General features: G+C 51.1%; 4 protein-coding genes and 2 long non-coding RNA genes across 17 annotated transcripts in view; 1 reads left to right on the top strand and 5 right to left on the bottom strand.

Moving 5' to 3' along the window:
• The window catches only part of MYO1D (myosin ID), a 163,504-nt gene extending 124,841 nt beyond the window's left edge, over nt 1-38,663 (bottom strand). For 3 of the 4 annotated variants that reach the window (XM_075116550.1, XM_075116552.1, XM_075116551.1), the window contains exons 1-2: nt 38,485-38,662; nt 376-584 (exon numbers count right to left, since the gene is read on the bottom strand). In XM_075116550.1, the coding sequence (XP_074972651.1) occupies nt 376-584; nt 38,485-38,579 (304 nt within the window). In that variant the 5' untranslated portion in view covers nt 38,580-38,662. Of the gene's footprint in view, nt 1-375; nt 585-38,484 lie in introns of all 4 variants that reach the window. The other variant, XR_012664125.1, reaches the window with a different exon arrangement.
• Nucleotides 38,664-44,158: 5,495 nt separating this feature from the next.
• On the bottom strand, nt 44,159-56,201 carry LOC142067922 (uncharacterized). Its single transcript, XR_012664187.1, has 3 exons — nt 52,563-56,201; nt 49,852-49,927; nt 44,159-47,547 (listed from the first exon to the last, which is right to left on the bottom strand). It is a non-coding gene; the product is annotated as an uncharacterized LOC142067922 (long non-coding RNA).
• Nucleotides 56,202-60,672: 4,471 nt separating this feature from the next.
• On the bottom strand, nt 60,673-70,695 carry LOC142067885 (uncharacterized). The gene is made up of 3 exons (XR_012664160.1): nt 70,646-70,695; nt 63,291-63,356; nt 60,673-63,173 (listed from the first exon to the last, which is right to left on the bottom strand). It is a non-coding gene; the product is annotated as an uncharacterized LOC142067885 (long non-coding RNA).
• Nucleotides 70,696-71,015: 320 nt separating this feature from the next.
• Nucleotides 71,016-97,108, top strand: MAP3K14 (mitogen-activated protein kinase kinase kinase 14). Of its 4 annotated transcripts, none has more exons than XM_075116633.1 (16): nt 71,016-71,139; nt 78,612-78,884; nt 79,451-79,520; nt 81,357-81,567; nt 81,695-82,303; nt 83,285-83,422; nt 85,657-85,786; nt 86,470-86,601; nt 86,964-87,068; nt 87,771-87,934; nt 88,312-88,462; nt 89,075-89,425; nt 90,673-90,779; nt 92,113-92,257; nt 92,828-92,928; nt 93,809-97,108. In XM_075116633.1, exons 2-16 carry the CDS (start codon nt 78,632-78,634, stop codon nt 93,971-93,973), a joined length of 2,832 nt encoding a protein of 943 aa, XP_074972734.1. In that variant the 5' UTR covers nt 71,016-71,139; nt 78,612-78,631; the 3' UTR covers nt 93,974-97,108. The 4 variants fall into 4 exon arrangements, with proteins under 4 accessions (XP_074972734.1, XP_074972736.1, XP_074972733.1 ...); XM_075116635.1 differs by having other exon boundaries at nt 71,126-71,143; XM_075116632.1 differs by lacking the exon at nt 71,016-71,139 and adding an exon at nt 71,495-71,587.
• Nucleotides 97,109-98,352: 1,244 nt separating this feature from the next.
• Nucleotides 98,353-117,462, bottom strand: FMNL1 (formin like 1). 4 transcript variants are annotated; one of them, XM_075116821.1, is made up of 26 exons: nt 116,274-117,462; nt 109,973-110,056; nt 109,484-109,722; nt 108,846-108,929; nt 108,463-108,603; nt 107,126-107,234; nt 106,834-106,910; nt 106,661-106,754; nt 106,298-106,372; nt 105,856-105,966; nt 105,599-105,748; nt 105,405-105,506; nt 105,060-105,291; nt 104,511-104,816; nt 104,272-104,393; nt 103,585-103,787; nt 103,130-103,364; nt 102,965-103,033; nt 102,737-102,817; nt 102,000-102,129; nt 101,728-101,891; nt 101,373-101,474; nt 100,999-101,091; nt 100,702-100,825; nt 100,319-100,410; nt 98,353-99,924 (listed from the first exon to the last, which is right to left on the bottom strand). In XM_075116821.1, the coding sequence occupies exons 1-25, from the start codon at nt 116,430-116,432 to the stop codon at nt 100,319-100,321; spliced, it is 3,378 nt and encodes a 1,125-aa protein (XP_074972922.1). In that variant the 5' UTR covers nt 116,433-117,462; the 3' UTR covers nt 98,353-99,924. The 4 variants fall into 4 exon arrangements, with proteins under 4 accessions (XP_074972922.1, XP_074972923.1, XP_074972921.1 ...); XM_075116822.1 differs by lacking the exon at nt 100,319-100,410 and having other exon boundaries at nt 109,484-109,557; nt 109,639-109,722; nt 116,274-117,460; XM_075116820.1 differs by lacking the exon at nt 100,319-100,410 and having other exon boundaries at nt 116,274-117,461.
• Nucleotides 117,463-124,823: 7,361 nt separating this feature from the next.
• LOC142067846 (myosin light chain kinase, smooth muscle-like) lies at nt 124,824-130,144 on the bottom strand. Of its 3 annotated transcripts, none has more exons than XM_075116824.1 (11): nt 129,595-130,144; nt 128,595-128,675; nt 128,143-128,236; nt 127,677-127,767; nt 127,352-127,555; nt 126,874-127,091; nt 126,340-126,463; nt 126,109-126,261; nt 125,814-125,934; nt 125,647-125,737; nt 124,824-125,251 (listed from the first exon to the last, which is right to left on the bottom strand). In XM_075116824.1, exons 3-11 carry the CDS (start codon nt 128,156-128,158, stop codon nt 125,076-125,078), a joined length of 1,194 nt encoding a protein of 397 aa, XP_074972925.1. In that variant the 5' UTR covers nt 128,159-128,236; nt 128,595-128,675; nt 129,595-130,144; the 3' UTR covers nt 124,824-125,075. The 3 variants fall into 3 exon arrangements, with proteins under 3 accessions (XP_074972925.1, XP_074972927.1, XP_074972926.1); XM_075116826.1 differs by having other exon boundaries at nt 128,143-128,300; nt 129,595-130,105; XM_075116825.1 differs by having other exon boundaries at nt 128,143-128,239; nt 129,595-130,105.
• Nucleotides 130,145-140,179: the final 10,035 nt, after the last annotated feature.

The following is a 140,179-nucleotide window of genomic DNA, read 5'->3' as shown; positions in this document are numbered from 1 at the left end:
TCAGCCCGGCCATCAAAACAGAGAACAAAACAGTGGCCAGTCATCTAAGGGACAAAAATCAGCAGTTCTCTAAAAAGCGACAGGAACCCTGTTCTCACTGCTCTCCATTCACACAGGCAGGGCAGGCAGGGGACTCATGTTCAAGTTATCACTTTGCATGCACAGATTAAGCTAATGACTGACACCAGCTCTTGAATTAGATAAGAAATAATTGTTAAGGTCTCTGCACATGGATTCAAATGCAAATAAGCTGTTTTAAGATTAATGAAGTTTTCTTTTATAAAATGCTGTCATTAACCAAATCATTATTCTTCTTCTGCCTAGAATTTCACAAAGATCAAGTGTTCATCGTCATGAAAAGCTCTTTCAGCTTACCTGATATTACAATGCAGGTGTCTTTTGATCGCCTCTTCATTGCTTTGTAAGCAGCATCAGCAATTGCAAAGAGGTGAGGAGGCCTCTCGTACAATTCCCTTCCTTTGTACTGCTCAATCATGTCATGCCCATAGATGTTCAAGTTTTTGTAGGGGTTCATGGAAACGACCACTTCCCCAATAAACGTATAAATCCGTCCTTTTTCAAACCTACCCGCAATGAGACAAAACAGAGAAAGGGAATGAGTCAAACACAGATTCAGAGTACAGCTTCCAAGCAAGCTGCCCATTTCATCAGGTGAACTCCTCAATCCATCATTGTACAGAAACATTAGAATAAAACATTGACTATGGACAGTATCTGACCAGCAAGGCCCGGAGGGCACGTTAGCATATTGCGTAGAGACCTGTTGTTACAAGGACTAAGAACTAGGACTAGCTTTGACTTTTACCACCTACAAAGGAAATTTCTACTGCTACTTTACTTACAGATGCATGACTGATCAGATTACTGAGGTACAAATGCCAACTGTATTTCTGAGTACCGCAAACTTTTGCTTTGCTGATGCAATCAAGCCGGCTTTCTACGTATTTGGGTATTTCTGTTGCCATTAACATTCTGCCAGAAACAAACGTTTCTAAGAAAATCTTTAGCAAGATTTAAATTAATATCATTTACTGTTTCTACAATTGACAATTAGCAAATATGAGTTTGTGATGAGTTTACATAATCTGCTTTATAAAGGGGATTTAAAGGCAAATTCTTTCTTCAGTTCTACAGTTGTCCATAGCCCAGCTCAGGCCCGAGAAGCAGAAGTTTTGAAGCACTCACTTAGAGGTCTAATCCCATTTGCAAGAAAGTAAACAAAGATACAAGCCAAGAAGGAAATCACAGTCCTTCAGCTCTAGCAATTAACTTCCACTCCATCCTTTTCACTGGAAGGCACTTTGATATCATCACTATGGCTAAACTACATGTGAAAGCTTTTTAAGAACATGTGAAAACAACCCTAAACTACACCCTTCCTAAACCCTAGCTGGTCCTTAGTATTCCTTTGAAGAAACAGAGAGAAAATAACTTGAAATTTGTTTAAAAAAACACAGATAAAGTGTTTAGTTAAAAGATATTTCCAAAGAAATTCACATTTCATGAAAAGTTATCCCGCGGAAGAGCACAGAAGGAATTTCAGATGAACAGCTGAGGAACTCAAACAGCATTTGCTTCTCAGGAGGAGGAAGGATGACAGCAGATCTAGAGATCAAGTGCAAACAGTGGCATTTCTACTATTAAATACCTGTCTGCACCCTGTATTTAAACCTTACAACATTAGATGGCACCAGAACACCTCCATAGAGTACAAGGGCCCTGCTAATCCCTGATGGACTCCAGCACCAATTCTAGCACTACTTGATTGAATTTATTACCACCCCCATGTGGTGACAGGCTTGACATTTTCTATTGTTCATTTGAGAATTTTCTGCAGCGTCTTGGCAGGGTTAGTTTTTAGCAGGTGTTATAAAATTCAAGAAATATAATCTCGCAACCAGCATTCCACTTGCTAAAAGCCATTTTGCCTCTGATTCCAGCTTCCTCCAGAAATACTTCACTAAAAAGCCACAAGAATAGCAAAACATCTTTTTTTGTTCCTGCATTCAGTTTTAACTGAAGGCAGGCCTGATATGCATTTCCCAAAACACCAGAAAGCTTAAAAGGCAAAGATATTTTATATTTTAAGAGATATATGCTGTTTGAAAGCTACCAACAATGTTTTAGAAAATACAAGGCCATTATAATTAGCAATACCTACTACAGCTCAGCAACTAACTGTTGCGACAAAAATGACGAATAACACATAGGTAACAACACTAAGCAACAGGCACAAGCCTGGTATGAAATACAGAATCACAGCCTAATTCTTAGAAAACCAGTTTATTCACTAGGAAACCAGAAGACAGTCTTGGGTACACAGGAAGGCTCACGCACTCTGTCCTTGTCATCTGCCACCCCTAATTTTAAATCTTTAAAGCTCAAAGCAGCTGGGGATTGGGGTATTTGGAAGATACTGAACATGTGAGGCACTCGTGGGTGCAAGGAGATTGTATATGACCAGGCTGCTTGTCTTCTGCCCTCTCACGAGCGCACCAGGGACTCTACATATACATAAGTGAGCTCAAGAAAAACCAAACACAGGCAATACTGTTTCTGTTAAGGAGATCAAATCACACTGGGACATACATATGTAACGGAAACCACTACAAGGACATCAGAATCAGCAGAATCCTTCCCATCTTTCTGGAGCTGGGCCATCTGAAAAGGCCAGCTGCCCAATGGAGAACATACAGACTGCTCTCCAAAAGTCACCGCGCAGCAGACACACGACCACCACTGAAGGCACTATTGATGACAAAAATACAGCAGTTTCTGGAGGAGGTTTTAAGCGACACCGTAATGCCAGACACACGGCCAGAGGGTTCCTTGTCAGCACAGAGAGGCTAAGAGGGTTTCTTTTAGCTGCTGAGGAGGGGGGGGAAAGGAAGAAAGGGACATCCCTATGGAAGCACAGTGCCAAGTCACCATCACAGTACCCAATACTCTGAGCTCTTAAGTAATGAATTATGTAAACTTTCAGTAGCAGAGCACAGTTTAAGTTTCCTCCCTCGGCAGTTCAGTGTCCCTGACTGCCTCGTAAGCAGCACCCCCAGCTTGGCCCCTGCTGGCCTGCCCCGCCGGCGGCTGTTCGGAGTGCCCCGCTCCGGAGGAGCCCCCTCGAGCAGGGACAGCTGTGTCACACGTGGTACAGCTGTGACGCTGACGCACACACCCGCTGGACACACTGCCTGCTTGCTTCCCCAGCAGCTCCAGGCTCAGGCAACAGATCTCACATTTGGCCTCCAAGGCAAGTTTTAAAAGGTTTTACTAGACACTGACAAGTTGTGTCTTCAGCCTCTGTGGCAAAAGGCAGATAGAGATGAGGGAGAAGGATCCACCTCCACGCTTGACAAATGGGCATCTCTCAAGCTTGGCTTTAATGATACGGAGTTTATGAACAACTGACATCCCTGTTTATATCTCTGGTTTTTGTTGGTTTTTTTTTTTTTTTTTTTTTAATTCTTAGCACCAGAGTTAAAATTCCAGAGCTATGCTTAGATGTTCCTAAAAGGAGCTGTCCTTCCTCGCCCCTCCTTGCTGATAAAGCCTCTTTTCATCAGACAGCACAGCTCAGCACAGCAGCAGGCCAAGAACAGCAGTGCCTGTTTTCCTAGCTGCATTGCTTCGGTGTGACATGCTTGGTTTTCCTTGCCCAAGAACAACTCATGAAAACTTAAGAAAACAACCAACAACGGCCGTCCGAACTGGGAGGTACAAGCTGTGTTGGATTTGCTATTCTGCTGCAAGGCAAGGTCACAAAAGCAGACGAGGAAGCTAGCCGATGCTTTTCAGAAAGGCTCATCAATCGGGGCACACACTCCATCAAGGGAAAGCTCATCATCAGAGAGGATGGTGTAATCATTCAGTACTGAGATTGCGACACATAGGAGTGGTTTTTCTTTTATTAAAAGAAATCTACAGCACACTTGATAAAAGGAACCCCTCTACCTCCTCCTGGGGTCAACACCCACACGGTCAAACCTCGTTCTGTATCGATCATGAAAACCACAGGATCTTGTGCTGCAACTCTGGGGAGAAAATATGTCCCCGTAATGATGCTATTTGAATAGTTTCTGTATCGCTGCCTTCTGACTTTTTCACTTAGTACTTTGGCATCTGAAATCTAGTTCAGCAGCCAAAAAGAAAGTCACAGTATTTAAGGCTTGTGTGTTATTTTGATGAAGAACAGCAGCTCTTTCATGAGAAGTTTTTATGCTAGTTTTTATTACCTTGTTAAAACATGGATTGATAGTGAGAAAATATAAACCAGTAGCTCACAGACTATAAATCACTTAACGGTATAGAAATGATTGTCTAGAAAAGACGACTGCCGAGACTTTGTTTTGTCGCTTTTATTTTTAGGGAGTTGAAAAATAATACACCCTTAGGTCCAGACATCCTATGTACAACCCATCCAATTGCCATTGGAAAACACGTCAGAAATCGGAAAACTGAAGCGGAAATCTTCGCCACCAGAGAGCACTCACATTTAGGAGTTCTCCCACCTGACAAACACTCCAGTCAAAAATAAAACTGTTCTTACCGAGGAAATGATGCAACTTCAAATGCAGTCAGTACAAATAAAGAAAAGAGTTAGTTGGCAAGACTTGGAACCCATACTCCAAAACAACATCTGCAGAACACAGACCATTAAACAAAGGCACCCTACCATGCCATCTCCCCTCCAAATGTTACAATCCAAATTATAAAGGGAATTTTCTAATTAATCATTGACATGGTAACTCCTCTGTCCCAGAAGATAAACAGAACAGAAACTTGCCGGGATCACAGACAGCAGGCAGCACTCTGCAGGCTTATTGCTATTTCTAGAATTCAGCATACTTTGCAATAACCCGTGCCAGCTACCAAGGACTGTTTGCAGGGAGATCACAGGCTGAGTTTCGCTGGGGTGCGAAACAGCTCCTCAGAAGCACATTTTGCCAGTCTTTCCCTCCATCTGTCTAATAGGAGCAGAGCAACTGCTGGAAAAATCACGTCAAGTCACCAGCCGCCTCATTTCCTGTTACTTTACGAGAGCTGAAGCGTAGCTATTGATGCTATGGACTACTTTCTCCCAAGGAACGACCTTCTCTCATCAGAAGTACTCCTTTCTCACCACTGATAGCAGGCTGACATGTTCTGCTTTCCATCTACACAGCCACACACGCAGCTTCCCACGTTAGCAGGTGCTCAGCAAACCTCCTCGGCCTCACCCCTTCCTGTTCCCTGACGCTACAGATGCTCCAGAAACAGAATGTCATCGCGACAAGAAGTCACAGAACAGCCATCAAATGAAGACGGACTTTCAGTTTAACTGTAGAGCAGTGGCTTAAATAAAGGAAACGTTAAGAAAAAAAGCAAAAGCAAATAATCCGGGACAGATACAGAGTGCTACAGATGCACCAGCCTGCGCTAGGCGGTCAACAGCTAACCTAGTGCCACTGCAGGTTAAAAGAATAAATGCTGACGGTTTCAAACTATTACCTATTTCCAACTTACTCATTAACTCCAAAGCACAAATCAAACTGAAATAATTAGTATGAGCACACTTTTTTTCTTCCTTCCTCCTCTATGCATGGGAAGAAGAATGATCTAGCAGCTGCACACCTCTGGCATGAAGGACAGGGACAATTCCTTTTCCTGCTGCGAACGCCCCGCGTGATTTGGGTTATTCCCCCAAAGGGGGTCACAGTTCTTAGTTTTTCCCATGAAATATATACATTAAAAATCCATTACTGCAGGCTTTGACTCCATCCTCATTGCAAACACACATGAAAGCATTAATTAAACTCGTGTTCATGAAGAGATGTATGTGGATAGTCAAGTACATGGATAGTCCTTCAGGATGTGTTCATTAAGGAAGGGAATTTAAGTAAACTGCTGGCAGTGAAATCATATTTACCTGTTTTTAAACGCAAGAATGTATAGCCAGCTGCACTGACACAAAGGAACAACTATTCTTTCCATGCTTTGGGAAGTGAGATGACTTTGCTTAAGCACACTTCATCCTGCGTGTCTCAGACAATTGTGCCTTTTATACGTGATACCAGGTCTCTGCTGACTATTCGGTGCTACTTAAAGACTTTATTTTAGGTAAATCTCAAAATAAAGTCAGCTGGCAAGCAGGAAAGAATGACTTTCAAGTCTTTCAGTAAATTGCTCATAAACTGTGTTATAGCAAATCATCCTCATCACCAGACAAATCAGATAAACAGGATTTGTGCTGGCACAAGTATAGCTAAAATACTCTTGCGGCACTTGGAAAAACAGACCAAGAAACTGCCCAGTCAGTATGACCTCCCTGCGCTAGGAAAACAACCCAGCTCTGTCACAATTCTCAATGTGCACATCCACAATGTTTTGATCCATCCTGAGAGCGAGAAAAACTGGAATTTAAGTTCATTTAATGTGCAGGTGAAATTTTTGCTCGCAGTTGTCCTGCATGGATTCAGTTTTCAGATGCTGCCAATTTAACAAAATAGGAAATGCCATTCAGCGCGTGTTCTGCACCACTCCTTTCCTGTACGGAGGGAGCAGAAAGGGCAGGGCATCTGCAATTTTCACGGTCAGCTTTGGAAATAAGGTTAAGAGAGTCCTTTTTAATGATGTAATTCTTTCTCTAAAGAAAATAGTAAACTATGAGTGAGTGACTGGTGCCACATCTTCCCCAACAAACCAACATTTAAGCAAACTGACTGTAATTTGACAAGGCTCATTCGGCTCCAACACAGCTGTCCCCTGAGTCATCTGCACAGCTTTGCAAACCCACTAGGTAAGGTCAGGGGAAAGGAAAATGGAAGATGGATGCTAATCGAGCTCTAATGAATGCTGAATAAAGGCTAAAAATGTGAAATGTAGCTGGAAACTGGAATAATATGAAAATCTCTCTCCTTAAACATGAAGTTAAAGTACTGACCTTGCACTGAAAAAATGCCAAACCACTAAACATAGGAGTCACTGAACTTTCATTTCTATTTGCGTCAGCCAGGCTGAGCTGTCTCTCCTACAGCAGGGAAGCACTGCGTACTCTTTTTACATATCTGGAAGTGCAGCAGAAGGGACAAGCAGACTTGAAGTAGATAATGAGACAAGAGGAAGTTCTCTGAAAAGCTTCCAGGGACAACATAATGCTTTGTGCTTTTATGCCAATCCACACATGAGAAAGTTCCTATCGAGCACAGGTAGAGGAAAAGCAGCTTGTCCCGATTGTCTCTGTGTAGAGCAGTAAAGCACACTACCACTTTCCATGTGAAAAGTCTGGCTGGAACACCATAAAACCCTAATGCAGTAATCATATTACTCGGCTCTGAGCAGGAGGTTGCCCTGAATGACCTCCTGAGGCTGAATTATGCTATGATCCTATACCTAACCAGGAAAGAGTAGAAGAGGCTTGGGATAGCCACTAACAAGAGACTGCCATCTACTCATAATCTTTAATAACTTTTTAATCTGTCAAATAATAGCACATAATCTATAAAAGGATGGTAAAAAGAAAGCTCAGCAGCCAGTTAAGCTTTTTATCTGCTTCCATCACACGTGAAGTCAGCTGGAACACGCGTGCAGAGGAGCCTACAGTTTCTCTTGTAAGAGAACTAACTTAAATGCCTAAGACTCATAATAACTACTAAGGAGTAGGAAAGGTGAAAGCAATCACTCTTTAAAAAAAAAAAAAAAATGCACTTACCCTGGCCAGTGTAGGCTTGAAACTGAACTGAAAGCTCACCGCCAAGGGACCTGGAAGAGCATTTCGGTAGGGGCAGAAAGGACTGGTGAGCCCTGCCGGGTACTGCAGAACTTATTTTATGTATGTTTAGAAGATTTGGCTTCCTGCACTGGCCAGCAACTGACTTCCACAATCCATGATGTTCCTTCCACTCTGATGTTACAGCATTCAGGTACTTCAAAAAAAGACACTCTACCTTCATTCACCTCCTCCCCTTTCCAAACCCTGTGTCCATATTACCTATAGCCTGACACACCATGATTATCTCGGCCTTCAATTTTGGCAATTCAGCTTTGTTCATTGGATTATATACCAACCACTGATTAAAGTGGATGGTATTCATCCACTTCAAATATATCAGTGGACAAACTTGCAGGACAAAAGGCAAAAACCAGACCAATGACTGGTGGTTGGCCAGATTTGCATCATGCGGAAGATACCATCTGATTTCATTGCCCTGGCTCAGTGGTGCATGAATTCTGCAGGGGTCAGTTTGTCTGAATAGTGTCCAGGCAAGGACTGGCTTACACTTCTGAACAGCGACCTTACTTTCAAGGGATGCTGAAAGAACAATAAAATCCTGCAACCAACTGAAAGATCAAGAAATATGCAGGAAAACAAAGACTGTGACTGATACCCTGTTACTTCCTCCTAACTTCTCCATAACCACAGGAACAAAAACCGTTCACGTCACTGCTGATGTCCCTGATATAGCAGCATCCTTGTATAAACAAACATAACCTGAAGCCACATCAGCAACTGTACTGCTGAGGACTTTCAACCTTATTTTCTAAGCCATATCTTTCTTATACTATACCACCTTCCCAATTTTCTGTAAACACTGCACAAGTAACAGCACTTTGTATCGACGCCTAACTACACCTCTGTTTATTCCACAAGCGGAGGTGTCAGGGTACAACCACAGCATTTCACAGGTTTTCTTTGTAGAAGCTTGGAGACTCCTTTTGTAGTCAGCTGGCCACGAGATGCTGTTGTTCAGATGCTTCATTGTTCTGCTGCAAAGGAATATTCTGCATTTGCTAAGCTCGTGCCCAGTGCTGATCTGTGAACGCTGCTGGAGTCTCCTGAATACAGCATTGTTTTGATACAGGGCTCAGAAAACCCAAGAATCATCTTGCAGCATTAAGATACAGTACGCCATCCGCCAGCATTCCAAAAGGCTTGCATAGTCCATTGGTGTAACATTAGATCTAAAATAAAATTAGATGCCTTATTTATACTAAAACAGTCCATGCAAATCAAGCAAAAGCAATAATGCAAAATATGCAAATAATGCACAAATATGTCTTATGTTTCTGCATAATTAGGGCTTCTTTTAGAGTTTTTAGAGTGATCCGCACCATCTCCGCTAAACAAATATTGAATACGTAGTCCTTAACAGGACTGTCTTCTGGCCATGGAATCAGGCAGACTTCTTTAGGCATTTATGTGTTTTACAGCATATTGTGACTTAACACAGCTCTTGTGGTTTTGGCTCGTAGACTGGCCTAGCAGCACATTAGATTACCAGCTAAGGGCTTCGGCAGACAAACTGCTGAGTCTCAAAGCAGCAGATGAAGATATTCCACCTACAGCTGCCCATCCAGCTCCTTTGCCAAGGATTCACTTCTGCCACGTCTGCTGAAGGGGCAGTGATGGACACCCACGATCCCAGCCACGCCACGTTCACATTATCGCTGACACCATTCCCCGCCAGACAGATACCAACAACTTCAGCCAGCTAATGCAAAGGAAGAGCCATAAGCAATGGAGGGGAAAACTAAGTCTGCAAATCACAATGCAAATATGTTTCACCACAATATGTCCATTAACTATTCAGGTTGAAAGAAAGGACTTATCCTTGTGCTTCCTTGCCTAGTCAGGAAAAGCTTCCCACTTTTGGTCATAGATTTGGCTCAGGTTTGTTGTGGGACTTTTTTTTCTTGTGTCTTCTCTTTTCTATTGGAAAAGCTTCATGGTACCCAATAGCAATCTGAACCAGAATTGCAGGGAAATTCCCTCTTCACCACCTCTCAGTCTCTCCCCCATTAGCAAGAATCAAGCAGCAGGTGCCCTGGAAGACAAACCCTCAAGCCCTACAGAGATGAGTCTAAGTATGTGTATCAGTGCTGAAAAGGCCTAGTAAATACACAAGCTTTGCTCTTTCATTAAACAGCAACTAATATTGTACAGAAATTTTGAGCTAGAAATAAAGGGCATTTTTTACAACCAAGTGTAGCGCTTTCAGCTGAAGCCCTGAGTGTGACTGACCTTGCAGATTCAACATCAGGACCTCTTTCCTTCTCACTATTAAGGACAACTTCAAAAAGGGAAGAAGAGAAGGAAGGATAGAGGGAACTCTCCCAACATCCTTGTGGATATGGAAGCGCAGGGTAGGACGGGCAAGATGAGCAAAAGACTGCACGACAGTCTCGCGTACTTCACTCTACTTCCTTTGAATGGGAAAACATCGGAGCAGTAGGAGAGCTGTTATTTATGCATTCATCATTCATTGCAAAGGGAGTGAATTTCTAAATGCCAACTGTACCAAGTGGTTAAACAACAGTAATACAAGGGGAACATTAGCAATATGGCAAAGGACTTAAATGGTTTGATTATTAAAACAGATTACTTGATTTACATGCTGCTTTTTTTAGCGTTTTAAATTATCACCGGAAAAATTGTGTGTTCATTTACTTCCTTTAGATTTTACATATTTTCTTCTGTTGAGATAGCCCCCACTCAGAAGCTGAAAGACTATTCAAATAATATTGGGAGAGAGCACAAATACTACTCAGAATTAATACACAGATAAACTCTAAAATATCTACAACTCATCTTCCACACACAGAGATGACTTTGACCACACTGTCATGTTTTTCATTCTAGGCCAGTGGAATTCAGAGCCCTCTGAACTGATTTAAACCAGGATCTTTTCAGACGATGTATCAGCCCAATAATTCAGGCAGGCTCCTACCCCTGTAAAGTATCATTTGTTTGGTAATGAGCATGAGTTAGTGACAATCACCAAAAGGCAGAGTATTGCTATGCTCTTCAACAAAAACTTTAATAACAAAGTTTTCAGCCACTACTTACTTACTGAAAGCACAATTTTAGCCCAGAGGGGTGGTCAGGTGCGCACTCCCGGCTTTGGCAGATCTAATTACACACTCAAAACCAGCAGCACAGAGTAAACCTGCACTGCTCTTTACTTCCAGGATTATCACATTCATTTCTGACACGTGTAACAAAGCAGTTGGCCTAGTTTAAAGCAGGGCATTAGATGAAATGAATTCCACAGGTCCCTTCCAAACAACATTACTCCACGGCTGACATACATGTCGCAGCTTCAAGTAATGGCTTAAAGTAATTGTTATTTCCAATAATAGCAAAATTAATTTGAAAAACCTGTGCTGCTATCTGCCTTATTTAGATTATCTTTTTTCTTTAGAAATCAGTGTAATTAACAGCTCAGAGCTATGACACATCCTCCTCCAAATGCAGCTGTTTCTCTTTTCCTCCTGTGAGCAATCAGCTGCTAAGCCTTTGCAGGACAGCAACATGCTGCAATGAAATACAAAGAAATACACTTTGAATCAAGAAGTCTGGCAGTCACAAACTGTCAATCTCCTTAAACCTTTTAAAAATATATATATTAGAATGACAAATTCTTTTCTATATTATTTTTCCTATACTTTAAGTTAAGAGGTTTGTATTATCCTTCCCACATTAATCCGATTGTCTCTTCTGCAGCAGGGATATCCAAGCAGTAGTTGTACAGTTGGAATAACATAGATGGTACTAAATGACTAATAATTAGAAACGTCCACATATCAGCTCCCCAACACACTTAGTGATCCTCCTCCAGCAGCCAGTAACAAATGAAGGAAATGGATCCACCGCCAATGGTCCAAAGACTTCTGAAAACAACAGGGTGCCTCAAGTTTCTCAAAATATGTTGCCTATTTGGAAAGCATGAGCAATCCATACATTCAGGTGTCTGCTGGCAATCGCAGGGGAATACAACCGCCAACCACCATGTATCACTACACACACATCATGACTTTGGTTCCATAAAACCCACAAAATGCACACTTATCTGATGAGAAGCAGCAGCAAAGCCACCATCCTCACCCCGAAGTGGCCTTCTTTTATCTAATGAAATTCTGTTCAGATCTGGCTCAAGCGTACGACTATTTCCCACACCTATTAATGAAATAATTTAAACCCACAACACATACAACCCTTATTACTTGCATTTTAAATATTTAATATATTGTTATGCAACAGTCACTGCTGCATTACTGTGGGTGTACACACAGCACACACACTGAGTGTACTATTTCCATGGCCTTTAATATATATAAAAACTAATCGTTAAGGTTGATATTTACACAAGGCTCCTCCTAGTAAATCCTGCCCACACTTTTCTGGCCTGCTTCTAACTGAATCTGATTAATAATCACTTATACAATCCAGTAAGAAAATGCATCTACAGCTTTGGGATACAATGAAATGGTTTGAGGGACTTGCAGATAAGGACAGGGTTCAAGTGTTTCATTCACAGCACTTTCATGCAGTGCCAACAAAATTACTAAAAATCATGGTTTTGTCAAAAGGCGAGTGGAATGTATTTATGAAATGACTCTTTCCCTCCTAAATATATTCAAAAGAGACTTACAGGAAAAGAAATAAAGCTTAGTTATTTCCTGTTCACATCTTTGTCCTTTGAGAAAGAGAACAAAGGAATTCGACCCTTTATATCTACACTCATCTTGAGCACCTATTCTTTGGCCTTTTAACTGGAGTACAGACTTGCATTGACGGTTGAGGAAAGAGCCCTACACACAGAAAACCAGCAAGCTTTGATAAGTTGCTGCTTGGAGCACAGGTCATTAATGCTGCTAAGCAAAGGCCAGGAAATAAGGAGTCACTAATACCATATCTTCACTTCTGTCACCAGGTCAGAGTAGATAAAAACCAGCTAATTACTTTTTCTACTTCTCTCTCACGCAAGCAATCTTTGTCTTTTGAAGCTACTTGGTTGTGTAGTGAAATTCCGTCTCAGTCCTAAAAGAAACACAGTTCAGCAGTGAAAATGCCAACAGTTCCAGGAAATACGCCACACAAAACCCCTTCTAAACTGTCCAGTAACCTGATACAAGAAAAATCCTTTCCTTAGTCCAAATCTGTTGCTGTAACCTCAAGCAAGACACACCAGGGATCCAAAACAGCTTGAAGTGTCGGTTCACCCTGAAAATATCTCATCTGGGCTGTGGCTTATCCGATTCTGGAGAAGAGAACAATAGATAGCCACTAGCCAAAGCAGTGTGCCAGGACCAAGGATTCCTGCTCTGCAAACACTAAGTGGAAACCCTAAAACACAGGATCAATATGTTACAACAAACCAACCTGTGCAACCAGCCAGCAACATTGATTTCCCCTCTACCACCTAGTGCTGCTTTACCAGTGTTATACCTCAAATTCTTTCTCTTTCCCCTTTTTTTCAGTGAGGATAAGGGGAAGTGAGGAGAAGCAGGGACAGAAGGCAGCTGAAGGGAGAGGAGATAACAGAAAAATGGTAATTCCATCAGCTCAGGTTTGGGGGTTTGTTTCCACTTTTAGTTTAAACAAGTCAAACTTTATTTACTGTCCTTCCACAAACCACTAGTAACTCTCCATCATAATAACTATCTCTATTTCTTCTCATTTTTCCCATTTTAAATACGGAGAAAAAAAAATCTTTACAGTTATTAAAACAAAGGCCTGATAATATTTTATGAAGCCATATCAGCATTTCCTTGCTTTCACTGACTGCATCTCCTCTCCCTGCATCCTTAAGCCTCATGAGTGTTTTCTAGAAGCACACTGAACTGGTGGCTGATACCAGGCAGCACATGTAGTGTCCTCTAATCCTCCTCTGCCGCCGATCCATGACCTTGCAACTTACAGCACATTACTCATCTGTAAATGAATGGCTCAGCATTTTGTATAATTGGATTTCATCCACGAGGCGATCCAGGCATCTTCAGGAGGAGCACCACCTCTCCAGTTCACGCCATCACTAATGCCACGAATCTTGCTTTTACACAGAGCAGACGTCAGCAATGTCTGTATCATCATTGTGATCCGCTGCGGGGAGATTCTCGTTCCACAGGCCAGTTGATGCAAAGCAGCTCACAAGCGCAGCGTCCTTGCTAGCTCCTCGTCAAGCAGGCGTCTCACCAGCCACACCACCCAGCACCTGCAGCAGTCCTGGGAAAGGGATCTTTCAACAGGTCTTTGCACATACACTCCCAGAGCTCTCCGCAGATCACATTCTGCACCACACGACGTGCCTGCTCTCCCGGGGCACTTTAACACAGGCCAGGTTATATTGTTTTAACTTGAGTAGCCCCGCAGGACAAGGCCAGCTTGCCAAACCCCTGCAGAGAGTAGCGCTTCCATTTTCCGCCTGCCAGCCCTGCATCTGGGTTAACCAGCACACTGCCACAAGCCTTCCACTAGACACCTACATTCAGGCAGGTGAAATTTTGGGGTTGACTCATCAACTGCATTGACCAGGTTTCCACTGACTGTATATAAAGATATCTTAACATCACTAGGTCCTGTATGGCGTCCATGTTGCATAAGTGGGGTTCACCTCCTGCTAGATCTCTCCAGCTTCCTCCCTGAGATCCCTGCTCTGAAGATATGGTGGCAAAAAGGCAAAAAGCCAGCTCTGCATAGAGCCACCTCTGCAGCTTTGTTAGCTGGAGCTCCATGGGGTAAGAAAACAGCGGTGTGACTCCCCAGCCCGAAAGCAGCAGGGGTGCATTCTGCCCGCACTACCACAGGCTGCTGTGGTCTGTCGGGACAGAGCGGCTTCTGAATGGAGCTCATGTAGGCCTTTATCAACGGTGTGGTTAATTTGCAACCAGATCATCCACTCCAGGGCAACTGAGGATTAAATGTACAGGAAATAAAACAGATATTACTAAAACTAAACATTAACTTACTGCTGCTTGACTCTCTTGTTTTTAAGCCCCCCATCTCCTTCATTTAGTAGGGAAAGAGATGGTGCTAACACCCAGGTGTTACCAACAGCATAAAGCACCACTTCGGTTGCAAACAGCATAACATTATACATGACATCAAGCATTACATCCACAAACTAGGGAGACTTTCAGAAATTTGGGATTCTTTGCGATCATTTATTGCTGTCCTCCTTATTGATCAGCCCCTCCTAAATGAGGGCAGTGTTCATATTCCCGTTTTAACTGGCTTGGGTCAGATGGCTTTGCTCCTGAAGTCCCTCCTTGATTATCTGCTTTAACTCTGTTTCCAAAGAGTTCTCAAAGGAGGATACCTAGCTGAGCTCCACTGGTACGAGCAGCAAGGGGAAACTGCACTGCCTGCCTAACACGCTGCTTTCTTCAAAGGTTTGTAAACAGACGCTTCTTTCTTCTTGCTAACAGCAGCCTCTGGAGGGTAAACTAACACAATCATACAAGTCCATAGGCTTCATAATACACTGACCAACTGTTAACACAGAGTACTGTACATCACGCATCATATGGTGTGTTCAAAAACTGCAGAGAAGTGCACAACTGGTTATTTAACGACAGGGTCTTGCTGCACTTCTCAGTTCCTCCACAGCACTGATTGCTTTGTAAATATGTAATTATAATGTAAAGGCTAAGAAGATGGGCACGTGTGATGTTTTCATCACACACTAATCTGATATAAGCAGTATGTAACACAACAAAGGTGCCAGAATGTGGTATTTTAAGAGCTTCTGAACTATACCACCACAATGACGAAGCAGTGGTCCCCATTTTCAAATTACAGCCTGTTGGATGACAATTACTTCCACACCGCTACAATTACTGAGGCTATCATCTTCATAGTTTGATCCGAAATAGCAGCGTGCTATGCAGCTGAGTGTTATTTGACAGGTTTTGCAACTATTAAAATGACCCAGAGAAATCAAAAACTCACAAGGTACCAATTCCTCATACTCAAACTGAAAGGACTGTCAAAATATCCAAACAGATTAAAGAACCGTTATTAAATCAATGGTATCAACCCAGTAACCGACATTAGCAGACTGCAACCCTTTACAAGCCATTGCTCATTTATAATAGCACTTTTGTTGCTGCTTCCTGAACCCTGGAATTGGTTCCTGGCCCCCTCATGTTCCTCTCTCCCCCTCATACTGTCCCCAACCTCAAGGGAAAAAGGAAAAAAGGGAAAAAGGGAAAAAGGGAAAAAGGGAAAAAGGGAAAAAGGGAAAAAGGGAAAAAGGGAAAAAGGGAAAAAGGGAAAAAGGGAAAAAGGGAAAAAGGGAAAAAGGGAAAAAGGGAAAAAGGGAAAAAGGGAAAAAGGGAAAAAGGGAAAAAGGGAAAAAGGGAAAAAGGGAAAAAGGGAAAAAGGGAAAAAGGGAAAAAGGGAAAAAGGGAAAAAGGAGATTGCTAGACACAACTGCCTTCACATCACAAGCGTAAGCAACGAAAAGAGAAGTCCAGCTAGGCTATGATTTTTTTAGGAGACATGGTAGCATTGGGCTGACAGTTGGACTTGATGATCCTAGAGGTCTTTTCCAACCTTAACGATTCTATGATTCAATGCTTTTTAGCCATGGTCAGCCAGAAGTCAGGCAGGTGGTCTGCATTGGCGCTCCCATCCTTAAATCCTCCCAGGGAGTTCACAGGTTCACAAGGAGCACTGGAGGAATGAGATAACCCCAAGCATAGACAGACTTGGGCTCAGAACAGCAGAGCAAGCAGTTGTTTGGATACATTACGTTAATCAGTTACCAACCCAATTCAGCCAGCACGTGCAGATCTACAGCGGAAAGGGCAATTCGGGAGCAGAATGAGCTGCCGCGTGAGAAAAGACAGTTTATTAGCTGCGACCACAGAACTAGTCAGACAAGCAAGCGGGATTTCTGGCAGCACCACTTGCTCGAGGATCAAGGTATTATTTCAGCTATTGACAAATTATTCAGCGAGGCATCCAAACAAAAGTCTGTTTCAAATAAAGAAGTCTGACACTATAGAAGGACGCATGCTGCCAGGCACTCCCAGGCAGAACTGCAATTACAGGCATTGCCTCCTGCACAGCTGGCACTCACAATCTATAATCATAATAAAAAGTAGGACGTTAAAAGAACAAGCATCCTGTGTAGGCCTGAAGGAAACTAATACAATAAAAATAGTTGTAAACTAGCTTCCAGTGGCCTGTGGACCACAAAGACCTGTACCTTTCTCCATAGCAAAATAAGTCTGTACCAGGCTGGTACCTGCAGTAAAACAGGCATAACTTTGAATATCAGCCAGTTTGCCCAAGGTTTGTGCTTCCTACACAGATGCCCACGGCTGCAAGGAGAGCATCAACCGAGCCCCAGGACCGCCTTCAGTCCCTGTTCTCCGATATGGACGTGAATGCTGGAGAACTGGGAGGAAACCAAAGTTTATGTTCAACGTAGTAGTGAAAGATCATCTGAACAGTTCATACAAATCATGAAATGAGTTAAGAGGAAGAAAAGGAAGTGAGTTTTCAAAACAGGATTAGACACTAATGTGAAACTCCAAGATGCATTCATGAGCACAGGCACAGCCTCGGCTGCTCCTGATAGCATCTAGTTCTCGTCCAGCTCTGCTTTCCCAGAATTTGAATGTGCAAGGAAGGGGTCAGGAATAACCCACTAAGGAGCTGCTCTCCAGAACCTTCCCTGGTGCTGCACTAAGGCACAGTTTCTCCAAAACTTAAAATGTGTCCAGGATCTTGAGAAATCCTGTGTCTCCAGCATACTTCAGGGAATACAGAACATTTCCAGCACCAGACCTCTTCTCTCCTGCTGCAGCTGAGCAGGAGATGAACAGGGGCCCAGCCCTTAGCAATCACCTGTTGCTGTGCTCGGCACATCCCTGCTCTGTCTCACAGCCCTTCTCACCCCAAGAGCTGTTTCTGCTGCCGTCTCTGCTGTCACCTCGCTGAAATCAGCCCAGTTTATAGTATTTTCTGTGTAAAGTTTTGGGGGACATGCAAGAAGGTGGTTTACTATTGGTAAACAAATACTTAAAATTCTGATTTTATCTAAGCCCCCCCCCCCCCCAATATCAAATAGTTTAAGGATTCCCTAAATGGAAATGCAACGAACACAAGGCTTAAAGGTCATCTCAAAGGAAAACTGCAACAAAAAACGGCCTGCTGATTCCACACACTTTATTCCAGACTGCCTTGACTCCATTTAGGGCAAAGAAAAAACCCAAGGAAAATGCAGTAGCCAGTTAAACGGAATTTAAGGAGGTTCTTAACAATTCTTCTCAATATCAGGAAAAGGGATTTTAAAACATCTCAGCTGTGGCTACTGAGCCAGCAGTACTAGACCTCTTCAAGACATCTCTGACAGCTGGCTTGACCCAATCTCATCCTGGGTAAGGCCACACAGAACATTCCCCTTGGGCTGCACCACTGCTCAGCAGAGCCCACACCAGCTGCCTGGCACCACTGGGAGTTCTTCCACAAGAACCAGACACATGGGAGTTGCAAGCTGCAGCCTCAAAGCACTCTGGGTAACATGAAAACAGAAGGCTTTTCTGATTGTTTTCTTATTTTCCTGACTGTTGGCACTCAGGGTAGTCACCGATCGGTGAGGTAACTGATGGGAAATGAGACACAGATACTGTGATACAGTAAATAAGGAAATTGTGCCTCTACAAACATACCTCACCTGCGTCTTACTCCTGGATGCACTGCCACTTTGACTGTTACTGCCACAGAGACCACAGCAAGCTTTAGACTGTTTCCTTGTTAAAATCACTACTTCGATGCCAAATAATTCTATCTTACATAATATGGCCCCTATCCAAACTAACAAAAGCTTTCTGAAGAAATCAGCATGCCTTAAATTAGAGTTGCTTTAATTTTTTAAGTGAACTTCATATTCTCTTTAAGCCATACCAATCTCTCAGCTGTTTCAGACGGATGATGTGCATTAATACCTTATTAAAAAACAAGTGAAAGCATCTGCCAAGGGGTTCTTTGCACTAGGAACTACCACTATCATATGCGGCCATAAAATGTGACTTTGGAGATTATGTACAGATGGGACTATACTTCTAGTATTTTTAAGTTCTCTTGTTAGCCTGCACTTATTATAGATAAAAAGCAAAATCACAATCTTTTCACAAATATCCTTCCCTTGAATTACTCAAAAAAGTACCTTAGAGTGAATATCAATTCAGTACAAGACTAGTGACAAGCTTAAGCACACACAAGCCAAAAGGAAAGCAAACAACTAAGGAGAATGGAATTTCATCCTGCCAGACGAACAACTCATCTGTTTCCAGAATGATTGACTGCATGAAATACACGCTATTATTTTTTTACAAGGAAAACACTTACTCTAACACATGGTCTTCAGTGGCTGTTCCCTGCCCCCTGACTACATTTACTTTCAGGACAGCATTAATAAGAAAACAGCATGCATGTCACCACTTCTGCTGGTTAAAGAAAGAATTAAGAATACAGGACAATGCCATAACCAAAAATAATGCCAGCTCCGTGATTGTAGGTTGTATATGTCTTGTATACATCTAAACATTCAACAGCCATTTTTAGTCCTCCCACCTAACCATCACAATCGGACAGAGAGGCTGAAAGTCTCTAGGAGCATATAAAATTTAGGTTCACGTAAGTGTTTTCTGCCTTGAACAGAGCCTCAGTAAAACAAAGTTCCATTAAATTTATGGATGCACCAACAATAACTCTTCTTGGCCAACAAGGACAGATTAAAAAAGAGAAATGCCAGCAACCTATTCCTGTAGTCAAAACTACATTCATAGAACATAGAATCGTTAAGGTTGGAAAAGACCTCTCAGATCATCAAGTCCAAACCCCAACCAAACACCCCCAGGCCTCCTAAACCATGGCCCCAAGTGCCACGTCTGCACGTTTTTTGAATACCCCCAGGGATGGTGACTCCCCACCTCTCTGGGCAGCCTGTGCCAGGGCCTGACCCCTCTGGCAGGGAAGGCATTTTCCCTAATCTCCAATCTAACCTCCCCTGGTGCAGCTTGAGGCCGTTTCCTCTCGTCCTGTCACTGGTGACGGGAGCAGAGACCGACCCCCCCCTCACTCCAGCCCCTCTCAGGCAGCTGCAGAGAGCAAGAAGGGCTCCCCTCAGCCCCCTCTTCTCCAGGCTAAACCCCCCCAGCTCCCTCAGCCGCCCCCCAGCACACTTGTGCTCCAGACCCTGCCCCAGCCCCGCTGCCCTTCTCTGGACACACTCCAGCCCCTCAAGGCCCTTCTTGACCCGAGGGGCCCAAACCCGAGCCCAGCATTCGAGGTGGGGCCTCCCCAGGGCCGAGCACAGGGGCCCCATCCCTGCCTGGCTCCTGCTGGCCACCCCAGTGCTGACACAAGCCCGGGGGCTGGTGGCCTCCTTGGCCACCCGGGCACTGCTGGCTCATGCCCAGCCGGCTGTCAGCCAGCACCCCCAGGGCCTTCTCCGCCGGGCACTTCCCAGCCCCTCTGCCCCGGGCCTGGGGCGTTGCCTGGGGTTGGTGTGACCCAAGGGCAGGACCCGGCACTTGGCCTTGTTAAACCTCACACAGCTGGCCTCGGCCCATCGATGCAGCCTGTCCAGGTCCCTCTGCAGAGCCCTCCTGGCCTTGAGCAGATCCACACTCCCGCCCAATTTGGTGTCATCTGCAAACTGACTGAGGGTGCACTCGATCCCCTTGTCAAGATCACCAGTGAAGATATTGAACAGGACCAGCCCCAACACTGAACCCTGGGGAACACCACTTGTGACCAGGTGCCAACTGGATTTAGTTCTGATCACCACAACTCTCCGGGCTCACCCAGCCAGCCAGATTTTTACCCAGTGAAGAGTCCACCCATCCAAGCCATGAGCTGCCAGCTTCTCTAGGAAGGTGCTGTGGGAGACAGTGTCAAGGCTTTGCTAAAGTCCAGGTAAACAACATCCACAGCCTTTCCCTCATCTACCAGAAGGGTCACCTGGTCATAGGAGGAGATCAGATTCCTGTTCAAAATAAGATATAACTGTAGAGCTGCTGAGAATTCGGAGCTTTTCAGTCAAAAATAATTCACGTCTCAAATGTTGCTAAAATTATCGCAGTAATCAATTCTGCCTTATCACTTGCTTCTCAAGGATCTTTTAAATGTGTGTTAATGTCTCACTAAGACTAAAAAGCTCAAATCTTAATCCAGACACTATTAAAGAAATCTCTCTGACAAACCCAGTTACTTTTTCACTTTCAGAAAGATTACTACAAGAATATTCAAAAAATGCAGTCTGGCATCACTTTATCCCGTGCAGTCTCACAGAAGATATTCAGAGTTATTTGCAATGCCATTTGAGATGTCTTGAAAAGACAAACTTTATTCTAAAGCTCTAGCTGTCATCACGTCAATTCAAAAGGATATTTATTCCTTATCCTTAAGTATGTGCATTGCATTCTCAGAAGAAAGAAGCAATTTAATGAGGGTCTGAAAAAATGTCATTCCACATTCTCACATGAATAGCAAACATGTTAGAAAGGTATCTGTAAAAAGGAGATTTCAGTACTGGAGCTCTCACTCTGGCAAAATTTTGAGACAGGAGACAGCATGAGAAAGTGTTATGGCAGATAAAAGGGGATTCTAACTCTTCAGAGGAACACTCCACTACATGGCAGCGATGACTTTCTCAGTCTCCACCTGCCAAAATAAATTTACTGCCATTTAAGGTTGTTAACATTTTTCCCCGATTAATCATTGCTTCACTGCAACATCTGTCCAAGATGACTGTTTTGCTAGAGCTGGTTAGCCCACTGCAGTACGTTATGCAACCGCAGGCCATGCCGACATTCTGGCGTAAGGTTAGTCTGTGCCAGCCGCGAAGGGGAGAGCAGCAAAAGGAGTGGGAGCTTTCAAGGGTGGAGCGTGTCTAATTATCACAGGGCTGAAAAGCACCATCCCTCCCTGTGATACAACCAACCTGAATCCAGTGAAACTGGACCACCACTGGGCAGACAGGGTCCTGCTGATTTCCCTATCCAAAGAGTTATTCCTGTTTCAACAGAAGGAATTTAAATTGAGAAGAATGAACCCAGTTAGGTTTCCTATAGGTTACCCTGCTGCTGAAGCTCTGAGGGAGCACTAAAACATTGATGACAATCTCCTTTTAGGAAGTAGTATCTGTAAATATAGGAAGTAATTCTGTAAATTTTTGAACCCCAGAAGTAGCATCCTAACAAGGCTAATTTCATCCTGGAAATAAGATAGCTCACACTTTTATTTAGACCCTCACGTTTAACGTCACTCATTTAATCCAGAAATACAGACAATGACAATTGCCTCCCATTTAACCTTCTCATTCATTTCAAAGGCAATTCTTCTTCCAACACCTGTCTGATCCACATACAGCAGAGATGACTGCTCCTGGCTCTGAACAAGCTGTTTTCAAAGGACAAGACAGGACCGAGGACAAAGATGTTAGCAACAAAATGCTGCATAAAAGAACGGGGAAGAGTGTCTTGAGCAGTCAAAAAATCTGGAGCTACAAATCTTTTTAACTACTTCTGTTGCAGTCAGATGTTCAAGTTTGTCACACCAGTATTTGAGAACTGCCACAGAACACTCAACTTCAGATGCTGCTATTGGTGATAAGTTTTCTGGCAGGACGATCTTGCTTTGGATAAAGCCTTAGGAACTTTTACCTTCCTTCTGGATGTTTTCAGTAGATGATGTTTTCAGAAGAGGTCACAATACTAGTAGCTGCGGTACTCTTTTCAGTACCGGATCAGACTCTCTGAGGAATCTGCACAGCACAGTTGCCAGATTAAAAGTGTTCTCTCCCAGTTCTCTCATGCCCCATCAGCTCACAGATCTGCACAGCCCCTGAGAAATACAACTACACCGCAGTTCACCAATATAAAACCAGGGCCTTGCTGCAGCTGTAGTTTTACAACAGCGAAACTATCATTGAAATGGAGATTACCCAGGGACTATCTAGGAAATTAAAAATCGGGACTGGTGTGGCTCACACTAATTACCACCAATACTCCCCCAGGCTGCTGCAAGCAGGAGCCTGAGGTCTACAGAAACCAGCAAAGGGGTAGAGTCAATGGCAGGAATAACACATTATTGCTTTCTGAAAGATGACCTTGGGCAATTTCCACTCCCGGTTATGAAAACAAGCCAGATGGGAGGGCAGGGCAGCAGCAAAACCAAGTAATGGAGACACCCTCCAACTTCACCTGGGGTTTTGTTCGTCTTTAGGTAGACAAATGGGGGAAGAAAAAGCAAGCTTACAGATAAAGGCTACCAGTTAAAGTTCAGAGACTACTGCACAAAAAGATCAAGTAGCCTGAATGATATACATTGTAGTGGCACGTCCTATTTTTGCTATAGGTGTATCTGGCAAATATGAGTCATCTTTGGAGGAAATCACAAACTGCTCTGCTAGCACAGTCATAGCTGTAGATAGAAAAGAATTAAGTCCATAACAAAAAAAAGCCACCTATGTGTTAACACTGGTGTTGGCCAAATTTGTCAGGGAATTGCCGGCTGGACAATTTTAAAGAAAACATTGATTAAGATCTCAGGACGGTTCTATTTAGAATAAGAGGAACAATCTCATGTACTATCTTCACAAGTATGATCTAATAAATAAGTTTGCATGGGATCCCAAAATACACTGGCTCCCAAAAGCAAGTCAAACCAAGACAAGTAGATGCTATCTACTTAATAGGAAGGTGATTTATTATTACTCTTTCAACTTATTCTCTATGATGTAATTCAAGGCAAATCTAGCAAGAAAAATCCAAGCCACAGGAAGAATGGCTAGGCACGCTCTACAAAGTTAAATCAAAAAGCAAGAATGACAAACACTGCAGTGGGGTCCAGAAGCACCAGAAAAACGAGTAATAGCATGCATAGTTACAGAATGTTACAGCAAAGCAAAGACTTTGCACCGGGGTAACATGAGCGATGCTTCTGTGGCTTCCAGAGGGCCAAGTGCTGGCTAAACAGCAAAACCCTTAAGGACATTTCTGAAGACTGACACGTCAGGTAACTACGCCAGAGAGAAAAACTTAACACAAGTATGCTCAGAAGAGCATTTCAGCTGACACATTCTGTGAGCTCTCTAAAGGGGCAGGCTGGAGTGGAGCATCAGTGAGCAGACGGTGGGAGAGGAATGCTGAGGAAGGGCTAAGGAAGGAAGAAGGTCTGTCACCCCCAGCGAGCAGGAGTCCCAGGACCCCCAGCATCCCCTTGAGTCACCAGTTCCCTCCCCCGGAAGGCTCTTGGGGATCAAGAGCAGAGAAGCAACAGGTCCTTTCTCCAGCCAAATCAGTTCCCAGGCATTAGCACCAGCATCTGCAAGCACCAAAGGGCAGGGACATCCCCATGGAAAGCCCTCAGCTCTTGCATCACATTAAGGTTCCTGTGAAAGTGAATTCTGATGTGACCTGCTCCACAAAATCCTTCTGTCACTGATACCTTCTCTGTGTTCACATAAAATTTTTGTGAGACTGAAAACTAATCCCCTCTTCTACTCTGAGGGAAAGATGTAATTTCAAATGCAAAATCCTTGGTGCACAAACTCTGTGGCAGGACAAGTTAATGCGAGTTAATACCGGACAACCCAAGGAGTTGGTGGCAGTGATGGCAGCGCTGAGCAGGGAGGAAAACACAAGGCAAGATTACAGACTAGGAAATAATATTCACTGCTGGCACTTGTGATTTATTTTCATAGGTCTCAGGATAACAGTTGGGTTTTTTTTTAATACATCCTCCTAGAGTAAAATTAATACAACAGCTTCACTGTTATTAAGAGAGGTTTTTAGCTTTCATCACTGTAAAGAAGTTTGAAAGCAGCCACAGCATATCCCAAAGGCTTAAATGTCAGAAAGCAAAAAACAAAATCTGTGAAGGGTTGAGTTGGTGAGTGAGCAGCACTGACAACTTCCACACAGCGGGTGTCCTTAGCGATAGATGGACGGTTTGTAAACGATGTGGGATAGGATGTTTTTTCACATTGTTTCTTCCCCACATTAAAAAAGGGGGACTATCTGGCACTCGTAGCACTTGAGTGTACAAAGATCACCAAAACCCAGGTCAAAACTACAACGGAGTTGCTGTCTTCAGCAACAGGAGTTATTAGTTTGCAAAATATCCACTGCACTCTACTACTCAGAGAATGATAAAACGAGAGAGTATCAAAGGCTTCCCCCTCTCCAGGGGGACACCCAGCAATAACCAGATTGGTGGGCACAACTGTGCCATTTTCCTAAGGCTGTTACACAGCAAATTACTTGGGCTCTGGCCATTAGTGCTACGAGCTTCTACATCAAATGCCTCATTAAGATAAACAGCAGCTGCTCATTTATCTTAAACTGTTTTGGGCTAAGACAAGCCAATACATCTACATATGAAAGGTTAGAGGGTTGGGGGGTTTCTTCCCCTGAAAGCTTTCCCACATTGGCTATGGGGCTTACCATGCTCATCAAGAGAGACAGGAATTTGGCACTTAAGGTGAAAAAATACTTTGGCACTGCACAAATGATGTGAAAGTGGCACGGGAATTACTATTACAACAAGATTTCTGACACATAACCGACGTACATGTATGGAGGAGCCTTCAAAAAGGCAGCAAAAGTGTCTTGATAAAAATAACTCTCAATACTGATCCCGGCTACTTAAATGTTTGAGCTCTCCAAAGCCTTCCTAGTACAATATAAACCAGACCTACTGACCAAGCCAGTCTTTATGTAAAGAACCTATTGATTTGTTCCACCCTGCAGTTTATTTTGGTTTAACAGTGTACATTAGTAAATGTAATCCTAGTGAATTTTTCCCTTAATTTAGTCAAGGCACTACAAAATGTCTTCGAAACTCACAAAGTTTACTGTATTTAACTTTTCTTCAATTTTTCTAGCTACAAGGACAATAAAGGCAGAAGGTTAAAATGTCGTATCAGATGGAGTTTAACATTTTAAAAGATTATGACCCAATTCAACAGCTTCCATGATTCAGCTAAATTGCTTGCTACACAAAACATTTTTACAGCTCTCAAGCTAGGTTGTACAATAAAACAAGTGAAATTACTCTGATCTGTCTATCTGCACAGGGCTTACTCGCTAGCTTTAGTAAACAGCCTCTCAGCAAAGCAGCTGAGTTACCAGTCACAAATCAGCTATGAAAAACATCTCCTGGGAGGAGACCAAGATCGACTGAAGAGTCGCTACCCCAAATTCAGTAGCAACAAACCTGGACTGGCCTCTAAAGTTAATCATGGCCTACGGTGAGTCACCAGAGCCCCAGAACAACATCACTGGAGAGAAGTCATGGGAAGAGCGAAGATCTCCCTGCTCTAAGCCAGCTGCTTCAATTGTTCCTTCATATAGCAAGCAAGGTGCCACCTTGACTCCTCGAAGAGAGGATCAAAGATCCAGAAACCCAATAGAAAAGCAGGAAAAAAAAAATCAGGGATTCTTTAAGTAAATAAAAACGTTGAGGTTTATCTTGCTACTTGTTTCCTGCATGATGGAGGATGATAAACGTAGCATCTTTTATAAGATGGGCGTCCACCACCAGGCTTTCGTGCTTCTTCCTACCAGCTGGAAGTCTAGCACTCCTCAGCTCCTCTGGGCAGGAGCACTCAGCATCCAAACCCCACAACACCCATCACCTCAGGCATTCAGGGTGACTGACTGGCACCTGCCACCCCTCCACTACCCGCAGGAATGGAGTGACTGTACCTAAAAAGAAAGAAGGCAGCCAAAATGTTTTGGTTAAAAACAAGACTTATTTTGACAATAAGCAACCTCCCTTTAAGTCTCCAAGAATGTAATCCCTTAATGGAAAACATGTTTTCTACCAACTGATTAGAAAAATTAAGCAAAATATTCCCAATTATTTCAAAATTGTTCAACCTGCCTTCAGTTTCCTATCAAGTCCAGCTTGTATAGTTTTTACCAGGTTTAAAAAGGTTTACGTGTGTCTGCTTTTTCTTGGCGTTTCCTCAAAGGGGTTTAAGTAGTAAAGATTGAGAGAATTAGCTGCCAGAGACTGGAGATGTCTAACTTAGGAATGTCTGTATCCTTGAAAGCCAGAATGCACTACAGCCCAAAAAACAAGAACAAACAAAGGCAAGATTTCTATTGTTTGTTTTGCTAGAGACATAAATGCTACATTTAATAGGAAAAAAAGGGGAACTAATACACTCCTTTTTATATACCGATGCCTGCAGACATACACAAACATGTTTAGTGTTCTCTTCACCTAAAAGAGGTCAGTACATAAACCACATAAAGCAAAGTTACTTTCTTACTGCGACACAGACAAAACTCAAAAAAGGAAACACTTTATTATCACGAAGCATTGTCCACAAAGTCATACATCTAACCCTTGGTCTTATTTTAGAAAGTCTCCCTGGTAATTTGCCTGTGTGTTTGAAAAGCAAGTAATATGTTTTGAATTATAAGAGGTTACAGGGACATTTTTGTGGTAAATTTGGACTTTCATTTGAAAAAAAACCCCTCAGTGCTACAGAAATCCTTTCGGAAATAACATTTTTTTGTCATTGCTAAGCTCTTTTCAACAAAGTTTAATAGCTACTGTTCCAAGGAGCTGTTTACATCCAACTTTAAAAGAATACTGGGGTACTTATGTCCCTGCAAGCAAAAGGAAAAGCAGCACGGTGTCTTTCCGATATTTTGAGAAGCAAACAAAAGAGAGTATGTTCTCCGCAGTATGCAGAGGCAACAATTTTTCTTAGCAAGTTCACTGAAAGACTCCCGCTGCTCAGGGTCTGGTATTCTGGGATTTCACTGGAGGCCTAAATTGTACTTAGAGCTCTTTAAGTCTTTTTTCATTCGTTCCCCTGGTCTTTACACCCAGGATCAAGAAGGAACAAAAAGCCAAATCAGCTGGTGTTAAGAAGTGGAGGCATTATTTCTAGCCTCAGAAGTTTACAAACTTAATATCCAGTTGCACTATAAACATTGCACAGGAAGAGAGGCCTTCAAACAATGGTAGCTGGCTTTTTCCTTTGAAGGTGAAACTTACTTTATCATTCATTCTTGCAAACAACCTATTTAGTCGAAGTTTAGCAATAAGAATAAAAGCAAAATTTTTACTGTAAACATCTAAAAGATGTCTAGCTACATGAAAGCTTCGTTGTGCTCTTGATAACCGTGATGTAAAGGCTTTTACAACCACCCGAGATTTTGCAGGCCGACACACCAGATTTTACCACCTCAATATACCATAGAAGAGCTCTCCTGAAAGAAAGCCAAGCTGTTCATACAGTGGGAAAAGAGAATTTTTTGTTTTAGTTTGTTTTCCTTCCCTATTCATTGTGAGACAGCCTTTGCTGCCATCCAGTAAGCTGTTAAAATATGGGTTCTCATTACTCCGTGGCTGTTCTGCTTCCTGGACAGAACGATGCAGTAAATTGCTCGAGCCCCCTTATTTTCTCTACTGCAAGTTTGGCATGGGCACCATAAATAAAACCCAGTACAATGATGAAGGTACTGACCAGTCTGCTGCTTACAATGGAAGCCAGATATTAATGGGGAACCTTTTCAGAAAGTTTCAGCTGGTGCCCCAAAGTATAATTCCTTTGAGGGGTAGCAACGTATACCCGCTCTACATCAGAACCACACTGAAAAACCTTTTCATCAGTGGCACCACAGTAAGAAGACTTACTCAAAGGTCGTCACAAGTTCCAGTGAAACACTGCTAAAGTTGGTTTGATTAAATCATGCACGATTGCATGTGTACAGGGGCGAGCACAAAAATACAAACTTAATATTATGTTTGGAGATGGAGTCAGACACACTACCCTGAACTAAACGTTCACGTCTTGCAGCACATCATACACCACACATTGCAGAGCATCCTGCCACAAGTCCTCTCCAATTTTTATTTCACAGGAAGATATAGCGAGCCTTCAGGCTTCCCAAATTAAGTTACATCAACCTTAGATAGGAACAGATCATAATACTATAAGCAAATTATTCTCTACCTGAACAACCTTAGATAGGATAGCACTGGGCCAGCCTCTGTCCGAACCCAGGAGCACATGAACTCTCCAAGGCATGGATCCACTATGGAACCAGGAAACTACTTGAACAGATCAACATGATAACAAGAAGTTACAGCATACCAAACCTCCAACCCTGACAAAGTTTGTGTAGGCTTCATAAGTTAGACATTTAAGGAGGAGGCAGTGTCTTTGTTGAAATTTTTATGGCGTTTCTTCCATGCCAAAAGTAGCAACTGAGGGAAAAGTAAATGAATGCTTGTCAGAAAGTTCTCAGACAGGCATGTTAATAGATCGGTGCGGTGGGAGAAACTGAGAAACACTGGAAGGAGATAAGCTGTGTTTCTGAGGTCAAACAGGAAAGAGGCAAAGAGATAGGTGAAGCAGATAAAACAGAAGGCAAAACAATCTCTGTAGTTATGCTTTGAACAAGCGCACGTGGGAAAGAGGGGCTTGCCAAGGCGTAAGACAAGGATTGAGCATAAAAATCAGTGCAAAGGTGACTCTAGGCAAGAGATTTAGCTCTGCATATAGTTCAGACTTGGGTCTGATACACTACAGGGGGAATAACAAGATCTGATTTTGAATGCAAAGGCCTAGGAAGGACCAAGTCAGATGGTGCAGGCAGAACAAGTGAATTGCTGTCCAGAAGAGCTCACTTGCTCCAGCCTAAAGGAACTCCAGCTCACCCGCTGGGCAAGGCTGAAAGATCCCACTGAGATCAGAGAAGACATCTCTGATGGGAGCGCTGAAGGCATGTGAACAGACACTTCAGCAAGGGGGGAAGTTGGGCAGAGCCGTCCATCTGTCTAAAGAAGGTACTGAAGGACAGAAGACAGAGGGAAGTCACCAAGGATGACCAAGAGGGTGCTGCAATTATAAAAATATAGTCAGGAAGTCAGCAAGAGGAGAGTGGAAGGGTCAGGTGGGACAACACTTCAGTGAGAGTCAACAACTGATGCCCTGGAGGACAGCAAGAAACATCCAAGGATGAGAAATTACATTACGGCATGTAAGCAGCTGTCTAGGGACCACGTAACTGGTTTAATGCCACATTTTCACCCAACGGTATGTTTTTCTGGAAAGAATGCTCTGGATCAGCCAGCCCAACAGTCATACACTAACTTTCTCTGCAGTTTCACATATCTCAAAGCTGGTCAAAGCAGGCAAATGACAGCAACAGGGCAGACCACTGCCAACTCCTAAATCAAGAAGGGATGGCTAGCGACATCATGGCAACCAGGAAACATGTGCTGCAAAATGCTTCAGCAGGCAGGCAGAGCAGAACCATACAGTGGCGAGAGACAAATATCCCAACACTGTTCAGGGAGAAAATTCAAAGTTTGCACAGGTGAATACTTTGAAATTTGCAGGGGCAAGAATGGAAAGTACCATCACCATAAAGAGTTCAAGCAAGAACAGACTCATTATGCCCCAGCATAGTCACACTTCTACTGATGAGCCTGAGAAGCAGAGCACTGCAAGATCATCTATGATGACGGGGGTGAGTCCTCTGGCTTATCATTAACAACTGTTTTATTTAAAAGGTCTTTACATGATACCCTGCTCCTCCTACCTCAGCTTCTCATTGCTGGGGTCTAACAGTATGTTATCTGTTGTCTATGTAAACCACTACTCAGACAGAACCGATCACTGTCCCGTGTCAGCCTCCAGCAGCAAAGAACACCAGCTGAAACAAATCCCAGGAATGAGGAAAACTTCATTGCTAGCAAAAGATATACATTATCTGAGGAACAGTTTAATGGTTTAGATTCAAAGGAAAAAAAAAAAAAAGTCTTTTCAACAGGTTCAGTCTACCTAATGCCTCTTTTTCACTCCCAAAGACAGAACAGTCTCACATCCAAGCTGTTCTCATAGCACCTGAAAGCACCACAATGAAAACTTACTTCCCCTCCTGGTCTGTTTAACAGAGACAGAAACATCAGTACATGATACCAGTAGTGTAAGCTGAGATCTCATCGGATCTAACCGAACAGCCCTGAAAGGAACAGAAATCTTCTTCTAGACAATGTATTTCTGCTTCTGAGAACTGGAAATGAGCATTTCCTACAAACAGACACACAGCTCCCTTATTTAACACTTACAGGCAAACCTGTGTTCAGCCATTTGCTTTCTTCTCGCCCCTCTCAGAATGTCTTCATGCCATAAAAAGATGCAATCATAACCCAGGACTGAGAAGGAGGAGTGATGAGGTAACAGTCAAATATCTAGTGAGATCTGCATCTATAAAAGGAATTTGAGTACGTATGACTAAAGGGGAAATGTTCAGGTAGTGTAAAAGCTTGCTCAGCCCGAAAGGAATGCATGGGTCGGTGGAGCGGTAGGTCAGCAAAATCACCTAACGAGGTAGATTTTTGAACAGAAGTCAACGCAAAGGACTCTTGACTGAAGGGCACCACGAGACTCATTGGAAATATTAGCTAATATTTACTATAAGGATTTGGCAGATCTTAAAGCCAGCCTTTAGCTAGTGAAATTCATAAGGTGATGATAACTTCAGTTAAGATTATGCAGGTTATACAAGCCACCTCCAACATGTGGTAGTCAAAAGCAAGAACAGGATTCCACTTTACAGTACCACACACAGATGCACTGCCCACCCTGAGGATCTTCAGGACCCAAATTACTTAATCAGAATCTACCAAACAGTTGCAGAGAAAAGGCAAGGATGAAAGCAAAAAGGCTGCTGATGAATTCCTGAATTAGCAGCTGACTTTTTGTAGATATCCTTTGTGTAAATAGCAGAAAAAGAATAATTTATTAAAGAAAGATGCAATAAGGAGCACCTGCTATTGAGCTAGTTCACTATAGTTCTGCTTACAGAACTGATTTTGCAGGGCTTTTCTTCACACCTGATGGCATGTGACATGAATGTCCCCCCCCAGCTTGCCACTAGCTAGCTACCTACAATTAAATTTTGTTATCTGTGCTCTGACAAGTACCACAAATGCAGCTTGGCGTCAGCTGGCAAGCCAGGACCAGCAGGTCTGGTGCACAGCATTGCCAGCGTAAGAATTTAAAACTGTAAGGTATCCTGAAAGACTAATCTCATTCATAAATCTGACCTCGTATATTATTCAACACCCATGTGTTAGAATTATTAAACACTCCCTCACCCACACTGCTATAAAAAGACTACTGTAAAATTTCACTCTGAGAAAATAAGGTATTCATAAGTCAGGGGAGGACAGATGTGCAAAAGAAGATTCAGTGAAACTATATAAATTCAGCACATATGGAGGCAGAACATATTCTGCGCAGGACACCATCTCATTCAATGCTTCGCTCATACGAGTGCTGTCAAGAACGACAGAGCCCACATGTAGAACCTATCAGTTTCCATAAACTGAACAATAAGTCCCTGCAGAAATCGGAAAGCTGGCCTTGATCCTCCCTTTTGCTACTTGTGTAGTTAGGATTTGCCTTTTAAGTGAGATCAATGGCCTTCTCCATCTACAAAGATCAAGCTGGACCCTGTCCAAGCTCGTAAGTCAAATTTTGATGGCCTAAGGAGAATTTTCATTCCATTCATTCCGAATTCTGACACAGGACAGCTCTCTGCAAGCTGAGCAATTCTGAAGAAGCCAAGAAGAGCTGATGAGACTTAACTGCTGGCCGTCCGAGCAGCACTGAGGAGCATCCTGCAGCATCTGCGGTGGCAGGCACCCCTTTCCGGGAAGAAAGCAGACCTTCCCAGCAGCTTCTAATTCAACACCACATGAACAATTCAAATATTCATATCTATTTAAAATGAGGAAATTAAAATGGCTTAAAGGCATGAAAAGCTTGTTTATTAAGCATGAATATTTCATTACCAAAAGCACAAATGAAACCAAGCATTCACACAATATTTCCTCTGCCAGAATTAAAGATACTTTACTACCTAGCGTGAAGCCAAACCTCTCCCACCACAACTTCAACCAAAATTATGAACGTTTAAGATGGTGCTCGTAAGATAAAAAAGGTGGTGTAAAAACTTCAATACAATACAACCAGCTCCCTTTCACTCCAACACTTAAGCAAGATCAAGTCAACGGCAGAGCAGCAAGGGTGTTGTACAGATGAAGAACCAAATGCTATCAATGATCCACACCCCTGCTGAGAAAGAATTGCTCCTAATGTGTGTATGGGGGATGCTGATTCTCTGAAGAAAGGAACAAATTAAAGCATTTGATCCACCCCAGAACTTGTGCATGTTTTGCCAGACCTGTTGAGGACAGATGAAAGGAGAATAACCCAGTCTCCAGATCTAGGGGACACTAAATGGCAGAACAAGAGTTTGGCCTTTCAGAACTGCAAGATGAGTGAACACCTGTGTATTTATTAAATAAAAAAAAACACTCTTTAATACCAGCTACTGAAAGGGGCCGCTAACAACCGCCTTACAGCTTCTCTTCAGGTCACTCGGCAATTACGAGTCTATACATTTTCAGCACCATCTTCAGCTTCTTGTACCCAAAAATGCCTCCACAGGAGAGTGCTGTAAACCCGAGAAGCTAACAGCTATTCACACCACAGTAATTCAAAACACAAAACAGACAACTTTTAAGACGAATTCAACCCACTACATCATCTGGAAGAAAAAAAAAAACCAAAACAGTTTTTTTTTTTGAGAGGCCCAAAAGGTATAGCTTACACACAACTGTCTTGAGAAAATCCCATCAAGATATCCCTCCTCAGCATGTGAAGCCCAATTCCCCGTTTCAGTTTCCTACAACCTTTTTATAGGACCACAGCCTACACCTCGCCCTGCCGGCACAGCAAATGCTTGTCTCAGCAGCAAACACTTGCAGACAATTCTCAGAGGAAAAGCTGAATTTCTTTACAGATTCTTGATACCAAAAATATTATTAATCATAACAAACATTATCAGTCTCTCAAAAGTATCTGCAATAAATATTAATTAAGAACTGTTGCCTTAATGTGGGATATCTTTGAAAATGCTGCGGTTTGCACTGTAAGACATAGTTGAGAAACAGTAGAAAAAACACTTTTGCATATTTTTAACTAAATGCAGAGCTGTGCATTTATTAAGTGTCACTTTAAGAGGTCAGAAATCACAACGTGTGCAGGGGGACAACTACAAGGACTATTAAACTGTAGTTCTTCACAACACATCTTCAGGCTCAGGCGGGCTGGGATGATCAGGAACTATCTGAGCACCAAGTACAGCCTTCCACGCTGGGTTTCATGCTGAAACTAGTTTAAAAAGAGGAAAACAACCAAAAATTCATTTTACAATCGTTACACCTTACCATGTGCTTTCACAGTCTTCCTTTCATGCATCCTTGAATTCTTTAATAAAAGCAACAAAGACCCGTTATGTTCCCAGGAGGGCATCTGCACAACGCTTATGAAAAATGAGCAACTCGCTAGAAATCACAAAAAGATGAGTCAAGTAGCACCTGCTCACGAATGAGACGTGAGAACAGAAAGATCTTGAGCACACAGCTCATACAGGACTACCCGGAATGCTACCCTGCTGCTGCAATATGTAATTGCCTACTTTCTTCCTGCATTTCAACGTGGCTTTCCACTTACAGCCCTCGGCCGCGATTCAGAGGCATCGGGTTTATCCACAACGGGGCCCCCACATCATCACACTGCCTGGTGCGGCAGGGATCACGTCTTACTCCCCTGCAAAGCATCTGAGAGCTTGTGAGGAGAAGCTAGTCTGAAGTTATTCCTGAAGTTATCGCTAAGACTGCAGAGCAGATAATTCAAGAAATCAAACTACTGCTTTGCATGTCATAAATACCAGTTTTAAAGCTCAGAGTTTTGATTTATCTAGATAAGTGCTACTTGTACAGGATAATACAATGAGTGGTCTTTGCAGGATAATACAAGAAATTGTAGATAGAATATTTCATACTTGTGAAAAATAACCTTCTTGCCCTCTTCCTTACAAGGAAGTAAATTAAAAATGACAACTTTTATCACTCTAAATTTTCATTATGGCGTGATTAAAAAAAACAAGGTGATATACAGTTTGGTGTCTCTTTTACTCAAAAGTTCATACCGCAAGTTTCATCCATGCCACAATTTCTGCAAAACGTTAGCAACTCCTGCGAGACCGCCGTTCCCTTTTTGCAAGCACTGTCTCACTCCACCTGCTGTGGAATAGTCACAATCGCGTTAAGTCAAAACCACCCACTGAATGAAAGTGTTCTAACAAGTCCAGAGCAGGATGTCCTCCCTCAGATTACAGGCGGGTAACACTCGGAGTACAGCTAAATACTAGCCCTTGAATGCCAGTGAGAGGACTGAGAGCTCTTCCACAGGAAGAAGATTCCCTGCTTTAAGGAGTCAATTTATCTTAGGTCCTCCGATAGGAATTGAAATGCAAACTTCTACTGCAATAATCAACCTGCCCACAGAGGTCAACAGGGGACTGATTAAAGTAAATGCTGGACTGTCTGCTCAAGTGCAAACTGCTCAAATACAGCTGTTTATAACAATTCATACTTAGGAGCACTTAACGAACACTAGCTCCTAAGTCCACACTAACTGTTCTGATACTCCTGCCTTCTTTTTTTTCTCCTAATTATTCTGATGACTAAGAATCACAACCAGGCGCTGGTATGAAGCCCACTCAGAACTAAGGAAGCCAAGGACCGGACGGCTTTTATTTACAATTAATGTGTGAGATACAGTGACCGCTTGAGTGTCCACATGAAATGGCCAGTTTATTAAGTAGTTGTAAGACGTGGCCATTAAAAAATAATAGCACTATGATATACTTGCTGAATCACTACACAACCTACAAACAACAGGTCATGAAGCATAGGGATTGGGAAATGAGGTAGTAAATTCACATTGCGTCTATCTGCCTACCCAGGCAGGTACTCGCATCAACAAACAAATCAGCCACACTAATCCAGCACACATCAACACCACTAAATTCAAATATTAAAGTAATAAAAAATGCAACTTCACCATTTCTCTTTTTCCCACTAGAGACATCCTTGGGGAAATATCCTTGCATGCACCGAAACTGCTATGATTTCAATTCCACCCACATCTGGGCTTGCTTGAGAACTAAATCCAGCACAACCCGTCTTGGGTCAGCCAGTGACCCCGAACAAAAATAGCTCTGCCAGAAAGCTGGATTTATGGAATAGGGTGGAGCCCATCCAAGTGTAAACCGAACAAACCCGCCACTTGAAGTTAATGACGGAGAAGCAACATTTTCTCCATTCTGTTCAGCGCATGACAAGTACAAAGGCAACTCGCGCCATCTACGCAACGTGACAAAACACAACGTGGCATGATCAACCCACCAACAGGTCAGAATCCCCGGTGTAACTTGGGTCTGGCACAATTTAAAATGTATCAGCAGCAACTGTCAATTACCACCTCTAAAGCAGTAAAATAAGAGAAGCAAATGTTGCTTGAGACTTGTAACACACCAGCAGCAAGGCTGGGTCAGCAGCCCAGGGCCACAGCTTACCAGCAGCCTCAATCAGGGCTTAGCAGAGCTTTGCAATTTTACTGAAACGCCACACTTTTGGTAAATTCAGATCAGTTTTTCCCAAACATCCCAGTGCAGACAAGCCTGAAGTCAGGGGATGACACCACCAAGGTTAGACAACTTAACAGTATTAATTTTTCTCTAACAAAAGATTATTCTGCCCATAGCACGGACCCAAGACAACCTGAAGGCAGAACTCTGCAAACTGGAGATTACCGCCAAAATAACGCACGCATTCTTGGGCAAAAGAAACCACAGTTTGAATTGGTGTTGCAAGGAAAAGCCTGGTTTTGAGTACCAGTGATCAAGGTACCGGAGTTAAAGGGACACTTGATGGTGTATTAGACACAGCAGGGATGTCCAGACAACATCCTCAGGTGTGATCAGCATGCAACGGGGGGGGAATATCCAACTACCTATCAATTATAAGGATCCAGAACTGCTAGCTTGTTCTGCTCATCCTCTTTCATACAAAATTAGCAATGTCTACCAGTGCAAGGCACCTCTCAGTTGATTCCTGAATGCAACCAGCATGCTACATTGATTTTTTTAAGTTACCCAGCAATCAGTTTCTGATACTTTGGTTAGATTGCTAGTACACATCAACCAAAGAATAAAAACCCCAAGAACAAACTGTTAGATGTAAGTTTCCTGCTAATTACAATGACTTTGTTTGTAAGCCCTTTGTAATACGATTAGAGTGTCATGGCGTGCACAAATGACAAACAAATTTAAGCTTTCAGAGGCACCACAAAACTTAAATCGGGCATTTCCTCATGTTCAAAGCTCAACTGTTCACATTATGTTTTCCATAGTACTTAAACACAAATGCCCTCCCTACCTAAACAGAAATCCAAAATATAAAATAAAAATAATATAAAATATGCTGGCTATTATTATATCTTGCACTGCCAGGAGCTGAGCCCTGACCTTGCAGCACCACAGAAGATGGGTACACCCCGGCTGCCAGTTGTGTAGCACAAAGATTCCCGAGCACTCAGCAGCTGATGTAGCCAGACCTCCAAATCTACAGATTTCATCTGGAGCACACATCACAATTGCCTGAAAGAGCTTAATTTCCTCCTTCCGCAGGAGCTTTCTGCCAGCTGAGGAAGCTCAGCCCACCTCTTTTCCCTTGGCTATTGCCAGAGCCACTCTCAGGTGTATCCAACAACTGCACGGGCCTGAGCAGTTACCGATTTCAAACACCTCCAGAATGAAGTGGCAGGAGAGGCAGTCTTTAAAGCCTGAGCAAAAAGCAGGAGGGGGGCAGCCAATAAGTCACATTTTTATCTCAAAGGCTTCCCTTTGGTAATTATCAAATCTTTGCACAAGCAGGGGCATAAAAGTTTATCAGGAAGAGTTCACATGAATCTTTTATAATAGAAAGTGAAAGACAGCCCCAGACTTAGGGTCCCCGCCGGCTGTGCTCTGTGTCACTGCTGCTCAGGATTTAGTTGTGCTTCACAGAGGAAAAAGGGATGAAAATGCAGGTCTTCCCAAAGCCCATTGCGTCTGGAAGGGAATTAAAACCATAAAGATCATGAAACGTTAACGCAGCAAGTCTGCGCTGGTGAACGGCTGTAAAGCTCACGTTCAAGGAGCTGGAGCAACCTTGGACTTGGTGACTTTTATTGCCTTTTTTTCAGTTTCAACTTTGCACGCGTGTCAGCATAGGCAAGATACCTGTTAGAGGGGAGGTGTACGAGGTGGAGACTGAAGCAGATGGGGTCTGATGAGTGGGAGAAGAGGGAGGTTTTCCACAGGGGTGACAGAAAGCCCCCATGGAACCAAAGGCAGGGCTTGGAGCTCCCGTCCTGCGCCCTGGCAGTCTCACGCTCACCTGGCTCTACGAAGTGCTCCTGTTCGTAGAAGATTCTCAGATTGTGCTGGGCTTGCTCCACTGTGGAGCCCGGTCACCTCACAGCGGGGCAGGCAGGGGCCAAGGCAAGGCGGGCTGAGGGAGCCGCCGCCCGGGACGCCTCCCCCAGCGCGGGGACGGTTCAGCTCACTAAACCGGCACAGCGCACCCCCTCCCCACGCCCGGTACCCGCACTGAGGCGGGGGGAGAAGCGGGAGGACGAGCCCTCACAACCCCTCACACACCCTGAGGCGAAGTCAGGGGGCGGAGGTCCCCCGGCATTCCCGCTCCTCGCACCGACCCGTTCCCCCCTCCCCCGCCGCCCCCTCGCCGCTCACCGCAGCCGGAGGTTTGCCATGAACTCGGGCATGGTGACGGCGTCCATCAGCACGAAGTCCGCTTTGCCGAACTCCAGGCTCTCCTGCTCCGCCATGGCGGCGACGGTGACGGTTGGGCTCGCGCTCCCCGCCGCTCCCCAGGGCGGGGGGGGGGGAAGGGGGGGGGGGTGCCCGCCTCGCGCCCGCCGGGCCCCGCCTCACCTGGTGAGGCGGGGCCCGGCGGGCGCGAGGCGGGCACCGGGCGACGGCGCCCCCTACCGGCCGGCGGAGAGAACGCGGCCGCGCCCCTCGGCTAGCGGCGGGCAGGGAGCAAGAGCGCCCTCTGCCGGCGGGAGGGGCGTACGGCACCGCGGCGGGGGGGTGTGGGGGGGGTGCACCCTGCACCCCAGGGAACACACACACACACTCGTCCCCCAAATGCGGCACCCATTGGCACCCTTTTGCTGTGCCCCAGAGCATGGTCCTGCACCCGGAGACACCCCCCAACCGCGGGGTGCCGCCAGGCAGGGCCAGGTCCTGCACCCAGGGGAACCCCCACGTCAGGATCCCGCTGGGCAGGGACAGATCCTGCACCCAAGAGACACCCATCCCAGGGCGCCGCCATGCAGAGCCAGATCCTGCGCCCAGCACCCCGGGGTGCCCTCCCGGACCCTGCTCATGCTGGAGCTGTTACAGAACCCCCAGAACCCCCCCAGATAAATGCAGGATAAAACCACACGAAAGATCCCCCCAGAACCCCCCGGGGACCCCGATGTCTGGTGCCACCACGGAACCAACCACCTCGGGCCAATTAATGATACTAATTAGGGCAACAAGGGCAGGGGGAACCCGAGAACAGGCACAGCATCACCTGAAAGAGCATTTTGAGCAAGAATTGCTGGTTTGGGTGTAGGAGCCGGCGCGGGGGGGTGAGGCGGGACGGCCATCCCTGTCCCTGTGCGTGTCCCCATCCCTGTCCCCGCAGCCTGGTGGGGCCCGACGGGCTGCAGCCCCCAGCTGAAAGCAATGAACCCCCCTGGTTATAGGCGGTGGTTCCCAGCTCCCTCCCTACCTGCTCCTGGGGGAGGACGGGGCTGGGAGAGCACTTGGAGGTGAGCGGGGGGGGGGGGGGGGGAAGAGAAAAAAATACCCTAAGATACTGTATTTGTGCTTTGCTTTTGTGGTGTGTGCGGCTCTATGAGGGGATGGTTTTGGGTCTTGTTTTATGTAACATGCTGGATATTTTTTGTGTCCTTTTAAGTGCCTAATTTGCATGATGCTAATTAAATGCCTGCCAATGCCTGGGGAAACCCAGTGTAAGTTGGAGGTGCTGGGTGTGAAGGCAGGGCCCTGCTGCTGGGGCTCATGCTCTGCTCCCCTCAGCAGAGAGGCGTCAGGGCTGCAGCAAGCGTGTGTTAAACCAGTGGCGTGTGCGGGCAGCAGCGATGGAGCCTGGCCCCCCTGCCCTCCCGAGGAAGAAGGCAGCGCCCGGGCATGCCTGGCAAAGCCTCCTCTGCCTCCATCTCCGCAGGCGGAAGAAGAAGGTGGCTTATTCCACCTATATCCACAAGCTCCGAAACCAGGTATGTCCCAACTGGGCTTGGGTGCAACCACCTGCTTTCCAAGCTCAGCTTGCTCATCCATGTATCCAAGCCTGGATGCTCATGTGTTAGCTGAATCTGGGAGTTTTTGACTTAAAATGAAGGTGTGGTGGTTGGGGCTGGGGGAGCTCTGCCTGACCCGTGCCTGCAGCAGCTCCTTGAGCTGTGCCACCCCATGGAGGGCTGTGCTGATGCTCTGATGGCTGCTCTCCCTGCAGACGTGGTCCACTGGAGCCTCCTGCCTGGCGGCTGCCGCCCTTGCCTGGCTGGGCAGCCCCCGGCTGCTTGGGGACGTGGCGCTGGAGGCCGCCCGGCTGTGCCGCTGTGGCAGAAGAAGCCACCTCAGCCACCGGGAGGTCCTGCTGGCCATGAAGCTGGTGCTGCTACGTGAGCTCTCCAAGTCTCCTCTGGGATCCTCAAGTTGTGAGCTGCTACAGAAGGCACCTGATGAGACAGGACAGTCTTAAGAGTATTTTAATGTGGTTTTTGGTAAATAAAGTATTTATTAGCATTGTTTAACAGAGCCTCCTACCTGGGCTGGCAGCTGCCAGCCTCAAGAGCAGCAGGTGGGCTCGGCCTATGGTGGGTCTGGTTACCCGCGTGCCCTGAGAAGGGGTGCAGCAGGGAGGGTGCTCGCACATACCCGCCGCAATAAATATTTGCGCAGCAGCCCTGCCAGCAGGCGAAGAGTCCCCGGAGGCCCAAAGGGCACTGCCTGGCTGGAGAAACCTCTGTTCTGACAGCCCAGGCTGCCCGGGCGCTGCTGGACACCTGGATACCTCTTTGTGTTAGATGGGGCCAAGAAAGGGGTGAAGAGGAAAGGTGGTCATTACTCCAAGTGCTAGGGAAATGTCAAGCTTGGAGAGCAGCAGCATCCTCTGGTGATGCTGTGGTAGGTGGTGACACTGAGTGATTTGTGCTCAGGCTCTCCATGGAGCCCCTTCACATGCTGGTCCCCCCTGTGCACAGGGGTGTCTCCAGATCCTCCAGCCTCCTGCCCACAGCTTTGAATCCAGCTATGGGGATGGTCAGGGTGCCGGGTAGTGCCCAGCTGCCTACCTTCCCGTGTAGGGTTTCTCAGTCCTGGCGAAGTGCCACCAGCTCCTGGCAGTACTGGAACAACCTCCCTGCATCAGCCTTTCCAGCTGTTGAGCTTTTCCTCCCAGGAGCATGGGCAGGAGGCTGGAAAAGGGACAGATCATTCCAGAGGGATCTGGGCCTGGGCGCCTTGTGATGCTGGGATGAGCTAAAGGTTGTAAAATGCCTCTTAGTGGGTTTGCAGTGGGAGGCAGTGACAGGTCTGCCTGCTTCTGAGCCAACCCCCCCAGCTGCCTCGGCTGGTGGGCCACCAGCAGACTTTGGGGGGACTTGGTGGACCGTGTGGTGGCAAATATGATCATGGGTGTCACTGGTGTAACCATGAGCTGCTTTATGGCTGGTAGCAGCTCTGGCTGTGTCCCCAGCTGGCTCCTCTTTGCTCTCTCTGTTCTCCTGTGTGTACTTAGAGCTGTGTAGCATGATGGACTGTCACCTACCTGTGGCCTTTGGCTGTTTCTATACTAAATATCAGGATAATGGTTGCCTTTGAGGAGCAAGTCCTGCCCAAGGATGGAGGGTTCAGGAGGGTTGAGTTTTGATGTCCCAGCTGCTGTCTCCACTGCATGCGATGCACTGCCTCATCACCATCCCCATGCTGAGAGGCTTCAGCTTGCCCCAACCCTTGTTCTAGCAGTCCTGACTCTTGGTTGAATACAGTTTGCTCCAATTCATGGATCTGCGGTCAACTCCTATAGAAAAGTCCCAGCTCTTATAGAATTAAGAGCTACAGGTGACCTTGAGAAAACACCCAGGCTGTCCCACTGCCCCAGGCAATGCTGACATTACCTACAGCATTCCTGGCCAACATCTATTCAACCTGCCCCAAAAGCTCAACAGAGGAGGAGGAGGATTGCACGTCCTTGTGACACCATCTGGTTCAGAGCTTCATCATCCCCTGCAGGGTGTTTCTCTTGTGTTATAGTGAGGAAAAACCGAGCTGAGTGCTCACTCACTGCTTCTTGTCCCTGCAGACAGCCCAAACCACTTGCTTTCTTTCTTTTCTGCTTTATTTATGTATCTGGAGCCCTGGCTGCTGCTGAAGCCTTTCTGGTGACTTGCAGACACCAGTGTGATGTTGACGCATGGAGCTGCTCTTCTGCAGTGCTGCTGTTTAACTTTTTTAACCCCTCCAGTACTTGCGTAGATGATCACTCCTGCCTGGAGTAAAACTGAGCCTAGAGCCACTGCCAGCGTTCTAAAAGAAAGCAGCTGGAGCTGAGGAGCTGCTAGTAGAAATCACCAGGGGAGGTTCCTGGCCAGGGCTGAGCTGGAGAGCAGATGTTATCAACGTTGACTTTTCCTGCCTGAAAACCTATAGCTCACCTGGGCTCTAGAGAGCCCAAACGTGACACAGCGTGAATACGCCAAGGCCAAAGCAGCTCAGCTGCTGTACCTCTGGAGGGGTCACGCAAGAGGTGGATTGAAGATAGGCACCAACTGGAAATTACTGCAATACTTCAGTTGCCCTTGGAAATCTTTGAGATGCAGTACCAGCATCTCTGCATGTTGCACTGAGGTCAGCGTTGGCCACAGCAGTGCTCAGATCCCTGCTCAGGTTGTTTTGTCCTTAGAGCAAATGTCCTTCCAAATCTCCTCTCAAGCAAAGACTCTCCCACATGAAGCTGTGTTCCAGCAGGAGCTGGGAGCAGTTATAATGAAATTACTACAGTCTTGAGCAGCTAGAGCTAATGATTTATCACCCAGGCCCCCCATTTCCGTCACCTTTGCGGTTTAGTGCTTGGGTGCCCTGCTCATCTCATTTCTTTTTTGTCCCGGTCTGTAGAAACTTGGACCCATCTCCAGCAAGGTCATTCACACCGATGCAGCTATGTTGTCCCCTGCTGCAGGTACAGGTACAAGATGCTGATCTCAAGGCAGCTTCATCCTGGGGAGAGCCAGAGCAGCACCAGGACGGTGCCTGCGGTGCAGCTCTGCATCTAGTGCTTGATCTTACTCAGCCTCACCACTGCCTTACTGGATCCTCAGCTCTCTAGGATCCATGCGTCAGTCTCTATTTTCGCCTTATTTTCCATTTATTTTTCTCTTTAATTTCCATTAATTTTTCTCCTTAGAGTCCACCCTGCTTTTGGAATTGAGAGTTATTGTGTTAGAAAGACAAGACAAGGCCCTGGACATGAGCCAACAATATGTGCTTGCAGCCCAGAAGGCCAACCATCCCCTGGGCTGCATCCCCAGCAGCGCGGGCAGCAGGGCGAGGGAGGGGATGCTCCCCCTCTGCTCCACTCTGTGAGACCCCCCTGCAGCACTGCGCCCAGCTCGGGGCTCCTCAGCACAAGGACATGGAGCTGCTGGAGCGGGGCCAGAGGGGGCACAGAAATGCTCCGAGGGCTGGAGCCCCTCTGCCGCGAGGCCGGGCTGGGAGAGCTGGGGTTGTTCAGCCCGGGGAAGAGCAGGCTGCGGGGAGACCTTATTGCGGCCTCCCAGTGCTTAAAGGGGGGCTGTGGGAAGGGTGGGGGTGACCTCTTTAGCAAGGCCTGTTGTGACAGGACAAGGGGGGATGGTTTTAAACTAAAGGAGGGTAGATTTAGACTGGATAGAAGGGAAAAAGTTTTTCACTATGAGGGTGGTGAAACACTAGCCCAGGTTGCCCAGAGGCTGTGGAGGCCCCATCCCTAGAGACATCCCAGGCCAGGCAGGACAGGGCTCTGAGCGACCTGATCTAGTTGAAGCTGTCCCTGCTCACTGCAGGGGGTTGGATGGGATGGGCTCTAACGGTCCCTTCCAACCCAAACCATTCTGTGATTCTATGAAATAGGGACCGGAAGCACAGGGTGAATCAAGTGAGTTCCCATAAAAATCTTCTAGATGTCCCAGTTTGGGGGAAGAGGGAAACACACTCCACTGATCCGGTGGCAGCAGCAGTTCCTCATGTATGGGCAGTGCCAGGCACACATTCACCCCACACACGGGCATGGCCTCTCTCTACCAGACCCCAGAACATGACGCATTGCAGACACACGAAAGCCTGTATTTGTTATTTCTTCTGCAATTGCATTCTCTGTTCTCAGTTTCAACTTCCTCCCCCCAACCTATTAATGGGGAAACATCCGGATGCAAAGCCTTGATTCAAAAATTGAAAGCAATGATTTATTCCCAGGGATGAAGTGCCCTGCTGAGGCTGCACGCGCCATGTGGGCACCCTTTAAAAATCCTCTCTGTCATCCCAAAAAGCAGCATTGGTAGAGGCAGGAGGATGAGCCCTCGGGTAACTGGGCCTCAAAGGGCTTTTCAGGATGGGGTTTTTTTTTATGTAGTGTCTTCTATTTTTATTTTTAACTATCTTGGTAATAGAAACCTAGACAGACTGAAGAAATGGAAGGGTTAAACAAAAAAGAGGTGCTTTTTTCAGTCTGTAGATCCAAAATTAACAGAGAAAGACTTCTGTCCTTCACAAGCTCTGAAGGAGGACCACAGCTCTCATGGTTCACTGCTCTAAAGGGTGGACTCGTGCCATTTGTGTTGCCTTTGCTCAGGATCCCGGTGGCCTTTCCAAAAACAAGATCTGAAACCAACCCAAGTCTCTCATCTGCAAAACACAGCTGTGGGTTTTACAGCTCTGGCTGGAGACTTTTAAGTAGACGATCCTAAATTAGGCAGCAAACAGCTTTTGAGAAACAAGCAGTGGGGCTGCTTCGCACTCCAGCGTAGCACAGTGTGAAAGGACGGGGAAAAGCCATGAAAAGTTGCTTCCTCTTGTCCCACGCGTAGGGAGGGATGAGCACGCTTCCCCTCGCCAGGGTGCTGCAAGGCGTTGAACTGAAAATTGGCTTCAGAGCACATCCCTGTGCCCGAGAGGGAAACCTGCCAGGGAATCAAAGCCATCTATGGTTTGCCTTTAGATACTTGGTTGCATTAAATCTAATCACAGAAACCAAGCAGGGCAGGACTGGGGCTGTGGTTTCTTCAGGCTCCAGGAGCTGCAGCGAGTTGGTGTGGGAGGTGTGTGTCGGTCGTGTGCCTGTCCCAGGCACCGGCAAAGAGCAGTGCCGCGGCTGGCACGTTGATGGGGACAGCAAAAGGGATCACAGAATCCCAGGTTGGAAGGGACCTCAGGGATCATCTAGACCAACCTCTCTAAGCAGAGCACAGCCTAGACAAGATGGCCCAGCACCCTGTCCAGCCGACTCTTGAAGGTGTCCAACATGGCCAAGTCAACCCCTTCCCTGGGGAGATTATTCCAACGGTGACTGTCCTCACTGTGAAAAATTTCCCTCTCGTGTCCAATCGGAGTCTCCCCAAGAGCAACTTGTGTCCGTTCCCCCTTGTCCTCTCCATGTGACTCCGTGTAAAAAGGGAGTCTCCACCTTCTTTGTAGCTGCCCCTTAAGTCCTGGTACGTGGGGATGAGATCCCCTCTGAGCCTCCTTTTCTCAAGGCTGAACAAACCCAGCTCTCCCAACCTATCCCCATATGGCAGCTTCCCAGTCCTCTGATCATCCTGGTGGCCCTTCTCTGGACCCCTTCCAGCCTGTCCACATCCTCTTTGTATAGCGGGGACCAGAACTGCACACAGTGCTCCAGGTGTGGGGATGTGGCCTGATGCCGCTTTGCCCGTGCAAAAGAGATGGGAGCCAGGAGCAGCCAGGGCACCCACGTCCCCCATCGCTGCGGTGCCCAGGTGAGGGGTCGTGGCGGCTCCAGCATCCCGGCCTGCCCCTGCCCGGCGGGCCTGGGTACCAGCGGGCTGAGCTCGGGCTGCACGGCTCTGCCCAGCGCAGGGACGGGCTCTCCTAGTGCCCGATGGCAGCTGTGTGCCGGTGCGTATTTGAGTCCAGCCAGGACATCAGCCTTAAAGTCCTCCCAGGTGGGTCTGGACACATCAAAATCACATCTCTGGAGCGCACCGGAGACTAGGCACAGAATTCCCTGAAACCTGGCCTCTCCCTGAGATGGTAGGGCTGAATTGAGGACAAAACTTAAATACAGAGGTTTCTCTGAAAGATGTTCTCTGATGCCTTAACTAATCATCTGCCTGGTCTCCCTTTAAAAGCATTAGTTTTGCTTTTGATAAATGAAATTGATACTTCATTCCTTCTTTCTTAGTTTCCTCTGATATTTCTTCTATTTCATTAGTCATGTCACCTTCCTCCTTTCTACAGTTTCAGTGCTGGTAAGTGGCTACCACGGGCCTCCCCAGCATTAACCATTTGTGAGTGGGTAACGTATGCCATTCCCTCTTCTCTATTTTTTTCAAAAAGAGAAGTAAAAAAGAAAATTACACATCACATCAAAATTTCCAGTCTATCACATACACAATAATGTTATGGTCTCTAGCCGACGAGGAGGATGTTAGACTGTAAACAAAACTAATTATTGAGTTGCCAGGCTTTTTGTAATTATATAAAGTGGTTACTGTGTTTCTCCCAGGAAACATTATGAAGACAGAGATGAGATTTCCCAAGTTTCTACACGACTGTTGTATAAATACGCAGTGATTTATACTGGGAGAACATTATTAACATCCCCTCTTGGGACAGAATGCGACAGAGCAGGACGTCCTGTAAAAGAAAGCAGGTGAAGTAGAGTCTATAATGCCTTTGCTTCTAAGAAGGGGAAGTCTTTCCCAAACTTGTTCCTGAGAATACTCTTGAGGATGTTTTTCTTCCTGGCAGGAGATGGTGGAAGAGCCGGAGGACTGGGAGGCAGCATGATGTGTTACGGGACTGTCTTGTCCCTCAGCAGAAGCCAACATTTTTATTTTCTCCTTCCAGGAGAGGAAGGAACTTGCCCTATGTCAAAAGCTTCGTTATCAGCCACTTCGTATCTACATGTATGCTTGTGATTCCCCAAGCTGACGAGAGGTGGGAATCCAGCCAAAACCACCAGACTTGTCTGGACAGAAGGGAAACATCTTGAGATGATCACCAGTTACAACTGCAGTGGATTTTGCAGCAGCCTGGAGAAAAATGTCATCCCTCCTTGCCTGGAGGTGCGGTGCTGAGCCTGAACCAGCCCCTATGAGCACAGAAGTGATGGAACCCAGGCTGAGCACTGAAACCCTGTGCTCTGGCTTCATGGCACGGTGTTGGGGCGTTAGTTATCCTGTTACCCCATTGTATGACATCCAAATGGCTGTCATTAAAACTCTTTAAAAAAAAAAAAAGGAAGCTTTTTGGAGTCTGGAGATCATTGACAAAGCTCAGCTGGCTCCATGGTCCCTCCGCGACGTTCCCAGGGCAACTCTCCATCCTTCCCCCAGCCCTCGGTGGGCCTGTGGCAGCACGGCATAGCGCCGCTTGCCCTGCAGCAAGGCAGCTGGATTTTCACGTTGATGGGAGTGAACACCTTGTCCAAAAATCCGCTCTTGGAGAGGAGGATCTGGTTCAAGGCTGACTGCAGTTAAGCGACTGCCTGAAGCTGTGAGGCTGTTGAAAACAGAAGCAGAGAAGTAGAGAAAACAGAGCTGGAGGGGTGCCTTGACAAATGCCCTAATCCCCCTGTTCCAACGCAGGATAAGCACAACTTAAACCCTGCCTGATGGATGTTTGTCTAATCTGTGGTTTTTCTGGTTTTTTTTCCCCTGAAACTTCCACTAACGGAGTCCTGACATCAGGCAATCTGTTCTGGCCCGTTGCTCTATTTACATTTAGTCAGTCCCCAAATGTCTAACTAACGCTCTCTTACCGCAGATTCATCCCATGATTTCTGATCCTCTCCAGGCAGACACAGAGAAGAGTTTATTCCCTTCCTTTTCGTGGCAGCCTTTTATTTATCAGAGGACTGCGATCACAGCAGGGCAGGGAACGCAGCTGCTGAGAGAGTCTGGAGGTCAGCTAGTCCACAGCTGTCTTGTCTTCCCCTGGGCTTTGCTTCTTTGGACCAAACAACCCAATTCTTTCATTCTTCCCTCATAGATCATATTTTCTAGACTTCCGCTAATCCTTGCTGCTAGCAGAAATGGGAAGGTTTTTCAGGACCAGTCACAGCAAGGAAGGAGCAACTCCCCTGTCCTTGGAGGGGAGGAAACCCTGCCGGGTTACACGGTGTGAGCCGTGGTTTGTTTAGGGAATTCGCTGTGGGATCTGCTGAGGGACTGCAAACTCACCCGTCACCGTGTGAGCTCTGCAAGAGCATGGGGCTAGGAGAGACGCCAGCAGTTCCGCAAGCAAAGGCAGCAAAGCAGGAGTTTTGGAAGGACCGATTGCCTTTGCCCTGCCTCCAGAAACCAAAAGGGTTGCATCAAATAAATATCCAGCTCCATCAGAATTTCTCCTCCCTACTGATGTGACCTAAAAGATCCTGAACTTGGTTGCTTTCATTAAAATAGGTGATATATTGGGTCTTCTCTATCCATCAGCTCTCCTGCTTCCTGCAGGTGTCGCAAGTGATAAAACAGACCACCTTCATCTGCTTCCCCTGCCCTCGTCTCGGTGAAGGGAGAAGGTACCCAGACCACACCGTGGTTCCCTGATTTGGGGCTGCCCATCCTGAGCCTAAGAGAAAGCAAATCCTAATTTACCTCAAAAAAAGGCTTTGAAGGCTAATCACAATCTCCCTATGCTGCTTTCTTTCAGAAGATTATTCTATTCTATTCTATTCTATTCTATTCTATTCTATTCTATTCTATTCTATTCTATTCTATTCGTTAACCCAGCTGCAATGGGATGCAGTTTCCAAGTAAGAATTCTAATTTAAGGGGCAGGTTTCCAGATATCTAAGATGCAGTGAAATGCCTGGGAAGATCCCTCATACACACCTGGGCTCCCAATGCCAAAAATCTGCATAGGTATTTACCTTTATCTCAAAATCTTTAAAATTCCTGCATCGTAAAAAAACTGGCACAGTGACTTTGGCTGCATCGTATCGGCTTAACTCAATACGACAATTACCCACTCGTCATCAAACATCTTGCCATTCTAGCAAAAGGATTCCTGAGGGCATGAACTTTCCCAATCCGTCATTGAAAAAATGTGTTGCAATTGATAACAAGCTTCTTCCCAACTACCAGAAGCACAGCAGCCACCGGGCTGGAGCTCTCCTGGCTGTGGGAGGATAGTCCCAGCCGTGAGTCAAACATGGCCAAGCGCAGCAGAGCCTGTGAGCGATGGCCTTCAGTTCCTCCGTGCTCCAGTTCCTGGGAAAGCTATGAATGGATATGTGCAAGAACCAAAACAGCCCCCTCCCTCCCCCCCAAATTAAGGACTAGAGCTGGGTGTAGCTTAGCAGAGATTCAAAGGAAATACAACAGCCAAAGACAGGTCCTGGACGTGCACCTCTGTGGGTTCCAGCTGGGTCGGCATGAAAGAGTTTTCCCTGGACCCTGGAGCTCCAGACTTATCTGACTTTACTTCTGGGTACCAGAATTTGTGATCAGCAAATCTGTGATGGGCTGGACCGAGAACAGTTTTGTGGATTTAAAAAAGTGAAATGACTGAGGGCATGTTGTTAGCCCACGTCACGGCGAGCCCCTTCAACTGGGAGCTGGGCTCAGCCTCCCCAGGCCCGCTGCCCACCTCGGTGTCTGAGAGCCAGGCGGTTAGAGCTTGCTGTCATAAGACAAAGCAAGGGCATAAAATTTGGTACAGAAAGGATGCAAGGATGGCGAGTTTGACCTATAAGAACCTGAGGGCCAAACAAAAGAGAAAAGAGGCTGCATAAAGCTCCAGTAAGCCCATTTCTCCAGGTCCCTCTGGATGGCAGCGCGACCCTCGGGTGTATCAGCCACTCACCCAGATTTGTGTCGTCAGTACACACTGTGCCCCACCACCCAGATCATTAATGAAGACATTTTCTCTGCAGGAAGCTCTAGGGAAAAGCAGGAGGAAAATGATTAAGGTAGTAGGAGTCAAAAAGAGGGTACAGGGTTGCTGTGCTCTGAAAAAAGCCAGAACCAGCTGAGTGGTCAGTGAATGACTCTTACGATCACCCAGGCAGCAACTCCTACAGTCTCCCCATCACAGCTCCCACTTCTCTTTGGGGTTACAGCGTTGGGAACTGTCAAGCTGTGCTGGCAGGACAGGCAAGACGAGCAGCTGATGCCGCACTGCCCTTGGTCCTGCTACAGGCATCTGCTTCCCAGTGACCCCATCCCAGTTGACTGCCTTCTACTCGGGGACCTGTTCTTGCCCTACACATGGTCTGATTAGAGCAAGACCACCCAAAGCACTTAGGAAGTCATTAGTTCTCAATATAAAATGCACAGTTCCTCCCCGTGCTTCTTTCTTCCTCCCGTCCCCTTTCTGCCGGTACCAGTCCAACCACCACGCAGCAGCGACCAGAAAAGGCCCAGATCCCTCCACTGCTCCCAGCGCTCTGGTCCTGACACTCTCCCGTATTCAGGGGGTCCCGGAGAGCATGTTGCATGCTTGGTAGCCTTCATCCTCACTAAAGGAGTCAGGAGAAGCTTACACAGCCTCTTCCTTGGCACTGGCTCTCGCTGCCACCCCATGATGCCTGCAGGGACAAAAATCATGGACAGCTGAACTCGGGCCTTTCGAGGGGATAACACCCAGGAGCCGAGCTGCTGAGCATGTCCTGGCCTGTGCCGGGTCCTCGCCTTGGGCACCCCACCCCGACACCAGCGCCGAGCTGTCCCACCGGGCTGAGGACCAGCACTAGATGGAGCCAGTCCATCGGGAAAGTGGGCTGCGCTGCCAGCAGCACCCCCCTCCAGCCCCTGCACACCCAGCCCGCCCGAGCAAGGGGGCTGCAGCCTGGCACAGCCCGGGAACGCGGGCAGCTGGGGGCGGGGGTGCCAGGGGCCCTGCTTCGGTCCGTGCGATGTGGCAGCGGAGCCTGCAGGTTGTAAATGAGGCTGGTGCTGCCTCCATCACTGAGGGAGTTGGGTGGAACGAAGAGAAAGTGTTTAAGAGGGTCATATATAAGTTTGTGTAGTTCAGAAGAACAAATACAGGTAGAACAGAACAGAATAGAACAGAACAGAATAGAATAGAATAGAATAGAATAGAATAGAATAGAATAGAATAGAATAGAATAGAATAGAATAGAATAGAATAGAATAGAATAGAATAGAATAGAATAATAGCGGGAATAGCGCCCAGCTCTGGGCTCCTCAGCACAAGGACATGGAGCTGCTGGAGCGGGGCCAGAGGGGGCACAGAAATGCTCCGAGGGCTGGAGCCCCCCTGCTGCGAGGCCGGGCTGGGAGAGCTGGGGTTGTTCAGCCTGGGGAAGAAACGAGAAGGTTGTGGGGAGACCTTATTGCGGCCCTTCAGTGCTTAAAGGGGGGCTGTAGGAAGGGTGGGGGCGACCTCTTTAGCAAGGCCTCTTGTGACAGGACAAGGGGGGATGGTTTTAAACTAAAGGAGGGTAGATTTAGACTGGATAGAAGGAAAAATGTTTTTACACTGAGGGTGGTGAAACACTGGCACAGGTTGCCCCAAGGGGTGGTTGATGTCCCATCCCTAGAGGCATCCCAGGCCAGGCAGGACGGGGCTCTGAGCAACCTGATCTGTTTGAAGCTGTCCCTGCTCACTGCAGGGGGTTGGATGGGATGAGCTCTAAAGGTCCCTTCCAGCCTAAACCATTCAGTGATTTCAGCTGGAAGGGACATACAACAATCATCCAGTCCAACTGCCTGACCGCTTCAGGGCTGACCAAAATTAAAGCATGGCATTAAGGGCATTGTCCAAATGCCTCAAGCACTGCCAGGCTTGGGGCATCGACCGCCTCTCTAGGAGGCCTGTTCCAGCATTTGACCACCCTCTTGGTACGAAGGGCTTCCTAAAGTCCCATCGAAACCTCCCTGGCACAGCTTTGAACCATTCCCAGGCATCCTGTCCCTGGATCGCAGAGAGAAGAGCTCAGCACCTCCCTCTCCACGTCCCCTCCACAGGAAGCTATAGCGAGCAATAAGATCACCCCTCAGCCCTCCTTTTCTCCGAACGAGATAAACCCAGAGCCCTCAGCCGCTCCTCACAGGACATGCCTTCCAGCCCCGTCACCAGCTTTGTTGCCCTCCTCTGGATGCATTCAAGGACCTTCACATCCTTAAACGGTGGGGCCCAGAACTGCACGCAGTTCCTATGTATAGGATGGGGAGTTACTGTGTAAATGTGACGTAGGATGGGGAAACTGGGATCTAGAAGGTGGGATGAGGGACCACAGGCTGCTGGGAGCTCACGACAACAGGTCGCAGGGTCTGGAGCAGGACTGGGATCCCACACCTGTGGTGCTACCCACGGCTCAGGAAAGACTTGATCTCTGGCAGTTCCCACGGGGGAGCAGAAGTTTGACACTGGAGGGTTCTTCTGTCTGGCAGAGAAAAGAAAAATGCAAGCCAGCGCTGTTGGCTGACGGAGGCATACTGAGACTGGAAACACAGCACGCATTTTTAACGGGGAAGGTAATTAATTGTTGGAGCCACTCATTAAGGTATTGGCAGGCTCAGTCACTGCCAGTCTGAAACAGGGTTACATACCTTTTCTGCAAAACGTTTTTCTTCAAACATCAGTTAACTCAGGGCTGTCCTGCATCACCCAGATGTCTTCTTCAGTGTCAGTCCTTCCGGGTTTAAACTGGGTTTAAGGGTGGCCGTTGGTGTTTGGGAGCCACAGCCGAACGTGATGCTCCTGCAGGCGTTATGCCCGAAAGCACCCCGTCCTCCAGCGACGGCCTGCGGATGAATGCATTGCACAGGTCTTTACTCCACCCCGAAGGGGGGACCCTCTTGTGCCGCTGCAAGATCCTCACCGAGTGGCAGCGGAGGCACCCGTTAAGTCTTCTCTCGCCTGATGCTCTGTAGCGAGAGCTGTTCCCAACACTGCGGCAGTAACCCTTGGCCATGGCCGCTCAGGCCCGGATTAGACCCTAGATCGTATAACAACTTCTATCGTGCTCCTTTCTTGTTTTTGACAGCTGGCACCACACAGACGCTGTCTTTACGCTGGCCATCGCGTGAGACTGTGTCCAACCACGTGGGACTTCACAGGTCTGGGATCAGCCGTCTCCGTTCCCAGTAAATGGGCAGGTAACACCTTTACCCCTCCTTGGTTGGAAAGGTGCGAGAGACCAAATAAATCCAATATGTCAGAGATGAGAGTTTCTGCTGCAGATGCATTACCCCTGGCCGGGGTGTTTCCAGTTAACAGCTTATTTGAGAGTGTGAACATCAAAACTGCCACTCAGCGAGGTGAACCGCGGCTCCCCTCTCCAACACCGAGCGTCGGTGCCAAGAGGCTGCACCTTGCCAAGTGTTTACAGTAATCCTTGGCAGGTACCCAGGCTTTCAACAAAGACATCTGCTAATCTGCAGAACTGAGCTTTCAGGAAAGAGAAGCTTGAAGGTTTCAGGAAACCTTGCTCCCAGCCAGGCTCCACGAGTTGCAAACTTGCCTGTCCCGGCTGGGGAAGGACACCTGAGTCTCCCGAGACCGGGATTCGTCTCAGACAACAGTTCCCAGTAGGTTTCCTCGCTTGGATTAGTTATTCTGCAGCACTGGTGGCCTCTGTTCTTTCTGTCCTCTGTCCTTCCTGCAGCCTCCTCGCTGGGCGTGGATCAAAGGGGATCCTCGTGAGATGTCCATGCGGGGCCTGCCTGAGGGCAGGCGCTCAGTGCCCGAGCAGAGCTGCTCTCCACCCCCTGCATTTCCCTCCCCTTAATCACGAGGCTGCAGGAAAATGGGTCAAGGAACAGCAGTGCTGGGGAGAAGATGGGCAGGGGAGAAAGCCCTGTCCTGCCACGCTGTGTGCCTCGGACTGCCCTGGGAGCCAGGCGCTGTGTGCTATACGGTGCGTGGGGTTAAGCAAGCTGAGATGTCCTTGCATTCCCTTGCCTTCACACACAAACCAGGCAGGTGCATCCACTCTGCCCCGATTCAAAGTCCCTCTTTGGAAACACACCTCAATACTTTCACGGCTCTGAGAGAAATAAACCAATTTTCCCAGGAAATGGGCTCAAAACCTAAAGATGCATCAAAAGTTTCAAGTGTTTTCCTTCTCCGAAGGCTGCAGCCTGCCTTCCTGCATGGTGCTTCAGAGGTCCCATCTCCTGTGGCAGGGGTCCTGCTGGAACACAACCTCCCTGGAGAGCAGATAAAGCCTTTCCTCCTGAATCCCAGCTGGCTCTTGCACAGCTTCTCTCCCTCTCCTGGAGAGAGGCTCCTTTCAGTTTCAGGGCTGGGAAATCACATGCTTGATGGCTTCAACATGATGTAATTGTTTTTGGAAGAGACCTGAGCGCTGGTTGGGTTTGCTTGTTTTGCAGGCACACACCGACGCCGGGACGGGGCAGGCGGCGTGACCGCGACCAGCCTGGCCTCTCCTCCTGGCACTCCCAGCAGAGCCGGGTGACCCTGCTGCGCCGGTGAAAACATGCAAGCGCCCATTTTCAGCATTAATAATTCTTGCAGAGAGGAAACTGCCGAGAGTGGCTGGGGCGTGCAGTGCCACTGGAGAATGCCTCGGTGTGGGTCACAGAGAACTCCCAGCCTCCGCCTGTGCGCTTGTCCCCAGAAGCGAGACAACCATGGGGGCTGATAAGCACCAGTCCAGAGACAACATCCAGTGCAGAAAGTCCCACAGCTGCAGACTGCTGGAAACCAGGAGGGTTTGCTGGGAAAGGACCTGTCCTTGGGCTCCTTCCCACGTACCCCGTTAGCTGCTTAGGGGTTTCCCCCTGGCACAGCAGTACCAGCGGCTACAAGTAGAGCGGCTGTAGCAAACCCACCCTGCAGCTCCAGAAGGCACTGCTGGAGAGTCCTTGCTCTGATGCCAGTTGGTCACAAGGTGCTTTGCCAGATGGATCTTTGATCTGCCTCAGTAATGGAACATCTTATTTTTAACGGCCAAGAAGATAAACTGGGGCGCAACCTCCCGCCCATCTCAGTTCCCCAGTTCCGCAGTTCCCCAGGGGTATTGCATGGGTTCGTCCTCACCTGCTTGAGACGTAAAGTGGCAGCATGGGGAAGGATGGCCTGAATAGCCATCTGCCTTCATTCAGCCCCTGTATGTCCCAGCCTGAAGCCATTGGAGTGTCCAAAAACGCAACTTTCAGGCCACAAAACGAACCCTGCAGCAGTTGAATTAACCCCACCTGCTCCAGCAGACCTATGGTTGAGAGCTGGAGTGACAGCTCAAAAGCTCATCTGACTTTCCAGCACCATCCTGTCCAAAGCTTCCTTGCACTTCCCCTGCAAGATAAATCCTCTACAGTTCTCCAAGAAAAACTTGAGGCAACTTTGGAACAAGTGGTTGTGCCCCGGGCACGCAGGCTGGGACGGACGCAGCCCACGCACTCGAGTGTCCGGCTCCCAGACCAGCTCGTGGACTGAATGAATGCAGGGGAGTGAGCCTGCATTTGTGGCAGGTAAGAGAATACATCCTCTGGCTGCCGCGCGTCTGCACATGCATGGTGGACTCTGCAGCATCCTGGTTTTGGATCTGCACTGTTGGCTGGATAAATACAGAGCAGGTAACATAGACCCTGTTCCCAAAGCCCAGGAGCAGAGGGATCGGTCCTAAAAACGGGATTGCTGGCAAAAGTGATCTTTGGATTTTTTAAAACAGCCTCTGCATCCCTTTGGTGAAACAGGCAGAGGAATGCTGCTTTCTGCTCGAGGAATGGGGAGAATATGCGTGGCTCCAGGTGATGCAGCCCTGTCCTGGCTGGCAGCACGGGCTTCTTTATGCAGAATGAGAATGCACGTGGCGGGGGGAGAAGGGGTGTCCTGTGGGCAGGAGGGGATGAAAGATGTGTTACATTCTCCTTAGACCTGTTTTTCTTAAGACATTGGTTTCTTCTTTTTTTTTTTTTTTTAGAAACAACTTTTTAAATAAGTTGTGTATTTACATTAAAAAAGAAGAACTTACTTCTTATCTTCACAGGGTAGAAGCTGCATTCTATCCAATACAAGAGTCATTTCTCTTATCTGTAATAATTCTTTGCTCAGTTAAGACATGTCTGAGCCTGCGTATATGGAGAACAGAACTAGGCTCCCATCTAAACTTGGCAATACAACAACCCTTCCCCGTGATGTCTGTTGGACGAGGATCTTGGGATCCTGTTGATGAATAGGGCTCTTTTCACATCTGCTGTTATTCGAGCCAAAGCAGAGTTTGTCTGAGTCAAATCATTTACAGTGTAACATGACACAAGGCAGGGACAGGATATAAGGATTAGTTTACCTTTTGCTGCAATTCCATGTTGTGGCAAGACCCATTTATTTTAATGCAGGAATTACTGCGGGAGATGGTCAAGCCTGCAGCTTAGGCAAGCACTTGATTTCATTTCAGGACTTCGCTGATGGAGAACTGTTAAAGTGGATCCAACGAGCCTTTCCTGCTCTTCGTGCTAGCCTGAATTTGACTCCTTTCTCATCCTGGCTGTAGGAAATTGTTATTTCTTTATTTGTTAAAATAAATATCCTCTAACATCAGATTCTTCATTGGAGGCTGTGATCAAGTCACTCCTTAACCTTTTCTTAGTTAAACAAACCCAAAAGAGCCTGCCTTACTCAGGTAGGTTTGTCCCACCTCCAATTATTCTTGTAAGTCTTTTCAAACCCTTCCTAATTTGTTTTTTGCAGTGGGAGCACGAGACCTACACCCTCATCCCCATAACCCTGCGCCCAGGTCTGGATAGGCCCCTCTGACTATATTCAAGGGTTTGGCTCGAGCTGTTTTAAGCATCTGGCAATAAAAGTAGCTCATTACCAAACACACCCTGGCCTCCTCCTTGGTCCTGAGCAAGAACAACCTCCCTTTCTATATCCAAACAGTGTAGGGACAGCAAGACAAGGAGGGAGGTCCGGCCACGTGCATGCCGCTGGCCGGAAAGCCCTTATTGACTCCATTTCCTTTTCCTCCAAAACTTCCTTACGATTTGATCAACAGAAGAGTATACATCTGCCAGAAGAGGACCAGCTCTATCAGCCAGACCCCAGCAGGAGTTTCTGTTCCCCTCCATGCCTGCACAGCAGGATTTTGCACCCAGTAGACACATCGCATCAAACACTGCAAAGGACTGGATGGAAAATTTGAAGTTATGGTGACCTCCAGAGATGCTCCCTAAAGCTCAGCTTGAATCTTCGTAAGACCGGCCTATAACAGGAATGAAATACAAATGCTGCTCCCAAACTTTGCCTGGGGGATTGCATGGGTAAGTGCTGGGCGCTCTCACCGAGATGAGGGAATTTAATCCAGCAGTACTTCTTCACTTCGCCGTGCTACGGGCCAGCAATGTTTGCTGTGAGGGCTTCACCCTCTTTTCAAATATTGGTCTTGGAAAAAGGACTTCCAGAGAAAACCCCAGGGCAATAACACATGTCTAGAACTACTCGAAGGCTTCTGATTCGTAACAGTCTGAGCTGACTCATTTCTCAATTTATGAAGTGACCAACAAACTCAGACAGCCTTGGGATGACAGATGGCCCCATGGGGAAGCATTTTTATGACAAAAGAGCCCTCTGGGGAGGAGAGGTTAGTCTAATCAAAAGGACATGGGTTTAGAACAACAGAAACAGTGCGGGAATGGGTTGGGTTAGCCCTAGAGCTAATACTGTGTCCTCTGAAGGGTGCAAATTTGTTTGTCTGGAGATCCAGCAGACCACGGGGTTTCTTGTTGTGTTTTTCAAACCCATTACTGTTTTGTTGCTCTTGCTACTGGATTCCTCAAGTGAATAGCACGCCCCATGAACACCAGCACCTCGGCTTTGCGAAACCCAGCAACAGACAGGGATGTGCCACTTCATCTGTGTATGTGCGCTGTGGGAAACCAACAACTGCTACTTGGGTTAAAGTCTAGCGGCCGGGTGTTTGGTGTGGGCTGGAATGCTGTAGCTTTAACCCTGTAGGCTGCTCTCCGACGGTACGACCAGCCCCGAGCTTCCTCTGGAGAAAAGGAGAGGTCACAGGGCCACCTCTCTGGTGCAACCTTGCAGCAAGTCCATTTTGATCTCACCACCAGCTCTAACCCGCACTGTTAACGTCAACGAAAGAACAGTTGGGCACGTGTTGAGCCGTGCTCCGAAGAGCAAGGGAAGGAACTTGGGGGTGGGGAATTGGCTGACGGGCCGCACCCAAAGGGTGGTGGTAAATAGCTCTTTTTCACAGTGACAACCTGTCACTAGTGGAGTCCCCCAGGGATCGATATTGGGCCCAATGTTATTCAACATCTTTATAAGTGATCTGGATAACGGCATCCAGTGTAGCCTGATGAAGTTTGCTGATGACACCAAGTTGAGTGGGGAAGTAGGCACTCCAGAGGGAGAGCTGCTCTGCAGGGAGGTCTGGGTAAGCTGGAGGAGTGGGCCAGCAAGAACCTTATGGAGTTCAACAAGGACAAGCGTAAGGTTTTGCTCCTGGGGAAACACAGTCTGGGAGTGCAGCACAGACTGGGATCCACCTGGCTGGAGAGCAGCTCTGTGGGAAGGGACCTGGGGGTCCTGGTGGACAGAAAGCTCAACATGAGCGAACAGTGTGCTGCTGCAGCCAAGAAGGCCAACAGGATGCAAGGTTGCACCAAAAAGGGCATCGCCAGCAGAGATAAAGAAGACATCATCCCGCTCTACTGAGCGCTTGCCAGGCCACACCTGGAGCGCTGTGTGCAGTTCTGGTCCCTGCTGTACAAAAAGGATGTGGCCAGGCTGGAAGGGGTCCAGAGAAGGGCCACCAAGATGATCAGAGGACTGGGAAGCTGCCATACGAGGATGGGCTGGGGGAGCTGGGTTTGTTCAGCCTTGAGAGAAGGAGGCTTAGAGGGGATCTCATCACCATGTACCAGGACTTAAGGGGCAGCTACAAAGAAGATGGAGACTCCCTTTTTACACAGAGTCCCATGGAGAGGACACGGGGGAACGGACACAAGTCGCTCTTGGGGAGACTCCGATTGGACACGAGAGGGACATTTTTCACAGTGAGGACAGTCACCGTTGGAATAATCTCCCCAGGGAAGGGGTTGACTCGGCCTCGTTGGACACCTTCAAGAGTCACCTGGACAGGGTGCTGGGCCATCTTGTCTAGGCTGGGCTCTTCCCAGAAAGGTTGGACTGGATGATCCCTGAGGTCCCTTCCAACCTGGGATACTGGGATTCTGTGAACTTAAAAGGTTTGCAAAGGCTGAGACATCACACCCGCCTCACAGGTGCTGATCGTGCTGAAACACACCTGGGCTATATCACAGTCACAAAATAGCTTGGGTTGGAAAGGACCTTTAAAGGTCATTGTATTGGGTTTGCGTGGCAAGGTTTTGGTAGCGGGGGGGCTACCAGGGTGGATTCTGTGGAAGCCACTAGAAGCTTCCCCCATGTCTGACAGAGGCAATGGCTGCTGGCTCTGAGACGGACCCACAGCTGGCCAAGGCCAGTGAAGGAGGAGGGGGAGGAGGTGCTCCAGGCACGGGAGCAGAGATTCCCCTACAGCCCGCGGTGCACACCATGTGAGTCAGGCTGCCCCCCTGCAGCCATGGAGATTAGCGGTAGAGCACACATCCACCTGCAGCCCACGCAGGACCCCACGCTGGAGCAGGTAGATGCCCAAAGGAGGCTGTGACTGCATGAGAAGCCTGTGCTGGAGCTGGGTCCTGGAAGGACTGTGGTCTCATGGAGAGAGGAGCCCACGCTGCAGCAGGTTTCCTGGCAGCACTTGTGACCCGGTGGGGGACCCACGCTGGAGCAGTCTGTCCCTGAAGGACTGCACCCTGTGGAAAGGACCCACGCTGGAGCAGTCTGTGGTGAAGTGCAGCCAATGGGAAGCACCCCCGTTGGAGAAGTTCATGGAGAACTGTCTCCCGTGGGAGGGACCCCACGCTGGAGCAGGGGAAGAGTGTGAGGAGTCCTCCCCCTGAGGAAAAGGAGCGGTGGAGACAGCGTGTGATGGACTGACCCCAACCCCCATCCCCATTCCCCTGCACCAGTGGCGGGAAGGAGGGAGAGAAAGTTAAGCCTGGGAAGAAGGGAGAGGTGGGGGGAAGGTATTTTAAGATTTGGTTTTATTTCTCATTATCTTGCTCTGATTTGATCGGTAATAAATTAATTTCCCCAAGCCAAGTCTGTTTTGCCCATGGCAGTAACTGCTGAGCGTCTCCCTGTCCTTAGCTCGACTCACGAGCCTGTTATATTTTCTCTCTCCTGCCCAGCTGAGGAGGGGAGCGACGGAGTGGCTTTGGTGGGCAGCCGGTGTCCAGCCACAGACACCCAGTCCAACCCCCGCAGCGAGCAGGGACACCCTCAACCGGATCAGGCTGCTCAGAGCCCCGTCCAGCCCGACCCTGAATTCTTCCAGGGAGATATATGGGATATATGGGAGATGACGGTCGTGTGCGGAGGGAGACGCTCCGGCTCCTGGCGAAGCTGGGAGCATGCGAGGGGGCAGATTGCCTGGCTCCAGTGTAGCAGAGCTGCCTCTGCTGCTCTGGGACTCACGGGGCCAGGCAGAACGGTGCCGGGCAGCCCGATCCGCAGGAGCGAGCCGGACCATCCCCCGGCTGCCGCCCTCCCCGGGCAGAGGCAGCAGAGCTGTGCCGCAGAGGTTTGACCAAGTGGCACCAACGCAGAGGCACGAGGCGCTGGGGTGTCACAGCTCTCGCTGTGCTCTGCTGCTGCCCCGCGCACGGCCGAAGGGCTGCAGCATCTCCGGTGCGGGGCCGGCAGTCCTGCAGGAGAAGCACGGGGGAGGTGGCTGGACGTTGCCTTTGCCGTTTAGCTGGTATGAATTCTCTTTTTATCCAGTGGCTGGATCCTACCTGAAGACAAAACCTCTGTCCTACAGCACGCTTTAAGGGCTTTTGTTATTTTGCAACAGATTAAGGCATAATTAACTTTAAAGCATTGCATGCATTTTTCTGCAAGATTAATACCAAATGTCTGAATTTTTAACACATTTCCATTTATAGTTTTTTTTTTTTACAGTCTTATTTAATTTGATTACAAATTCCAGTCCCTGACACTTTTGATTTATTATAATTAATTTCATAAGCAAAAACTGAGCCAGCTGCTTTTGCTGGAGCACTACTGCTTTAAGGAAGGAAGTGTGGGATCTGTGTAAAGACCTACTTTGTGTCGTGCTCCTGCTCTGCCCTGCAGTCTGTCTAACAAGGATTCTGCCTAATTATTTGTACCAGAATTTCCACAGCTGGAGCGAAGAGCAGAGGCAAGAGGCACTGCCTGTCTCCTCCTGCAGGCACACTGAAGAATTCCTATTTACTGGCACAGAAGCTAAAGGATCCTCAGAGAGCAAAACCACAGGCCCTGCATTTATCAGCACAGATAAACGGTGTCTATATGCTCTCTGTTTTGTAATGGGCACTTTCTGCGTTAGGAAAGCAAAGATACTCTGGGTGTTGGTTTCTGTGTGTTTTGCCAGGTCCTAATATTAGCTGTGGTTTGCCTGCCTACAATAAACCCTGATTGATCTGCCTGTAAATATTTAGCTAGTGACCCCCGCTTCTAGCTGTCAAGCCTGGTAAAAGAAATCTTTCTCCTTTTTAGGTATTTTGTTTCAGGAGAAGGAATGTCATCTTCTTGTACGGTCTTGTAGATGAGATGACTTTGGACATGCCTGTAACTTGGTTCATGCCCAGCTCCGGGCCCCGGTTGTTCCCCCTGCAGCGGTGCCTGCTCACCCCGGGGGACAAGCCATGCCGAAGGAACCCTCGGTATTTCTCTCCACACACAACAGCGGGGGTGAGGACCGTGCCAAGCTCGGCTCCCCCCACCAAGATCATCCTTCTCCTGGAAAGTTAAAAACGAAAGGCATCACAGAGAGGGAGTTAAAGCTCTGAGGTTTGTGAGGGTTATCTTATCTTGTGGGCAGGGTTTTCACTGGGAAATAAAGGGCCAAATGCATGGGTGCCTGGATGGGAGTAAGGCTTTGGAAGTAGATCAGCAGAGTTGTGGGGGAGAGCGGGGATGCCAGTGGAGGTGGCACGGGACTGAGGAGCTGGGTGGGAGCCTGGCGGCATCGGGAGAGGATACGCGGAGTAAACTGAATAACGCACGGGAGATGAGACGTCTGTAGCTGGACTGTGGTTGACTGCCTTTGCTCTTCTGTTTTTCTGCTTCTCAGTAGCCCTGCCCACCACGTATGAGAAATAGAAAATATGTGAATATTTCCACCATTTTATCATATTTCCAATCTGAGGAAACTTATAGCAGGCATTAGAATTGCACACAGTCATTCTGTTGATTTGTTCATGTGCTAGAGCAGCGCTGAAAGCAGCAAGTGGCGCTCCCAGGGCGGGCGGCAGGGCTGTTTGGGCAGGACGACAGGCCGGAGCGGTACAAGAACCTGGGTGGGGGACCGGGGTGGAGCAGCCGAGTAATGAAATCTGCTAAAAGGATAGAGCATGGCAGCTCCCCGCCACTGCCGCGGCTCCTGGTGGGGCTGGGAGGAGGTGCGAACGTGGAGCTATGCCGACCTTCTTGCAAGGCAGGAGGACGGCCACTTTGCAGAAATGAGGTGGAAGCGCAACACAGCAGGCGGCAGCTGCTGGTTTTTAATTCAGACCATCTGAATGCCTGTAAGAGGAGAGAGCTTATCCACTGCTCGGGATTTCTGAAGGTTCAAGCGGAGGACAGGGACTGGGATGAAAGGGGACATTCCAGAAAGGAGGCTGCACAACAGCACCCGCCGAGAGCTGAGTCTCCTCGAGGGCTCTCTGTCCCAACGCTGAGGATTTCCCCTCTGCTCTCGTACCACATCGCTGGATCCGTTCCTGTCACAGGCAGCGTGCCCACGCTGCCCACCGTTAGTCGGTGTGATGGCTCTGAACATTTCGGCCTCGCGGGAAGCTGAAGCAGGTCTTCCCAACATGGTAAGAGACTGCAGAGGCAGGGGGAATCCTGACTGCCTCGCAGACACAGACCTCAGGATGTTTCGTAACAAGATTCCAATTTATGGCATTCAACAGCGGTTGCAGAGTTTAAATGCTTGAAGCAGAAGTTCGGGGTCAGGCCCACACTACTTTCCATCTGAGAGTTTGTTCCAAAGCCTACATCCATAGTGTTGGGAGCAGAAGTGCTTCCGACCCCCTGGAACCAGAGCCAGCCCGTCTTCTTCACCAAGGCAAGACCTGGGGGTGATGGCTGTGTTCAGCCTGCCAGGAAATAAATGATGACAGAAGAGGGACGGTGTCCCCTCGTCACGGCACCGCACACTGCAGTGCAGACCCGCCCTGCCTCCTAGAGACAGCCTAGGTCTGGTGCCAACTCACCTGGCCGTGCTGCCCTCCTCTGCCTCGGCTCTACTCCAGGTAACACCAAGCCTGCGCACCCCAGCCCTTAGGAAAGAGCATAATTTCCTCAGCCTCATTCAGCTTTGTTGCCCAGCAGAGATCAGTCCCAGCACGCTAACAAATCCTTGTCTGAGATGTAGGAGTACAGATGTGATGTTGTGCACCTTCCTCCCCTCCCTCTGTACGGAGGAGGGAGGGCAAAGGACACAAAAATCACACAAACACACAGAATCCCAGAATCCCCTTTTGGAAGGGACCTCAGGGATCATCTAGTCCAACCTTTCCAGGCAGAGCACAGCCTAGACAAGGTGGCCCAGCACCCTGTCCAGACGGCTCTTGAAGGTGCCCAATGTGGCTGAGCCAACCCCTTCCCTGGGGAGATTATTCCAACGGTGACTGTCCTCACTGTGAAAAATGTCCCTCTCGTGTCCAATTGGAGTCTCCCCAAGAGCAACTTGTGTCCATCCCCTGTGTCCTCTCCATGGGACTCCGTGTAAAAAGGGAGTCTCCATCTCCTTTGTAGCTGCCCCTTAAGCACTGGGACTGTTGCGATTTGGAGAGGAGGAAACTCTGAAACTCGAGAAAGCCAATCAGTTTTTTTCCACAACCTATGGATTTTAAAATCATTAACTAGATTAATCCTTGTAAATAAATGCACGAGTACCCAGACTGTGTCTACATGTGCTCTGCTGGGGCCCACGGAAAGAGCAAGCCAGCAGATGTACTGGAATAAAACCACCGCCTTCAAATGAGGAGCGCTGTGAAGAAGCGCTGCAGCGCTGCGCTGAAAGGTAAGCCACCAGGTCGCGTGGCTGAAACGTAAAGCCGCATCCTTTTTGCCAGCCATTGCGCTTGCAACGAGCCCCGTATGATTTTGGAACGACCTGCACACCGCAGCTCAGAAACCCGGCAAGTCAGCGTGGCTTTTGGACTTGGACTCTGCCTGCCACTTCTTAGCTTGGGAGCGGATAACCTGAACTGCCAGGGATCTAATAATAATTACTGGTGTTTTATCTGCATGGTGTCACAGTGAAATTACAGCGGGATGTGACAAGTCCGGCTATCTAAGAACAAAGTCCTCGTCATACACAAAGCAAAACCTGCAGAGCGAATATCAGCTCTGGCTCCTCCTGAGTCCCGATCTCCATGTCAGCTGCCAGGGACGGCGTCTCTGTTAACTTCTTGGTTACTGACCTCTTCACATCAGTGAAGAAAAAGTCCCTGTAGAAGCTAGTCTGAAAATCCAGCACGATTTTTCCCCCAAAAAGCTACTGAATATGTAGATCTAAGTGCCAACAAATAAAAGTTGTAGCTGGGATGTATTTTTGACAAATGGCTCCAATGAGTTGAATTACAGCCAGCTCCCTCAGAGGAAGCTCTTGCTCATTTTGGGTTAAGGAATTACTGGTTAAAGCAAAGAGTATTCAACCAAAGTAGTACTGTCAACTTCTCAGAATTCATGACCTTGACCTCTCCAAACTATATATAAAGAATTCCTTTTCAAAAAGCAACATTTGAAATTTTTCATTTACTGCTTAATTCTCCAAGCTGGGGCTTAAAAAAAACCCCACGTGGATATTGTAATGTTCTGGCAAAGATTTCGTGGTTATTTTCTAATATGTCCTTTAGCATCTGAGGCGCAGTAAGGTTTATGTGAGTGGCATCTCTGCCTCTGATGCAACCTGTGACTCCCAGAAAAGTGATTTTTAGGGAGCTGAGTTTGGGAACCCTTTAAGGCCCTTCCCAAAAAGGAGTCATCGCTACAAGAGAAGTCCTGTAACCTACAAGAAAAAGAACGCTCAAATTTCCTTGAACTGAGCAGCCAAGTCTCAAAATCAGAGGCTGCTTTTAATAATCTTGGCTTTATCTTCCCAGTGCTCATTTCCTCTTTTCATACGCTCGCGCTGGTGCCTCCGCGGCAGAATCTGATGAAGGTTCAGCTTCACGAAAGCTGGTTGGTGAAGTGCTGAAATCCTCAGATGACCTCCACAGCAGAGAGGCAAAATCAATGTTTACTCAGTACTCCCAACCATAAGCGAGCAAACGGCGGCTAGCCCTAGCCCTGCTCCGAACGCGCCCGACTCAGATCCAGAGCTCCTTCTGAGCAGGACACACAGCTGTTAAAATGCTGACATGCATTTCCTGACGATAGACCAGAGCCAAAAGCAGAACTTGTTCAGAAAGACAAGCAATTTGATCATATTTTGGCAAAGATAAGAGGAAGCTGTACAGAAGCGTATTCCCTGCAGGGGCCAAACTCGGATTAATTGGAACTGCTTGGTATTCAGGAAAGCTGATGAAAAACTTTTGCAAGCCACTGAGGCCGTTTCTTATTTTTCCCTGGCACGAGCCATGAATATGCCATGCAGTTGAAAAGGAATTACATCAGCGTTGCGTAACCAAGATCAGAATCAGACCCAATCTACAAAGGCCTAAATTTGTTTGTTTTCCTATCTCCCACCCCAGTGAGATAATCAAACCGGACTATTTCCAATGTTAGGATTAATTTCCGTGGACCTCTTCTGCATAGGCTTTTAACACCAGAGAAGCAGTCGCCTGCCAGCGTGATACAAGTCAGGGCTCTTAAGAACTCGGGCTCCGTCCCCCTCAGAGGTACGGCTGCCACGCCAGACTGCTTTGCTAACCTTGCTCCAGTTCAAGTCTGGCTGCGGTACACGGCTTGCTTGAAGTTATGTCATGCAAGAGGATGAGATAAGATGACCCATTCATTTTTAAATCTACCAATCTAGATGTCTTCATGTCTTTCTCAGTAAGAAAGGGATATTACAAACCAACTCCCACTGAGAGAGATATACAGAGAGAGAGAGGATATTTATACAGGATATTTATAAACCATCAGCACCTGAGCCCTTCAGTGCACCCTGCAGAGCACAGAGCCGGCTGGTTAGGTTTCTAGAATATATACACAACATACACGACTTGTAAAGACTGAGGGAAAAGCAGTATCATCCCTTTTACATGGGACTGAAACCAAGGAGCTAAGGAATTTGCCAAGGATCATAAATCAACAGCAGAATCGGAAATTAAAGCAAACTACCGTAAGTACTTCTTTTGCTTTGGGCAGGAAAGTGCTCGGAGATCTGTTGATAAGAGCGCACTGTTATTCCTAAGGCAACATCTTTAGCTACATGATATCCAAAAAGCTTGGAGGACAGTTTTTCCATACTAAGCGCCATAATTCTGGGTGCAATTCTACTCCCCTTTTCTCTACAGCAACCTGCAGGCTGCAACGTGAGTCTGTTCCGCAGAGGAGGTGGGCTCCTTGCCTTCTGTTTGCTCAAAGACAGCTCAAGGGTTAAGGCCCGGAGTTCGCAAGTTACAAAGCATGCTGTGTCTCATGTGTGGGAGTAAATGTCATATCCCACTGCACAGGGTATTTATAGAACAGCACTATTTGGGAAGTGAAACTTTTTAATGGTGAAGTTTTCAACCAGTTGCTTCAGGTTTAAGTTCTGAAGAATGAAACAGCTGAGAACCCCGTTTCACACCTTCTGGCTCTAGCTGGCTCCGAATGTTAGAGCGAAACAAGCGGGGTCTGAGTCTGGTTACCTTGGGTTTAAAAGCTCCGGTCTCCACACTAAAGGAGTATTTCTGCAGCTGACACATCAACCCTGTGCCCCTGCCGGAGGACAGAGCGCTGCTTTGTCATCGTCACCCTCGCTACCTGGTGGAGGAGCTCTTCCCATGCACGAGGTACAGCACAGCCTCCATAAGGGTCACCCTCAGACAGCCGTACAGTCCTGGGGGACACCGTTCTACCGGCAATCCGACTGGCCGAGCACACCCAAACCCCCAAATTACGCCACGCAGGTTCTCCGGCATAGCTGCCCATGGCCAGACACCAAACTTCAACACAAACTTTAGAGGATGACCCTCTTTTCAAGGGGAGACCTTGAACCAACAACAGCAACTCTGGGAAAGCCCGCAGCAACGTAAGGCAGCAGGGACTCCCACACCTCCTGTGCTGCGAGCTCCGCAGGGTGAATGAGGGCTGGAGGCCGAGGTTTCTGGGAGGGGGATTAGGATGAGAGAGCACTGGCTGCAGCCATATGAAGTCGGGGGTGGCAGGTAAATGGGTGGCACGGAGGGAAAGCGCTCAGAATTCTCCTTTGTTAAAGCAGCGCCGTGGCACAGGGGATGAGGCTGGCTTGGTGGGCTGAGGCTGAAGATCAGCCGAGGTGGAATGAGCTGTCCCCATCTCCAGAGCCGGACTGAAGCTCACATGGGCAAAGGCCCACCTGGGTCGAATTCTTATACAACTCCCTGTTTGTAACACGCTGCTTTTGGCTCACACACACGCAGCGAGCACCAAACGTGGAGTAACAGATTGAAAATTCCAAGCTAAAAGCTTTTTTTTTTGACCAACAGTCCCAGAGTAGATCACCATAATCAAGCCAGGCAGGAAGAAAAGGTCTTTTGTGAAACTAACTGTGCTCTCTGAGCTGTAACTATAATCACAGCACGTATTCCGAGAAGTAGGTCTTGACATTATTGGGTCACCCAAAGGAAGGGCTATGCATATTTTGAACCGATTATTAATGCAGCTATTTGTGTTAACTCTCCAAATCGAGTAACTGATACACCCTGTGCAATTTACATAACTAGGAACACAGCTATATTTGCATTCGCTCCATTTGTACACGCGTTGATAACGACTTGTGGGTGTTATCACCGCAATAGAAACCAGAGCGTGGCTGTACATGCCCCTGGAACTGCAGAGAAGGGGCAGAGCGGAGGTCGGGCGGCCAGCGCCCATCTCCCAGCCTTGCCCTCACCAGCCGGGCTGCTTCTGTGCCACTGGGTCGGGCCCACTGTGTTCTCACCCTCCTCCAAACAGGCTTTTTCTGCTGGAGGGGTGTCAGAAGCGCTCTGACAGATCAGTACGTGCTCCTGTTGTTTCCAACTAATGGACTTGTTGCATCTTTGGGCTATTACCATACGCCATGAATACTGCTTGCGTTCTGGAGACGTCATTATTACACTATTTATACTTTGTTCGAGATTTCAAGACATTCTTTACAGCTTCAAGAGTAACAAACTTCTCTACCGGTAAGCTGTTTGAGACCATCGATTCACTTCACATACCTTAACCACAAAACAAAAGCAGAGTATTCTGGAGTTCAGTATTGAACCTGGGCTTGTAACAAGTTCCACATGTGCTTCTCAAACTCGCAGTCCCCTGTATCTCCTGTCCACCCCCTTCAGACAATTACAGAATGTAACTTCAATGGAAAGTGTGGCTTGTTCAAAACCCACAAAATGAGTACTAAGGTCCATTATGTTTTGTCAAAAGCTTTGTTTGATCTTCTTTCCACTGTGATAAAAATGTCAAGGTCATAAATACCTCTAAATGTAACATTACAATCGCCTTAACTACTCTGGCAAAAATAACCTAAGAAAGACTCCCTCGGCTTTCTAAAGCAGAACTGTTGTCAAATTACTTCAACTTCTGAAAAGCACTGCTTTGTAAAAATTTCTCTAATTGTTCTTTATCTCGACCAGCAGACATCCCACATTCTTTAAGCAAGCATAAGATAGCAGGAAAGATAGAAAAAGATGCAACCAGTCATTAGCACGAGTCTTTGCAACTCCTTCCTCACTTGCCGTTTTCTTACTGCTGGAAGGCAAGGACGATTCTTTATGCAGGGGACATCAGAGACCAGGTGGATCTCACATTCTGTCACCGTAACACGTGCTGCCCAAGCGTAGGAACACGCAGAGCACGAACCCATCCCTGAAGCTCAGCTCTCCCCACGCACTCCACTCAGAGCTGACCACAGCTCAGTTCCTTTGAGGAAGGACTGAAAACCACCGGTAATTACCAGCTACCTCCTCGCAATAGCTGACCTGACAATAGAGACCCCACTCCCAGCATTTTCTATTTCCACTTTAACCATTTCCAAAAGCATTGGAGTCCCCTACAGAATAGCCTATGGACTAACATACCGTGTACAACCTACTGCGACAGGTTTGTGTAAACTCTGGTTTTGTACTATAACTGGGCAACGGGGGATTCTTCTGCAACATGATATAGCTCTGTTCTCCTAGGAGAGGGCTCTTGGGACTGAAAAGTTCTCTCCAAACTACATGAAGGGTCTGAGCAAAAGCGGCACCTGAACAGAGCCAGTCTAATCCGAAGGTGAGGGATATGGGACCTCGGTACTACAAACTGCAAGGCTGTTCAGGGCATCGTCACGGTGGTTATCACATGCAGACCCTTTGCCGCAGCTGTGTCTCTTCCTCCCGCACTGTATGTTGCAAAACAGTCCAAATCCAGAAGGACTAAGCAAGTATATCAGGGTCCTTTCTTGAGAGCTCTGAAATTATGACCTCTGAAATTATGTATTTTGTGGCTCTCTAAGGCAAGGACCAGGAGTTACCCAAACTGGTGCCTGCCTTTGGTGTCAAAGCAACAAATAATGCCACCTGGGCAAAGCAGAATCTGAAGAATAAACTGTCACTTGCTGGGGAGCATCAGAGGCTAAATGAGGGGGAAAAAAAGCCCTACCAAAGTTGTCACAAACTTACACTACTCAAAAATATCATCTCCACAGGACTGAAACCCTTCCAATCATCTCTATAGTGACTGGGGGTGAAGGCTCATCCTCATCCTTCCCATGGCCTCGATGCAACTGACACCAAATGCAGACGTCCCTTCTTGCAGCCTTTCTCTTAGCATTTAACTGGTGACAGGTAACACAGCCTTAGAACAGGGGAAGGGAAAAAAAAGCTCAACAGCAAGTCTCAGCTTCTTGATCCAAAAGCAGTTTCATTGGCAGGTCACCTAAGCCTTAGAAGAGGCAGCTTACAGACATCGTAACGCCACGGCTCTGCCTGCCTGGTTCAAAGCTATACAGCCCTGATGGCTGTACGGCCCCCGACGCCTGTGGGCTCCTGACGCCTGTACGGCCCCCGACGGCTCCAGGCCCCTGACGGCAGGTCCCACTCACTAAGTTTTCCTGGAAAACCTCGCACGGCCACCGCAGCGCCCTTCCCGAAGCACGACACCGTGGCGAGGCGGGTACCAAGGCGGCCGGCAGCCCCGCTCCGACCCCCAGGGCCCGGATAACGCCACTTCGGCCCGCTTCCCGCCTCTCTCCCCCCATCCTGAGGCGGCGGGACCCAGGAGCAGGGCCGAGGGCGCCTCCCCGGCCTTAAACCGGGACTAACCTAACCGGCCAGGCGGCCCAGCGCGGGGGCGCAGCCGCGGGGGGGGGGGGGGGGGGGGGGGGAAACCGAGGCCCCGCCACCACGACCGACCCTAACCACCACCTCCCGCCGCCCTCCGGCGCACGCGCCCCGCGCCTGCGCACCGGACACCTCCGCGCCGCTGGCCTCGCGGCGCCCCTCCGGCCCCAGGCGCATGCGCAGCGCGGCGGCGGCGCCCGGAGGAAGCGGGGAGGGGGGGTGAGAGGGGTGGGGGTGGGTGGCGGGGAATGCTTGGCAGGAAGCCCCGCCCGCTTCTGGGAAACCCGGGCCGGCCCCGTCCGCTCGCCGCCCGCCCCCGGCCTTCCCCGACCCGCCGGGGCCGCGCCGCGCCCGGGGGAGCCGGCGCGGCGGGGCGGAGCGTGGCCGGGCGCTGGTTGGGCGCGCGCGGGCGGCGGGGCGGGGCGGGGCTGATGTGGGCGGGAGCAAAGCGTCGTCATGCGGCGGGGCGGGGCAGCGATTGGCTGCGGGGCGGTGGGGGGCGGGGCCAGCGCCGGCCGCCGCCTGTCAGTGAGCGGTGCGCCGCTGAGGAGGCCTGAGGGTCTGCGCCGCGCCGTGCCGTGCCGGGCCGGGCCGTACCGGGCTGTGCCGCGCCGTGCCGGTAGGTGCGGCCGCTCGGGGGGGGCGCGGAGCGGGTCTGCGCCCGGCTACCGCCGCGGGGCGGGACCCAGGAGGCGGGAGGGCCGGGGAACGGCGGGAGGGCGCCGGCCCGGTAGGGCCCGGGGGAGCCCGCCGCCGGGAGGAGGGTGTGAGGGAGCCCCCCGGTCGCTGCCCAGTCTCGGCGCGGAGGGAGCCTGGCCCCGGCCGGGCCGTGCCGTGCCCGCCGTGGGAGGGGCCCGGCAGCACCGGTCTGAGCGGTGCCTCCCGAGTACCGGGCTCCTGCGGGGAGCGCTGCAGCCGCCCGCCCGCCCGCCCCCCAACGGAGCGCTGAGGCTCCCGCTCCGGTGTTCTTTAAAGCCTAGATGTCACCTTGCTGCTCGGAAGCTCCTCTCCTTGGCTGCTGAGCGCCCCGTTCCCGCCCGCCCCGGAGCGCCCGCCGCAGAGAAGAGGTGAAGCCGCGGGCTTTGGGTGTCGTTGGGCGCTGCTTTGCAGAGCCGCCCCTGGCCCCGGAGCGGGGAGGAGGAGGCAGGCCTGAGATCAGCTAATCAAAATATACAGCTGAATAAGATCTGAAGTTCAGTTAAACTGCCTGTCTGCTCGCCTCTCACATTTAGCTGCAGTGCTCCTCTTTGACGAGAGGTTGCTTTTTTTTTTTCTGGCAAAAGGTTAAAATGCTTCTTTGCTGATTAATAAGCTGCTGCTGTGGTTGATCTCAGATGCTTCCTGTCTACTTTAATCGGTTACATTAGAAACATGTGTTCAGTGCTTTGCACATGTAAAGCAGCAATCTGAAACTAGCATCCATAAACAACGTCTAAATTTCTTTTTCAGCTGGCTTTCTGAACTCTTTTATGAGTAATAACTTGCACCTTCTTTGCTGTGACATTAGTGATAAGAATAACCGAATTGGGCTTTGAAATATGTGTCTGTAGTGCGCTGCTTTATTGCATTTTAACTAAGTTATAATCTGTTATTGGCACGGCCATGAGATTCCTTCAGAGTGAGTCATTTGCTATTAACTATTAAATTTTAACTGCTATAAGAGAGTGAATCTTTGTAGAGCATGCTGTGAAGGAGGAGTATAACACACAGACATGTAACGACTATAAAACACGAAGGGTTTTAGGGACCTGATCCAGCGTTGCTGGAGTTAATGAATGTGGCCGCTGTCTGTCCTGAATCTTATTTCAGTGTTAAACATGAGAAGGTAGAGCTGAGCTTTTGTTGTAAGAGTGATGTGGTGCATAATTATTACTCTGGCTGCTAACAGGATGGAGCAAATGTGATCATGCTGTCTCTTTAACTTTCCTTTTCCTTTTAACTTTTCCTTCCTTTGACTTTTGAAGTTTGCTGGCAAGTGTCAGTCAAATCTGTCACTGGAGACAGAGGGATAGAGGTCTGCAAGACAGAAAAAACTCCAATTTCCCAGAAGAGCAGCTGGCTCAGAGTAAAAGACCTGAGTTAGGAAAGGCTCTGGAAGTGCTGGGGAAGGCAGATCAGGAAGGATGCATGGGGGGACCAGAAGGAGGCCTGTGAGGGCTAGACATGTGGGACTTCAATCTGTAGCAAACTGGGCTTTGCTGGTCACAGTTTAGTGGCATCAGGGCCTCGGGCCTTGAAGGACCTCATCTTGTCTAAAAGGCGGTTCTCTTCTGCAGTCAGTAAGAGAGTTTGTCTCATGAGAGTTTGCTCAGGATGGGCAGTTAGAAACTACTCTGATCAGTTCATATCTCTATAGTATAAAATAATCATAACTGAATTTGCGGGACCAATCATAGAAGCATTTCTATGTTAGCTGAATTTATCTATACTAAATTTAACTAAACTGTTGGTTTTGCCTAGTATTTCAGCCTTACTGCTTTCTTGTACCCTCACATGGCATTTTATAAATATGATTGAAAATTGGTGGTTGGACTCAATGGTTCTAGAGATCTTTTCCAACCTTAACGATTCTATGACTTTCAAGCTGCAAAGTGACGTGTAGTAATAACTGGTGAAACCTTGCTCCTGCCTGCTTGGGCAGAACTGAGTTTAATGTGTGTTTGTGGTTGTAGTTGGAAGTTGTCCATTCAGGTGCTTTTTTATATCGTCTTGTTATAATTTAGGAAATGGCTTCACTCCACAAGTGGATCTTACAAATCAGGATGTCGTTAAGCAGTGTCCTGAAAGCCTGCGTGGGAACAGCTAAGCCAGGCTGGAAAGCAAAACTTTGTCAGGCTGAAGTTTGTTCTGATTCTCTCTGTTACGCTTGTTTGCAAAGCAGTTTGGAAAAATTAGCCCCTGTGAATGAATGGGGTTGTGGTGATGTTTATAAACTCTGGGCAAATGGTGTTATTCGTATCTTTGTTCGACAACATGAAAAGAATTGTTGAGGGGTGAGTTGTACTCAGGCTTGTACTTGAGGAAATGAAGATAGGTGTGTTTGGATACATTGGGAAATTCTGCTGATGGTTAAACCCAGTCAAATATTTTCCTACAGACTTTGTAACCAAGCTATTCCACTGTACTAATGTCTGGCAACTAAAAAGACAGTTGAAGCTCATTATCCTGATGTTTACAGTAAGCAATTATCAAACCACTTGAAAGAATATGTTTACATATTTATTATCATTTGCAACATAATTTACTCATGAACATACGGCTGATAATGAAATCCTTCAAGCAGGCAGTTCTGTGGTGGTTTAGGTAGAAGGTTCGGTTTTACCTGGTGATCTTCAGGTAAACCTGCGTACAGCAGGACTTGGCAATGCGTGAGGGACCGAGGGGAACCGGGCAAGATCGGCCAGGAGCCCCTTGTACGGACGAATGGATAACACTGGTTAAAGAAGAGGAGGTGAAGGCAATGAGCATCCGGGAATAGCAACTGGTGATCTGACTCGCCAGTATTTTAATCAGTCAGGCATTCTATTTATTTTTACTTTGGAACTCTTAGATACTCAAGGGAAGTCTTTTTTTTCTCTCAAACATGTTAAGTTAAAATGGCATTAAGTGTGTTGTAAGGTAGGGGTGTGTGAGTGCTATAACTTTTTTTTTTAAGTCCCTTCTGACACAAACTGAAACTTCTCCTTGCTGACAGCACTGAGCTTGTTTAAATAACCACCCCAGGCCCATGCCACAATAGTGTGCCTTAAACTGACACGGCCGAAAACGGAACCATCTGAATTTCAGTTCCATCTGAAACATGGGCAGGCAAGGAAGCTCATCGATGGCATCCAAGCAGAGAAAGACAACAGCGAGGAGGCAGGGACAAAGGGAAGCGGTGCCTGGGGTTTGAAAGGGTTGTATGTAAATATTTACTCTGTGGGCCCCAGACCAGATCCTTGGTGTGATTAATTTTTTCAACAAGTGTCATCTCCCCACCCTCCACCTTGGTGAAACTTGTGTTTTTTGACATGGTTTGATGTCTTTGTATGATGAATTTTGTAGCTGATACTCTGGATAGGTTCTTTTGGCTGCAGACTTGGCACTTTCTCGAATACCTACTGGCAGTCGTTAGGACTGGAAGGTCCCCAAAAGGTGTATGTTCTTCTTCTCAGTTGATATTCTCTCCTCTAGTGATGCATAAATTCCTGGCTCTTCCCAGCTGTCACTTCATTGTGGTGGTCAGCAAAGCAACATGGCTAAAATACTAGTTGTGTTGTTTTAATAAACCAGTAGCAGCTGCAAAAGAGAAGGCTAACCTGAGTTAATGCATTGTTCATAAAACTCTTCTCAATAAGGAAGTGGGAAACCTCACTGAGACAACACGATTTTTTTCTTTTCTTTTTTTTTTTCTTAAACTAAATGTCAATGTGAAACTGCTGCTGAACATTCGCACTCAGACTAGGAGGAGAAATCTGCATACTTTGAAGCTGACTTCTGAAGTTTTATGTACATTTTAAAACTCTTTCCCAGGTCTTTTTCACCAAACCTATGGGCTACTCCACAAAATGTTAACTGAAATTCTCCAAAAAGCCATTGGCAAGGGAGGTTTGACCCAGGCAGACCACTCAGGACGCCGTGTTGTGGTGTGCTGCAGAGTGTTTTAGTGCTGGAGAGGTATTTGCATTACTTTTTTCCAGCTATGAGTCTGTCTTTCTATATACATAGTAACTTCATGAAACACGGAAATGTTCTTTTAAGGTCCCTGCTACAAATAGCTCCCAGTTGAGAGCTGAAGAGGGTGAACAGGGACTTGTTTAGAAAAGGGTGGAGGGAGGAGGTTTTAAAGAAGCAGAAAGCACATGGTTCTTTCTTATATTAATAATTTTTGAATGTCTCCTTAATTCTGACTCCCTACGAGTCTTGGGTGACCTTATACAGTATATTAGTTTCTCACAGGAGCACAAACATTACTTGAGGGAGGAGTTGCCACTGCCATTAGACCAGTGCCTCTACAGCGCAACTGATACTGCCTTTGGCTTTCATTCTGTAAAAACACACTTTCTTTTTTACAGCAGTGAGAACTAACATTAGTTAACCAGAGGGGAGTGTAAAACCTTAGTGAAGATAAGGAGCAAGCAGTCTTTAACACTGCTGGCAAAAGGCCCTTTGTGGGTTAGGGGTGTACTATTCACTTTTATCTACTGCATCATTACCCGACTTCCCCTTTCTTCCTTGAAAATAATGAGCCCATACACACGTCTACAGAAGGAAGTCAGGGATATTGAAATCAAGAATTAACAGTTGAATCTAAGTGACTTGGATGAGGGAGAGGAGGTTGTGAAAACCAGAGAAGCAGTCTGGGGTATGAAACAACCACCCTCCACCTCAGCAACTTGAAGCTCCTCATGTTGCACGTACATAACTTAACAGGAAGCTGTGCTCATCCTGGAGAGGTAGCAAGTAAACCGGCAGCCGAAACTGCAGCTCCAGCATGTCTCGTGGGCAAATCCTGTTCTTACTGGTCTTGCCATGGAACCTCAGGTACCCATTTACTGCTCCCAAGGCTCCCCTTTTATCTCAAGCTTCCCTGAGAAGGGCTGTGCACGGGACCTGGGCCTGAGAGACCGAGTACCTACATCCAAATTAATGGGGCTTACGAATGCTTTACGCCTCTCTGGATTGCCGCCCCCTCCAAGCGGACAGAGATGAGTCTAGCCTGTTCAGTTCTGAATATGGAGCTTCAAGAGAAGTTATGCTTCAAAAATTATTAAAGTTCTGATTTTATCAGGTTTTTTTAATCACAACTTCTGCCAACTACGCTTTGTTGTACGAACCATAAAAATAGTTGGGGTTTTGATTTTTATAAGGACCTGAAAGTTGTGCAGCAACAGTTAAACTGGGCTGGGCTCGCAGCTTCTGTGCCTACACAGCCTTGTAGACCTGAGTCACACATTAATCCGTCTGAGCGCTGGCGGCTGCTGTGTTAGAGGACGTTGCTTACAATAGCTACCTCTTTTTTTTTTAGTCGGCAAGTGAGGTATGTGCTTTGACTTTAATCTAAGTAATGTTTCCTTGTAATTCATTTCCATTTCAGAGGGCGACAAGGACTTGCAATTTTGCTTCTCCCTTCCCTCTCTTGTCTTTTAACTAAGCTGAGGAGTGACTTATAGAATTACATATTTTTGGGGACGGGTTCGTGCTGCAGACCTTGAAGGTCCTTGAAGGTGAGGGGAGGGCAAGGAGAGACAGAGTTAATGCAAATCGGGAGAGAGTGAGTATAAAAATAGCTCTGAACTTGTCAGTTTGGTCACTGGTGGCTTGGGTTAGTCATCTGGCAGGCTCTCTTTCTGCTGTTCCAAGGGATTATTTTACAGCACTGAGATTTGACATAATTTCTTTAGAGGAGAGGGAGCGCGACGGGCGTAATGAGTGGGATACTGTCATCAGCACTTCTTTTGCACAGCAGCTGTTCTCTGTTTAGCCGCTGAATGTGGTCATTGTTGACTTTCCTTGTATACCTGCCAGGTTGTTAGGTGACTCATTTACACATCACACCGAGGTTCATGCACTTGGCTCTCAGGCGGCTCCCTTCCCCTTTTTTTGGTGGCCCTTTAGGCACAGCACCCACTAGTTCTGTCATTTTCCTGATTGGTCTCTGTGTTGCCAGGAGCCTCTGAGATCAAGTGTCCTGTTGCCCCAGGCAGCTGTTCAGAGGGGTGGAAAGGAAAGGAAAGAAAAAAAGAAAAGAAAATCCCTGGTGCAGATTCAGACTGATGAGCCTCCTGTAATAGTTCTGAGGTCTTGGTTTTGCTGGCCTCCGATCAAACATCCCTCCTCCTCGTCTTGTACTGGGCTCACGGTATGCAACAACTGTACATGCTTGCTAAGGTTTCTGAATCTTCATGGATTGTTTAATGATGGAAATGATCATTTTAAGATTTTGCACTTGAGCTGTGAGAGGGCTGGCATGAGGAGCTGACCTCTATGGTTTAAGGGGCAACAGAGCATCTTCTGGTTTAAAAGAAAACAACTGTTTTAACATCTCCGGAATCCAAGGCGAGGGGATCAGGGGCTAAACCAAAGCCATTATTTCCTGTGGGCTTGTGTTCAGTGTGGTTGTAGGGAACCTCTAACTCTCCGTGCTCCTGACTTCCACCCCACAATATACCCCTGTCCTGTCCCGCAGTGCCTTGCTTCCATACTTCTTTGTGCTTCTCCCTTTCCACCCCTGGCTCCCTTCCACCTTCTTCTGCACTGCCAATTGGCCAAGATTTGGCATGTGCTGGGACTTGTTTGGAAGTCCATTTACTAGCTGGTCAGCTAGCAGCCCGTGCTGATTGACTCGCCAGCTGCTGCCAAGCGGAGGGGATCGTCTTTTCCAGCACCATCGCTGTCCTCTCTCCAACACCAACTTGCATTAATCCGATACACCGTAAGAGCTCTACTTTTGTCAGGCTTGACTGAGTATTTCAGAAGTGATCGGTGATTAAGGGGAAGGAAGGTGTGCGAGAGAGGACTTGTGTATGGGCAGGCTGATTGTCTAGCCTTGTTTCATTGGAAGTTAAAATGAGAAATGGATTTGAGGGTGACTGAGTACAAGAAAGCAAGCAATTAGCAGGATTTTATAGCCGTTTTACGTGGTATGAGAGCACAATGTAATTTCCCCTAGGTGCACTCTAGGAGAAAATCTTTCATGTCTTCTCTTTTTTTTTTTTTTTGGCGGGGGTGAATATTCTTCCTGTTTAGTGATACAAGAGTTCCCTTTTCTATATGGTTTCATGGTTTGTATTTAAGCTAAAGGAATATGGCATGAAAAAAAAATTTCCCTGTGAAACCTGTGTGGTCTCATATTTTTAGTACTGAGAATAACATCGATTATTCAGGTCTTCAGTGGTACAAGTCAGGGATGGAGAGCTGGCAGTCTTGGGTTCTTTTTCAGCTCCATGCTGAGAGGTTGGGTAGGACTTTGATTTCGTTTAAATTATTTAGTATTGTGATACCTTCAGCAGCCTCCTGTTTCTCATGTACTTGAGGCTGCTTCTGCCTGTAAAGTTAAGTATTTTGACAAGTGTTTTGCTTTGTGTTTGTTTTTTTTTTATTCTTACTCAGTGACTCCCTGAACCTGTGAAATGGCAGTGATGGGAATTACATGCCAAGGAGCTCCTGATCCAGCCGTGAAGCACAAGAAGGAGCTCACAGCTACCAAGGGGCTGAATGAGACAGTTAGCGAAAAGCAGAGCAGTGTTTGCAAAGTAGAAGACTCAAAGAAGGTCATCTTTCACAGTCAGTGGAAAATCCTGAATGATGTAATCACCAAAGGAACAGCAAAAGAAGAAACAGAAGGAGGCTGTGCATCAATTTCTATTATTGCCCAAGCAGAATGTAAGTAGCAGGGCGGTCTGCTCTTCATTGAGAAAAAGGAATGTGTAATGCAGTATGAGATTTCACTCACTTTGCACTCCTGGAGAGCTGAGCTGAAATCTATTTGTAATCCTGAGCGGGGTGGAGTTGGTGACACAGCCCAGTCTCTATTTAGGAAGCTCATGAAATCTCAGAATAATGTGGCAGCATCCACTGAATAAAGCATAAATAACAGAACAGCATGTGGCCATTGCACCTCACTGCTTTGACTATAAATCTGTGTCCTGCTGGGTCATCTGTTCTTGGCTGACTTCTGAAAGGTGTTTTAAAACAGGGGAAAAGAGAGGGAAAACAAAATAGAGCTGTCAGGTGGGAAGGGGCTGGGGGATCAGGAGATCGCAGTGCTGGGAAGCTGTCTAATGCTGGGGGAGGAAGAACATAGCGTGGGTGATGTGGCACGGCTGTGGTGATTTGTCTGATCACTGCTTGGTTTAGCAAATCGGTAGAGTTGTTTCTTAGTCCGGCTGTTACCAGGAGAGACTTTGCCTGATATTGAAGACATGATGATTCTGTTTTCTTTCACACAGGTGAAAACAGTCAGGAGTTCAGCCCCACTTTATCAGAGAGATCCTTTATTGCTCATAGTAAGCGTTACAGGTGAGAGACCCCTTAATGTGAATACCCACCTTCACTGTAGTGTGTGTGCTGGCTTGTTCCAAATCACCCTGGCTCTGTGTGCTTATGATAATTTTCCAAAAGCACTCCTGTTTGAATTAGCTTTTCTGTCTGAGGGTCAGGAAGAGCGTGTCTTTCCCCATCTTCCTCAAAACCTTTTTGTGTTAGAAATAAATAGAAGTTTAAGCAAAAACCACCCAAAGCACCTTGCATTGTCTTATTGTCAATGCCTGTTGATTGTCTTCTGCCTCTATTTCTGGGTTGTCAAATTTGTTTTGAAATGACTCAGTTGTTTTTTGAGGTTCATGGGCTTGAGGTAGAACGATCCAAGGGGAAGTTTTCAGTCTTTTTTTTAACTGAACTGTCCTGATGCTTTTGAAACCATGTTACACCATCCCCTTTGAAAAGTTGGGGGAAACTTAGGCTGCTATAGAAGCAGTCATGAGAAAAAGGAGCCTCTTCGTTTCGGGGGAGGGTAAACAAAAGGGGATGAGAGTAGAACCTGTACTTAATGACAGCATCAGCAACAGAAATAGAGTTGTGAAGAGAAGCTGAAAGTGGTAAAGGGATGGAAAAATGGATGCCTGGGACTTGCTTTTCTGAAGTAATCTGGGAGTGAGACGCTTTTTCTTCATGAAGAATATGTGCCCTGATGGGGTGATACTGGAGCTTTATAAAGCACTGAAGCTTTATTAAGCAGCTCCAGCGCTCTCTGAAGTGGGTGACTGGGATATAGAATTAGGTGCTGCCTGTTTTCTGGCAGCTTTCAGACACTGACTCTGGCGTTGTGGTGTACATGGTTTGACATTGCCCACTGACTTTATGGCGTTGTCCCATGAACCAACTGAAGAAATGCAGAGTGACCCATTTCTCAGGGGTTTTATGTGGAATGCACGCCAGCTATATGTTCGGGTTCAAGGCAATGTTGTAATGCCATCAGCTAGAACTCTACTTATTGGATCTCATAGCACTTGGTGGTGCGCTGGAACAGCAGGAAAAGATGGAGAGAGCAATGCTGGCTGTGAACTGCATCGCTGTTCAGCTAAGGCAGATGATATACTGCATGGATCAACAGAACGATTGTGATTTCTTCCTTTGAAGATCAAATACCCTGTTTTCTCTCCCAACTTGATTTAAAAAAAAAAATCTAACTACTGTGATTGGTATTGAATAACTGTGGGCAAATGTTCCTCCTGAGAGTTGTGTCTACTTGTACCGCGCCCAGTTGGTGCGCTGGCCAGTGCTGTTCCATGTATATGTGCCTTCCTAGAAATCATATTGATTGAGCTTTACACGCCAGAACATTTTGGCTTTTTGAAGCTGTTTCATTGAGAGCACTTAGTCGTCCCTTTTCTTTGGTGCAAAGCCTATTTTTCTTTCAAATATAGCAGGGTTTTATATTATGAGCACTTTTATTAATTTTAACCAATTTTTAAAATAGGTTGCATTTATAATCTCTGTGTTCACTATAAATCATAGACACAAACTGTCTCAAAGCAACCTGGAGACTAGTGTTTTTCCCTCTAATTTGCATCTAGTCTTGCTGTTCCTTGCAGAATTTGCAAATACTGGGAGGCTTAATACTTTGCTTCCCCCACATCCCCCCACATTTCTTTCTCACAATGCCAGACAGACTGCTGTGCCTTGATATATGCTACATATTAGAAGACAAGAAGTGATGTTATCATTCTCTATTCATTAAATCTCAGGAGGCAGGATTGCTAATTCTCGTTCTTGTTCTGTTGGTCATAATTGTTAACTGGAGGTGTGCTTTCACCGTCAGATCTAAGAGACTTCATGCATTTTGGTTTCCAATAGCCGGTCAGACAGTCTCGATCAAATCCCTAACAATGTGGCCCATGCAACGGAGGGGAAGATGGCACCCACCTGTTGGAGGGGGAGGCATCGTGGTAAGGCAAAAAAGAAACGTCACAAGAAAAGATCCAAGCTGAAAATACAAACAGTGGCCACTGGCAGGCGAGGTCCCAGAACTCCAGAGCAAGAGAGCTGCACCCCAATTCCCGTCCAGGTGAGAATCCTTAAGCCTTCCTTTTGCACTGTTGAGACCCCTGCAAACTCCTAACAATTCTTGGTTGAGTTTTGGGTGGCTATACTGAGGTTCCTGCTCAGCTGGTTTGTTTGGTTTTATTTTCCAGGAGGATGAATCACACCAAAATACTCTTTACAGGAACAGTTTTTGGGTTTCAGAACTTAACAAGGACTTGGTCTGTGATCCGCTGCTGTTTGAGAAACCCGAAAAAGTTCTGTCCATGGGCAAACTCCATTCACCAAGGAGCCAATACAAAACAGAACTGCACAAGTTGATAAGCCCTATTCAGTGCCTTAATCATGTTTGGAAGCGGCACTATCACAGGGACAGTGTTCCACAGCCCGAAACGCTCCATCCTTTTCCCTACAACATAATACCCCCTCATTTCCCACATCTGGACAGTCCTCTCCACGCCATGAAATGTAATGCTCTGGAGTCGTACTTCCATGGCAATCTCAACTATCAAGACAGTGAGCATCGCTTATCTGGCCTAAACTTAGAATATAGTTTTCCCAAATGCGTCAACCAGTCCATGAAAACCAGTTTGGACAAGATTTCTGTGGAAGAGTACTTGGTGGATGCCTTGAAGGGGAGTGTGAGTCTCGGTGAACCACAGAATTTAGCCAGCCTAGCCAAGACGTGGAGAGGAGGTGGTCTGGACCCGAAGGAACAATTTCATGAAGCAGATGAAAATGAAGGCGTGCTACTTAATGAGGTGATCTTCTGACCCTACACATTAGTGTCATGGAAGGCAGAGTTTCTCCTGTGCTTCAGAAGAGAGAGAATCTGCATCCATGTGCAGATATGGATATAAAGCCCAGTCTTAGATTGGTGGCTCAAATTTGTTCGCTCATTCACAAAATATGCGTGCTTGTCTATGAGAAGCATTTCTGTGCTTAGTCGGTCTTCAAACATGTCTTCTCTGTTTGTCTGTGAAAGAACACAGTCAATTCAGGTGAACAGGCTGCAATATTTTATTGGCTATAGATGACTTGGACTGTGACGCAGATAGAAACCAGGGTCGTGTAGATTGTGAAGGTGCAAAAAGCATGTCTGCTGCTTCTGGTAGTAAGCCAACAACTCGCCTGTTGTGTCTTGGCAAACGCAGGGCTTGGGCGCAGCAAATCCATGTAAATCTTAGAGGCATGATTCATTTCTTCTGAATTTAGTTCGCTCCTGCCACCTTAAACTCCTCTTAGAGGACTCTTCACTGGAATCAGTGTGACCCTGTCAGTATTGTCGGCGGAGTTCAGGGTGTCACTTACCTGCCTGAATATGTTTACACTGAGACCTAAGGCACAATCTCAGGCTACTGACTGTAAAAAAGGTTTAGCTCACACGTAGATGTCTGCGTTTAGTCATGTGAATCTTGTTTTGTTTGTAGGATTTAGCTTTGTAGTTATGTCCTGCATGAGAAGGGAACAGTTTGGAGGTCCAAAGCTATCCAAATACTGGTGGCCTTTCTTTACAACAAAGGGGTGCATCCATTCAGATCAAGCAGAGCCCACAGAAATCATGCAGGTCCTCCGTATCATTTCAGCTCAAGCCTGTGACAGTAGTAGTTTTGTGCAGGGATTTTCAGAGAGGTGCAGCAGTATCAATCATTGTGGTTTTTCTGAAAATGTTGGTCTCTGTCTGTGGAGCTCAACAGTTAAGTATTCCTTTCTTCATCCTGTTTTCTCATTTTAACTTCCAGAAACTAAAGCCAGTGGATTATGAGTACCGAGAAGAGGTTCATTGGACCAAGTGTCACGGTTCTTTGGGCATTGGCTCTTTTGGAGAAGTATACAAAATAGAAGACAAACAGACGGGATTTCAGTGTGCTGCCAAAAAGGTAATTGTGTGTGAGAAAGGTAGGGGTTTCTCATGCAAGGAGGAGTATGGAGAAAAAGTCTTCCAGCTGCCATGGGCTGTAGGTACCTTATTGTGCAGTCACGGTGAAATGCTGCTGTAGCCGTGTCCAGGGGAAAACTTCAAGGCGATGGCATGGAGAGAAGAAGCAGACGGAGAACCCGTATGTGCACAGGGGTCAAGCTTAGCCACCAGAAATAGGTTCATTTGGCCTTCACAGTGTGCTACAGGGATCTTGGGTTTTGTGCTGAGACAGGCTGACAAAGTAAAGGTTTCAGAAAGACTGTTCCTAGTGACTGCAGAGGAGGAATGGCTGTGTGAGTTGTCTGCTTATCTAACTATTCTTATCTTAAAGCATGTCCAGTGTAAACAGTGACATGGCAGGTGTTTCCCTGTTGGAAAGGAATAAGGCAGGAAAAAACCACGGCAGCCAGTAGGCACTCAAAATGGAGAGAGCTCTCGGCTGTTCACTGAGTGTCATAAACAATACTGGCACACTGTAATGAGGTGGTTCTGTTACAGGTGCAGCAAAGGATGTGTATTTTTCCAGAAATTGGCATAATAATCTGTTGCACACCGAGATATGCCCTTGTCATGCGATGTGTGAAGCGTGTGGAATGTAACTTGAATCAGGGTATTGATTTGTAGGCAGCCGTGGGGGGGGGCCTCAGAGGTGAAGGCAGAGTGATAATGCAAGTGGATGATGAGAATGTAAACTGTTTCGTTTGAACTTAACACTTGAATAGTTTCCTCACCTCTGTGAACTGATGTTTCTCACATTACTCCAATAGAAAACTTCAAAAAGCGTGGGGGTAGCGTTTTGTCTTGAGTACAAAAATATTATATGCAAAAAGCGTTATTGGAACATGCATTTTTCAATGTAAAATGTTTGCTTTTTCTTGTTTATGTTGGTCTCAACTTGACATATTGCCTGTGGAAAGATGTAAGTGGCAAGACTAAGCCAGCGTGTCCAGTTTTTTAACCCTTTCATTTGTCAGCTGTATAAAACAAATATATTTAAAGCATGTATTTATGCTTTACATGAATAAATTCCTTTTTGAACGAATTCATTATTGCTGAATTATTAATTTAAGCAAAAATTTATGCTTAAAAATGAAAATTATTTCCTATTCTGCATCCTCACGTTTTAGATATGGAATTTTGTGGCAACATCAGCAGCTTGTTTTCTGGCAATATGTGACTACTTAAATTTATCATCAACTTTGCAAATACACAGCCTTAGGGGAGAAATAGCTGTTACCAGTGGGGTATGTTTTCAGGAAGGAGGAGTGGTTGTGCTGAAAAGGAAGACAAGAGAGTAGGAGAAGCTGGTGTCTTTCAAAATGTCATTTTTTTTTCCAAATTATTGGAGAATTTCAAAGGATGCTTCTATAAATCAGAAACGCATCTTCTCAGACCAAACATTTGCACCACTACTGTGCAAGCTGAGTACATCAGCTGTGATGTATTTGGTTTTACATCAATAACTGTCTTCCATTGCTGCTCTCTGCCTGTGTTAGAAGGGGCCTACCTGACCCTCATTCCCCGTACTTGGCGTTGTAAGCACCTGCTCTCCAAACTCTTGGGCAAACTCAGACTCAAAACTAACTCTAGCTGGATTGCTGACTGTGAAGAAACCTGATACATCCTTTTCCCACCAGAATCTTCATGACTCATGTTTTCCTTCTGGTCTTTAGCAAATTCTTCGTTTATTTTGTTTGGCCCAACTTAGTGAATAGAGTTTTTCTTTAATCATTTTTCTGCGCGGGCTGAGTACCACCTAAAAAGGTGAAAGTGTAGATCACTGCTTGTGGCCATATTTCATATTCCCTCTTGTTTTGGGGGAGTTTTATTTTTGCCAACTACATCATCCTTAACTTTTCTTCCTCTTTCTTGAAAGCAGAACGCTTGAATTGCCAGTATTATCTTTTTAACTGAGACAGAAATTACCTTCCTCCTGAAGATTACCAGAACCCAGCTATGAGCCGGAGGTATTGCAACCTGGCATCTTTTTGACAAATCTTCACTTTACTCAGACATGGAGGATTTAGGGACTCTCACCGTTCTAAGTGGTCCCACTTGTTGCTGTACCCACTGATTTCTGTTAATGAAGGTCACCCTTGTGCCTCTGCTGTTAAACAATGCGGGACACTGCGACCCAAGCATTCTGTCAGGATTTGTCACAAAATTTTCAGTGCTTCTTCTTTGTTTCTCTAGGTACAAGTTGAACACTTCCGTGCGGAGGAGTTAACAACGTGTGCTGCAATAACAAGTCCTAAAGTTGTCCCCTTGTATGGAGCTGTGAAGGAAGGACCTTGGGTGACCATCTTCATGAAGCTGATGGAGGGTGAGAAGGGAACAACCACAATGGAAGCACCATTGTAACTGTTGAATGCAGTGGACGCTGATCACCTCTTCCTCCTGCCCCAGTTTTAAATCTGCTAATTCTTTGCTGTATCCAGAGTGTTCCTAGCGTTAATTCCTGAGTGGGTTGGGATAGGCATGTGTAACCCCTGCTGGTTTCCAGTCCTGCCCTGATCAAGTTCAAGATGTGTATCTCTTGAAGAGCAGCTGCAAATTCTCACTAAAACACACAGCTGATGCTGTTTTTTGCTTGCATGGCACCATGTAAAGCACGTTGTACTGGAACAGGGGGTACTAGACGCAAACCTAGATGCTTCCGTTGCCTGATGCTCTCTTTCTAGCCAGGACCATAGAAAACACAGCCTGTGAAGAATCAGCTGGTGCTCAGTAGCGCCTAGAAATGTCTGATGTGTTCACAGAGTAGTTGCTTTTGATACAAAACAACACCATTAAACTAACACTGAGCAAAAGGCTTCATGAAAGAGGTCAGCTTCTGTGGGCAGTAAGAAGTCTCGGAATAAACAAAAGGAACAGATCCATGTGCGGAAGATAAGGGCTGTCAGACCTGGCAGTTCTCATTTCTTCATGAGAAACAACAAGGAGTACTGATGATGCTGGGAAGAATTTAAAGATAAGCTAACATGGACTCTCTGGATTCCTTTCTAGGTGGCTCACTAGGTCAGCTAATTAAACAGAGTGGCTGCCTGCCAGAGGACAGAGCCCTCAGCTATTTGGGCCAGGCGTTAGAGGGCTTGGAGTATCTTCATGCTCAAAACATTCTCCATGGAGATGTAAAAGGTAGGATGGTACTTAACATACCTTGTTCTTCCTTTTTCCTTACAAGAGGCAAACTGCTTGGAGATGAAGTTAGAGTGGCATATCATATTTGTCATCTCTTTCTGTCCTTGGGTGAGTCTGACGGGCTGTTTGCCCAGGCTACCCTGCCACTGGGGTAGAGGAATCTCAGGGCGGATAATTGGTAGCTTATAAGTAGAAATAATTATAGTTGTGTACCTGCTTAAGCCAGTGACACTCCACAGGAGTAACAGACCTTGGTTTGGGCCCAAAAAACTGTAGTTCTGTGGGCTTTTGACTTTTTTCCCCATCTCAGTGACCATAATACAAAGGAGACTGACTAATTAAAAACTTCTCATTGGCAGCGGAAAATGTGCTCTTGTCTGATGATGGAAGCAGGGCTCTTCTGTGTGACTTCGGTCACTCTGCGCACCTTCATCCAGATGGCCTGGGAAAGTGCTTGGTCACAGGTAAGGGTTTTCTGCTGCGATTCTGAAGAATCGCCCTACTGACTCATTTTTTCTTATTGAACATTTACATGTGGCTAATTTGCAAGCAACTGTATTTTCCAGACTTAACGTTGCTCATAGTGTCACATTTATTGGTATTACTGTGATGTATCCCACTAACACCTAAAGTGAACTTCAGGTTGGAAGGTGGTCCTTATCTCCCAGTCTAGAAGGCTGCTGTATTTTTTTGTAAGCCTATGTCAGGGTACTTTATTCAGTGTGTTGGCTCTGCAAGAAACCACACTGAAACTTAAAAATCTAACTCTTGACTTGTCATGTAACCTCACTGAACAGCTGGGGAAGAATCCTGACCTCCACCAAAGCACAATTCCTCACTGACTTTTGGGCAGTTAAACTTTGCAGCACTTCCTAATGCAGCTGTTGAAAGAGAAGGATACGTTTTCTAACGCCAAGCTCGCCAACAGAGCGTCATGTTTTGCCTCCCAGATTTGTTGGGAAGGGGAGTTTAATACCCATTCTGTGTGTAAGGGATGAGACTGATATGGAGGCCTTTGGACAGCTTGTCAGAGCACACAGTGCTGCTTTTTGGATCAAGGTGACTTGTTTCTCACTTCAACTGAAAAGATGAGGAGGCTTCCCAGCAGTTGCACTGAAACAATCGTCTAGTTTAAATGCAGTGAGTTTTCATTTGAATGGTTTTAGGAAACTATGTGCCTGGCACAGAGACTCACATGGCTCCGGAGGTGGTGATGGGAAAGCGTTGTGACTCCAAAGTGGATGTCTGGAGCAGTTGTTGTATGATGCTGCACATGCTTAATGGGTGCCACCCTTGGACCCAGTATTACAACCACCCGCTCTGCCTGAAGGTAAGCGAACCAGCATATCACCAGTAAAAGTTACGTAAGCCTGCGAAATCTCATCATACCTAGTGAGAGAGCAGTCATGTCAGGAAGGCTGGCTGAGAGCCAGCTGGGCATTTACGCTGGTGCCAGCCTTGCTTTGGAAGCTGATCGTTTCTTACGCCTCTGACTGCTGTGTCTTACACGTGCTAGGGCTGTTTCTTTCGTATCCTGCTCATGGCTTGGGCGTGACTTTTTAGCCATTCACCTGTAATAAAATTGCTGCTCAGGTCTCATTTAATGCTGTAATTTCAGTTGGAAATGCTCTCAGAGTGGGAAGAACCTTTCTGAAATCAAATGAAGCCCTCTGGTCTAACCTCTTTCACTTCCTGTTTGTTACACAGATAGCTAAAGAGCCACCTCCTCTGAGGGAAATTCCACCTTCCTGCAACCCTCTCACTGCTGAGATTATTAAAATGGGTCTGGAGAAAGAGCCTGTTCAGAGAGCATCTGCGTCTGAGCTGAAAACGAAGACCAGTGTTGCACTTGAAGAAGGTAGAAATGTCCTGTATCCAAAGCTTATCCGCACTGGTGAAGCGGCCGGTTGCTAGTTATGTCAGAGTGGCCCTATGGGAAATATCAGTATGTTTTACTGTTCAGCATATCGTTTGCACAGGCTTCAGCATTGCTGTGTATTTTTGGGTTGATAGCTTTTGCCTGCAGCTGGGTGTTTCTCGCCCAAATAAATTAAAATTTCCTGTGTGCTGTCACATGTTCTTTCTCCTCTGCTTGAAGTAGGTGATGTTGTGCTTTTTATGTAGGTTTATTAAGGTCTGTACTGTGGCTGGGCTTGTATTCAGCTGAAGTTATCAACTGCATCTAGTGAGCTAGAGCCTGGTGTGCAGCAAAACTGAAAGCAGGGGTTTATTGCATCCTCAGCTGTAACTCATACTTGTGGTCCAGTCTTGCCTATAAGACTATCCATAATTTATTTCACCTTAATCCTGCTGAAAGGTTCTGTAATATAGCGAGAATTTGTAGAGGTGATCTGGTTTCATCTTTTGAAGAAGCTGGGCATTTTACAGAAAGAAACAGTTCAGAAACTCTTATTGTGAAGGAAAACTTTACCCCTTTTTTTTCTTGATGTTTGTATTCTTTTTGTTATAGTGGGAGGTGTGACAAGCCCCTGGAAAGGCGAATACAGAGAGCCTAGGCATTTATCTTTGAACAAAGAAAACAATCCACAGACGTCCCTGTCCCCCACAGTGAGTCCAGTTTCTGAGACTGGTTCTGAGCCAAAATTGGCAGTCAAAGTTTCTTGTGCGAGCCCAGTCCTACAACCACCGTCGCTGGAGCAAACAGAGGAGGTTGAGGGAAGCCCTTGGAACGTGTGCAAGGAGTTGTCTGAGACCTGGGATCCTCCACCTCTCTCCTCAACTCCTCTCCCCCTGAAGAGCTGCAGCCACGTGGAGAGAGCAACAACCATTTCAGAACAAGAGCTTCAGCAGCTGGAAATCGGTAAGCCGTGTGCTTTGTAGGGGACTCAGCTTTTTGCTTGAGAGCATGATAAAAACACAGCTGCTTACTTTTGGCCTCTTGATAGTCACTTCTGGTTTTTGAGCTTGGATGTCATTTTGCTCATAGTTCCTCTCGCATTATACGAATTGCTCAGCCTTCCTTGAAATTACCAAAACTAGTAGTTCTTAACCAATTAAATATGCCACAAAGGTAGTGGTCAGGGTTTCCTTCCACTCTCTGACCAGTGGAGTGAACTTTTGCAAGAGGTGCAGGAACCTCTCAGAAAACAGCCACTTCCAGACTTGTGCTGTGTGCACTGTAGAAACAGTGTCTGCAGTTCCAACTTCAGCTGAGATTTTAGGTTTTTGAACATAATTCTTTTAATAAAGGCATAAGCCTATTGGATGATAGATGTCAAACGAAGCAGTGTAGTTAAAAGCAGTCTGTAACTGGTTCGTTTTGGGCATTGGAAAACCTGTAGCCACCAGCCATTGAATTTGCTAACCAGCAGCAATCTGGAATCTGAACACCAGCAGTAAGGTCAGTGTGAAAATCAGTGAAGTAACAGTCCAGTACCATTGTCCCAGTGTAACTCAACCTATCGCTTTTTTTAATCCCATATTTTCTAGTCTTTGTAAATGAATTGAAAACTTCAAGCTAGGAAAAAAGATGTCTTGAAATGTAACTTGTCACGGAACTGAGGACTGGCATTTTAGGGGTTGCTGAGTGCCAGCTCTCTTCTCAAATGGCTTTGGATCTTCAGCAGCCCTGTCAGGTCTGGACAATATAAATTGTCCAATATGTTTATGTTTATAAAAATAAACAAAATTTGTTTTGGACAAGCAAAAGGTATAACTTGCACTCTCAGTGCAAGTTACTGCAAGAGTGGAGTACACAAGTTTGACCTTTCCCTGGGTATGATGTGGATGGTTCTAGTGTGAAGACTGGTAGGTGACATAATAGGCAAGAACTGGGAAATTCTGGGTGCCAGTCCTGTCTCTGGCATTTTGCATATCGTTGCACAGTTCAACTGTCCTTTCTGGCTCAGTTTCCCTATTTTCACAGTGGTGGCTGTAGCTTCTACTTAGCAGAGGAATTGCATGTCATGTGTTTTGTGGGCACTAATATCTCTATTCATGAGATAATGCTGAAGCAGCTTTGGGTATTAATTGCAGTAACTGCTTAGAGCGGCGAGACATGAAAGGAGTCACTGGAAATGTCTTCCTTCTCTTCCTATTTGCTTGCAGAACTGTTTTTGAACAGCCTTTCACAGCCTTACTCGCTGGAAGAGCAAGAACAAATGCTTTCATGTCTCAGCATCGACAGCCCGTTCGTGTCAGACGCCAGTGAGAAGGTGAGTGTGAATGGATGCTAGCCGTGTTAGTGTGGGTCTGGGGGGTGGCAGGGTAACCGCCTCTGGGAAACTAGAAGCTGTGACCAGTGGGCATTGGAGTTTGTCATGTTTGTTGCTGCTTTTTTGACGCTCAGTTTGCTGGACAGTACCTTGGGAAGAAATCTTTGTTCCTGGACAGTGGGGTGTTCAGGGTTGTAGTTGTTCTTTACCTTACTCCAGCGTGGATCCCCTTCCTCCAGCTGCTCTCCCAGTGAGCATCAGGTGTGTGGATATGGAAAATCTCAGTGGCCTTGGCCCTCTCTATGCAGAAGAAAGGAACTGAAGAAGCAGTGATGAGTGTAGGAGCTGTACCAGGTTGGACTCTGCAGCCCCGGGTCATCTTCCTGGCAGTGGCCACTAAAGGGATGTTTAGGGAAAGACCAGAAGAACAGATATTCCTTCCCAGCATATGGATCTGTTCTCCATGAAGAACTTCTAGGCCAGTCACATTAATGACTTCACATAGTCTAAGTTACTTAAATACTAATTTTAATTAATTTTGTTTGCTCTGTCGCTGGTGTTCATAAGGTAGGGAATACCAGTGGGCAACACTGAATAGCCTTGTTGAACCAGGGAAGGATGTTTGCCCTTCAATCACTGTTTTCAAAGACATAGTGTCCAAAATTGTGTAGCCTGCCATCTACAGGAGTAATTTCTGACTGTGATTGTCTTTGTTTCCTATTTCTGTTCTTCTTCTCAGCCTTCTAATGCTTTCTGAGGAGGATTGAGCAGAGTTCTGTACGGTAGTTCAGCTGTTGACGCAGCATGGTGTGCAGCGTGGGATGTGACTCTGCTTCCCCGCCCCCCGCCAATATCTAACCCTAACATTTAACTTGACTTTTGACTGATACTTACCACTCTGCTGATGTTGTCAGATTGACCTTCTATGACTCTAAGATAGTGACTCTTCCAAGCAGTACAGCAATGTAGAGTCCGTAGTTGTTTATGTACACGTAACTTGTTTTTCCTGGGTGTTACCTGTCACTTATTGACACTAGAATTTTATCTGATGCTTTATTCTCCTGTCACTGAGTACAATAAAACCCTTTTTTTCCTCATCCAGCTCTTCAGCCAATTATTGATTTGACTATTGAGAATAACGTACTATGTCTGCAAATTGTCACATTGCTATTTGCCCCCTTTTCTGGATGGCAGGCAAATGTTGAGTAACTCAAGGCCCAGCCTCGATCCCTGTGGATTTCTACTTTTTTCTTCCTGAGGTTATTTTAATGTTCGTCTCATACAAGCTCGTTTTCTTTAGGAGCCTTTGACAAACTTGTGCTTACTTCTGCAGAACTCCATGAAGGCTTCTCATAGCTTGAGGGACACCATGAGCTCTGGGATTCATTCCTGGAACAGCCAGACAGATGGACAGAGCTTCAGTTGGAACAACCTGCTGAACCGCAGTCGGCACACAGACACACCCAGCTATTTCAACGGTGAGTCTGAATTTCTGAAGTTTGGATAAATGGTCAGGTATAATTTCTCAGTTATCTAGAGGGTCTGGGATACGGAGTCTTTGAGCTCTTCGTATCCTTCAGTGGCTGTGTCAGCACAGACCCTCCTAAAAGCCACGTGGGTTGTCCAGAGGCCGGGTGCTCTGGTCGTAGGTGGGTGGAAGGCACTCAAGCCTGTATAGTCTAGTAAAAGCCAGAGAAGTTCCTGAACGCACAGAGTCTGGTTCAGCTTTGTATGCCTTGCCTCATGTAACTGCTATGTGCAAGAATATATGCTTTATAACCATAAATGTCTACAAAGTAATTTTGAGGGCATGTTGTGCAAATCAACGCATCTCTTCAGCCGCTTTCTTGCTAAATCCAGCTCTGCTCTGTGAGTGATTGTTGTCTTCAGCAAGCTTCCATGCTCAGCGAAAGACCTCATAAATTAAATGCTTAATGACAAAAACGAGTTCTTCTGATGTATGTGCCTTGCTAGTCATTTTTTCTGTGCTGGACTGTGAAGTCATTATGCCTACAGCAGAAGTTAATGACTTCTCTCGCGCGTTTCAGGAGTGAAAATCCAGATCCAGTTGCTAAGTGGAGAAAATTTACACATCAGGGATTTCCACAGGACAAAGGTGGGAGACATTGCCACGGGGATAAGCAGCCAGGTGAGACGCAAAGCTGGGAGCTAAGTATGGCATTTTGTCTGAGAAGCAGTTCCTTCCATAATGCAGCCTCATAATGCCTTAAAAACCAGTCACCCAGGAGTCCATTGAAGGATCCTAATGACACATTCAGCACTTCAGTGCTGCTGTTACGAGTGTGATACCAGAAGATGTTCTCTGTATGATAAGCCCTTGCTAATTGTCATAGGGACCATAGGGGTCTCCATCTTAGAAAGTACCTGTGCTGCAGCTTAAAAATCCTTCTCCTCGACTGTAAAATTAAATTCTTTCCCCTCTCCCTAAAGAAGAATCACTGTATGACTTTTTCATCAAGAGCAGTAATATCAGCTAAGGGAAATGGGCCGCGTTGCTTCTAATTTGTTAGGTTGGAGGAGATATTGGCAGACTCCAATGACCCTCTCTGTGGGCCTCTTTGGCAGTCCCTAAAAGAAACTCCTGCGTGTTTGTGGGACTGTGACTAATCAGAGTGTAAAATGTGGTGATCCTCTCTAAACAAAGAGGTTGCAGGAGTCCAGAAAATGTTTGTGGTGTTGGCTCTGGCGTACTTCGTTCTCTTGGACACCACAAAGCAAAATATCACTAGCCTGCAGCGGAATTCACGGTGCCCAAACGCAGGCAGGTCAGGTGCCACCAGCAATGGTCAAAAACGTGGGTGAGGCAGTTCGGCAGCAGGGTCGCTGCTACCTAGTTCTGTTTCTGAGATACTTTCTTATGAGAGAAGGTTAGGACGTCTCTGCTGAGCACAAGCCTCTCTCCAGGAGCTTTTTTTGGGTTGGGAAGCTATTTGCTGGGTTTGGTAGAGGGATATTGTGTTCTGAAAGAGACTTAAGTGCCACTTAGATCTGTTTGTTCTGCTTCACAGATACCAGTCCCTGCTTTCAGTCTGGTTACTAAAGAAGGCCAACCAGTTCACTACGACATGGAGGTCCCCGACTCTGGTATTGATCTGCAGTGCACCCTTGCCCCTGACTGCAGCGTCAGCTGGACATGGCGAGTCAAACATGGTCAACTGGAGAACAGGCCATGAAGCTGTTCCAGTTTTGGAGGTTTTTACCTTGTTGAAAGAAGGAATTGCAAAAGCTTCCAACCACCCCTGCCATGGAGCACCAAGTACAGTTGCTGGTGTTTTGTGCTGACATAGGATAGCAGCTCACTGCTCTCGGGCCTCACTTCTGTTGTCTGTTCTGATCCAGTTCCAAGACATGTCCTGAGCTTAGATGTTCCCCAGAACAGTGGGAATTACTTGTTTTGGGTGCGAGTGTTAGGTTGAGCTTGCGAATGGTGGGTGGAAATTCCTGGTTTTCAGAGGAATGCGATTGTGCTTTTCGGGAGAATCGGGGGATTGGATGAGAACTCCTGGGGCTCAGCCTCCGAGTGAAGCCGGTAGTTGCTGGGCTTGCCCAGAGGAGGAGGTTGGGTATCTTCAGTGCAGCTGTGGTTGTTTGCGCCGAGGGGAGCTGGCTAACTTCCTTCTAGCTGGAGGAAAAACTTAACGTTTCTGTAGGCTTTGGGTAGCATCATCTCTACCTCAAGCCTTTTGCATGGGGAAAATCGACAGCAGTAATTAGCTGGGTTCTTGGTTTCACCTCCCACCCTTCCCCGCAGACACTTCCTTCTTGAATCAGAAAAGAACTTTGTTCCCAGAAAGAGCTTTGCTTGCAGCTCTCATCATCAGGTCTCCTCCCTGACTTAGGAGCTGGTGGTGTTGGTGCCAACGTTGTCTGGCAGGTGGGGCAGGAGGAGGGTGTTCCTTGGTGGGCAGGGTGAAGGGCTTGTACTCCTCCATCCTGTTTCCACCGCTGGCTTGGGACTTTTCACATGAACTGTCCCGTCCAGGCAGCTCCCCCTGGAGGGAGAAGGACTGAAGGACCAGCGGCTCAGTCAGCTCAGACAAGCTCTGAATTTTGCTGCAGGGTTTATAAACTCTCGCTCCCAGCTGTCGATCCAGCCGGCCGCTCGGCCCCTCCGCTGGAGATCAGCGCCCCAGTTCTGCGTGGTGTGTGAGCTCAGCCTGTCTTCACCAGCACTTACGGACTGGCACGAGGCTTCGTACCGCTCCCCTTACGTCAAAACGTGTTAAAAGAGTGGGATGGGCAGCTGGGCCCATAGTGCCTTAAGCTTTGAACTTTTTTCTTTTACTGATTTGTGAATTGTTTGGAGTATACTGAAACTGCATGGATCAAATTCAGATGGGCAGGTGTTGTCAGCCCTTCTATAACCCAGAACAAAGCCAGAGGGAGGTGTAAGCTATGAGTGTACTTGGTCAGGACTGCTCAAAGTCCTTGCACGTCTGGAAATCATGGTCATCTGATGATGTGCTGCGGCTCTTCCAGTGTGCTCTAGCTACAGCGGCCTCTCGGCAGGGGCTATCTATATCCAGGCTGAGTGGAGGAACAGCTCCCAAAAGGCAAGGTAGGCCCTGCCAGATCCGGGCTGATTCTGGGGGATGCAATGGGGCAGGAATGTTTGCAGTTTTCTTGGGTGAAGTTCACTTAGAAAATAGCTGGGAAAGGTTGTACTCTGGGCCACCTTTTTTTGAGGACCAGTGCTCCTTAAGCAACAGATACTCTTTCCCTTTGGTCTCCCAGACCATCAGCTGGCTTTGATACACTAGGCAGTGACATCCCTAATCAGAAAACTAAAGCTGTGATGCAATAAAAAAGTGGAACTCTTGAAGAAAAATTAAACCTGTCACCGCTATGAGTATAGTTTTTATAGCACTTTTTGTTCTAAAGCACTTAATACATTGTCCAAAATAGACACCTAATTATAGATGAAATGCCACATTAAGAGTCTTTTTAGTAAACAATTAACACATTACGCACATCTCTTCCAGGAAGGAGTGGGGGGAATGGGTAGGTTGACTCGATTTTTGTTTTCTTCAGACGCCATAAACGACTAAGACTCGTAGGCTCTGGAGCAAGAAGCATCCAAATGCCTTCCTGGGAGCTCCCAAGCACATACTGAGTGCACCAATCAATCTCCCCACGCCTGGCACCTTTCCTAGGCTTCCTCTGAGGGGGGAGGAGAAAAACCTGTTGGTTGTTTCTAAGAAGAGTCTGTTGGTGATGTGTCATACTGACACATCACTGTTGGTGATGTGTCAATACGAAAGCATGGTCTGTTCCCTTCCCAAAGGCAGCATCTCGTGGCTTTCACTGTTGTCTGCAAAATGCTTCGATGTACAGGTGTATGGTTTTGTACGTTGGTGTTAGACTCAAGTTCTGCCGAGCAGTAGGGCAGGATGCAGCAGCCCTCTTGTTTGCAGGACTTCTGAGCTTTACACTTCATCTATAGCATTAACGTTAATCTCAGGCCACCTACATGAATGGGTGAAAGGCAGTAAACCCTTGCGGCCCAGAACGTCTTTGTTGGGTAGATGGAGATGCCCGTGTTCTGCACTCTCACACCAGCATTAGCCAGTATCTCCATCCTGTTCGTTTTGTCCAAAACCTTCAGTCCTATTTCGCTGCCACCTCAGGTGAGAAAGTGAGGCTGCAGATTTCCACCTAACAAATCTTCTGTGGGACAGCTGGCCAGACAAGGGGGCTGTGGCATCAGCAGTCCCTGCCAGATGGGAAGGACGCTTCGGCTAATACCACAAACCACTGGTGCTTTCTTACTGTCCTGGAATGTGGTTCTGCTCTCAGGAGTGTCTTCAGGGTTTTCATGTTTTTGCTGCCTACCAGCTTGGGATCTTCTTGACTCTGTCCTGCTGCCAGGTCTGTTTCCTCTTAATTTGGCTGTTCATGATTGCTGTGACAGGCGTAAGAAGTCCAGCTTCCAGATCAAGGCTGGCTGTGCAATACCAACAGAAGAGAATGTCAGGAAAGCTTTTTGTTATCGACATTAAAATTTGGCTGTGTATAATAACATAACTCGTCTTCAGGCCAGAACCCCAGTTCAGGGGAGGGAGGACAAATAGCAGTAGGAGTGATAAACACAGATGGCTCTTCTCATGTAGCTCCTTCCCAAAGTCTGGAAAAACCACCGTTGGCAAAGCAACGTGAAGCTGGTAACGTCTCTGGGATGGGCAGTACTGGCGTGGGTGAAGGCAATGGAATGACTAGCTTGTATTGAATGAATGACACTTTATAAAACTGTGATTTCCTGAAATTAACATTTTGACCTGCATTTTCACAGGGAAAAAAAATAAAGCTGGAAAAAAAAGACTCTGCTTTCTCATTGCTAGTGGTTTGATGCGTTGTCCCAGAGAACAAGACAATGGTGCTGGATTACACGTTTTCAAGAAGGGAAACCAGGTCTGGATGAACTCTGCTATGTATTACCCTAGTTTTGGGGGGATGTGGGGAGAATTCATTCCTGGGTCTGAAGAAGCAGCGATAACTGATGGATCTGAGCATGGACTTTGCTAAATATACTGGCATCTCTATTTCCAAGCAGATAGTTCCTTTTCCTCCTCCTGTCCCTTCGCAGGCAGGGGATTTGCTGTACTGGGAGCTGCTGAGTCTTGCCCTCGCCAGTGCAAAAGTAGGTCTGGGCTCCAGAGGCGCCAGGTCAGGCAGGCAGAGCGCCGCCGCCTCGCCCACGCCTTTCAGCAAGTGCTTGTGCTCGCTCGTGGTGCAGGAGCTGTTTGTCCCCGCTTTGGTGTGTTTGTTATATCAGCGCAGTGGCCTAGAGGTGTGCTGGTGCCATGGCCAGCGAGCAAGTCAGGTGGGATATCTTGAAACACAAACCCCAGCTGAAGTTGGGGGCTGCTACCACGTACCTGTGTTCGTACCGTGAACACAGAGGTCAGGTCAGTTCCAACAAAACCCCCACCTCATTTTGTGGACTAGACTTCCCTGTAAAGATACCGCCTCTTGGCTCTGAGGACAGCCCAGCACTACTTCACAAGCAGCATAAAGGAGCTTGTGTTGAGCCTTTGCCTTGGACCTCTGTGCTGGCCCAGCCTCTCCCCGAGCCGCCTGCTCCCCTGTGGGGGGGCGGCAGAAGCTGTGCCCTCCTCCCCCAGGCAGCCCAGCAGTGGTAGGTGTGTGTCTGTGCGGGTGCCTGGGGCCTGGTAGCCTCTTCCTCAGGGACACTTGTGTAGTAAGAAGTGGGACTGCCCCTTGGAAGAGCCACAAGCCCTGGCCTTTCCCTTCTGTTGTCCTGTGCACTCTTATTCCTCATATTTTTACCCATTGGAAGGAGCTGCAGGGCTGAGCAGAGCCTTGAAGTTACCCTACTCGCAGCTGTGGTCATGGGCAAGTCAGAAATACATCTGCTTTAGAAAGTTCAAAGGAGCACGGCCACCGCTCCCGGCAGCAGTTCCTTATGCGGGAGGTCACACAGCATTAGAGCAACAAGCAGCAGCTCCTGCCTCCCTCCCTCCATCCATCCATCGATCGCAGCATCGCCCCCCCGCCCCATGCAAAGCTTCACCCCTTCTCACAGACAAGTGCTTGAGAGTTGTTTTATTACCAGTTTTCTTTAGATTAAGCAGACCTTCAGTATATAAAAATAATGTATAGAAATTAGTTCATGTTTTATATTTATAGCTAAAAGGCATTTACAAGTTACACATTCATCTCCCTCCCCTCCCCTTTGAGCCTGTGTATGATATTGAGCTGGTTGGCACTTAGCGTCTTACTTACAGCAGGAAGCAGTCGCTGCTCTAGCTTACAGCGAGGGCTTACCCTGGTCTAAAAGCTGGGACTAGCGCGAATGTACATGGCAGCCACGCATCCTCACATCAGGGTGGCCATTTAACAAAGTAAATGTATTAACAGGTTTATTGCGACAGGACAGTGCGTGGTTTGGATTTACTCAGCAGCAGCAGGGCCGGGGAGCAACCAAATCCAGTGCGTTACTTGGAAGCTTGTGCCATTCTCTGGCCTCTTTCTCCTGCGTGATTTCAGCAGTGACCCCGCAGCGTTTGGGGGTCGCGGTGTTTGCTGCAGGGGCTGGAGGCTGCCTAGCACCGGCTGCGTGTCGCATCCTGCAACCCCTGGCTAACAGGGAGCAGCCTCGTGCTCCCCAGGGGCTGCTGGCCGCTGTTGTCTCTGGGAGGCTTCAGCCCCAACAGCAGAGGCAGCTGCCAGGGAGGGACGAAGGCAAAGACTTGAGGATAGTAAATCCTTGACCCTGCTGCTCGTGGTCGTAGCTACGGAACCTCCCCTGCAGTGACGAACAGAGTCACCGCATCCTTAAGAATCTGGTGAGGTCCTGCATATGGGTATTCCAGTCCCTGCTCCCATAGCACAGAGAAATTTTAAGGAAGACATATAAAATGACTGTAAAATAGCACCCCTGCCAGCTCCTGGGGTATGGGAAGTGCCCAGGGTGGGATCTTTGCAGCAGGCTCCTCGCGCGAGAGGAGGTGCAGCCCGTGCCTGCTCGGCTCTGCGGCGGAGGAGAACACAGGTCTCAAAGGGCTCCGCAGAACAAGAGGGATGTGCAGGGACAGCTGCGTCCCTGGCTTACAACCCTCTTCCCCTCCTGCAGCGGGAAATCAAAGGCACCAGCAAGCTGAAAAGTGGGGCACGCCAGTGCGCAGGGCTGACCCTGAGACAGGCGCGCAACCGAGCAGCTCTGGGGTAGGGATGGGGCAGCCTCTCTTTTCCTTCCAAGACAAGTTGGAGCCCTTTCTGTGCTCCCCACTCCTTGGCCATACCCAGGAGGGTCCCACAGCCCTGCCAGCCTGGAGGAGAGAAGCTCAGAGGCATCGCTAAGCAAGCGCTGGGGGATCCCTGCGTCAGACCCGAGGGCATGCAGGGTGGGAGCTGGCACGCTAAGCGGCTGGAGCAGCTAGAAGCGGGCGCTGTCCCTCCTCTCTGCGTCGTCCCGGGCTGGCAGGTTGGTGTCCTGCGGTCCCATCTGCGTCAGGAGGATGGTCCTGCCCCGGTCCTGGCAGCTGCAGGGACGGCGCCGGTCACAGCGAGATGTCCGGCGTCGCCTGCAGGCTCTGCCCCGCAGCCCGTTTCTTGGCGCTGCTGCGGCCCTTGTCTGCGCGCCGGTACGGGTTGTTCCGCAGATCTGCACCGGGAGGAAGCGCAGAGGCTGGCTGAGCCCACCTGCTCGCCCCGGCCAAGGCTGGGACCCAGTCACCCACCGCCGCCCAGGAGTCACCCCGTTTGGGTACGAGGATGCTTGGGAGCCGGACCTGCTGCACACAGAGGCAGGAGAAGCAGCAGCTACGACCAGCCTGCAGGACCCTGTCCCTCAGCTCTCTTGGTGCCCAGCACCGCAGCGTGGGGCCGGGGCTGATGCGTGGTGCCCTCGGGGTTGGCTTTCAGCATGGGGCAGAGTCCGGCCGATCTGCCACGCAGCCAGAGGTACCGATGGGCCAAGAAACCCCGGAGGGTGGCGAAGTCTGGCAGCCCCTGCCTGCACCGTGCCCTCGCCCCGAGCCCGGCTGCCCCCACGTTACCTACAAAGGACTCTCCTCGTTGAAGCTCACATCGCAGAAGAGCCGGGACGAGCGCTTGCCCGTCCGGGCCGTGAAAGGAACAGTTTTCAGAGCTGAGCAGAACAATCCAGAGAGACAGCGAGGAGGAGGAGGAGGGAGGAGGAAGGAGCAGAAGAGGAGGAAGAACTATGAGACAGGGCAGAGAGTGCTCAGCAGCTTTTCTGCATGGGATGGGAAGGGGCTACAGGTGGGTTTGGTCCCCATGATGGGGCTTGGTTGTCCTCTGGCTCCAGGCTGTGACAGCCTCCCGCAGCCCCCCGTCACCAAGAGTCTCCCCGCTGGCACCGAGCGCTGGGTCTGCTGCCGGGGGGATGCCTGGCTGCTCACCTGAAATAACCTCTCACCTGAAATAATATCCTCAATGGCCCCATCTTTTCCTTCATAGATGAGCGGCTCCTTCACCATCTGCTTCTTCTTCAGCTCGGCGATCATGTCCATCTGCTGCCGCTTGGCTTTCTGGGTGGGCAACTGCAGTTGGGGACAGCGCGGGGTGAACGGTGTGGCCTCACACCGCACCCCAAAGGTGCCCTCGATCTTCGCTGCCCTCCAGGACCTGCGTTGCCCTTCCCCTCCACGCAGCTCGCTCGGGGCTGCAGCGGAGCTGCCCCACCAGGACAGAGGGACATGAGGGGCGCCTTCACCTCAGGCTGGTCCTTGCTGCCGGGGGGGCTGGATTCTGCCTCTTTGGCCGCAGCTTCTTGTTTCTTCCACAGCTCAATGTCCTGCTCTGCTTTCTTGGGAGAGGCGCAGGGAGGGTGTGCTGAGCTGCGGGGTCCTGCCAGGGGATCGCAGAGCCCCCTTCCTCCCCTCAGCAGCCCCCAGCTCGGCCCAACCCAGCTCCAGCATTGCTGACCGCCCTGAAGGGCAGCGCTGAGCCCCAGGGTCTCTCTGCCCCACAAGCCCCCAGCCTCACAGGTGGCTTTTTCTGGTTACCCCAAAGTGGGGTCAGACCTCCCCACAACCCCAAATCCCCTCCCAACTCCCAGAAACAGGGCACCCCCCCATCCCCTCCTACCTTGTAGGCTCTGATGAAGCGCATGAACATGGGGAAGAAGGTGGTGGGGGGACTGGTCTTGGGGTTCTCCCCAAAATACTCCACAACTGACTCGTACGCCTCCTGTGGGCAAAGACACCCCAATCTGGGGGACTGGGGCCAGGCAGCGGTGCCCCATCGCCCACCACCTCCTTCCAGCCTCTCCCACCTCACCATCCCCCTCTGTAGCCCCTCAGCTCTCCTGCTGGAACCACGTCCCAGCTGGGAGCCTCTCCCATGGGGCAGAGGTGTGAGCAGAGGGCATTCCGGGGTGTCCCCAGGTAGGGATGGGGGGGCCAAATCCTCCCCCCAACCCCACACTACCCCCAGCACCCACCTTGGCGGTTTTGCTGTCAGCCTGCAGCTTCTCCATCACCTCCAAGTTGACCTTGAGGAAGTCCTTGAGCACAGGGCTGTCATCTTGCCGCATGAACTCCTTGCGGGTCAGCTCCATCCCCTGCTGCAGGCTCCGCACATCCTGCAACACGCTTTCCAGGGAGACTGCGGGGAGGGTGACCAGCGCCAGGGTCAGGGCAGGCTTGGAGAGCCCCTGCGCTGGGGCTGCAGCCTGCCGTGACCCCCCCCCAGCCCAGTTCCCACAGGCGCTACCTGTGCCCGCCTTGTCGAGGAAGTGCAGCTCCGTGTGGAAGCCAGTCAGCTCGGGGTACTTCTCCGTGATCACCCGCACCAGGTAGTGCAGCAGCGTTTGCTTGCGGTCCGTCGACTTCATCTCCAGGAGCTGTGAAAGAGCAGCGTCAGCCCCGACCCACATCCCACCACCCCACCTCAGGCCTGCTCAGGACAGGGTCTGGTGGCCCTCCACCCCTGTGGCTGGTTCACATCTTCCTCCATCCCCACAGCTGGTTCTGCCTCCCTCTATCCCCATGGCTGGTTCCCGTCTTCATCCCCCATAGCTGGTCCTTGCATCCCCATCTCTCTGTATCTGCTCTCTGCATCCTTCCAACCCCACGGCTAGTTCTTGTGTATCTCCATCCCTCTAGCTCCTCCCCATGCCTCTCCAACCCTATAGATGGTCTCTTCATCCCTCCATTCCCTCAGATACCTGTGTCTCTCCATCCCCACGGCTGGTCCCTGCATCCCTATAGCTGCTCCCCATGCCTCTCCAAACCCTATCAATGGTCCCTGCATCCCTCCATCCCCACAGATCAATCCCATGTCCCTCCATCCCTATAGCTGGTCCTTGCATCCTTCCATCCCCACAGTGGATTCCCATGTCCCTCCATCTCTACAGCCTGTCCCTGTGTCCGTCCATCCCGAGGCTGGTCCCTGGGCAGTGCCAGTGCCCCCGCACACCAGCACACCGGGCAGCCCCACGCCGACCCTACCGCATCGAGGCTCTGCAGCCGGAAGCCGTAGGCTGCCCCGCGCTTGCTGCTGTTCATGTAGTTCCCGAAGGCCAGGACAATCTGCGGAGACACAATGGCTCAGGGACACAACCCGGATGGGACACCCCGGGGCGGGGACAGCGCCTACACGCACCCTGGCAGCACCCTGCATGCACCCATCCCATCCCGACACCCCCCATCAGGGACACCACACCCCAAACTCCTCACCTCGAGGATGTTGCGCAGTTTGCTGGAGGACTTGAGGGACATGGAGGCGGCGATGATGGCGTTGAGTTGCTGTGGGTGGGAGAAGCAGCGTGAGTCTCGCTGCAGGATGCCACCCCCTTGCATCCCCCCACCCACAGCCACGCCGTGCCCCCTCCCAACACCCACTGGCATGAGCAGCTGGGCTGTGTCGTTGAAGTTGCCCAGGAAGATCATGACGTTCATGCGCTCGGCCAGGCGCGGGATCTTGCTGAAGCGGATCATGAACTGGTCCTCGTCCGAGAGCTCCTCCAGCGGCTGCTGCTCCCGCTCAAACTTCCCGATGAGCGTCCGCTCGTACTCGGTGGGCAGGAAGCGCAGCAGCAGCTCCAGAAAGTCGAGGCTCAGGGCTTTCTGGTCATACCTGCGGGTGGTGGGAAACGCCCCCAGCACAGTCAGACCCTGCAGCAGATCCCTCAACCCCCCGTCACCCATGGCTGGTTCCCATCTTCCCTCCACATCCACAGCTGGTGCCATCACTCCTCCAACCCCAGCACACCCCTCACCCCCGTGACCCCTTGGGTGTAACTGGGCTTGCACCCGACCTTCTCCCAACCGTCTCCCATCACAGAGGGGACACTCACGTCTCAATGGCTGTGCAGATGTCCTGGATGCTGCGGCCGCCCTTGCGGAGGGTGATGGCCAGGTTCTTGGCTCGGTTGGACTCCATGAGGGTGACTTTGCTGGGAGCCTTCTGCGTGGCCTTCACCTTGAGGGCACTGATGTCCAAGCTGGGGCCCTGTGCCTTGGTCTTGAACTGCTCCTCGAAGTCATTCATGTCCAGCTCCTGCAGGGAGACAGAGCTGAGGGCATGGCGGGGAGGCGATGCAGGACATCTGGGATGAGCACGGGGCCAGAGGACCGGGCCAAGGGGGAGAGGAGTAAGAGGATGAAGATGGAGCAAGGGGATGAGGTCAAGTTGAAGGGATGAGGATGGAGCAAGGGGACAAGGACAGGGACAGACAAAGGGACAGGGAGGGGATGAGGGGACCAGAGGGAGAAGATGAGGAAGAAGACATGGACAGGATGTGAGGATGAGGATGAGGCACGGGGACAAGGACAGGGTGACAGAAGGAAGGCAGATCCCGTGTTGTCCCTCTCCATGGTGCCAAGGAGCTGCTCCAACCTCCAGCTCCTCCAGCAGCCGTGTGACACCAGGGATGGGTGCAAGGTGGGCACAGGGGCAACCTCAGCACGGGTGTGGCATGGACTGGGGCGCTGCCCAACCAAGCACCTCACCTGGACCCTCCCGGACCCCTCCATGTCCTCACCTGCAGCACCTTCTCGTCGTTGAGCTCGGTGAAGACGGTGCCATCGATCTGGCTCGGCTTCAGTGCCACCCAGTTGAAGATGGGCATGCGAAACTTGGTCTGAATCGGCTTCTTCACCTTCACTGCAGGGTGATGGGGAGGGGGGGACACGTCAGAGGGTGGGGGGGTCCCAAACCCACCCCAGGGTGCCCCTGGCCCTCACCTCAGGGACGTCCCCTCTATCCCTCGACCCCACTCACCTGAACCGCCAGCGGCATGGGGGGCACCCGGCCCAGCTGGGAGCTGCCCACCGAGGGGTGGGGGTGGCGGAGGCGGGGGGATGGGGCCCTCCAGCCCCCCTGGGGGCGGTGGGGGTGGGGGTGGCACTTGGGCACCCGGGAGCGGAGGGGCTGGCGGGGGTCCGGTCCCTGCGGGCAGTGGAGGTGCAGGAGGCGGCGGGGGGCCGGTCTCAGCCCCAGGCAGCGGTGGGGGAGGTGGAGGGGGTGGAGCCGGGGGCGCAGCGGGTGCTGGTGGGGGAGATGTGTCTGGAGCCAGAGCCGGAGCATCTGCAATGGAAAGAAGACATGGGTGAGGAGATGGCACAGCAGGGCACGCTGCCACCGCCACGTTTCCTCTGCCACCACGTGACTCTGCATCCCTGGGCACATCCCTGCACCCCTGGGCACATCCCTGCACCCCTGCCTCGGTTTCTCTGCCCAGAGACATGCTGCCATCCCTCCTCTGTGCCGTGTGTCCCCGCCAGGAAGGGGACGTTGTGGGCTGCCGCCATCCTCCCGCACCCATCGTACCTGTGCCGGTGGCAGTGCTGGTGGCAGTGGCCTCTCCGGTAACCATGGGGGCTGCTGGCGTTTCTATGACAACGGGGACAATTTCGATGGCAACGTCTCCGTCAGGCCCACGCAGGATCTGCACCAACCCCTTCTCCTCCAGCTCTGCCAGCCGCCGCTCCAGCGCCAGCCGGTAGCTCTCCTGGGGCTCTGGGGCCGGCGGGCTGGGTGGCTGCGGTGGGCTCAGCTGCTCCTGCAGTGGTGACAAGCCCTGGCACATCACTGGTGTCCCACTGCAACCCTTAAACCCCAGTCCCCCAGGCACCCATCCCTTCCTCCAGCTCCGTAGCACCCATGGGTGCTCACCCGCAGCGCCTCCAGCTCCCGCCGCGCCTGGCTCAGCTGCTTCTCCAGCTCCGCTATCTTGGCCATGGAGTCGTTCTCTGCATCCTGCAGCTTCTCCGTCAACTGCAGGGGATGAAGCGACGTCGCTCAGCCCCGTCCCCATCCCTCCCCTGCGGCTTGCGTCAGCAGCTCCTGCCCACGCGCCCACGTCCCACCTGGTTGACGTGCTCCTGCAGCTCCTCCATGTGCTCCAGCACGGCCGTCTTGGTCTCCGAGTCCTCCAGCATGGCCCCCACATCGAAGACGTTGTCCAGGTAGGCTTGGATCTGCACCTGCAGCTTGTCGCTCTCGGTGAGACGGAGGGTCTGCCATGGGACAGCCGGTGGTACCGTCACAGCCGGTGGTACCCCCTCCAGCACCCACCCACCTCTTGCATCAGGGCTCAGCGCCGGGGTGGCGCAGGATCACCCACCTCCAGGTAGTGGTCCAGCCCCAGGTGGGTGAACTCGTACTGCAGGAAGACGCGGAAGTTCATGTTCTCCACAGAGTGCACCACGATGTTGATGAACTGCATGCAGGCCACCTGCGGGACAGACACAGGCTCAGCGCGGCCGCCGGCGTGGCACAGGGGCCCGGCAGCCCTTGGGGACACCGCGCCCCGGGGACTGCGCGGTGGATTGGTGGCCCTCAGGACGTGGTGCCCCTGGGGAGTGCGCGGTGGTTTCACAGCCCAGGGAACATGGGGACGTGGGGAAGGACCAGCGGCTCAGCAGCCCTTGGGGACATGGTGCCCTGGGGAGAGCACAGTGGCTTGGCAGCCCCTGGGGAGACACAGCACCCTGGGGAAGGACCAGCAGCCCTTGGGGAGACGATGTCCTGGGGACAGCGGAGCACCAGCCCTCCCAGCCACTCACCATGAAGTCGATGTTGGTGTCCTCGTTTCGGAAATACTCCATCAGCTTCTCGAAGCGGTTCTTCTCCCCGCAGACCTGGGGTGGGAGCAGGGGGATGAGGACCGGGGTGGGCACCCAGAGGGGTGGCAGGGCAGGAGGCACCAGCCTGGTCCAGCTGGGACATGGCCCTGGGGACACATGCTGGCATGGGGACATCAAGCCCAATGGCCAGAGCATCCCCAAGCACGTCACAGGATGGGCATTTTAAGGATGGAGGATGCCCTGATGATGCAGGGGTCTGCCACACATGGGGAAACTGGGTCATGAACCCAGCTGGAGCATGGGTGTCAGCGTGGGAACCATGTGACCCTGCTAGAGACTCACCTCCTTGAAGTTGTCGAAGGCGGCCAGGATGATGTCGTGGCCACCTCGGACCAGGCAGACGGCGGCCAGCAGCTCCAGCACCAACGCCTTGGTCCTGCAGAGACACAGGGTGCAACAGGGTCACAGGGCTGTGGGGTGAGCGAGGGGACGGGGGGACAGGGGACAGGTCCTACCTGGCATTCTTGTTGTTGAGGCTCAGAGTGATCTCGTTGACACAGGCTGGGTGGTTCATCACCAGGCTGAAGCCAGACTTGGGTGGAAAAAGAGCATTAATGGGGTCGGTCATGCATCCTCCTGCCCCACGCCAGGGATACCCCAGAACCCTGGGACATCCTCATGCCACATCCCCACCAGACATGAGCGATAGAGAAGGGGTCCCACCCCACCCAAACCCTGACCTGAACATGGCCCTGCAGGCTTTTGGGGAGCCCCATGTGGGTCCCCAAGGATGCTGCCCTCTCCCACCTGGTAGTTCATGATGGCGCGAAGGCACATGATGCAGACATGGACATCATCCTTCTGGCTGACAAGGCGGGAGTTCCTCAGCGTCTTCCTGCTGTGCGAGGGGTTCAGCCTGGGTGGGCGAGAGGGTGGCTGAGTGGGGGCCAAGGAGGTGGCGGGGAGGCACAGCGCAAGCGGGGAGGGGGCAGCGCGTGGGTGGGTGGCAGCAGGGGCAGGGGGACACTGGGGGACCTGGGCAGTTGCATCCCCACAGGAGAGACCCCCATCTCCGTGCCCTTCTACAACCCCTTGGGCTGGCGGGGTGATGCAGGGGTGGGATGGAGGCCGGGTGCCCCTCATGCACACGGGTGGTCTCGGAGGCTCACCGGGGCGGGTAGGAGCTGCCGGGTGACCTGGGGGTACTGTCCCCATCGCTGCCCGGGGCGCTGCAGGGGACGCTGGGGTGGACGTGGCGGAGGAGGGTGTGGATGTGCTGGTTCGAGAGGCAGCAGCTGGAGGCACGTTAGAGCCTGCAGGACAGGAGGGAGAAACGGGGCTCCCGCGTGGCCCCTGGGACACCCAGGCTTGGGGACACGGGTGGCGGACAAGGGCTGGGATGCCCCGCAGGTGCCACGTCACTCCTGACCTGTCCCTGGGGCTGGGGGGACACCCCAGCTCCTCCGGAGCTGCTGGCAGGTGGTGAGGGACACCCGCAGTCCCTGAGGTGCCACGTTATGGCTCCCAGGGTGCCCATGGCAGGGTGTCCCCTGGGATCGCCCCTGCCCGCTGGGGATGCCCTGCAGGCACTGTCCCCTATGCCAATGACTGGCAGCGGGGTCCCGCCAGGGTGTCTCCCTCCCGCCGGCGCCCTGGCCCCATCACCTACCGTCAGCGCATCCCCGGCAGCGTGCAAGAGAAGAGCGGGGTTAGAAGTGGGGTGCGAGGGCAAGAGGTGCCAAGCGAGAGCCCCCGGCCACCGGGACCAGCCGTGGGGGTGCAGGCCCATTCCTCCACTCCGGTTTTAAACCAGGGGGGTGCAATTTGGTCCCCCAAAATCTCAAGCATCACCGATTTTTGCTTATTCATGGGTTATGCCCAGAGCGTCCCACAATGGTTGCGGTGCTGGGCTGGGGGGACTGATCCAGCCCAGCTCCTGGCAGGTTTATCCCTTGTGCACATACACAGGGACGTGGATTTGACCCCCCGAACCAGCGCTAGGGACCCATTTTTAGGACCGGGCCTGCATCCCCCTGCCGAGCCCTTCTCCGAGCACGGTGTGGCCGGGGGTGCAGCGAGGCAGAGAGCGGGGGGACACGGTGCAGGGACGGAGGGGACACGGGGGACATGGGACCACGCGTTACCTGACAGTGAGGTGCCGCACTTTGGAGGAGCCCTGGGTGGGGGATGAGGAGTTGCTTTTGCTCAGGTCCTCCAGCGACCGCTCCAGGACCTTGCCCTTGTCAGAGCCCGGGCTGCCGTTCTCAGCGCTCTCCATGTCATACCTGGAGGGCCATGGGGACGCAGGGACAGGTGAGATGTGGCACCCCAATACAGACAGGACCCCCCTGGGGGTCCCCAGGGCTGGGGATGTTGGGAATGCTCTGCTCAACCCCAGCCATAGAGCATCCTTAGCTCCATCACTCTGATTATAGGGGAGAGCAGCACCCCGGGACCCCCCAGCCCCTGCAAGTGCCAGGGGAGGCTGATCCCAGCCTTGGGGAAGGGACACCTGGTGGGGACATACGCGACGGAGCACTGGGCGAAGGCGAGATACTCCAACAGCACGTCCAGCCCCTTGTTCTCCTCGTTGAGGAACTCCTGGACCCAGCTGGAGGGTGCAGGGGGTTAGTGGGCTCCGCCAGCCCTCCTCATCCTCCCTTCTCCCCTGCCCAGCCCCTCAGCAGTGCCACCCCCTGGCCAGAGGTCCCCAGCAAGGGTGGGACACGCTGGGGACACGAGGAGGCACCACAAGCTGGCACCTCTCCAAGGCAGGTGGGTGCCATGGTGACCCCGGCTCCTGGTGCTTGGGGGACACAGCTCGAGGGTTCCGCTGCCACCGCTGCCACCACAACAGGACGGCCCAGCCCTGGGTGGCAGGACCATGGGCACCCATGGCTCAGCACCCACCACACCGCACGGGGCCAGGGCACCCAGGGTGGGGACCAGGATTCAGGTCTTACAGCACCCATGGCACAGCCAGCTGCTTCAGCACCCCCATCCTCCCATCAGAGCCACCCCAGAGGGGCAGGACGAGCCTCCACATCCTGCTGTCACCCCCACAGCCAGAAGCCACTGGCACACCAGTCCCTGTCCCAGCAATGCTGGGGACAGCAGCAGTGGCTGCGTGACAATGAGGATACCCCCCAGGTCTCCCTTCCTTACCCGATGTAGTTGGTCCTCAAGGAAATCTCCAGCTCCCGGAGCACCTGTGTCGACTCCTGCACTCGCCTCTTGAACTGGGGGGTGGGGAGAGCCGTTGGCACCATCCCCGTGCCCGACCCAGGCTGGGGACAAGGGATGGAAGGGGGAGCCCTCACCTTCCTGCTTACGCCACCCGTGTCCAAGTAGCTCTTCAGCTTCTGGATGTAGGCGGACGGTGGATTTTTCACCTGGAAACGCTCCTACAAGGCCCAGGGAGAGGCTAAAAGCTGGCCACCCACACGGCACGGGGACGTGCCACTGTCCCCACGGCAGCCACCATGTCCCTGTCCCCGCCCCTGCGCTGCACCAATATTTAACCAGGCTAATAAGGTGCTGTATCACTAACGGCGATGGATGCTGGCACTCGGCACATGCCGGGTTGATGCCCATGCCACGAGTGGCACCTGGGGAAGGGACAGCACGGGTGACGCTGTGACACCCAGACCTCACCTGGTCACAGATGAGCTCCCACTTCTTCTCGTTGTCATACTGGTTGAGCAGCTCCATCTTGTCCGGGGGCAGGTTCATGGAGTTCTGCGGGGTGATGGGTGTCAGGGCTGGGGGTCATCCCCAAAAACACCCTCCAGGGCTGTAGCACCCACTGCTCACCCAGCACTGAGTGTCCTTGCTCAGTGGTGGGATGATGGGGACACCAGTGGGAGGATGGGGACATTGGTGGGACAATGGGTACACCAGTACGAGATGGGGACAGCGGTGGGACGATGGGGACACCAGTGGGAGGATGGGGATGCCACCATTCCCAGGATGTTAGCATCCCGCCAGCCATGGACCCATCAACAACATCCTGACCTGGAGGTCCCCGAGGGGGAGGGCAGGGGGTGTTAGTGGGGGACAGGAGGAAAATCTGGACGCATCCCCCCATGTCATGAGTGCACAATGCTCCTGGCCTCAGCCAGCCCAGTCCCAGCAGAGCCACTTGGGGTGCAGGATGGGGACACAAGCTGGTGGCACAGCTGGGGAACCCAGGAGTCTGGGCCCTACTCGAGGGTGACGGTCACCTCCGAGTCCCCCAGCCGTGGGTGTGTGACGAGCCTGGCTGGTGAAATCAGTGTTTCTTTAGAGACATGATGTCAGGGAAGGGTCTGGTGTGTCACCACATCCCTCTGTGCCACCGTTACACAACCCCGGCCCCCACCCGCCCCCCCCGGGGCCGCCCCGGCAGGACGTGACGTGGTTTCCGCTCTCCGAACGGCACGAGGCAGCTGCCGAAACTGCTCCACACCACAGCCGGGGGCTCCGGGAGGCCCCGGGTGCAGCTCCTGCCTCTGGGGTGCTCAGGGACACAGTGGGTCCCTGAGGGACACCATGGGGTGACCGGCAGAGCATTTAATGGGGCACCGACCATGGCCTGGGCCATGCTGGGAGCTCAGCTGGCATCACAGCTGATTTATTTTCCCAGAAGACACATTTCTTGGTGATCCAGTCCCCAGGCTGGATCTGAGCAGGAACTGAGGCTGCTGCCGTCCCAGAGAGCCTGGGCAAGCCGGCACAATGGCACACAGAGGCAATGCACAGCACCAAGTCACCCTTAACCTCCAGTTTTGGGGTCCCCTGATGTTGAGGATGTGGATGTGGGGTGCACACACCCCCGGGACACCCATGTCCCTGGGGAAAAAGCATCTCACAGTGGTTTGGCTGCTCACAGAGGAGCAGGTCCAAGAGGAGAGGTGCCATGGTGGCGGGCAGGAGTGGAAACCTCGCCGCCTGCCTCCACCAAGGACCGGTCAAGCTGCTTTCGCAAGAAGCCAAAGCCAGGAGACGTGGGTGGAGAGGAGCCGACACTCAGCTGGATTTGGCCGAGGGACAGATCATATGAAGAGCTGGTCAGGGAGGGTAAAATTAGGCTGCAGGGTCAGAAATAGCCTCGTTACAAAGCCACTGGGGCAGCACCAGAGCACCGGGCTGGGGCCTGCGATGGGCAAGGTGGCAGCAGCACCTGGATGTCCCCTTTGCTTGGAAGCCTTGCCCCCATGGTCCCCAATCCTTGGGATGGATGAGACCCTCCAGGAGGGTCAGACCAAGGGACAGGGCTGAGAGGGACCATGCATCCAAACACCCCACCCAGGGCTCCAGCAGCACCCACGGCACCCTCCATGGGACACTGTGTTTGGTGCCCTCAGCAGAGGGGGTGATTGTGGCACCCACCATGTGACCACCTCTTCCAGGGACCATGTGTAGGACCTGGAAAAACCAGGACCAAGCACCACTGGTGGGGCAGGAGCTCCCATGGGCTCCCTGCCACGAGGATACAGGCAGGGCAGGGGGATGCCAGGGAGGTGGTTTTGCCACAGACCCCCACGGCCCCTTCCTTGGGAGCAGGGCTGGGCTGGGTGGCAGGATGTGGCACGGTTCGGGTACAAACTGGGTGGTGGCTGCGTCCTGCCACAGCCCCGGGCAGGCATGTGGTGCTGGGGGGAGGAAGTGGCTCTGCTGTGGTCCCCCGGCGTCAACCAGCAGCACGAAGAAACCTGTTCTTGTTTCCTGCCGGGGAGGAGGGGACCGGTGCTGTGGGAGACGTGGGGCAAGGAGGGAGGTGTGGGGCAGGGCAGGTGATGTGGGGCAAGGCAGCAGCTGAGCACCCCGGAGGTGTCAGAGGAAGGACTTAGTCCTCCTCCTCTTCCTCCTTGGGGGACAAGGATGGAGGAGCTACAGGGACTTACCCCAGCAGCCACATCCCACCTTCCATCATCCAGCACCCAGCACCCTCGTCCCACCCCAGTGTGGGGCTTCCCCAGCCACCCCCGAGCCTGCCAGCAGCGTCACAGCCCACCGCATTACTGCCCTACAATGTCCCCCAGCAACCCTCCTGGGACACGAGGTGCCACAGAGCCCATCGTGCCATCCCACCATGCCCAGCACCAGGATGCGGCCAGCTGGGCCCCCCATCTCAGCTGACACCAGCCATGGGGCTGAGCCAGGCTTTACCCTATACCTAAAACTAGACTGGGGGGAGGCAAAGCAGCACCTACATCATTTTCCGGTACAAAAGACCTTTTCATATTGCAGCACCCGCAGCGCTGGGGCTGCCGCTGGAGGGGGGGGAGGAGCTATTTTGGCTGCCAGACACCTTCTTCTTGTTCCGCACGCGAGCAGCAGGCAGAGCCGAGCAGAGCTGGGCTCTGCACCAAACCCCAGCACAAGAAATTCAAAGCATCCTTTACGGAAGTGTTTGCTCTACAAAACACCGACGGGCTCGAGTGAAAACCAGGTTGAACCCAGAGAGCCTCACTTCTGGGGCATGTGGGGGATGCACATCCATGGAGTGTGGATGGAAAGCCTTGACGGCATGTGGCATGGGAGAGCATCACAGTGCGGACATCTGGTACCAACCCTGCCCACTGCAGGGAAGGGGCTTGAGCAGCCCTGAGATGGCAGTTTAGGGGCTTCCACTGGCCAGTTGGCCACAGGAAGGACTAATGTCACCAGGTGCCCAGGCTGGCAGCTGATGGACCTCACCACTCCTGGGATGCTTGATCCCTCGTGGCAATAGAGTGCAATGCTCCCACCCAAGGGGGTTTGGGGCATGCCCAGCCCCGCAGTGCCTATGCTGGTGTCCCCTCCAGCAACCCCGACTGCCACCAGATCCATCCTCCTGCCTCCTGCTGAGGCTCAGCGCCAGGCACGCAGCAGGATCAGGCCCACCCAGGGCTCTCCCAATGCCCAGCATGCAGCAAGCTGGGCTGGGCGACGCTCCCATGACCAGCTCATCCCATCTGGGCGTCTCTCTGGATCCAGCTGGGTCCCAAACACACCATGTGCCAGGCAGAGACAAGCCAGTGGAGGAGCAGATGGGTCCTTGCCGATGGCCGGATCCTGCTATGAGGGAGGCGAGGGTGGGCTAAGAGATGGGCGGCCACCACCGCCTGCTGCTCCTGGCTCTATTTTAAGAACAAGCAGAAGCTGCTCTCAGCACAAGCTGGGGAGACGTGCCTGATCCAGCCACCATGCCCACGTCCCTGCCGGGTGCCTGCCTGCCCACCCTGTGCCTGCTCACGGGGGATCGCTGCGCCGGCACGGCCCCCTACGTCAGCCAGGGACGGATCCAGGCGAACGCGGGGGATCCCTGCACAGGGATGCTCTCCTGATTCAGCCCGGGCCTGACCCAGCCATGGTGGGGGGAGCTGATCCAGCCATGCAGGGGGCCTGATGCAGGTCCCAGGAGGATCCCTGTGCCAGGGTGCCCTCCTCATTCATCCAGGGCCTGATCCAGACATGTATGCAGCCCTCAGCTCACAGGCTGCTTCCTATCCAGGGCACACATTCCCATGGGAGCACCCCCCCACAGCCCCCGGAACTGGCCGCCGTGCCGGGACCGGGCTGGGGACGGATCCAGCAGAAAGCAGAGCATCATTTTTCTTTCCTGGTTGAGCTGAGGCCGACACCACAGCCAGGGCTTGCTGGTGACTGGTCCCACTGCTATGGCCAACAGCACATCTGCAAACATCTGCAGCAGTGACGTTTGCCACGCTCTCCCCCAGGTCCCAGGAGAAGCAGCAGCAAAGCTCCTGCCAACAAAACCTCCTGGCCAGAGCAGCCCCCGTCCCCATCAGCCACCGTCCCCAAGGCTCCAGCCGAACCCTCTCAGCTAGTTTCGGCTCCACCACACCCCCAATTCACAATTCCATTTATATATTCCCGATTGCTACTGCTTGACATGCAAAAGGGAGAAAAATCCCAACTCATCCGAGCAGGAGCGTCTGAGCATTCCCATCCCAGCAGCAAAGATGCTCCCCTTCCTCCACTCCATCCCAAAAAGTCACCTCGGTATGTCCCAAACCACTTGGCACGGGGACAACCCTCCCATCGCTCTGCCAAAGCAGAATCTGCCACGGTGCCCTAGCTGGGAAGAAGCCAACTTTTGGGGAATAAAACTAAACTCCCCGTTTCCCGGCACGTGGTGGGTTTATCCATCCTCTTCCCAGTGCCAGTTTGGATCCCCCAGACTCTGCTGTTGGCTTTTCTGCCAGGCTTTGCCCCACCAACTCTCCCAGTTTGGGATGTCCAGCCCAAAACTGGTTGGCGCCAACGTGCTCTCACAGCATCACCGTAGCCATGGCAACGTGCTGCATCCAGATCACGCCTCACCGGGAGATTCCCATCCCATCACCTCCTGCTCCATCACTGATCTCACAAGCTCAGGAGGAGGAAAAATTGAATGCCAAGGCAAGGAACGTGGCTGGGGTGGGTGAGGGTGGAGGGACGCCCCCCATCCCCATCCTGCCGGGGGTCCGGCTACCCCCCCCCCCAGCTGCGAGAAGGGGGAAGGGAACCTGCGAAAGGAGGAAGCGAGATTGGGACAGCCGATTTCACAAGATGCCCAGTTCCTGTCTGGCCAAAACCCAGCCCCCTGGGTCCCCCTGGAAAGGGCTTTCCCTTGGGATGGAGGAGGTCTGGGTGGGGGCAAGGGCCTGGAGAAGTGCTTTCCCCTTCTTCCGATCGTTTTTCAGCTTAGGATTTCCAACATGCTGCCACCCAGACAGGCGGAAAGCGCCGTTTCCTGAGGCCTCGCAGCAGCGGAAGCACCCCGAGGTCCCCAGCCACCCGTCCCCTCCTGCCATCGCCGCTGCAGCACCCGGGAGCCATCGCAGGCGCTGCCACCCTGCTCAGCCACCCACCGCCCTCTGCACCACCGGCGATGGGCATCCCCTCCTTGGGGATTTTGGGGGTCCCAGGCAGAACCCCATCTCGCAAAGCCCTTCACCATCATCCCCCTGCGGCCGCACCGAGGCAGAGCCGATGCTGCCGGCAGTACAGAAGCAGCAGTGGCTCCGGCTGCAATGCCTGGCCCCAAATAATCCTCCTGTAAATGCCACAAGATAAAATAGCTTCCAAATAATTTGCGCTCGGGGCTGGGATGGTGGATCCCACCGAGCCGATCCTGGCATGCCAGTGTTGGCGGGAGCTTTTGCCCGCGGCCACTCCCGGCACAGGGTCGGCAAACAGGTCTCAACAGGGGGTCAAGGGATTAAAGCAGCAATTTTTTCCTCTGCTCCCAGCCTGACCCTCCACCACGGTGCATTTTTGGGGAGGGCACAGATGGAGGATGGAGCGTGCTGCGGTGGGACCGCGGCCGGCACGGCGCGAAGGTCACGGCCGGCCGGCCCCGCTCAAGGACGGAGGGGAGCGAGCGGGAGCCGATCTCCCGCAGCCCCGAGTGTTTCAGGGAGCTGCCGTCCCACGGGAACGCGGCTCCGGCATCGCCGCCTGCTCAGCCCACGGCGGAGCTGGGGAGGCCGGGAGCGATGCCGGTGGTTTCCTTTGGGGAGAACGGCGTTGCGAAGGAGGAGAAGGTGAGCCGAGCGCGGTGCCGCCCGCAGCCGCGGCTGCCTGCAGCGTGGGCTCCGGGCCCTGCCGCCACCGGCTCCCCGCCATGGCGGAGCGTCCCCGGCAGCCGGAGAGCTGGGGTCACCCCAACAGTTTAGGGCCGGATCCCCCAGCCGTGAGAGCACCGGGGAGGCAGCACCGGCATCCCCCGGGCAGGGCCGAGCATCCCCTTAAGCAACGGGGTGGGAGAGGAGAAATTCTTATTAATAAAAATAATTGAATAATAATTAAATAATAAATAGAATAAGAGAATAATGCTATATAGCCACAATTTAGGATAGGAGCAGTGTAATAGCAATGACGCCGATGCCGGTAACGCCACCAGAGAGCCCCGGCGGGATGTCGGGGTGCCCCGCCGCAGGGGTGCCCCCCCCAGCACCCTCCTCCCCGCGGACCCCCCACTCACCAGGACGCGGCCGAAGCGCTCCTCCAGCTCTGCGGCGGGGGGCATGGGCTGCCGGCCGGCCGGGGGGGCGGCCCCGCTGGGGGGGGGCGCCGGCGGCCGCCCGTCGCGGGGCTCCCGCCCCGCCGCCCCCCCCTCCATGCCCCCGGCCGCGTTGCCCATGGCGGGACGCGGGATGCGGGACGCGGGATGCGGGAGCGATGGCTCGGGGCCGGGTCGGGGGGGCTGGAGTGGGGGTTTGGGGGTTGTTTTTTCCTTCCCCCCCCTCCCCGCCCCGCTCGGCCGCCGCTCCTCGGCGTTCGCAACTTCTCCGGGGCGTTATTGCGCTGCAAACGCCTCCCCCGCCCCGCGGGCAGGGCCCCGCCGCGCCCCGACCCGCACCGGGGGCGGCCCCGCACCTGCCCCCCGCCCCCGCCCCGCCCGGGCCGCCCGGGCCCCTCCTCCTCCTCCCGGCCGCCCCTCGGCCCTTAGGGTCTGTTGTACTAATAGTTCTTGATTTACTTTCATTTTACTGAATTAACTAATTTTATTTTCATTTTTGTTTTCCTTCTTTTTTCATGCATTTTTATTTCGTTTTATTAATTTTCAAAGTTTATTTTTTTATTACTTATTTCATTCTATTATTTCTTTTAAATTAAAAATTCCTTTTTCATTTAATTATTTTGTTACTCTATTTTACTTTATTTTTATCTTATTATTTTATTAATTTATTTAATTTCTAAAATATTATTTTTAGTATTATTTTACTATATTTTGCTGTATTTTATTCATCTTAGTTAGTTAGTTCCCACGCCAGTGGGAACTGGGGCGGGAGTGTCGATCTGCTCGAGGCCAGGAGGGCTCTGCAGAGGGACCTGGACAGGCTGCATCGATGGGCCGAGGCCAGTTGTGTGAGGTTTAACAAGGCCCAGTGCCGGGTCCTGCCCTTGGGTCACACCAACCCCAGGCAACGCCCCAGGCCTGGGGCAGAGGGGCTGGGAAGTGCCCGGCGGAGAAGGCCCTGGGGGTGCTGGCTGACAGCCGGCTGGGCATGAGCCAGCAGTGCCCGGGTGGCCAAGGAGGCCACCAGCCCCCGGGCTTGTGTCAGCCCTGGTGTGGCCAGCAGGAGCCGGGCAGGGATGGGGCCCCTGTGCTCGGCCCTGGGGAGGCCCCACCTCGAATGCTGGGCTCAGGTTTGGGCCCCTCGGGACAAGAAGGCCCTGGAGGGGCTGGAGCGTGTCCAGAGAAGGGCAGCGGGGCTGGGGCAGGGTCTGGAGCACAAGTGTGCTGGGGGGCGGCTGAGGGGGCTGGGGGGGTTTAGCCTGGAGAAGAGGGGGCTGAGGGGAGCCCTTCTCGCTCTCTGCAGCTGCCTGAGAGGGGCTGGAGTGTGGGGGGGGTCGGTCTCTGCTCCCAAGTCACCAGTGACAGCCTCAAGTGGTATCAGGAGAGGTTTAGACTTAATATTAGGAAATATTACTTCCCTGCCAGAGCGGTCAGGCCCTGGCACAGGCTGCCCAGAGCGGTGGGGAGTCACCGTCTCTGGGGGGAGTTCAAAAGCAGTGCAGACATGACACTTGGGGCCATAGTTTAGGAGGCCTGGGGGTGTTGGGTTGGGGTTGGACTTGATGACCTTAGAGGTCTTTTCCAACCTTAACGATTCTATGATTCTATTATGATTTTATTATTTTATTTACTTTCTAAAATTTTAATTGTTTTATTATTCTACTGTATTTTACTGTATTCTATTAATCTTATTTATTTTATTATTTCTTTTAATTTATTTACTTTTACTTTTATTTTAGTACTTTATTCTATTTTATTTTTTTAAGGGGCAGATGGGAGCAAAGAGGGCAGCCAGGTGGTGTCGGGCTCCCTCCCCTCTTCCCCACTCTCCCCGACTCAGCCACCACAGGAGGGAGCACTGAGGCTGAGCAAACTCATTGCATCCCTGGGCAGGGACCCCTGGAGTGTGTGACAGCGGGTCTGGGGGCTCCCTGGGTGGGGACACGCATGGTTGTGGGCAGGGGACAGCCCTGCCAGGAGAGACGGACCCTGACAGCCCAGGATGCTCCTGCTTTGCCACCAGGGCGGGATGAAGCTGGATGAGCAGAACCACCTTGCCCAAGGATGCCATGGGCGGGGATCATGTGGGGACGGAGCTGGCATTGGCAGCCGTGCTCCCACCGGCTCTCCCAGGGGATCCGCAGCACCCGTCACCTTCGGCAGAGCATCCTCCATGCACAGCCATACCCATGGCTCCTGCCGCACTGGCATCAACAAGCATAGCTCCAAACTGCCGCCAGGGAATGAAGCGCATTAATCTGCTGAGATCTGGTGAGCTTTGATGAGATTTCTTAGTGGCATCGAGTGCACCCTCAGCAAGTTTGCAGATGACACCAAGCTGAGCAGTGCAGTTGACACACCAGAAACACGGGACGTCATCCAGAGACCTGGACAAGCTGGAGAGGTGGGCCTGGGAGAACCTCATGAGGTTCAATAAGGCCAAGTGCAAGGTGCTGCACATGGGTCAGGACAACCCCCAGTATCAGCACAGGCTGGGGGATGGAGGGACGGAGAGCAGCCCTGCAGAGAAGGGCTTGGGGGTGCTGGGGGATGAAAGACTGGACATGAGCCAACAATATGTGCTTGCAGCCCAGAAGGCCAACCATCCCCTGGGCTGCATCCCCAGCAGCGCGGGCAGCAGGGTGAGGGAGGGGATGCTCCCCCTCTGCCCCACTCTGTGCTGCGCCCAGCTCGGGGCTCCTCAGCACAAGGACATGGAGCTGCTGGAGCGGGGCCAGAGGGGGCACAGAAATGCTCCGAGGGCTGGAGCCCCTCTGCTACGAGGCTGGGCTGGGAGAGCTGGGGTTGTTCAGCCCGGGGAAGAGCAGGCTGCGGGGAGACCTTATTGCGGCCTCCCAGTGCTTAAAGGGGGGCTGTAGGAAGGGTGGGGGCGACCTCTTTAGCAAGGCCTGTTGTGACAGGACAAGGGGTGATGGTTTTAAACTGAAGGAGGGTACATTTAGACTGGATATAAGGGAAAAATTTTTATACTGAAGGTGGTGAAGCGCTGGCACAGGTTGCCCAGAGGTTGTGGAGGCCCCATCCCTAGAGACATCCCAGGCCAGGCTGGATGGGGCTCTGAGCAACCTGATCTAGTTGACGATGTCCCTGCTCACTGCAGGGGGTTGGATGGGATGGGCTCTAAAGGTCCCTTCCAACCCAAACCGTTCTGTGATTCTATGATTTACAGAGAATTGCCAAGATTTAAGATTCAAGGAGAGATCTGCTGAGGGATGGGTGGAGGACAGATCCAGGCAGGATTCTGGAACTCCCAGGATCTACCACGGTCCAGAAACCCCCAGGATCTACCATGGTCCAGAAAACCCCATGCAGTCCCAGAGCCAGACTCCAGCATTACCATGTCCATCCAGCTCTCCTGGCATCTCCTGTTTGGCAAGACCTGCCGAGGTGTCCAGGCAAGGCGCTCAGCACCGCAGAGACTGGGGGAACACGCCGGACCTGTTCTGCCAACCTCTCCTGCCCTCTGCAAACCCCAAATCCCAGCTGGGGGACGTGCGATGTGAGCAGGCAGCTGCCACTGACTGCCAAGCTGCCCTTGGTGCGATGCTGCCTCCTCACCATCATCTCTGGGGGCTTGGGAGGTCAGAGAGGAGCCGCAGGCAGCTCAGCAGCAGCTAAATTGGGGTCACCCACATTTGGGTTTGTTCTGATTTTCCAAAGCTCAATTTTGCATTTTGTATATCTTCTTTTCATTAAATATTTCAGCATCTCATTAAATATTTTATATTTAATTCCCTGATCCTGGTTTTTAAGGGAAGGCACTGCGTCCCTCTATGGGGACAGGGACAGCCATGCTGACGCAGTCCCAGAGGTGTGCACAGGAGGGCAGATGTCACCAGGAACATGTGTGAGGACCAGGGCTTTTATCCAGAGCTGTCCCACGCCGGGGCACGCCTGCTATGGGGCAGGGGGCCTGCAGGCACTCCAAGGTGTGGATCCCCCCCATGAGCATCCTCCCTGTATGCTTGGGAGAAGCCCGAGTGCTGTCAGAGCACCCACGGTCATGCTGGCAGCACTTTCCTGACAGCAGATGGAAAAGGGTGCTTACCCTTACCTTTCCTGAGGGGAAGCACCAAGGTTGGGATCCCAGCTGGGGATGCAGGGGAGGAATGGAAACCCCCGCTCAGGATACCCAGCGTGGGCTCAGCCCGGTGGGAAATGGGCGCTAGGACATGTTCCACACTGCTGGCAGTGCCAGGCTTTGATATCAAAGGTCCCACCAGGTCCCTCCTGATTTGGGGTGGGATGCCCCATGTCAAGGGCAAATGCGATGAGAGCAGCTGGCAGGGCTGGGTAGGATGGGGTTGACATGAGGGACAGCCGCGGATCTCCATCCCCAGGAACAGCAGGGATGAGGCCAACAGTACCACCTCCTGGCCATGGGGAGGGCTGCGATGGTGGAATAAAGGCCGTGAAAGCAGGGCATGAAACGGGGTCTGTGCATTGGGAAGGATAGGGCTTGTGGCCCCCTTTGCATGGGGAGGTGTTTCACGAGGGAGCTGGGGTTGTGCTGGTGCCCGTGGGCATGGTACCGAGCTGCAAAGAGGGACCCGGTCCTGGTTTTTGGGCTGCTGGAGGTTTTTAGTGCAGGTTGGACATGGTAATCCTTGCACCAGTGATACCAGAAGGATGAGGTGGGCGAGCATCCTCCTCACCCCTCATGTCAGCCCCAGAGACTGTGGTGCCTGCGGAGATGGTAGGCCAGCCAGAGTGCCTGTGGTCCCTCAGATGGGGACTTCATGGCTCTTATCTGCTCTTCTCTTGGGCCAGCCCTGCACGACCCATCCTGGGCGCTGCACCTTGGGGTGATGGATGTTGAGCTCCTGTGCCCACGAAGAGCCTCCTGAGCCCCCAGAATGTGGCTGGGACCTGGCTGTGCCCTTTGGGAAGTGAGGACACCCCGCTCCGCTTGGGGAGCTTTGCTGGAGACAAGTGCATCACAACTCAGGTATTACTGATGTTCCTTCATCACTTACAGCTTCCCTCTTCATTTTGCATCTGTGGCTAACAAGCCCTTATACTCTCATGTCTTCTCTCCTTTCCCCACTTTTCTGCTCTTTGACTTGCGATCCATGAAGGCTTTTATCTGACAATTCAAATTACATGGCGGCTGTTCCCTCCTTGCTATAATAGTCCTCAAAAAAACATTCTAGAAACAACAGGTTCAAATAATAATCTTCAATATGTGCCATGGGCTGATTTTTTTTTTTTTATTTTATATTAAGGTTGACTTCAGACCTAGCTTTGCTCCCTTAATTCATTTCAATTCACTGGAAAACACTCAAGCAGGACATTGTACTTTTCTGGTTTTTTTCCCCTGAATTCGCAGGTCCACAAAAAAAAATACTATTTCTGGATGTTAGAGCTACTCAGGCAATATTTTCTCACCCAAACAAGCATTCCTAGACCTAGATTGTGCAGCCCAGAATAAACCCAAGATTATAATGATAATTTGGCACTGAAGGGTTAAGCTCCAGAAGCTTGAGGGTACTTGGACAGCTGACCTCACCTCACATACCTCCAAGGAGCTGGACCTAGGGGTACCTGAGACAGGGAGGGAACCCTTTCTCAAGGCTCCCCAAGGGCATCGCTCTTCCTTTCTACCTTGATGGAGGATTTCTGATGACTTGAGGACCTACTCTGAGGTCGTGTGGCTGAAGTGAAGGTCAAACGAAGAGTCTTCCTTGATGGAAGGATCAAGATCTTAATTCCTCTGCCTCTGAGACTGGATTTCTATTTTCGGTGCTGCTGAATTTCTTGGTGGCTGTAATGAGTTCCAGGTATAACTCCACTCTTCTTTTAGCCCATTGCTTTCTCAAGCACACATTTTAATGTGTTAAGCCATGGGAAGCAGTGGAAGGAAGAGGACTATGTGCCTTCTGTCAGTAAATCAGCTGCTTCTGTAGGTAAACCAGTTTTTATGGTATAAAATACAGGATTATAGAGAGAAAGCTCATGTCTGGAGTCCTTGGACGTGGATTTTCAGGGATGCAAGGAGTTTAGAAAACAGATGAAGATAAACATAGTTCCCAACCAGAAATATTTTGGTAATGTCGCATGGTAAATAGCTCATCAAGGGATTGATTATACATAACTTGGTGTTTGCTTATCATCTGCAGCTTGAAGGCATTCAGCTTTGTTCCCAAGGGATGCGTGCGACTTCAGAGTCTGTGTAATGAGGGAAACATGGAACAGATAACAGATAAAAATTAGGATATGATGTGTATGAACATCAAGAGAAGATCAGGGGAGGAGAAAGGGGTTCCTCAACCTCCCTCTCTTCCTCTGGGAAGGGAAATCAAATGCTGTGGATAGAGTATGGAAGATTTTTGTTTGTTTATTTGCTTCTAAGGAGCTTCTACTCTGACCTAGAGCAGTGAATCCACTTCTCCCACTGAAAACATGGGAGGAACAGAAAGCCGGTGAGCTCTGTCAGAAGATGTCTCACCTGGCCATTAAAAAGCCACGGTGAAACCACGTGAGGAATGACCTACAGCATGCCAAGCAATGAAAACATCAGGGTAGCCTCACCATCATTGGGGGAGTCCCCAGAAGGGCTCCCTGTGCTCCTACTGAAGGTCCATGCACCAGCTTCTAAATTAAGTCCCTTCTTAAGTTGCACATACTGTTCCAACAAGGGAAGAGACCACCAAGTCCTGGGCAGAGCATGTTACAACTCCGCCACACAGCAGCAGCCTCCTGCTTCCCGTGGTCAGATGTACCCAGAAGCAGCCATGAGCCATGGACGTTACTAACAGGAAAAGGCTTTTGCCACAAAAATTCAAGTCAGGCCTGGGTGCTGATAAAGCCTTGTCAGCTGGAGAGTCGATGCCACAATAATGGGACAGGAAGGTGACAACATCCCTCCCCGTTAGCCCGAGAAAAGCAGATAAGAGCCATGAAGTCCCCCAGCCAAAGGACCCCAGGCACTCTGGCTGGTCTACCATCTCCAGAGCAGCAGGATGCCAAATCATGATACAGAACCTCCTGCTGTGGTGGCCATCAGCTTCCTAGAGGGTTCAGCAAACTACCCGAAAGCACGTTTGTCACCCCCGGTCCAGCACCAGCTCTGATGGTTGGTGTCCCTTTCATCTGTGTCCTGTGAGTGCTCCCAGCCAGAGCTCTCAGACTTGTGTCCCTGCCGTGTTTGTGAGAGTGGGTGGATTTGGTTCTGTTTAATAAAAATAACACTTTCCTCCTACCTCCTGGTGGCCTCACCCAGCAGGGGTGGAGGAGGAGGGTCAAGGCTGTGCCTCAGCTGTGTGTTATTTGGCACAGCCACATCCTGGCAGCAGGCACAGGGCTGGGCTGCTCCAACCAGGGCACCTTCGCATGTCCTCTGGTGTCGGAGTGTGCTGGAGGAGGACAGCCCCCAGCCCAGCTTCAATAGCAGGTGGGTTTCACAGAATGGTTGAGGTTGGAAGGAACCTCTGGACATCATCTGGTCCACCCCCTGCTCCAGCAGGGCCACCTACAGCAGGCTGCCCAGGACCACGCCTGGGCAGTTTAATGTCTCCAGGGATGGAGATCACACAACCTCGCTGGACAATCTGTGCCAGTGCTCCATCACCAGTAAAGAAGTGTTTCCTGAGGTTCAGATGGAACCTCCTGCATTTCAGTTTGTGCCCGTGGCCTCGGGGCACCACTGAGAAGAGCCTGGCTCCATCCTCCCTGCACCCTTCCTTCAGGTATTTAGGTCTATTGATGAGATTACCCTGAGCCTTCTCTTGACCAAACAGTCCCAGCTCTCTCAGCCTTTCTTCAGAGGTGAGACACTCCAGTCCCTCCATGATCCTTCATTCACCTCTTTCCAGTATGTCCATGCATCTCTTGGACTGGGGATCCAAGAACATGAGATCCTTCCACTTGTGGCCTCACCAGTGCTGAAAAAAGTGGAAGACTCCCCTCCCTCCACCTGCTGGCAATACATTGTCTAGCACAGCCCAGAACACCACCCACCTCCTTCGCAGCAAGGGCACGTTGCTGGTTCATGGTCAGCCTGGTGTCCCCCAGGAGCCCCAGGCCAAGCTCCTTCCCAGCTGGGTGTCTGGGGTGCCTGGGGTTGTTCCTGCCCAGGGGCAGGGCTGCGCACTTGTTGAAGGAAGGGGGCTCCCAAACACCAATTTTTGCCCAAGCTGCCTCTTAGGAGGATGTTAGAGGTCATACAGCAGTTTCAGGCTCCTTCCAGCCCTGCTGGTACCAGAGTTGGCCCAGAAATGGGGCAAGGAGAGTCCCCAGGGCTCAAAACATCATCAAGGGTGGCTGGCATCATAAGGAAAGACTCTTGTAAACAAGGGACACCAAGGGCTGCTGCTAGAGCTGTCCCCATTCAGTCCCTGTCCCCAGGGTTAGCATCTCGCCTGGAGAAGACAAGGGCGGTGGCCCAGGTGGGGGAGATGCCAGCTCCCAGAGGGTGGGCACAACTTGGGCAGCTCTTTCCCACCCCTCCCAGTGATTTTTTTGGGGGGAAAGAGGAGCAGCACAGGGAGTGCAGAAATACTCGGTGCTTTATTGGTGACAGCTCAAGCCCAGGCAGCCATGCAGACAGGAGCACTGTTCTCTGCTGGGATGACAGGCATGGGGGTCCCTACACCAACACAGGGACACCGTAGGACCCCAGAGCTCCCCCACATGGGAGGGGAGCCCCAGGGTCTGGATCAACCCCAGGCCAGCCGGGTCATCACATGTGCTGCTGGAGGAGGTTTCATGCCCATACTCCCTGGTCCTCTCTCACCAGCTGCTCTAGGTGGTCCAGGGCTGGGGTGGCACAGCCACACTGACGACACTCTCTGCCTCCCCTGGAGCCGCAATGCGCCCACCTTCCTCCTCCTCTCGGTCTGTCAGCAGCTCCGAGAAGCTGGGATCTCGGTGGGGCAGAGACCTGGAGGCTTGGCCCTCCTCCGGGCTGCAGCCCAGGTCTGTGGGGCAGATGGACAGAGGGAATGGTGAGGAGCTGGCTGAGTTCAAACTCGCTCCTCTGCTGGAGGAACACGTGTGGCACCGGTGGGCCAGGTCCCATGGGGATCAGCTCTGGATCCCAGAGATTTGGATCACACACAGATCTCAGCCCTGCAGTGCAGGATGCGCCTGCTCTACAGCTCCATCAGAGATGGCCCCTTGGGGATGAGGATGGAGAGGACTTTGGGGCCCAGAGCAGAAACACCACAGTGGGGCCATGGCCGGGTGTTTGGTAGCACCAGGACAGGTTGGAGCAGAGGTGGGGAAGCTGCTCAGGAGCAGGAGTTGGGGGTGACAAAGCAGAGAGAAGTGGGCTGGTGGGGTGCATTGGAGATGATGCTTCAGGGGCCATCACCTTCTTCATCCTGAGCCTCTGATGCTTTCCTCTCTGGGCACTGGGACAGCAGGGTCAACCTGTTGAGGGCCAGCAGAGCTTTGCCCGTTTTCTGGAGAGAAGAGAAGGAGCACTGAGCCCCACCAGAGCCATTGCAATCCCCACATCCTCATCATCCCCCCAAGTACCTGCCACTTCCGACGACTCAGGAACTGCTTGATCCTCTCCTTTGAGAGTGCCTTGGTGCTGCTGGGCTGGGGCTGCTGCAGCCAGGGGTGCAGCAGAGCCCCCCCGCTGGAGAGTCGGTGGCTGGAGGCAGATGGAGCGGTCATGGCAGGGACTTCTCCGCCATCAGACCCTTGGCTGCTGGCCTGGCCCCATGGAGAATCCTCCCCACCAACCATATTCTGTGCTTTCACCTGCCCATCCCCTTGGCACCCCAAAACCCAGCCCAGCACCCCACAGCCACTCTCCAGCTCCTACCGGGAGTCTTTCTGCAGCAGTTGGCTGATGAAGTCCTTGGCTTGCTGGGAGATCTCCGAGAAGGTCTCCTCCTCAAAGTCCCACTGGGCAGCTGTAATGTTACTCAGCGTCTCCATGTCGTTGTCCCCCTGAAAGGGGGACTCCCCGCTCAGCCTGGAAAGGTGACGCAAGGACATCAGTGACAGCTCAGCCCCCTCCAGCCCGACCTGCTGTTCCCAGGAGGCAACTCACAGGATGTAGCAGATGACGCCAACGCTCCACATGTCCGTGGAGAAGCCCACAGGCTCAAAGGAGACTACTTCTGGAGCCATGAACTCAGGGGTGCCATGCAACACCTTCACGGGGGTGTCTGGAGCTGCAGAGAAGATGCATGGGGCAGGTGTCCAGCTGGGATCTCCCCAGGGCAGCCCAGCTGTACACCAACACATGCTGGGCGGATGAGCCCCTGCGTCCAGGTGGAGCTGCCACCCTCCAGGACCCCTCACAGGTTTTGGTGCTCTCCTAGAGCACCTCTGGGTGCTGGACACCCACCAACACAGGGGTCTTGGGGGTCTCCACCGTGGATGCAGGGCTGGAGACATGCAAGTTTCCCCAGAGCATCTTACAGTCATCAGGAATGGCCCTTACCTGGTGCCACAGGGCTGCCCGTCCCAAAGGCACAGGCATGAGGATGCTAAGCTCCTTGTTGACATGCCCAGCCAGACTGTGTCCCTGGGATGGTGACAGCCCCTGCCCTGGTCCCCCAGGACCCCCCGCCTCACTCACCCAGCTTCCGCGCCAAGCCAAAGTCAATGATCTTGAGCCAGTGGCTACCGGGGCTGACACAGACTATGTTCTCGGGTTTGAGGTCAAGGTGGACGACAGCCTGGCCATGCATGAACTGCAGCCCCTCCAGGATCTGCCGCATGTACTGGGCACTGCTGGGCTCCGTGTGCTCGAAGTCATCGTCCACAATGCGCTCAAAGAGCTCCCCACCTGCCACGCTGAGGGACGACAAGGTGCTGGGGATCCTGCTGGGGTCTACCAGCCCCAAGGAGGAAAAGCCCCACCAGGGAACCCAGGCTCAGCACTCTGGGAGCATCTCACCTCCCATATCTCCAGGTTTCTGCAGGTTCCCCATCCATCCTACACCCTGTGTCAGCACCCCACGGTGCAGGGACCCCTCCCCACCTTCAGTGCTCTTCCTTGCAGGGTCCAGCACTGGCCCCACCACCCCCAAACTTGACTCTGCCCCCCTACTCACTACTCCATCACCATCACCAGCTCGGCAGGGCCCTGGAAGGCGGCGAGGCATTGCACGAGGCGTGGGTGATGCAGCAGGTTCATGAGCTCCACCTCAGACCGAGCTGCCTGCTTCTCTTTAGCCGTCCGCGCCCGGAAGTATTTCCCAGCCCGGATTTTGCCAGTGGCTTTTTCCTGCAGCCGATACACTGTTCCAAATTTTCCCCTGGACAGAACGAGGATGAGGGATGGAGGAACCATCACCACCACCCTGTATCCCACCCATGGCTGCGCATAGACAGCCACAGACCATCCCCAAGCAGCAGGGATGTGGAACCCCCACTTACTCTCCCAGCTTCTCCAGCTGTGTGTACACATCTGAAACCTTCTCCTGGCTGTTGATGACCACATCACAGTATTCAAAGGTCTCCTTGCCTCCTGGGAGGGATGGAGCAGGGTGGTCCATGCATGGATCCCTCATGCTTTGGGGACCAGCTACCTGCACTTCCCCTCTAGTATTTATTTCTGTGCCTCCCCCAGCTCCATCCAGGTCCAGCTGCCCTCCCCATGTGGTGTGGATAGGACCTGGGGGGAACATGGGCTGCTGCTAAAGGAGCTCCTGGAGCAGCCCAGCACCCTGCAAATCAGGGTTTGGAGCAAAAGATGCTTTTAGGATCAAAAATCCAATAGAAATGGAACCATTAAACAGGGTGGGAGGGAGATTGGTGATGATTTGGTGGGGGTCACATGAGCACAAGGACCCCTGTGCAAATCCTGCACCTCCCCCATGACAGACCAAGGGTTCAGCCGTACCTTCTGTCTGGGACATGACGGTGCCACCAGCTCCTCACTGGGTGCCAGCACTGTCAGGATGGGTGCTGATGCGGCCCCGAGGCTCCTGGCAGCCCTGCTGAGGTAGGTGATGCCTGTGTGTCCACTCCAGCTGCTCCCCAGAGCCCTGCACCTTTGCCCTGCCACAGGAGACCACCAGAGTCTCTCCATCTCCACCCGACCTCCCCAGCCTGCCCAGGAGTTGACATCTTCATAGACCCAAAGAGACCCAGCAAGGAGCCAAACTCTATTTTAAAGCAAGGTCCCTTCACCTCAGGTGGGGACAACCTCCAGAAAAGCCACATTTCTAGGGCAAAGGACCCAGTTCCCTATGCATGTCCCCATCCACACAAAGGTTGGGAGGACAGGGCGACAACACCCAAGGGTGCTGGGCAGCAGCACCCAAACCCCAAGCCAAAAGCCACAGCACTGACCTGTCACTGCCCAGTCCTGCCCTGTCCCAGGCCACCAGCAGGTCCCTGGTCCCTCCCAGTCACTGCAGAGCCACCAGAGTGCTGGAGGGGGAGAGGAAGGGCGATGCTGGGGGTCAAGGACCGCTGGGACCAACATAGGGGATGTCTCGGGGATGTCTCAGTGCTGTCTCGGTGCAGCTGGGAGTATCCCTCCTGCTCTGCGGCTGGGAACAGCCCCAGCTCACCCCTCTCTTTCCTTCCCAGCAGAGCATTTCCATACTCGAAGGATAAACAGCCACCAGCATCACTGGTGAGCCCTCCCCAAACCATGTCCAGCACGGTGGTCCCAAACCCACCAACACCCCATTTAGCACCATGCAGGGTCATGGGGTCTGCGGTGTGGGGGTCCCTGCTACAGAAATCCCAAGGGAGGGCTGCAGAGGCCTGACATACCTCATTACACAGCAGAGAGCCCAGACCTCCCAGCACACATCCAGACCTTGGAGCCTCTTGGGAGCTAAATCCAGCCGCAGCCTGGCCCTGGCCACACCTCTGCCTCCTTCCCCACCCATGGGCAGGCTCCCGCAGAGGGGCTGAGCACCCACACCTGCCCCCTGTTCCCTACTCCACCTGCAGCCAATATCCCACGAGAGCCATCACTCTCCCTGAACCCCATCCTGGGCTTTGAGCTTCCCCAGGTGAGCTCAGCTCTGGGTTCAGGGAAGCCAGGATGAAGGGGAATGGGGTGTTGTAAAACTACTCTGAATCCTGAGGTTTGGAGCAAAAATGGGCTTTTCCAGCCTTTCTCCCCCAAAGGCAGGACTGCATGGTCGCTCTGGCACCCGGTGCACTGCCGTACCTCCGTTTCCCCTGCTTTAAATGGGAATAATGCTGTGATTTCCTCCCAGAGCTGCCTCCAGATCCACAGATGGGGCAGCGGCACCGTGGGGGGACCCATCCTCCCTGAGGATCCCTGTGTCACAGCACCCCCCGAGCAGAGGGGCTGTCACCCTGGTGTTACCTGCTGTGTGAAGCCAGGTCTTGCAGGTGATTTTGGGTTCTGCCAGCACCAGCAGACGCGTCACCGTCACTACCGCCGCTCCCACACTCGGCACAAAGTCCACGGCCACTGGCAGGGTGTTGGGGAGAAGTGTCCCCAGCGCTGGGGTGGTGGCAGAGCCACTGCAACCTCACTGCTCGCCTGTCCCCGTGACCTTGCCACTGGCAGGGCAGAGCTGCGGGATGGGGGTGCTGCGGCCGGGGGGTCCCCACCGGCACCCCGTGGGCGAGGGATGCAGCGGATGCTCCCGGCTCGGCAATGCCGTCAGCGCGCTTGGCTCGACCCCGCTGGGATATCGACTGCTGTGCTGGGGACAGGAGTAGGACGTGGCGATGGCCTGGCTGGGGACAGGCAGCAGGGTGATGATGGAGTACAGCTGGCCGCATCCTGCCTGCCCTGCCTGCCTGGCGAGGGGGGACGGAGAGCCGGCCAGGCTGGTCTCTGGCACCCCTGGCCACAGCTCCTGACCCCACTTGGCCCCTCTCCAGGGCAGGATGAGGCTGTGCAGGGGACGCTGGGCTGCTCCAAGCACAGGAAGAGGCAGAATACGGCCCAGGCATGCGAGGGATCCCGGCAGCCACTTGATGTCAGTGTTGGCCTGACACTCGTCCCAGTGACAGCAGCAAAAACGAGCAGAACAAGGCCAGGAGGGGAAGAAAAGATCTGGGGTCTGGAGGGACCTGTGGAGTGGTGGCAGCACCCACTGTCCCTGCGAGGAGACCCAGGATCCAGCGCCTGGCTGGACAGTGAATCCCTCGGGAGCCAATTCCCACCCCACCTCTCTGGATGGAGGGTCACATCCATGGGGCAACCCCACGACAGCAGCCCCGAGTCCCTGGGGACGCCGTGGGGCACCTGGGTGACCCCGTACCAGGACAGGCCATCGCCCTGGGCACCAGCTGGACTCGACCTCTGGCCACCAACAGACGTAGATATATTTTTTTTCCCCGGTATCCAATGAGTATAATGAGCAGCTGGGGGCCAAGAACACGTCTGGGACAGCACGCCATTCCCAGCTCCATCCCTCCATCGTGCTGCTCCAGCGTTTAATTCCGGCAGGAGCAGAGCCTGGCTCAGCCTCCCCCGAGCCTGCGTAAGGACAGCGTTTCATTTTTCAAGCTCGAAACCAAATTTCCCCTCAATGTCATCTACTGGAACATCCTCAGGAATTTAAAATCAACAGTGGGAAAAGCTGGAAGGATTTTAAGAAGCCGGGGCGGGGATGGACGAGCAGATCCATCCACCATTTGGCATTTTCCAGCCTTCAAAATGAAGCTCTTTACCGACAGCACTTCGCTTAATGGCCACTGACCCCTGGCCCTTTCTCACACTGCTGTTTTCAGGTGTGGGAAGGTGGCCCATCCGAAATGTTCAGCGGTGCCTTACCCACCATGGACATCCTCTTCTTGTGCCTTATAAAATTAATTAATTAATAAGATTAATTAATTGTTAGCACTCACACCCAGGCATTCACAGGTTCCCGCGTGGGTGATCGTGTTGTCCCCGTCTGCCTGGAGAAGCCCCCAGCAAAGCCTGGAGGGGATTTCCAGCCAACCCCCCATCCCAAACACACTCATCCTCCCCATGGGGTGCCCTGCTGGAGCCCCCCAGATCACCCCCCGACCCCCCTGTGCAGCCCCCCCCAGCCTTCGGGCTGAGTCAGGCCCTCTTTGTGCGGGGCGCTGGGTGGATTTAGCTGCCTCTGCTTTTTTGTAGGCCCTACAATAAACGGTGTCACCGCAGGGTTCAGACGGTGGACCTTGATGCCGGTGACAGCGTGGCTTGGGGAGATGGGGTGGCCACCTCGCTGGGTCCTGGATCTGGGTGTCTGTCTGTCCATGATCCCATCGTGCAAGAGGGGTGAGCTCGATGACCTGGGGTGGGGCATGGTCCCTGCTCCCCAGTGCCCTGGCAGGGGGCTCGGCCCCCCACTCACCATCATCTGGGGTTGCAGCTCTCGCTGTGTGCACCAGAGCCAGGTATGTGGGGACATGGGTGACGTGGCAATATTGGGGACATGGGGGACACAGAGGCCTTGGACACAGGGGACGTGGGGGGAGCAAGGGACATGGGGGCACACAGGGGACTTGGGGGCACATGTGGGACATGTGGGCACATGGGGGACACCATGGATGTGGGGACACAGAGGGGTACTCAGTATGTGGGGGGGACAAGGGGACCATGGAGGGGGGGACAGGAGAGGCAGGGGATACTGGGGATGGGGGAGACATGGGAGCCACAAAGGCAGAGGCCATGGGGGGCAGATGGGGGGACATGGGGCACATGGGGTACATGAGACATGAGGACACCAGGGATGGGGGCACATGGAAGCCACAGGGGACCTGGGAGAGTCTGGGGACAGCTGGGGGTGACAGGGACACAGGAGGATGGGGGGGCCACACAGGGGACCTGGTGGGAACCCTGGGACACATGGGGGCACCCAGGGGACACCCAGGGGGACCTGGGGACACAGGGGGACCCCAGGGGACAGGGGGACATGTGGGGACACCCAGGGGGGCCTGGGGACACGGGGGGCACCCAGGAGACGTGGGGACAGGCGGGGCCGTGGGGACACGCGTGGGCAGGGCCGGCGCCCAAGCGCTGTGGGCGGGGCTAAGAGTGGAGGCGCGGCACTTGCGGGGGGGCGGGGAGTTGGGGCGGGGCCATGCCGTTGCGCAACGCGGGGGGCGGGGCCCTGCCGGGGAGTGGGCGGGGCCAGGCGGTGGCACACGTGGCCAGCTCTGGCGCCCCACTGCGCTCGGGGCGGGTGGGAGCTGCTTTGTACTGGGAGCACTGGGAGCTGGGTGCGGGGTGCTGGGGAGGTGGGGAGCTGGGAAGGTGGGAGTTGGGGAGATGGGAGCTGGGGAGGTGAGGTGCTGGGGAGATGGGAGCTGAGGAGATGGGGAGCTGGGGAAGTGAGGTGCTGGGGAGCTGGGGAGATGAGGTGCTGGGGAGGTGGGAGCTGGGGAGATGGGAGCTGGGGAGGTGGGAGCTGGGGAGGTGGGAGCTGGGGAGATGGGAGCCAGGGAGCTGGGGTGCTGGGGAGATGGGAGATGGGGAGATGGGAAGACGGGGTGCTGCGGAGGTGGGAGCTGGGGAGATGAGGTGCTGGGGAGGTGGGAGCTGGGGAGATGGGTGCTGGGAGCACTGGGAAGGTGGGAGCTGGGGAGATGGGAGCTGGGGAGGTGGGAGCTGGGGAGATGGGAGCTGGAGAGATGGGAGCCAGGGAGCTGGGGTGCTGGGGAGATGGGAGATGGGGAGATGGGAGCTGGGGAGATGGGAAGACGGGGTGCTGCGGAGGTGGGAGCTGGGGAGATGAGGTGCTGGGGAGGTGCGAGCTGGGGAGATGGGTGCTGGGAGCACTGGGAAGGTGGGAGCTGGGGAGGTGGGAGCTGGGGAGATGGGAGCCAGGGAGCTGGGGTGCTGGGGAGATGGGAGATGGGGAGATGGGAAGACGGGGTGCTGCGGAGGTGGGAGCTGGGGAGATGAGGTGCTGGGGAGGTGGGAGCTGTGGAGATGGGTGCTGGGAGCACTGTGAAGGTGGATGCTGGAAGCTGTGATGCTGGGTGCTGGGGGACAGGGAGCTGGGATATGGATGCTGGGCACTGGGAGCTGGGGTGCTGAGTGCTCAGGTTCTGGAGAGATGGGTGCTGGGTGCTGGGATGAGAGCTGGGTGCTGCAGAGCTGGGTGTTGGGACCTGGGCTTCTAGGACCTGGGGAGCTGGGAGGCTGTGGCTGTGGTAAGTGGCTGTGAAAGCTGTGCCGGTTCTGGGGGGTATTTCACATCAGCTTTGGCCTGAAGAGAGAAATAGAGCAAAGCAAACCGCACAAGGTGACAGCGGGGTTACAGGCTAGGCCTTCGGGTGCTGTGGAGACAGCACCAGGGGATGCGAGGGCACCCAAGGGCACCCAACAGCAACATGCAGGCAGAGTGTGCAGGCTCTCCCCAGGGCAGGGCTGTGCGTCCCAGCCACGCCACTCATTCCCTGGCCATGGCGCTGCCCACAGCACCTGTTTGCCTGCACTGATGCTGGGAGAGGCACATTTGGGAGCTGGTCTGGGCTTGGGGCCGGGCCTGGGGTTGCGAGGGCTTTTTGCAGACATTGGTCACCAGCGTCGGGCTCCCGTCGCTCCACCTCTGCCCCAGCTGCTAAAGGTTTTGCTCAAGCTCAGGCCGGTTCCAACAAGCAGCTCCCTGCCCCATCTGGCCCAGCAGCTGCCCTGCTTCATCTGGGGCAGCGCTATCCCAGGGCTATGGCATGATAACCCCGCTCCGACTGCAAATCCAGACCCAAAACTGCTCTGGAAGGAGACACCCCCCATGTCACTGGTTTAAATCCAGCCTAAGGCACTTCTTCGCCCTGTAAGGTCTGCCCAGAGGCTGGGGGCAAACCCAGCTGGGTCTGCCAACCCACAGGAGACCAGTTCTGCAAGATCAGGGTTGTAAAACAACATCTGATAGCCTCAAAATATTCCTGAGAGGAAAGGGCCACAGCACCCGGGCTTTCGGGTGCCACAAAGGGCACGAGGACCCATGGGTGGCAGACAGGGTGATGGCTGTGCCCAGACCTGGCTGGTCATGCTCAGCCGGACACCCTGGCTTGTGGTGGAGGCTAAAATATGTCTGGAAAATACCCAAATATATGGGGGGAAAAAAAATCAATCTGGGGCTATAAAACATAAAAATCTCTGGCACCAGCAGCTCAGGGATCAGCCTTTCCCTGCCTAGGGCTGGCTGCCAAATCCTCCAGCTCCTCAGTGCAGCCTTGAGCGCCCAGCAGTGCCAGGACCTTGAACCCAGTCTGTTTCTCCAGCCCAGAGAAAGCAAAGCAGCGCAGGACAGGACTGCCGGTGCTTTCATGGTGCACAGAGCACCCGGGGGAGTGGGATTGCCTCCAGATCCTTACAGCAACCCTGTGGGCTACCAGGGACAAAAAATAGTCGCACGTGACAACCTTGCCATTGCTCCCGCTGGTAAATGTGTCATGTATAAAGCGACCGAGGGGCTGGAGCTGGGCGCTGGCTGACTCAGCACACACATGTGTGCGGCTCAGCTGTGCCGGGACGGCTACAGGCTGAAAGATAAGTTCAACACCCCAGGAGGTGTGGGTTATCAGCACGCCAGGATGTTACTGCAAACCCCACCCCGCGCCTCCGCCTCGCACTCTGCTTTGGGCAACAACAGGCAAGCGAAGGGCAGGAGCAGGCAGAGGGGTCCTGTGACACAGACAGCCGTGCCTGAGGGGGCTGTTGCCAGGCTCTGACCCTCCGAAAGCACAAAAACCCAGGAAACGGGACACACAGGGAGGCAAACCCCTTCTGCACTAGTTGGGGACTGTCGTGTCATTTCGTTGCCACTGCCGTAGCTACCAAGCCACAGAATCACAGACTCACAGAATGGCAGAGGTTGGAAGGGCCCTCTGGAGCTCACCCCGTCCCACCCCTGCTTGAGCAGGCACCCCCAGAGCAGGGGCACAGGGCCGCGTCCAGGCGGGGGGTGAATGTCTCCAGGGAAGGGACCCCACAGCCTCTCTGGGCAGCCTGTGCCCCTGCTCTGGCACCTGCACAGGGAAGGGGTTTGTCCTCATGTTCAGGTGGAACCTCCCATGTTCCAGCTTGTGCCCATGGCCCCTTGGCCTGGCGTTGGGCACCACTGAAAAGAGTCCAGCCACATCCTCTTGACACCCGCTCTTCAGATATTTATAAGCATTGATGAGATCCCCATGCTCCCAACACAGAAAACCCCCCAAAAAATGGGGGTTCTCTGGCTGATAGGGATGGGCCAGCACTGGGAGCACACCCAGCTGCTCACAGTGAGCTTAGTCTGTGCTGAGGGGGCGCGAGGAGCAACGACCATGTCTGGGGAGCATCCTGTGGAGCGTGGCTTTGCTTCCCTTGAGCCCCCCGTGAAGATCCCAGCATCTCCCGGACAGGGAGGGGACAGGGACCAAACGCTCCAGAGGAGGCAAAAGGCCCCTCCTGCTCCCTGGCACCGTGTCAGCCATTGCTGCTGCCGCTGTAGACTGGGGCAAGCCCGGGCCTCTCACTGGCTGCCGGCCCTGCCTGCACCTTCCGGCATGGCCCGGTGCCGCCTCCCCGGCATGGTGCCCATCAGGGACCAGAGGAGTCCCACAGGGGCTGGGGGCACCCGGTCCCATGCCAGAGGTGACACCGGGGAGCTCCCTCCCCGGGATGTGTCACCCATGTCACCAGCCTCCTTCACAGCCCCCCTGGGTCTCTGCAAAGGGGGTTTGTGCCCCCCACTGTCCCCCAAATCTATAGCAGGGTAATGCTGGGACAGAAAGAGGGGGAGAGGTGGGTCCATCCCCCTCCTCGCTGCCCAAATTCCAAGATTTGGCCTATTTTACACCTCCGTGTTCCCTTTTCCCTTCAGAAACAGCCAGGCCATTTCCAACACCAACCCTCCAGCCAGAAAACCTTCAGCATGATCAAGCCCTGCTCACTAAAACCATAAACAACATAGGGGGTGTGGTGCAATTTTGGGGCTTACCAGCTGAGAAAAAAAAAAACCCTCTTTGTCTTTTCGTAACAGCAGAGCTTGATTCAATAAGCTTCAAGTGGCTGCACAGGCTGATTCCCTGCATCGCTCTTCCCAAAATCACACCGGGGCACGGCCTGGGGCCAGCCTGTCCCACGCTTCCCTCCAAGAAAGGCAAGTCCAAAATGTCTGCCTTCGTATGGAGAGCCTTTATTTTTGCCTTTATGCAAAACTTACTGCTTATTTTTGCCTTTTATGTGTCCTGATCCCCAAAGCATGCATTATTCCCTTACATACTTGCAGACTGAAAACTTCACCCGTAACACCCACAGCTCAGCCAGAGAGGCCGCTTGCAAGGAGCAATACCAGTGCCAGAGGCAAGAACAGAGGCTTTGGGAAAAATCCGAGGGACACACTTGGAAAAGATCCTCATTGACTTTGCTCTTTGGGCCACTCCTCTCCTTGAGATCCAAGATGGAGCTTAGGCTCACCCTGGGAGGAGGCGGTGGCAGAGCTGGAAATGGGCAGAGAGGCAATTTGGTGTGAGAACCGCCACCTCCCTCCCCTGTATGCTCGGCTCTCACTGCACCGGCCCAAGGGGCCACATTCCCCACTGGGAGACGCTAATTTTGATCCATGTCTGCCTGTGAATTGCCATCCGGGAACGGTTCTGGAGGAGGAGAGGCATTAAAGAGTTCAATGACAGACAGTTGAAGCAGAAGGCCAGGCCTAGAGCCAGACACCCCCCTTTGGAGCTGGGGTACCCCCTGGGAGCTGGGCACCCCACTTTGGGGCTAGGGTAGCCCCTGGGAGCTGGGCACCTTCCCTTTGGAGCTGGGGTACCCCCTGGGAGCTGGGCACCCCACTTTGGGGCTAGGGTAGCCCCTGGGAGCTGGTCACCTTCCCTTTGGGTCTGGGGTACCCCCTGGGAGCTGGGCACCCTCCCTTGGAGCTGGGGTATGCCCTGGTAGCCAGGCACCCCCTTTGGAGATGGGGTACCCCCTGGGAGCTGAGCACCTCACTTTGCGGCTGGGGTACCCTCTGTGAGCTGGGCACGTTCCCTTTGGGGCTGGGGTACCCCTTGGGAGCCAGGCTCCCCTCTGCACAGGCCGCTTGAGCCAGGCCTCGCCCCACTGTGCCACCGCCGGGCCGGGCCGGGCCGGGCCGGGCCGGGCCGCACCCGGTGCGGGATTCCAGTGCCTCTCTCCAGCCCTAAAGCCCCCTCCCCGCAACGCGGCGGCCCTGGCCCCCCGCCCAGGCGCTGCCCTCACGGCGGGGCTCGGCGCAGCCGCGGAGGGCCCCCCGCCCCCCGCCCCCTCAGCCCCGGCCGGCCCCGCCCCCCCGTCGCCACGCAACGCGCCGCGGCCGGATGCGGCGTACCGCGCTCGGCATCACGGGACAGGTAGTCCGCGGGTGCCCCGACCTCGCCGCCCCGCCGCTCCAGAGGACTACAGCCCCCATAAGCCCTCGCGGCGGAGGCGCGCCCCGCCTCTTCCTTAAAAATCTCGTTTTCTATTGGCTTCGCCGGACTGTCGAGTAGCGGCACGGAGGTGTCTGATTGGCGGAAGCGCGGCAGGGCCGAGGCGCCAGCTATGGCGGCCGAGCGGGCGGTGGGGGAGCGGCGGCCGCCATTTTGTGTGTGTGGAGGCCGGCTCCGGGCCCCGCTGCCCGCCGCCGGGGCGGGGGTGCGCGGCGCGGCGGGGCCGGTGAGCGGCCGGGGACGGCGGGGGGTGGCTCCTCGGCGGCGACGCGGAGCCCAGCCGGGAGCGCGGGGAGGCCCGGCCGGGCCTCCCTTCTGGGGGAGCGGAGCGCGGGGTCTTCACGCCGGCCCTGAGGTGGGCGGCAGCGCCGCTCCCGCCGCCGGCCGAGTCCCCAGTCAGGGGTCCGGGGACCGGGGGAAGCCCCGTCCCCGCCGGGAGCGCATCGCCCGGGGCCGGGGCAGGCCCGGAGCGGCGCCGGGGCCTCGTCCGGCGGCGCCGCGGCCTCTTCCCGGGGCCTGAGCGGCGGCGGGGCGCGGAGAGGCTCGGCCGTGCCGTCCCCGGGCTCCGCCGGTTTCCATCGGGCTCCGCTCGCCAACGGCGCCCCGGCTCCGGCCTCACCTGGACCGCCGGGCGTTGGGGGGGTGCGGGACATCTTTCTAGCAAAATCCGCTTTAAACAGTATTTGAACGTGGCCCGGCAGCGGCAGCCCGAGCTCCTGGCGGGGGTGGCTTCCCCCCAGCCCCCGGTAGGAGCAAAGCGGGGACGAACAGCGCAGTTTTATACTGAAAGTGAAATTTTGGGTTAGGAAACACGTTTCCTGGAAGGGTGAGAGCGGCTTGCCGGGCATGCCATCGAATAACGCTCTGTAATACACCGCGTCGGGGGAAGAAAAATAATCCCTCGAATTTAATCCTTTGTTTCACACATTTCAGCCAAACTGCGGCCGGCGTGCCGGAGGGGGTTCTCCCCGTCCGGATCCAGTGGATCGCAGTTAACATGGCCTCCCCTCGCCTGCTGCCGTCTGCCGAGGCCGCCGTTACCGCGGTGCTGCTCGGAGAGACATAAAACAAAAGCGTTTGCCTGTTGCCAGGGCTGAAGGGGTAACTTTTCAAGCTGATAATAAACTGGAGCGAACCTTGTCTTTGAGTTATAAATGCCAGTCCTCTGGCTGGTGGAAACGAGGGCTGTGGAAATAACTGGGGGGGGATATTTTCCTGTGCAAAATCGAAAAAAAGCATTTATTTAAAAAAACCAACCTCAGTGCTGGGGAGTTTTTAAGCTGACGGCAGCCTCTGCGCTTGGTTCCCCGATGAGTGGCGAGGCTTGGGGCAGCCAGTGAGTCTGGGTTGAGCTCCCGGTTGCGTTACAGGCTGCATTTTGTTAAGCGAGTGCCTCGGCTGCGTTTTCTTTCCCCTGTGAAAGGCAGAGGATGCCGGCTCGTCCCCTGGTGTTAACAGGACTTGGGTTAGATGTGAAACGGTGAGATTCTGGGGGCTTCTGGTGCAAGTGCAGATTGTGCTGTCAAATGTGGGCTTTTCCAGTTAAAAACTGGATTATTTCACGTTTATGCACTTGATGTTCTTTTTTTGAAGAAGGCGCTTTGTTGTTATGTCTCTGTGGACAATTTCCATCTCCCATGTCGCTTTATTAGGTCCTCAACTCCAGAGCTTCATATTTTTATAAATTGTTGCAGTATAAAAGCAGAGATGTTTATTGTCTTGTGTGTGTTCACACACACGTGACAGCTGAAGATCTAATTTCAAGTTGATAGTGCCAAACCAATCAGGGTTACGCTTGGTTCAAGCCGTACGCCTCGTGCTTACCCGCGTTGTTAGGGGGGGTTTTGTAGGGTGGGAGCAGGACAGGAGCGAACGCGAAGGGCCTGATCCTAACAGCCAGGGTTTGATGTGTTACAGATGGACCTAAAGCTGCCGGCTTTTTGGCAGCGGCCTCATCAGCCAGCGCTCAAAAACCTCTTCCACGTGCAGTTCTCGCCGTGCCGTGGATTCTCCTCTTATAACAGAACGCCGCTTACCTGGTGACACCAGAGAATCACCAGGATATCCCGCAGGGCTGCGTAAGTATACCCTCAGAACGTAAAGCTAACGAAATTAAATGCAATTGGTGCGACTTAAGTCGTGGACAGGACGACAGCGTTATTGTCAGCACCCTGTCCCTGCTTTATAATACCTGGACCACTGAGCAGCTGGTTTAGCGGACTTGAGGACCCAGTTGCCGTGCGGGTGAGTACCGGCAGCCCGCTCCTTGAAGCGTCTTCGGACGGTGAGGGAAAGCGAGCTGCACGTTTCCTTCAGCTGGTGTTCAGGGGCAGGATTCAGGTTTCACTTCACACCGACATTGTGGCATTAACGGGCTGTTAAGATGAACTTCCCTTTTTTTATTTTCTTGCAGCCAGCAGCGTTTCCAGGGTCCCAGCCTGTCCTTACGCCGCTTTGCCCCTGCCTCGAAGAAGAATGGCTGTGACCGCAGGTGGGATGTTTTAGTCCCCTTTGCTTTTGCGTCGGTGCAGTAATTTCTGCCTCTCCCGGGACAGCAGTACAGCCCT

The sequence above is a fragment of the Phalacrocorax aristotelis genome, chromosome 23 (genome assembly GCF_949628215.1).
Source record: "Phalacrocorax aristotelis chromosome 23, bGulAri2.1, whole genome shotgun sequence".
Taxonomy (NCBI): Eukaryota; Metazoa; Chordata; class Aves; order Suliformes; family Phalacrocoracidae; genus Phalacrocorax; species Phalacrocorax aristotelis.
This window is presented reverse-complemented; position numbering and strand designations above follow the sequence as displayed.

Bases quoted from the DNA above. Each gene is read 5' to 3' on its own strand.
- LOC142067846 (XM_075116824.1), bottom strand. The intron at 127,556-127,676 runs GTAAGTGGGGGT...CGTTCTGTCCAG, and splicing joins CAGCTGGAGAAGCTGGGAGA to GGGAAAATTTGGAACAGTGT. The intron at 125,252-125,646 runs GTGATGGCCCCT...TCTGCCCCACAG, and splicing joins AGAGGCTCAGGATGAAGAAG to ACCTGGGCTGCAGCCCGGAG.
- MAP3K14 (XM_075116633.1), top strand. From the start codon at position 78,632: ATGGCAGTGATGGGAATTACATGCCAAGGAGCTCCTGATCCAGCCGTG. The intron at 87,069-87,770 runs GTAAGGGTTTTC...GAATGGTTTTAG, and splicing joins GGGAAAGTGCTTGGTCACAG to GAAACTATGTGCCTGGCACA. The intron at 87,935-88,311 runs GTAAGCGAACCA...TTTGTTACACAG, and splicing joins ACCACCCGCTCTGCCTGAAG to ATAGCTAAAGAGCCACCTCC.
- FMNL1 (XM_075116820.1), bottom strand. From the start codon at position 116,432: ATGGGCAACGCGGCCGGGGGCATGGAGGGGGGGGCGGCGGGGCGGGAG. The intron at 108,604-108,845 runs GTATGTCCCCAC...ATGGCCCTCCAG, and splicing joins TTCGCCCAGTGCTCCGTCGC to GTATGACATGGAGAGCGCTG. The intron at 102,818-102,964 runs GTGAGGAGTTTG...GTGTCTCCGCAG, and splicing joins AACTGCGCAACATCCTCGAG to ATTGTCCTGGCCTTCGGGAA.